Source organism: Manacus vitellinus, unplaced genomic scaffold (assembly GCF_001715985.3).
Source record: "Manacus vitellinus isolate BGI_N305 unplaced genomic scaffold, ASM171598v3 scaffold_7_pilon, whole genome shotgun sequence".
NCBI classification, from domain to species: Eukaryota; Metazoa; Chordata; class Aves; order Passeriformes; family Pipridae; genus Manacus; species Manacus vitellinus.
The window spans coordinates 24732674-24876852 of NW_021940813.1; the positions used below are offsets into that span (position 1 = coordinate 24732674).

The following is a 144179-nucleotide window of genomic DNA, read 5'->3' on the forward strand; positions in this document are numbered from 1 at the left end:
GAAAATATACTTACAATGACATTTTTATGTTTAGCAGCCACAAAAAAGAGGCAGAGGCAGGGAAGACAGTTCACTGCACTAGAAAGCACTTGCTGGTTGGCAGACTGAATTCCTTAATGACATTCTTATTAAGTCCTTGCTGCCAAATGCTGTTGGCTTTTGCTGTCAGAACTGTCTGCATTAATAATGAATAACTGCTTAGAAGCTTCTTACATAAAGCATTGTTTTCATGTCGATGCCATAGACAGCATCTCTGGGCAGATGAGAAAGTACCTTGTGAATGAGTTCATTGAACAGTCCTTTTTAATGCACTTGGGCTGGGACAGTGTTTCGATGGACACAGTCACACAGGTCTGGACTACAGCATCCTGAGGATGAAGACCTCCAGACTTATACTGTTTACCTGAGTGGTCTGATATCATATTTTCACTATGTTTACAATTGAGTTAACTCTGCTGTGAAGACACATTATTAGCAGTAGTTATGAGAGTAGTGAGCTAGGAGACCCTCCAGATAAATGTAAACACTAAGTATGCCGAAACCCTAGTGTAATACAGTCCCAGAGGTAGAAGCCTCTTGGCAGATGGGGAAGGGTTGCAATATATAAGTGAGCTTGCTGGGTAGTCTTGTAAAAACTTGTAAAAATTACACTGTTTGCAGAACAAATAAAGTGAAGGAAGACGTCTCTTTCCTTCCACATACTGCAGTTTCTATCTTTCTGGTTTTGCCTCAAATCTTTTATTTTCCCCTGGTTGAGACCAGCTCCCTATGCAGAATGTCTAAATAGTGCATAATTTAGAGTGGATGTCTGACAGCAAAAGTTCTGCTCCATGGAGCTGTTTTGCTTACAGTACTTTGTTACTGTGACAATGTGGTCTATATGAATTCTGGATATTGCTGTGAAGTTGCTGCAGCAAAACTCTTTCTTTGTGAATAATTTTGTGTATAAATATAATCCAATACTGTAACTGTAATCCAATCCAGTAACTGCTGATGGATCACTAATATGACTTTTCCAGACAAGGTCTGACATAGATTTAGCCCTAGGCAGTTAAACTGTTTTTGAAAACAGCCATCTAGTCTTTTGGGAGTGAGGACTACATAGCATGTGCTAGAGTCTTTCTTGGCTTTAAGAAGGTATTAGTAAGAACAAGTTTTTTTAAGTGGAAAAAACATGCAGTGGTAGAAAGAATTTAAAGGGAAGAAAGCTATAGGAGAAGCCTACAAACATCTAAAAGGCAAAAATGTGTCAATCCCACATGTGGTAGTCAAGGTCATATAGAAGTCATCCAAAAAGGTAGAAAATAGCCTTGCAGGCTGATGTAAAACCACAACTATTTACTTATCTTCAGATACGTAGCCCACATTTATCCCTCCATCACAATGGCTCCAGTGTGACCTGCATGTTCAGTAGTTGTATTCATGCAGTGTAAAGACAAGCATGACTGAAAACTGCTTAGAGAAAGACAAAAAAAAAGAGGTCCTGTATGTACCTTCAAGCATCTTTGCATAGGGTATATAGGACAAACTTTCTCACCTGCCTCGATTTGACTTTTCTGATAAGGAGCACAGTTACACTGCTTGGGTAACTCAAATACCAGCAAAACCATATCAAAAATAAAAATTGGAGTCTAATGCACATTTAAAGTTTTGCCTTTTTTAAGTTCAGTGGTGTGAGGATGTATGGGTTTTTTTGCCAGGTTAGATAATTATAGGTGCTATGTATTTCAGGCAGTCCAGAACACAACCCTCGGCCTTGCAAAACAAGCCCAATAGTAACATTACTATAGTGCTATGAGTATGTCTCAGTGGGTGGATGATGGGGGAAGATAGAACTTTATTTCTATCACAATTACAGGAGGAAAAATTTTCAGGTATAGACAAGGTCTTAGCATGACTATTCCTTGTCCTGCAAGAGAACCCTCTTCAACTATCAAATGCCTTTTCTTTCTTCAAGTAGGCATTGCACAGTATGATGCTGAGGGTATTGCTAACAAACCATGCCTACTGCCATGAATCTCCCTGTCAGGAAGCAGCAAGGTCCAACTGTGCCATAAGGAAAAGGCAGTGGGAAACAAAGCATGAGGAAGCAGCTGGCAGCAGAGGGGCCATGTCAGCAAGGGTCGAGTTCCACAGTACCTGAGTGAGGTAACCAGAGAAGGTGTCAGCTTAGGCTGAGAGTTCAGATGACCAGATGATCATAAAGACAAGCAGTCTGATCAAGTATTGGAGTCAAACTAACATGTCAAGATCACAGTCTGGTAACAGCGTGCAAGGCTGGGGATGGGTATGACTGTGGCATAACTGCAAGGTGGGGACAAGGGCAAGAGACTCAGCCTAAAACATTAGAGGGGATCCTTAGACAAGGCATCTTCCAGCTTTTTCTTCACAAGAGCTCTTCCCAATGAGCCAGCCTTGAATACAGACAGATAAGCCCTTGGCACCAACCCCAGGCAGGCAGACTCCCAGGAGGGGAGGGAAATGTGCTGATACCCTCTGGACATCCAAAATCAGCACTCAGTATAGGTTCTCCTTCTAAATGGTGATGATCTCTTGGAAGAAATGAGAACAGAGCTCAAGCGGAATTACATATTTTTAGAAAGACTGTAATATACTTTAAGAGCAAATCTGAGTGCTCTATGGTCAAAAGAGATGTGGCTGTAAGAAGACTTGTAAATCACATAGTATACTCAGTCTAAGAAAAATGGAAAAATAAACTGCCATCTGGCTGTGTTTAAAAATGGACAGAGATTGTTGTATTTTAGGTGACATCCATCCTATTTCTCTGTGACAGATGTAAAAAGAATATATATTCACACAATCAAACCCAGACAAGACTTTATTAGTGGTGTTGAAACCAAGCAGACTCCTTGTCAATGAAAAGCATTGAATCAAAATATGAAATTATAGTTAGATAGCTAGCTGAGTATGCTTAGTGGAAATACAGGATAACAGCTGAACTACTGAATTAATTTAGATGGAAAAATCTGTGAAAGACTGAGACAAGAGACTTGTTATGAAGTTCTTTATAAAATCCCCATTAATTGGTAAAGTGTGCATTCCTCCAAGCTTAAAGAGACCACCTTTGTTATTTAAATCATGTAATACTGATTTTGCTAGCTCTTGTGCAAGCACTCCCACTTGCATCCCCAGGGTATTTTAGGTTGCTCCACTGTTTTCCTTTTTTTAGGTTTGATCTAATCCCGTGATTATAACCAAGAGCCAGAATGAAGGATGTTCAAAAGAGAACTAGTTCCTGTGGGAACCTGGTAGGCATTTTGAGCTAGAGTTCATGAAGAACTTAATCACCTAAAAATTAAATCCCACAATTGTCTAATGCTTAGACATCTGACCCCAAAACTGAAGCTATACCCCTGTGCCTTGAGTTCTTTGCAGAATGTATGAGAAGAATCAGCTAGCACCAGGTCAAATCCATTTAAACAATGAACTATAAAGTGGTTTCTGTGGTCCTGGCATCAGGTAAGTTCTGTTCCTAGTAGATTCAGGGCTGTCAAGGAGTTCCCTATATTATACAGACCATTTTGCTATAGTGATGTTGGGTGGGTGAAGATTCCACTCATATTTTTCAGTTTGGTAGATGTCATTAGCTCCTGCTACACAGTTAATGAACAGTTACAGCTAAAGTGGGTTCACAAAGAATGTAACACAGTTACATACATATATATGAATTTCAGATACAGCATTTAGGAAACAGGATCAACTATCATTCAACAAGACTAGAGGTTTCTGGAATTAATTTTTGGTAGTGGAATTGGTATTTTAATGTTTATTTCGAACAACAGGAAAAGGTCTGCACAGAAGTGATGCGGTTTTCCTTAGAACAGTCAGACAAAAATCTGCTTTGGCATTCATGGACCTTTTGTTATGAATCTCTCAGTCTAGAGTTTAGTTTGGGATCTACACTGCATCCAAAGAGGAGCAACAAAGCTGGTGAAGGGTCTAGAACACAAGTCCTATGATAAGCAGCTGAAAGAACTGTGGTTATTTGTCCTGGAGAAAAGGAGGCTAACAAGAGACTGCAATGCTGGCTAAACTACCCAAAAGGACACTGTAGCAAGGTGGAGGTTGGTCTCTTTTCTCAAGTAAAAAGTGATAGGACAAGATGAAATGGCCTCAAGTTGAGTCATGGGAGGTTTAGACTGGATATTAGGAAAAATTTCTTCACCAGAAGAGTTGGAACAGTTTGCTCACGAAAAGGATGGAATCACTACCTTGGAAGTGTTCAAAAAATATGTGGATGAGGCACTTAGGGACATGGTTTAGTGGTGGACTTGGCAGTGTTAGGTTCATGATGTGATTTGGTATCTTAAGGGTCTTTTCCAACCTAAGTGATTCTATAATTCTAAGATATGGCTTAGCACAGTGTGTATACAAAATCACTTAGTGATTCACCCTTTTGAAATTTACTTTCCTTGCTTTTAACTTGTATCTCAAGGAATTCACCTGGTTTCATGTATAAGGTCCTTTACGGATTTGTCAGTGACCAACACTCATAAAGGTATGTTTTGTATGTGCAGCTCCCATTAAATTCACGGGGAGTTGAAGGACTGTTAAAAAGCGTATTTTGGAAGAGGGGTAACACATTAACATATATTGAATATTGAAGTCTCTGACTGAGTAGCAGCCCCTTAGCTCCTGTCTGCCCTCTCCCTGAGCTAATTTACTCCTGCAGGATTGGACTGACATGATGCCACATAAATAAAAAATTATGCTTCTTTCCAAACCAATCAGTGAGTAGGTAGATCATAAATCATCATCATCATGGTCAGTCTTCGTGAACGAAGATTTGGGAAAGGTCTTTACCCTTCGAGCCTGCGCAGTGGATTTTTTAGGTGAGACACAGTGTGCGCTGAACTGAGCCCACCCTTTAATCCTGAGGTTCATCTGCCGGGGCCGAGCGAGCTCGGATGGTGGCAGCGAGGTCCTCAGGACGTAGGTTTGTTTAGAGTGACCTTCTCTTAGATGGATGGCCTTACAGGGCTGACGAGCTCCATCTGCCTGGAGGAGTTCCCTGACTGGGAATCAAACCTGGGCCGTAGCGGTGAGAGTGCTGCATCCTAACCACTAGACCACCAGGGGGGCCCCAGATCATAAATAGGCTTTTATTAATTTTATCACATTGAAGTAGAATTATATAAACTATATGATCACTTCTGCTGATGGAAGAGGTTTTAAATAACATTTCTCTAGGCTTTGTTTGGAAAACTGGATGCTCAAATGATAATTACCCTATTTCCATTTCTAAATTATTGCCAGAGAAGGTTTAGCTATTGCAATCTAGCAGAGACCAACACCTCATCAGGCTCAAGAGGCAATTAAGCTACTGAAGTCTAAAAAAAAATGCAGGCATGAACACTTTCTCAGTGTCTTGCATTAATTGTTCTAAAGACTTTACTTACCTTCTTGAAATTTTCTCATCTGTAAACTGGGATGATCAGTTGAATACCAAAAGGATGAAAAAATCCCTTAACTGCCTCCCTTTTAGTGATTGATTTCCAATAGTAAACCTGAGCAGGTTCAAGGCAAAGTATATCAATGGGTAAATCAAAGATATGTGCTATAGAGAGAGTGCTTGCTCTGGCCTTACTGCAAGGATGCATAAATTCTGCATAGGTTACTTCACTATATTCACAGTTCTACCTTTCTATATTGTTCAGGAGTATAAAAAAAAAAGGTGTTTGAGGAAGGAAGTGTCTGTGTGTTCGGGAGAAAATTAATGTATGAAAAACTGAAGAGTAAAAAAATAAAAATTATCTTAAGCAGAAGAAATACCCAGGGTCAGTCTTGGTGCTAAAAATAGTATTTTGCAGACAAAGTCATTGAAAATAAAAAATTGAAGGTATAAAAAGCTATTGCAATAAAACACTTCCCAGTATCCTCTCCCTCTGCTTTCAGCCTGCATTTTTCCTATTCATTTAGTGAATATCAATGACCTTCTGATTTTCCAGGCCAAGTGAACCAACAGTCAGATGCTGTAGCTATGTCTGCAATACATGTGTGTGTACAAACCCCAGCTGAAAAGCCATGCTCAAGACAACAGAGCATGCTTTTGCAGCCCCTTTCTCTCGGTGGTCTGGTCACATGGAATGTGCCGGGCCATGATGCCTACGCTACTAACCCAGTTGATGTCCCACACCTTTCCACGGCCCTTCCTCACTCACTTGTTTGCATATGTGTACTGGTTTGGGCTGGCACAGACTTAATTTTCTTCATGGCAGTTCATATGGTGATGTGTTTTGTATTTGTGACTGAAAGAGTGTTGGTAACTCAGGGATGTTTTAGCTATCATTGAGCAAGGTTCGCAGAGTGTCAAGGCCTCTTCTGATTCTCACCGCACCACATGGGTGAGGGGACTGGGGGTGCACAGGGATTTGGGAGGGGATACAGCTGGGACATCTGACCCCAACTGACCCAAGGGATATCCCATATCATATGACACTGTGCTCAGCAATAAAAGCTGGGGGAAGAAGAGAGAAGAAGGAATATTTGGAGTCATGGTGTTTATCTTCCCAAGTAACCATTGCTGTGATGGAGCATGGCTGAACACATGCCTGACCATGGGAAATGTTGAATGAATTCCTTATGCTGCTTTGCTTATGCAGTTTTTGCTTTACCTATTGAAGTGTCGTTATCTCGACCTATGAGTTTTCCCACTTTTATCTTTCTGATTCTCCCCATTTCCCAAAGGTGGGGCGTGAGGGGTGCAGTGAATGAGCAGCTGCATGGGGCTGAGATACCTTCGGTGGTTAGCCCACAACACCACACCAGTTCTGCATCTCTCTCTTATGTAAAGAGTCTTTCTTTTTACTCACTTTGTCCAATATCTTAGGTTAGCTTTGTGTACAGAAGATGAAAATTTACATCAGGTGTACATCTCTGACTATTGCCATTCCCTACTGTTTGACTATGGTGTCCCCAGGACTAGCACTTGGCAGCTCTCTATGTAGAGCTGTGAGCATTTGAACCCACAGAAGCCATCAAGAGTAGCAGGGGGATGTACTAGACAGGACGTGAAAGCTGGGAAACACAAAGATTTTGGGGCTGTTGTAACAGCTGTTACACTCTAATGATGCTTTTATGGGTGATCTGAGACCAAAACAGTGAGCAACATCAGGAATTTGGTGCTAGGTTGTCCTTCAGCTCCCAGGGAAGGACAATAATCCTACAGACAGCATCTCAATTAATTGCAGGATGAAATATAGACAGCAACTACTGCTAAAAAGAGAGGTGTCTTTGCCCCTAGTAATAAACTGTTAACTATTTCCCAAAATGCATGACCATGTTGAAAGGCATCAGAGGTCCTTAATAGCTGGTGTTTCAATATAGTTTTTGTTCAGGCATAGGTATTTCATTCAGCAACCACACAGAGTACCTTAGCCCATAAATGTATGAGCACAGCCTTTACTAGAGCTTAGACAAATGTGAAGGGTGGCACCTCTAAGAGTATTCCAGATTTTATAATCTAACAAGACTAATTTAAGTGCTATAAACCATAAGTCTACCTGGTTATAAATACTGAAATAAATTATGAAGCTAGTCAGAAATGTCTTGTTGGAACTTCTCTGGAAGAGCACATTAATTTCTAGACAAAGTTTCCGGATATGGTATTTCAGTGTAGTAATTTTCTTTAAAAAACAAAAATGGAAAATAATGCCTTCCAAATGGATTTTGCTTTGAAATGTCCATTGACATGTGACAAAATCATACAGAAGACAAATGAATGGCCTGATAGATGGAATACAAAACTGGTTTTACTTGCGCTTGCTCTCCAGTTGGCTGGATTTAGCAAATGAAGGCTGCATGAGATGCATAAGTAATTGGAGTTTCTACATCCAAGTTCATTTTGGGTGAGAGTGGGTGGGCTGAGCCAAGGCATGCTACGCAAGTGCTGTTCATGACACCCTTCATTCTTCTCTCCTCATACAAACTCTTTTTTTTGTAAATGCCATGGAGTACTGTGTGTGGGGAGAAAAAAGGATCAGAAATCTACTTTAGATTGTTATCGTCTAGTATGGTTCTCAAAATTCCTGAGAGAAACATGGATAATTAAAACTTTTATTTCAAAATATTTGGGCACAGCTTCTTAGTTTCAGCAGATTACTTTCCACTCCTTTCCCCCTTTTCATACTACTTTTCATTTTCTCCTGTAGGTTTCTCTTCTCCTGGGGTCCCATTCCTTTCTGCCAGGAAGCTGTCACTGCAGACTTTGCTCTTAAGTTTTGCTACAGGAATTAGTAACTCCAGAAACAGAAAAGCTAATTAACCCTGGTCTGCAAAGCATTTGTGTTTTGCTGTTGGAATGTTTAATATCCAACAAATTGTGAGCTCTGACTGAAACTCTCATAGTCAAAGTGTTCAAATGTCTTTCTCCTGCATGGACTTCTCGCTGCTTGGTAAGACTTAAGCATAACCTATATATTTTCTACCTGCCTACCACCAAGATATGCATAGGGAAATTAACATCTCTAAGACCTATGCTATTTCAGATGTAACCAGCTGGTGATTAAAAAATTACTGAGGGACCAGAAAGACAGGGAGAGAGACATAAAGAGACATAGGAATGTGTACATACATTTATACAGTATGTACCCAGGCTAAACAAATCACAGCCATTACCAGCACAGACATTAGGGTAAAATGTACACTAACAGCTCATCTTACTGATATTGCTTGATTCTTTTCAGGATACTAGTTTAAGTTATCCTGGCAAGAGAATAATTTTTCCAATATATTTTATGCAGGCCCATTTGCACTGTCTGGAAGTGAATCTGGAACAACTAAGTTGGGAAATGCTTTTGTATGTACAAGCTCCTGAGCAATATTTGTTGAAATTGCCAATGACTTGAATCAATGTAATGATTTTCCTTTTAACGTGCACTAGAGTTTGAGATCCTTTGCCTACTTAGTCAGCATATCACATGTGCATAGAAGAAAGGTTTCCAAACCTTTTTGATCTACAGCCTGACTTCAGATGTAATCTCCTGACAATAGGATTATTTTTTTTCTAGAACCTTTTGCAGAATGCTTCAAAGTAATCCACATGTTGAAACTTCAGGATGTAGGAATACTTCCCAAGTGTAGTTCAGGTGTATGTTTCAGCTTTGTCTTCATTGCATGCATTCCTCGATTCATGATTCACCTCACAGTATGGTTTCCATAGCTAAAAGCAGAAGGTTGCATGAGCCAGTAAGGTCATATGCTTAGTCAAGGCCTGGCCTAATCAACTTGGCTTAAATGTCTGGTGTGAAGCCCGTGATAAATGTAAACTTGCTTATTTATAAAACCTTCCCATGGAAGCACTGGCATAACATGAAAAGATAAATTTCTGATAATTATTTTTGATCTAATAATGAAAATCCTGGATGTACTAGACCTTTGTTTTCTTTTGCTGATTGCTTTTAATAAGCACTGCAGCAATAAATCTTCTGTACAATGAGAGGCACAAGGTAAGTGTGCACATAAGAATTGTCATACTTTTTCTATGAATATGTTTCATACTCAAAAGTTCACATTGCTTTTAGATGATTTGGAAATCTACGAGATATTCTTTTCATCAGCAGTGAATTTATACTCTGTATAATGAGAAAATTCAAGGGTTCTTTTGCTACATTTGGCCAGTTTGTTGCTGGGCTGCAAAACAATTTCCTAAATTCATTTAACTGGTATTCACTGAGGGAATTTACCATTTAGGTAAGACCACAATTTAACTTTGGAAGGCAACAATGAAAGTTTATTTGGTTAAATCTCATTAACTACTTGAAAACCTATCTGGAAATTCCTAATCCGCCTTACTTCAAACCAGAAATTTGATACTGTAAATTACCTTGACCATAGGCTGTAATTCTAAAGCCTGTAATTGCAAACAAGAGTAAGTTTACACACAAGGGTGTTCATTAGTGTCTTTACTCACATGAATATTTCTATTGAGATAACTAAAGCAAATTTATACAAAGATAGACACTTGCTTGGTTTTGTACCTATTCAGCTGTATCCTGGAAAACAATAAAGTGAAAAATATGGATCTGTGCTTTTGTTTGTTTTGTAAACACCAAATCACAAAATGGCTGAGATTGTCAGACACTTGTGGCAGTCATTTGGTTCAATTCTTCTGCTCAAGCAGGGCTACCTACAGCCAGTTGCCTAAGTCCATGTCCAGATGGCTTTTGAGTATCTCCAGGGCAACCTGTGCCAGTGCTCAGTCACCCTCACAGTACAAAAGTGTTTATTGATGTTCAAGAGGGAACTTGCTGTTTTCCAGTTTGTGCCCACTGTCTCTGGTCCTGGGCACCACTGAAAAGAGACTGGCTCCATCTTCTTTTTACTCTTTTCTTCAGGTCTTTGTATACATAGATGAGATCTCTCCTGAGCCTTCTCTTCTCCAGGTTGCAAAGTCCCAGGACTTTCAACTTTTCCTCATCATATGAAAGATTTTCCAGTCCATTAATCATTAGCCATTCACTCTGCTCTCTCCAGTATATTTATGTCTCTCTTGGGGAGCCCAGAACTGGGCCCAACACTCCAGGTGTGGCCTCACTAGTGCTGAATAGAGGGGAAAGCTCACTTCCCTTCATCTGCTGGCAGCATTCCTCCTAATGAGCCCAAGATACCATTAGCCACCTTCTCCATATTGGCACATGGCTTGCTCATGATCAACTTGGTGTCTACCAGGACCTCCAGCTGGCTGGCCCCCAGCCTGTACTGGTGCCTGGGGCTATTTCTCCCCAGGTGCAGGGCTTTGTGCTTTTCCTTGTTGAAATTTGTGAGGTTCCTGCCAGCCCATTTCTCCAGCCTGTCAAGGTTTGTCTGGATGGCAGCTCAGCCCTATGGCATATCAGCCTCTTCTTCCTGTTTGGTGGCATCTGCAAATATGCTAAGGGTACACTTTGCCCTGTCACTCAGATGAGCCTGATACACGAGACTCTTCTCTTTGCAGCTGTCCTAGACCCCTCTTCATAAGAGCAGGGACTGTCATAACTATGGGCTACATAAACTTAAGAATGCTCTGTGCTACATTTCCAGAAATTCGTGAGTGTACGTGCTCCCTCTGTCATCCATCTAACTTCTCTGACACTACATCTAGGGAAATTTGTGGAGGAGTAATAATATTACACATCAGTAGGAAGTTTTGCACTCCGAATACAATTCAACAGGGTTGTGATAAAGACACTTATCAGTAATGTCTTTATCTACATTCAACTGTATAAATTCTCTAACACCTCTAATGACCTTGTTTACTTTCTGCTTTATTGACAGCGTGAGAGTAGTTGAACAGCGCAAAGACTTTCCTTGCCTCAAGGAGAAAACATCAATAGCGATATCTAGACTGCAGAGTAGATGTGCTCTCCAGCATGTTGCAGTCCGGTTCCTTCAGGTACTTAGCATCAGTTCCTTATTCCCAATTAACATGACAATCCTCATATTGTTGTAACACAGAAACACTATCACTGAGACGGTTTGTAAACCATATGCCTGAGGTTTTCATGAGGAAGGTAGAGGAGGCAGACTTTTTATGTAGCATACCACTAAAACGGCTAAAGTCACATCCAGCTAACATTACTGCAAGTAAAGATGCAGAAGGAAAATATTTTCCCTGTTCCTGGCAGTGGCCAGCACAGACTTCCAGGATAAGCCCCAAGTGGCTTTCCTTAACAGAGAGCAACCCTCAGCCACTACATCATGTTTATACGATATGCATATATATCCCTAGCCCACCCCAAGGTAGGTTTATTCTTGTTCACTTTCTGGGCCAGTGATATAAAAGGAAACAGGGACATACAGTTTTGATTGCTCTATACCATCATACAAAGAAGTCATGGGCTTCTTTGTCACTAATTCCAGCATGATCTGGACTTATCCAACCCAAAATGTTGCTACTTCCCAAGCGCTCTAGGGTAGAGTCAATTAAAAAGCTCCAAAGGGCTTTTGAAATCATGAAATGTAAAACAGCAGTGAATGAGTAACTTGTTGACTCAGCCTAATAAACTTGCTTCATCTATATACGATAAAAGAATCTTGAGGAACAGCGTGTTAGCTCCTTACAAGTTTTTATAGTCACTAATTTAGTCACTATCTCTGCTATTTCATTCTGACCTGATTATGAGAGGATCATGCATGTGGCATTCTGCACTTTCAGAATAGATAGAGCACCTTAAAATCTTTTTCCAACTTTGAAAATGTACAGGGCTGCCTTCAGTTAACTCAGGGGAAAAATGCATCATGAAGAACAAGTAGTCTGGTAGGTAATGGTACCAGTCAATTTGGAATGTTGTTTGACTTTTTTTTAATCTAGTCAGTGTATATCAGTTTCAAGCCTGGAGCCTGAAGCAACTTTTCTGAGTAGTGTTGTGTCTTGGGTTTCTGTGTGCTTCATGTAAAAAAAGAGCCTCAACTTTTACAGAATGAAATCTTGGGACTACTACATGAACAAAACTGGTTAACAAAATCGTTAGACTGCACTGTAGTTTGAAATACAATTATTTCCTTATATGTTATAAATTATTCTTTGCAAATAACTGTCTAAATCATTAAATGAGTCACCTAATTCCTACAAATCTGTATTTAATAAGTAACTTTCATATTATGCTTTGACAATTGCTTGTTTGCTTGCGTTCACTGGATGATCTGTCTCATAATTTGTGTGTTTTCAATGGCTGGGATTGTCTCAATTCTGTGCTCATATAATACTTAGGACTGTTGTGATTCAGTTGTATTTGAAACTGTTTATTGCCATCAGCATCCAAATAATAAATAATAACTGTCTGAAGCACTTAGCAGCTTTCTTTTCCTTTTAAGATGTTAATATTAAAAGAATTGACTTTGTTCCCAGCACTGCATGTTCTCTTTTCATTAGCCTTTATAAAAACCACCACACAAACCCTCAAACTTCTAACTTTCCCCGAAAAGAAACACTGCTAGTTTTAACTCATTTTGTCGGAGTTCCCTTCCCCACTATGATCTGTGCTTAAAAGTAGAACTAACCAAAAAAAGAGTCACATTCCAATCTTTAAAAAAAAAGAACAACACATTTTTACACTCTTTGCATACATGAAGCCATTAGTTTTTCAAGATTATCTAGGGCTTTGTATGACTGAATCGGTGTGTCTGTGCAGTACAACAGTGTAACTCCACAGAATCTCTAGATTTTTTAGACGAAAGGGTACCAGAACAATTCCTCCCAGGTAAGCCTCAGTAGCCGTAGGATGCAGTTGAATGGTGAGGAAGAGTATGAGTAACTCTATGCAACTCTGGGTTACTTTCTTGGCTACATTTAGCCTGAACTAACTTAGAGACCAAAGTTAGAAGAGATGATAGTAGTGTGGCAGGGTGTTTTGGTTTTATTTTTGATTTTTTTTCAGTGCTTTGTAGCTCATGTTGTTACCTCTTACACAGCAGTTCTCTCTCCTCAGGTCTCAGTGCCCAGGGCCCACTTCTGTCTCCCAGATCATTCAGAGGAATGTCATCTCTTGCAGAAACATAACTGGGACAGAAAGCCAAGATTTTCCCTGTATTTCCACATGGCACAAGAGTCTCCCTCAAGTGGCATCACATGGAAATTCTGCAAATTGTAGCAGTTGGTTTGGTGGGGGATTTTAACCTGATTCTGGAATAACGGCTGCGTAATTGCATAGTTTTGATCTGGTATCAAGGAAAAGTACATTGCAGGGCTGCTGTGAATTCTAAGTTCATACTGGTCGTTCAGGTAGACACACCTGCAAATTCACATTTTTAGTCATTATAAAAAGTTATTTAAAAATTCCATCTTTTAAAGAACCCCATCATTTTATAGGCAGTGATTTAGTGAACAAAAAATATGAACATGCTCTCATAAAGCATTTTGAGAACTAAAGTTGAAAACTGCAGGATGGGAGACAGTGTATACTGCCTGCAAACCATCCCAGTGAGGACTGCCATTAGCCATTAGATGATGTTATGTGATCAGTCTAAGATAATGACCTGAAGGCAGATGGATGCCTGATACCTGATTTATAGCGCACTAAAAGTCGGCACTCAAAACTGCATCATCCCTCTGCCTTTCTCCTGGCACATTTAGCAGCCACTACATACAAGAACCTCTCCTATTGGTGCCAGTCCTTGGCACAAGGTTGTGAATGTGACCAGCTGTGCCCTGAAATGTGTCCCTGCTGTTGGCAATCATGGGTCTGAAGAACTCTATAGTACTTTATAAGGTACATGTCTATATAGTTGAGATATGCTAGACTTACACTCACCCCCCTGCAGTTAAGTTAGACATGTTCTGTCTCACTTGGAGAGTGACATGGTCACAGCTGGCCCTGGTGTCATGCATGAAAAACAGCTGGCCCTGTAGAGAGCACGTCAGGCTGCCTCCCACAGAGTTCAAGTCTCCTCCACCATGACATTCCATAACATCTCTTGCTCCCTTGCTCTCCTTTTCCCATCTTCATGGATTGCAGCCTGTCTCAACATGTTTCTGCAGCAAAATTGGCCTGAACAGTGAGTGAGGTGCCAAGCAAGGTGCCTTATGCCGGCAGCTTGATTGAGACAGATTGTGCAGCCTGGCTTAGGGCAGGGCAACCATTAAAAACATCTTGCCTTCCCCTAAAGGCTTGTAGATTTGGTATTGTACATATGGATACTATTACAGAAAATCCTGGCTGAAAACAATGGGAGTTTGTGGTGCAGGGAGGGAATGATTCTCCTGTAATATTCTCTAGCTTTCATGCAGCCCTGTTCAGCTGAAGCTTTTTGATGGCCAAATTTACTGCTGGTATAAAACTCTGTTACTTTTCAGTGATTACTATGCAGATGAATTTGGTGCTAGGTTATGTTCTAAATGGTGGTATGGTATTCCCTTTACTCCACATAGCTATTAACCGTGTAATTAACAGGAAAACTAAGTATATCAAACTAAGTAAATCAAAGGAAACTAAAGCCAAGAGAAAAGGAGTGGACTTATAATCAGAGCCAAGGGTTAGGAGTTAGGAAATTTCAATTTTCAAAGCTTCCTGGAAAAAGTCACTTCTGTGAGCCATAAGGGGATGGATATTCTTAATCACTGCACAGTATCTTAATGCACTTACCTTTCTGAGACTCACACATTTATTTCACTGACTTTACTCCTTGTAATAAGAAAAGGTTAACTCTTGTAAACTGCATTGGCCTCTCTTTGACTGAGGTCATAGTTTCTTTGGTGTAAACAAGCTGCATTTCTATACTGAAATTAAATGATTGAATCTAGTAATTTAATTGAGGAGCACTTATTCTCATAGTCTTCTCCTGTGGGAGACGAGTGTGAGAAAGAATATTCCTTAGAAACTGCGTGGAGGTCATACTATTCAGGGCCAAGGTCAGGTTGTGCAAAGAGATTTCTCTTCAGATTAAGTGGGTGTATTTACTGGTAGGAGATTTGACACATGAAGCAGATGCCTACCATACCAGCCAAATACCAATCTGCAGTTTGTAACACTGGCCACAAGGACTTCGGATGGAAGCTGCAGTTAACATGTAAGCCATTTTAAAATAATTGCAATCTTGTTATCCTAAACAGAGACAAATTCATAAATTATTACTTTAGGAAGGGGAAAAATGCTCACATTTTTCATTTACAGAATTACAGAATGGGCAAGGTTGGAAGGAACCACAGTGGGTCATCTCATTCAAGTTTCCTGCCCAAGCAGGGTCATCCTAGAGCACACTGAGGGGAGAGAACATCACAGTCTACAACATCCTCGTGAGGGGAAGAGGAGTGACTTCTCTGTAGTGACTGGTGACGGACCCTGGAGGAACAGCCTGAAGTTGAGTTTGAGGTTGGATATTAGAAAAAGGTTTTTCACCCAGAGGGTGGTTGGGCACTGGAACAGGCTCCCCAGGGAAGTGGTTGCAGCACCAAGCCTGACAGACTTCAAGAAGTGTTTGGACAACGCTCTCAAGGCACATGGTGTGACTCCTGCGGATGGTCCTGTGCAGGGCTAAGAGCGGGACGTGATGATCCTTGCGTGTCCCTTGCAATTTGGAATATTCTGTGATTCTGTGATTGCACAGAAACGTGTCCAGACGGTTCTTCTTACCACGGCAAAACGCGTAGATATGGAAAGCACATTTGGGACAAGGCAAATGGTGCTTTTAAAACACCAGGCACTGAAGGACGCAACGTTACACACGTTATCTACGTGTCGGCCCGTGTCGGTCTCAGCAAGTCACCACCCAAGGGCCACCACAGCGGGTGGCCACAGGTGACCAAGCCCGCCGACACTGAAGCCCCTTGGAAGCGGAGGGCCGCGGGGAGACTGCGGGCGCGCCGCTTTCCCGCAAGGACGCTCTGAAGGAGGCGGTCGCGCTTCGACCGGCCCCGGCCGGCAGCGTTACGGAGGCAGGCAGGACGGCCAAGCGCGGCGTGCGCGGGCACGGCTCCGGGGCCGCCTCCACGGCGGGGAAGGAAGGGGAGGGCGGGAGAGCGGCGGGCACCGCCGTCGCTGCCGCTGCGCCTGCGCGTGGCGGTTCGGCGGCAGCGGGGCGGGAAGCGGGCGGGGGGGCCGCGCGTGCAGGCGCCCGCGCTGCTGTGGGGTGCTGCTGCCGCGGGGCATGGTGAGCAAGGGGCCGCTGCTGCGCCTGCTGACCGCCATCAACCGCAGGAGGATGAAGCTGCTCATGGGGCTCGCCTTCGTCGCCTACGTCGCCTGTGAGTGAGCGGGGGTGGGGGGCGGGTCTGGCCCGGCCATTCATTGCCCGCTCGCAGGGCGCCCCCCGTGCCCGCCCGCCCGCCACGAGGGAGGAGGCGGCGGTGCTTCTCCGCGCGCCCCGTTGGCGCTGCCCGGTTGGCGGGGCGCCGGCAGCGCGGCCCCATCCGGCGCCCGGCGGGGCCGGGGCTCCCGCGGGGCTCTGGGGCGGGGCTGAGGGTTCATCCCCCTTTCCACTGCCCTGCAGGAACTTCCCCGGCGTGCGGCTGGGCGGGCCGGCTACGCCATCAAGCCGTGTCTCCCCTGTCCCGTCCCGAGGGGAGCGCTGCGAGCGGGACGTGGCTCGGGGATGTTTTCCTCAGACCGCACTTTGTCCGCCTCGATCGCGATCTGGTAGCGGCGTGAGGTGAACAGCCCGCAGGGAAGTTTTTCCAGGGCAGGCCTCGTGTCTGTTTTTTGTAAAATCCTCCCAAATCCTTTGCGGGGCTAAATAAATGTTTGTTTATTAACTCAGCGCGTAGCTGGAGTCTTAAGAGCCTGGAGAGAGGCACAGAGGTATTTGAGAAAATCTTAGAATAGCCAGTGACGGGGATGTTTATGGCTTCGGTTACCAGGTGTGAGCCAAATAGTCTGATTTAAAACGTTGTCCTGTCAGCTCTCTTCCCTTTCTTGTTTTTTTTTTCTGTTGCATTTTTAATTTATTTTATTTTAGTCTGTTTTGTTTTCAGGCTTAGGTACTAGGTTTTATGTAGACTGAACGATGCCTTGTCAGCTTAGCTAGGGAACAAGTGATTCTCTTGGCGCTTCAAAGCACATGTAGGTGAGCTAGCTTTGGGTATGCGTGTGCGCATCAGATTTAGGATCCTCCCTTTGCATTTGGGAGGGTGGAGAGGTACAACACCAGTAATTTTGTTAGAAGGGGGGGTGTTTCCTACCACAGAAACACAACACAGCAGTTCCCTTTATTACCATATGTTACTGTGCTTACAGGGCTGTTTAGATAACTGCTGTAATCATTGAAGTTGTGTGCCAGCTCTGACTTTTCGGGCAGTTTGTTTGTCCAAGTGACTTCAGGTGCCATGCATACTGACTACTGAATGTCTGTTCCTATTTTGAAAGGGCTGCATGTTTTGCCAAAAATTGATAATTGTCAGAACAGAAGTTACAAATACTGGATGTGAGTGGCAGTTGACACGGTCATTGGGACCTGGCTGTTGATTAGTTTCTGTGGACCCTAGTTGGTGCTTGCTTTCTAGCTTTGTGAGTAAAAGTTAGCCTTAAGGAGAAGTCTTCTGGCTGCTTGTTCTTTGGGATTCAGAAGAAGGTGGAGGAGGAGAGGGACTGCAGGTCAGTGTGGCAAAAAGTAGCTTGAAAAGGGAATAGGGTGGTGTCTGATGGGAGTGTGTTTTTTGAAAATCTACCATGTCAGGTTGCTGTGCTTTTCCATCTTTGACTACGGATCAAAAGTAGTGGAGTTTTGAGGTATGGCTCTGGTGTCATCAAAATAATATGATATGCTGGCAGATGCACTGGTCTAATAGATTCTATAGAGACTATTTTTTGTTTGCTTTTCTGTGGAAGTGATTATGATCCCATCCTTCTATCTTAAAAGTGTACTCCTTGCAATATTACTGAATCATCACTGTGCTCTGGTTGCAGCCAGATAATGCCAGACTAAAATAGCATAGAATCTGAGAAAACTGAGCTGCTGGTGTAGGTGTATGTGCTGGCGCTTCTTACATTCCTTCCTTCTCAAGTACTCTCCGAATGACTAAGTGGTTTTAGGCTGTGCAGCTCCTTTCCATGAATTTCCATTCAGTGTTAGTACATTGGCAATCAGATTTGGAGCACACGTTACAGGGAATTGTGAACTGGAGGATAGGACTTTTTTTGATAGTGCCATTTTGTCAGTCTATGTGTGAAGCTGAGCAAATGTGTAGGAGGTGTCTTTGAACAGTGTCTTATTTCATAAAAAGCTTCTGCCTTTGAATGCAAATATGTTACAAATGTGCCTGAAGAACTTCTCTGTGAGAGTTTGCAAACTAGAGGAAGAGCTTTTTGCAGGCTGTTGAAAGGCTCTCGGCTATTGCAGTCTCAAAAGTCAGTGATTGGCTCCCTTGGTAGTTTCACAGCACGAGGTGTTGGGTGGCTAGGCTGTCTCTGGTATCTCTGCTCCACATCTGTTTCCCACCAGCATACACCACATACAATGACTTAAATTTCTGTGCTGTACACCAGATGAAGGAACTGTGTTGTAACCATTTGGCAGTGTGGGTAATCAACAGCTGTTTTGGCCCAACTTCAGGAGGTCATGCACAGTGGTGAAATGGGCAACTGTGAGTGCTGTTGGCGGTGTTGCCATCACATGCTTTGCAGTGTCTCACCTAAAGAGTCTTGTTTCTTTGGTTGAGAACCACTGTGGCAGGAGGTGCACAGTCAGGGTCACATTGAAGATCCTTAGAACTCTTTTTATGGACTTCGCTGGTTTCCCTAGTAGTACTTAGAGTCAGAAAAATCCTTACTTTACATCGGGGTTTGAATTAAAGTAATATTTGATGCTTCATTTCTGGAAATCTAATCTATATTAATGTTAAAAAATCGTACACTTGAAACTGTGTGCTGTGCATGCTTTGTGTGTATAAAAATAAGTGTCAAAGGGAACATTTCTGTTTAGCACGCAGTTAAAAGCTGTTGTAACGTAAGCAACACTTTCCTGGGAAAACTGGAGTGAACAGAGTTCAACATTTACCTTTACCTCTTCTGGAGCCCTTGGATGAAAGAGGTAACGTTCCCCATCGCCCAGGTGATGAATCTGGAGGTACCACAGCTAGCGAGCTGTCTGAATCACTCTGTAATCTGTTAGAATGCTGCTCAGTTTTGTTTTATATACTCTTCAGAATTAGCTTAGTTGGCTCACTTGCAAGGCTGTCTTTTGTGAACATTGCATGGCTGTACTATGCTACATGTCGTGGGAAATTTTGCCCAGAGGTTGCATTTGCATTGCCCTTTTAAAGGACAAAGTCTTCTACTATGGTTTTCCTCTGATTTAACTGCCAGCAAGATAGTGCAGGACTGCAGTGCTAACCAAAGCGAGGTGGAGGGATGTGTGGAGGTGGACTGAAACTAATCCTTTCAGTCCTGGAGGGAACTTACATCATATTGAAGCTTCAGAACATGAGGTGATTGTAAACACAGGTGAAGTGGATTTTTGTTGTCCGCAATGAGAAATGTAGACAGATCACAAAAGAGCAACCAAGTAAATCAATAAAATAAAAAACCTTCAGTGTCACCATAATATGAATAACTTTTATGCAGGCTGAGAGTTTTGCTTTTAAAAATCCCACCTGTTTGTGTGTTGGTATGTCAATACATAAACACCTTAAACTCATTCCCTTGGACATTTTAAATGTTAATTCAGCTTTATGTGAGCATTCTGACCTGCTTTAGTGTGATTGTCTTTGTAGAATCAGGACCTTATTTAAATTGTTGGAAATAACAGTGTAAAAACTCGTAGCCAGGATTTAAAGACCAGAGCTCCTCAATCTCCATGGCTTGCTTTAGTCTTGATGCTACTGTGAGTAACCTGCTGATGTCTTGATATGACAAGGAAGTTGCATGTTCTTAATGAAGAAGTTAAGAGCTCTATTTCTGGTAAAGTAGAACAGTTCTCTTTACTAATTTGTAGATCAAATAGTTCTCAGGAAGTGTATCAGTAGCCTTGATCCTTTTCCCAGGGGAAAATGTCATAGTAGGGTGCTGCCATGAGATCCAAGCTTAAGACCTCGTTTCCTTTATAAGATAAATTACAGCACGGCTACTGAAACAACTTAAATATGAAATATCAAAATAACATGAGCGAGGTACATCCTGCAGTACAGTGGCTTGACTTCCCCCAGCATTGTTAGTTTCCGTGGTTGTTATCCTTTGTTTTACAAGATTAGCCATTTGTTTTTGTTAGGTTTCCATCAACTAGGAAGAATGTAGTATTCTCTTCTCAGAATATCAAGGTGTGAGTAAGCTTTTCGGTTTGAATCTTACCAGCCCCTTGCATGTTGCTTGTCTTGCGTATGTTCAAAATTAAGGTAACTACTTAATATTTTGTTGTAATAAGCTTTTACTTCCACTTTTCATAATAGAAAAATAGCTGTCAATTTGGTCCTGTACTATTACTTCAGACTGTCTCAAATGCTATTCAGCACTGATGTGGAGAATACCAGAAATCTTGATTCCCCAGCTGTTTTACAACCAGACATCAGGATTGACTAGCTATGGAAGAGTTAGAAATGATTGTATGTGACATCAGGCTCGCCTGCTTTTTGTGTTAGCATGCCATGGATTCTCCACCAAAAATAATCAAACCCAAAACATTTGCTTGCTGGCTTCATGTCTTGCAGAGCTACCTTTCATTTGTGGGTTTATGCAAGTGAGTTCACTGTCTTCAACACCTTCCAGTTCCCTGCTCATCAGGGTTCCAACTAGCTGAAGCCATGTAGCTTAGGAAAATTTGTTCATGCTTCAGTTGAGTTGGTCAGGAATAGATATACTCTGGCTATGCTTTGCTAGCCAGGATGTTTTAAACCAATTTTTTGGCATCCTGGAGAAATTAATGCTTACAGATCCTATCTTATCTTGATTTAATGTTTGTCTGTAATATTTTATTTCCACTTAGTATTTGTTTTTTCTGTGGCATGTTCAGGAGGTGGTGCTGCCATCATTCTACTCAAGGACAAACACTCTTAGAACTTTCATCTTCTTTACCCTCTGTTTTTGCAAAGGGGAAACATTTCCCTGTCATTTATATTGCTGGTTTCTTTTCTCTAAGGTTGGTTGACCAAAGCAGAGTTCGGTTGAAACTGGTAGTTTTGAGCATCTTGTTTATGGATTGTAGGGAGGGAGAGATGGGGGTTACTGCATCAATTTACCTGAAGAGGTTTGTGAAAGGTAGCTGGGAAAAAGGAGTTTGTTTCAGTTACAGTGCTGACCATTGGAGCATTCTGTGTGTCCACTGAAAACAGTCTTAGCAGTCAACAGATGTGTCAGTGGATGAGCAGCAGTAAAGAATGATATGTTGAAGGAGTAGGGGCACTGAACAGAGAACTGGAAAAAAGACTTAACAGAAATTTTGAAAAGAGTTTGCCGTCTGGGAAACTAAGAACAGAATTCAGTCATGAAGTGATGATGCTAATTGAAATGTAACAAAAAGTATCCTTGGTCAGCTTACCATCCAGTACGAAACTCCATTAACTCTTGTAAAGACAGAAAATTTCCATAATGTTACATCTCACAGCTGTAGGAAAGTACAGTTCTTAAGAGAAGGTACAAAAATGTCCAGATGACTATGTTACCTTTGTTTTGCTAATTGATGACTAGCTGAGGGATTGACAGAGAGTGGTGGTGATGGTGTCCAAATTGGAGAGAGAGCACCTTTCCTGTGAAAACCCAGTGGGAAAAGCTCCAGTTCCTATCTGCTGTCTTTGATTTGGAGCAGGAATTTTACTGTTGAGCAAGGCAGCAGTTCAGGAAATATAATAGGAAGAACTACCTGCCATACAGAAATCTGCGTAGACTTATAAGCCTCTTTTAAGTACTGAAAGGCCACAGTAAGTGCTTGCTGTTCCAGGCAGAACAACCCCAAACTCTCTCAGACTGTCTTCACAGGAGAGGTGTTTCATCACTCTGACCTTTTTCTGTGACAACCCTTTGGACCCTCTCTAACAAGTCAATGTCTTTTTTGTTCTGGTGGGCCCTAAAACTGGATGCAGGTGGTATTTCATGAGAGTGGAATAGAGCGGGAGAATTACCTCACTTGACGTGGTGACCACACTTATTTTGATGGAGGGCAGAATATGATTTACTTTCTGGGCTGTAAGTGCACATTGCCATTTCATGTCCTATTTTTCCACCAGTACTCCCAAGTCTTTTTTGACAATGGTGCTCTGAGTCTGTTTGTAACCAGTCTGTACTGATACTGGTAGTTGCCCTGATCCAGGTGAAGGACCTTGCACTTTGCCTTGTTGAACTTTATGAGGTTCATATTTGCCCACTCTTTAAGCTTGTCGTTGTCCCTCTGGATGGCAACCCTTTCCTCAGTGACACTTCTCAGCTCAGTGTCACCTGCAAACTTGCTGAGGGTACTCTCAATGTCTGTGTCATTAATAAAGATAGTGAGCAGTTCTGGTCCCAGTATGCACCCCTGAGGGACATCACTTGTTACTGACCTCCCTTCGGACATTGAGCCGTTGACCAGAACTCTTTGGATGAAGCCACCCAACCAATTCACAGAATCACAGAATATGCTGAGTTGGAAGGGATCCACCAAGAGTCATCGAGTCCATCTCTCAGCCCTGCACAGGACCATCCCCAAGGGTCACACCATGTGCCTGAGAGTATCATCCAAATGCTTCTTGAACTCTGTCAGACTTGGTGCTGGGACCACTTCCCTGGGGAGCCTGTTTTTACCGGCCCAACCACCCCCTGGTTGAAGAACCTTTTTCTGATATCCAACCTGAACCCCCCCCAACACAACTTCAGGCCATTCCCTCAGGTTCTGGTCACCACAGAGAAAAGATCAGTGTCTGCCCCTCTTCTTCCCCTCACAAGGAAGTTGTAGACTGCAATGAGGTCTCCCGTCAGTCTCCTCCAGGCTGAGCAGACCAAGTGCTCTCAGCCGCTTCTTATACAGCTTCCCCTCAAAGCCCTTCACCATCTTTGTTGCCCTCCTTTGTGACTCTTATGAGCTTTTTATATCCCTCTTTTGAGCTTTAAATTTTTCTTACGTTATGGCACCCAAAACTGCACACAATATTCAAGGTGAGGCCACACCAGTGCAGAGCAGAGCGGAACAATCCCCTCCCTCGACTGGCTGGCGATGCTTTGCCTGATGCCCCCCAGGACAGGGTTGACCCTCCTGGCTGCCAGGGCACTGCTGACTCATATTCAACTTGCCATTGACCAGGACCCCCAGGTCCCTTTCCGTGGCACTGCTTTCCACCATCTCATTCCCCAGTCTGTATGAACATCCAGGGTTGCCCCATCCCAGGTGCAGAATCCTGCTTTTTCCCTTGTTGAACTTCATATGGTTTGTGATTGTCCAGCCCTCTAATTTATCAAGATCCTTATCCATTGAGTAATCCATCAAATCCGTATTTCTCCAATTTAGTGAGAAAGGTGTTTTTTGGGAAATAATATATTCCTAAAGAAAGGAATTGTTTTCTCTACATTGTTAAATATGTAACTTAATTAAATTAAAACTTCAATGCATCTTTAATAAAAAGCATTTTATTAAATAATATAAATAAATAAAATATAAATATAATTAAATAAATAAAAAGCTCCCTTTGTGTACTTTCCCTTTTCTCAGATTTTCCTCTGGAGAAAGTAAACCTTATTTTTCTGCTGGGAGACTGAAGTTGCTGAGTGACTATGGAGACTCAGATTTAAAGAAAAGAAAAAAAAATACACCCTTTTTTGAATGATGTTGCATCTGTCTGAAATGGAAAGTTTGACTGAAGCAATTCACTCTGGACGTTCAGAGCTTATGATTTTGCTCTAGAAATTCAGGTTATGCCTATATATTCATATTGTTCCTGCATGCTGTTTCTGTTGATAGTGAAATCTACTTGTAACAAATGTCATCTTGTAGTCCTATTATTCTGAGGAGCAGAAGTTGTAAAGAGGGCAATACAGGGCAAAAAATCCTGTGTTTTCACCTAAATCTACTTAGACAAAAGTTTGTGTAAAAGTTTGTTTAACTGACTGCCTTGGAAATGCAACCAACAAAGCAATTAGGAAAAAAATGGTTTTAAAAGGGATTACATCTGATTTTGGTACAGTTGGATCTCTATGGACATCATGGTTTTGCTTTTTAAAACATCTGTTTTAAAATGTGTGTTATGCTGAAACTGATGTTGTCACCAATAATTTCAGATTATGGGTGAGTATTACTGTTGATGCCCTTTAATAGTGCATGACTTGATTTTAATGTCATTTAAAGAGACTCAGAGAAAAGGAATCATCCTGTGATAAAGGTACAGACTTCTTTTGAGATTTTTTTTTTTTCCCCACCTTCAGTTGTGGTAGTGTTATTATTTTGGTTCCCCAACCTATTTGGATGAATTAATTAAGGCATGCAGGGTTCTCTTAGCATAGTAATCTGTGTTCTATAGAAACCTATATAATAAGTTTTATTGCAGATGACAGACTGAAAGGACACTGAGATGAAAACATTGATTCTGCTCCTATGTTTGGAGGATCCAGAAGGATAACTCTTGGCTGCTCTTAAGTGCAGCTGCTCAGAGTTAGAAGTCTGACTGTGACAGAGAAGTGTCCATTTAATAGTGGATGCTCAGCAAAACCCCAGGAAGGTGCTTGCGGTTTCTGTTGTACTTTTTCAAGTGTGATTTAACAGATTTTGTAGTGTGTTTCATTTTGTTTTGTTTGTTTTCACTTAATGCAGTCAGGGTTGGCTTGTATCCCAAGCAGAGCTCTTGGAATATTCCTTTGCTGACAGTCTCCCACTCATTGCAGTGCTCTGCATCCAGCATAATTTCAGAAAGGGGCTTCTCTAGAAAAACTAAACTTTTAAATTTCCAGGAATATAACTTATATTCTGTAGATAAAACCCCCACATTCTTTACTCATATCTAATTGACTGACTTTTCTTTAAGGTAGTTTTGAGAAATCTTGTAAAACTGTAAGGTTGTGCTCGCCAAATAGTTAGGGCTTGATCTCTCAGAGGCTGCGGAAAAAAACCCCAGAAACAGACAACAAACCAAACAAAAAAGAGGATTGGGGTTTTCTGAAACCCCTGGGTGATTAATGTTTAGTCAGCAAAATGTAAATACCTCTTTAGTAACAATACTGTGATTAAAGTTTTAAGAAACAAATCTCCTCTTTTCTAAAAATACCAGCTATTTCTCACTACGCCCGAGGCACGTTGTTCTTCCCTGGAAGCTGTCACTTCAACGTGTAATGTCTGTGGGAGGGATTAATGACTGATATATTTTTAATCTTCATGGTAATTGCAATTAATCTGTGTAAAAATGCTACAATAAAAATTATTTCTCTTATTATTTCATGGAAGGGATGCAGAGGGGAAAAAACATCTCAGAAACAGTGTCATAATAGGACTACAGGCCTTTCTCCTACAGGCCATTAAACCAGGCTTTCTTGTGTCTTAGAACATTCCAGATATTCTGATTGATTCCCTAATGGCAACTTACTATTACCTTAATGGCAACTTACTATTACCTTAATGGCAACTTACTATTACCTTAATGGCAACTTATTATTACCTTAGTCATTGGATGAGGTTTACAGTTAGTCTTTGAGAGAATAAGCAGAACCTCTGTCTCTTTCTGTCTTGTAGGTGAGTGTCTTAATTGTTTGGTTACAAGTCATGCTTGTGTCTAGTCCAATTAATCATGAATTCTTCCCTTGCACATTTTCAGTAGACAGCAGGAAGCCTCTGTGTTTGAGTGCTCTCTAGTTGGATGACTAGTAAGTTCTTCATAGAGTATGTACTGTGTGTGGCTGTGGAGGATGAGGGTGTTAAATCTCTAAGGTCTGAGAATTGGCACAGGACTGTTATCCTGGATGAGTACTTTTTGGCTTAAAATATTTGGCTTTATATTTGGATTTTTAAGACTGGCTTTTACAGTGAGGTGCTTGGTTATGTTAGTGTTTGCTCAAATTGGGTCCATTAGGAGTCTCATGCTTTTGAAAACTAGGTTTATATATAGTGTAGTGCCTGATTCGTGACCTCGCTGGTGTGGAAGACTTTTTTAACCATCCCTGTTTGCAGGTTTTGGTGCCTGAACTTGGTGGGCCTGTTAAGCGTTTTTATGGTGCCTTTGAGGATTTTCATCTTGAGTTTAGGCTTGTAATTCTGATCGTTCTGCTTGTGCATTTAGACCCACTTGCCTTAATACGTTTCAGTTGTTTTTGCCTGAATGGCAGACTGGCCTTGGCATAACCTTTAGGACAAGGAAATCCTCTGTGAGCCGTAGTCCTTGTCGTGGTTTAACCCCAGCCAGCCACCAAGCCCAGTCATGTCTCTGGTTCTGCAGCAGGGTGGTAATCCTGTTATATAAACAATTGTGCATTTAGAAGAAACACAACCAAACCTTATTTCCACTGTTGTGCAAAATCTTACATCTGATCCCTTAAACCTTGATGTGAGCTCTATGAGAGCACCATTAGTTAAGGAGATCCTTCTTGGAATTGGGCATTCAGAATCCTTTGTGAGGGCAGTATGGTGAAGTGAGTTTCTGCAATGCCTCTTTGCATGTGAGAGAGACTTCAGCGTTCTTCAGATCCCTCAATATGGTAGTTCCTGTGTGGTTCATTTTGCAGTTTCTTTTTTTTCCCCCTTTCCTCTCTTTTTTTCTTTTTTATTTTTTCCCCCACAATGGTACAAAAATATGCTGCTTAGAAGCGTATTGTAAGGTTGTGTACCCCTACAGGACTGAAATATCAAGCAGTCATAGTGATTTTCGAAGGATGCAAATGCCTTTTTGAGCTGCCCTTCCCTGCTGTGGATACTGAGAACACACAATTAACATGTGGAGGCCAGTTTCTTGTATGCAGTGTATCTGCACTGTCTTTTCAGCATGGTATTTGTGTTGCAGCTGGCAACTCATTTTTCATCAATTCCTGCTGCACCAGCTAAGCCCAGATGCTTCCTGCCACTGCATAAACAACACTTATTATTTGTATGCATTTCTGTAGCCCAAGAAAATAATTCATTATAAGTGTAACTGAGAAGTATCTAACTTGAGAATTCTGTACCTGTAGTTGTGAGATGGTCATCATTCACTGAAAAAAAAAGTTTTTCCATTAATATTATCATAAATAATGTTGAAATCCTAGCCAGAGGGTGAATAACTGGAATTTAACTTACTGCTCAACGCTGTATCCCTTTTTCCCCACAGTAAATTTACTTTTATCTAGTTAACATAAAATTCAAGGTTTTTTTTTAAATTCTGTTGGATTTTATTGATCATTCATTCTAATATAAAGCTTCCCTATCTTTTTCCCAGAAGATGACATGAGGCTTTATGACACCACCAGAGATATCACAGTGCCCTCCTACAGTTTGCTTGATAGTCTGTTGTGGATTCGCTTGAGTTACTCTTTGAATTAATCAGCAGCACTCAGCAGTTACAAACACTTCAGTAGCTTTGCCATCCCCTAAAGGGTAGAACAGCAACTGCATTACTGCATCCTCAGTTGTGTCTTCCCATTCCTTGTTCCTGGCTATGTTTCGTTTTTCCTCCTGCCTGGAAGGTGCCTGTGATTGTAGCAGTGGTTTTGTTTCTCTTGTTTCTGTAACACCTCATCCTCTGCTTGAACTCAGAAAGTAATAATGATGAAAACGAATCTGGAAAGCCGAAATGTAGGCAAAATACTTCACTAACTGCTACTAGAGACCTGCAATATAACTTACAAAAACTGAGGACACTTCAGAAGCTTTCTATATGTATATAAATGCTGCATATAGACAACTCCTTCTTCTTAAGACCCAGTGTCATTTCAATCCTTAAAGAGCAACTACAGAATGATTTTCTGGAGATATGTGGGGTATATTTGCTGTGTTGCTTGTTCTGCAGGGTCCCTTAACTGTTCCATGTTAACCTTGTTTATCTTGATGATCTGAAGTTGTCAGTGTAGTCTGGTTTATGGCTTCTCAATTTTTCACTTTAAACTACATTCTGTGTCCTAGTTGAAAGGAAAAACAGTGTTCTGATAGTCTTCCTATAATTACTTAAACCCTGAAAAGTTTCTAAAGATTTTTTTTTCTAGTAGAAAATAATTTGGGCAGATGAATCTTTTTTGTGAACCCAGAAACTGATGCGTCTTTACTGTGCTATTCTAGACTGTGATTTATCTTTCTATAAAACTTTTTCCATACAAACAGTGTATTAAATGGGTTTTGTTTGCTTACTGAGGCATTTGGTTATATTACTTAGGTACCTTTTGTGTATCCATCACAATGTGTATGTGTTTAGAGAAAGAACACACATGTGCACAAGTACTTGCTATCTTTAATGCAGGACTCTTGTGGCATCTCTTCGGGCTGGTTCAGCTCTCACCTGTAGTGGCCAGTCTTTATTCTTGTTACTCTGCAGTTTCCAATTTGTGTGGTTCAGATCTACAGGGTTCTTTTCTTGCTCTTGTCATTTTTTTCAGTGTCCCCAGTAAACAAGTCAAGTGTTCTGGTTTATTTAATCTGCGTACAGTGGCAAATTATAGTTTAGATAATTCCTGTGCATTTCCTTATTGTCTCATGTAATCTCATCAGAATTCCTCCCATGCTTTGAAACTGTGTCATAGATACTTGGAGGGGTGTGTGCATGCAATTTATTTAGATAATTTGTGATTAACATACTTAATATTGTCCTAAATTCCTTCTGATGATAATAGGAAAAATTACCTCATGTACTGTTATATGACACTGTAATGTTTTCTGTGTTCTTATTTTTCAGCTGTATGGGGAAACTTTGTCAATATGAGGTAATGTATATAATTTTTGTATGGAATATTCTTATGCGAAATAAAATTAACTTACCTTTCCCATCAACATGTCAATATATATAAAGTAGGGAGAAAACAGAACAGCAGCTCACACTGTTGTTTGGGTGGTTGCTAAGCAGATGATACCATTTTTTAAAATCCAGAGTTCCGGTCTCAAAAAGGGTTGTGTGTGTGCTGCAAATCTTACCCAGGATCTTACTCACACTTCAACATCTACCTTTCTTTACACAAATTTATCTTCCAGTTTTGGCAAGTTGGTTGGCATACCTGGTTTCATAGGCTTGGATTCTCCTTTTCTCAGCGCAGATTTGACTGTATCTCACTGATAATATGGGTTTAAATATTGAAGAGCAGCAGATTCTCTGCTGCTCGCCATAGTTGCGTTTCTGTACTAGAATCAGAAACTTACTTTAGAGAGTTTTTCCTCTTCCCGAGTTAATTGGGAGATAATCTGATGCTTTAACTGCTGAAAAGCAAAAAATCCTGCATTGTTCCCTAGAATTTTTTTCCTTTAGAAATAGAAAGGCCTAGCATATGCATGCAAAACATGCAGATTTTCACATCATTTCTGCTTGCATGTGAGTTTGTCCTCCAGGAAAATTCACCAGCTGCAAATTCACAGCTGCAAAAGAAATTGAAGAGAATATGGGTACAACCCGTTCCCTATAACAAAGTCATTGTGTATAGAGGACAAAATACTTCACCATGTTGTTTTGCTACTAAAGGGTTTTGGTACTCTACCATGCCAGTCTTAGCAGCATAGAGTAAGGAAAGTTTGAGGAAAAACTAAGAAAGATAATGAATTTTCTATGGGCTCTGATTCACCCAGGACAGCTTTCTCTGGGATCTGTTCCTGTCCCAAGCTGTCCGCTTTACTCCTCTTGGAGTTTCCCACCCTTGATGCACAGAGTGCTCAGCTGTCAGGCAAACAGCTGCTGAGCTGCTTTGTCTTGCAGATGGAGATATCATTTAGATTACCTTATTATCATGACTAGTGAACTATGGCAGCTTAGCAGCTGTTACATGAGCAGCTGAGCATTTCTTAAGGAAGGACAAGAACCTCAGAGAGGAGTAGGCGGAGGACAGGTGGATGTAGTATCCAGTGTGTTTATTCCCTGATAAGCTGTTATTACAAATTCTACCACTACCTGCATATTTCTTATTTGAGATGTCCTTTTTAGAGCTATCGAGGGGGAAAACTTTATTTCTGAATGTCTGATGTTGATTCTCAACCAGTAAGATTGTCTTTGTTAGGAGGAAGAGCTCGTTAAATACTAAACTGCAGTGACAGTCCTTCAGTTCCAGAATTAGTAGGAACTATTTTTGAGGCGACCTTTTAATATACTGAGGGGTTTTCCAAATTTTCCCGGCTCGTTTATCAGGTAGGAAAGGCTATATATTCCACAGTTGTTTGCATAGCTTTTTGTAAATTTCTGTTATTTGGAAAAACATTTCCAAAATCCACCAGGATAGCTTAATGTTGCTTCCTTATAGTAAATTCATTCAATATTAACTGGAGGGTTGTTATTTGCCACTAATACAATAAATGACAATCTGATTTGAAAAGGTTCAGGGTCTGTGTGTCTTTGTGTAGGAATTTACTGTACTTTTAACAGATACCACAAAATGAATCTGGCCACTAAGGTTTTTGCCTCAGTAATAGACTGAGCTGACTTTTAAAAGGTAAGAGTTTTACAGAGGGTTATGAAGGGAATCGTTGCTCTAACTTCTAACAGTATGGTGTGTATATATATATATCTGCTTAACAAAGGATCTTCTGTTTCCCTAGGTGTAATGAGTTCAAGTCCCAAGTAAAGGAGCTCTGTTTTTTTATTTATGAAAGAACTCCATTTTATGTTGGATACCTATGAATCCTCTAGTATGCAAAAACTTACTACTGGAAGATAAATAGTTCCCCTTTCAGAAGGTTTAATTGAAAAAATATAATTATGCAAATGTAAGGAAAATTACGTAGACTATATGCAGGGGGTAAAATATTCTACACTTGTAGAAGTTTACTCAAGAATGAACACAACTCATTGAGATATTTTACACAATTAGATGCTAAGTGAGACCACACAGATTTGTGCAAGACATTAGCTTCTTAGATGGTACTCTGTTTTCAAAAGTTACCACAACATGCATCATCCTTGACTTCATTTCAAATGACTAACATTTGTGTGAGAAGTCAGTATTGCCCATGAGGTGGTCACTTAAGACACATGTTAGTATTGGGCTTTTTTTCCCTTGTGTTTGAAAAAGTTCAAAGTGAGATCTATTTGTCCTTTTCTCTCTTTGGTTGATACTGTTGTGGCATTAAGGGAAAATGTTTTGTCAGTGTACAGAGACCCTCAAAGAGAGTTTTGGGCATTTGCACAGTAAAGTTACACTCAAAACCAGTGATTAGACGCTTTTCTAAAATGAAGTTAATTTTCTGTATAGAATTAATGTCATTTTTATAGTTACTGTTTTTTCCTGTGGGCTGGTTCAGTTTCTGCCAAACTTGGTGGTAAAGCTAACTGATTTCAGTGGGAATTGAACCACCCACTTTAATTTGTTCTGAGTATGTCTTTGAAATGATACTAACTTGAGATGCTTTGAAGGTGTTGTTTTAACAGCATGGTTAAGGTGCAGTGGAGCAGCTATTGCTTAGGTATGGATTATGGTTTTTTTCTTTTCTTGCCAACAGGACTCTTCAAGAAAATGGGGATCAGAAGGTGGAGAGTAAAATAGAGGAGGTTAGTTTGCTAATACTTGCAATCTGTTTTGTTTTGAGGACTCCATTTCACTGATTTCATGTTGAAGAGGTGCATTTAGTTTTATCTCATTACTCTCCATTCTGCTAAAACCATTCAAAGCATTGGATTTGTGTCTGTACAGTTTTTGAACTGTTCTTTGCTATAGTTGAGTTTCTAACATGGATGCATAACTCTGCTTTGTTTTCCTCAAAACCTTTCTTGAAAGTAATAAATCTGCTGCAGAGACTGTGGTAGAATCCTTCTGAGAACTGTTAAATTTGTTACTGAAACGATATACACATATTCTTTCCTCTGTCACCCTTACAAAATGTGAAGTATATATATCTCATTAGAAACTTGAAGCTGCCCAAAAATGCTTTGCTTTGTTCTTAAATAATGGACACAAATAGCAATGTTTGTGGTTGGGGATGATGTGCAGTACTAATGCTTTAAGCATGAACCCGGTAATTTCTGGAGTAGGCATAGGAAATGGACACACTGGTGGTTCTGAACTTCTGTACCAGTACCTCTGAATTTCAATTTCAACTTCAGTTTGTTGTGAGATATTAAGAATATGTGCAACAATTCTTTCTCCAAATGTTCTAGACTTCTAATAACAATAAAGCAAAGCGTCTAATAGATACAGAAGCCCTTGAGGTCAATACCCCTTACCCTTGTGTGGGTATGAGTGACTGTATTAGTGTAGTCTGGTCTGTCTAATGTCTTGTATTCCAGCAGGTTTATATAACAATTGTTCCTCTGAACGCAATGAGGAGCCCACTGAAATTGTTTAAAATCAGTGGAGAGATTGTGTTCTTAGTTTGTCTTTTCCATGCCTCTCTTCTCTTTTTTCTTTCCTTTTTTTTTTCTTTAATTCTGGTAAGTGTAGCAACAAGCATTGTGAAAATTCCAACTGTTAAAGAATGATGAAATGCTTGAAATTCAATGTGTAGAGCAGAGTTACTGTAAAGTCTGAGAAGTTGAGCATTTCTGGATCTTTTTAAAGCTTGAACCATCAGAATAACTGTTTCAAGAGCTATTTGCTACTCCACAGAGCTAAATATTTAATAAATGTAAATGACAATACCATATTATTTCCTCTTAACATGAATATGCAGTGTATTTCAGTTTATGAAGTTCTTGAATTGTCTAGTTCTAATTAGAAGTATTTGTACAAAACAAATTAATGTTGGTTGTTGATGTGTTGCTACATAGTACCACTTCAAGTGACAACCTTCTGATAGCTTTCAACTTATGTATAGCCCTGGAGAGTGTTTTGTTTTCAGTGGTAAGCTGAGGGATTTCATTTCACACTGTACTAGGTGATTGGATTTTTGGTGGAAAAGGTTCAAGGCTTTTTATGTAAAGGATGCCTTAAGATGCAAGTTTCTTGGAGTGTCTTCAGTAAAGCTCTTCATAGGAGACTGCCATGATTTTTGCTCAAAAGTAACTCCCTGTATGTGTGTTTTGTGATGTGAGTCGAGTTTTATTCAAAGATTAAATGTTTTTCCTTTATTTTAGGCTGTTGCACCTCTAAGGGAGAAAATCAAAGATCTAGAAAAAAGGTATGTCTTCTGCTAAATTTGGGAAGCAATTCAAAGGCACAGTTTCTGTTCTGTAGCTGTCAACTCTGTAGTTGTAGACTTGAGAGAAATGTTTTGTGTATACCCTCAGCATGTTTGAGTTGTTATCATGTGTAAGTGAGGATGGGGCCTTGAATGCTGAAAGATACTCGTGCTTAAGGCATTCAGGCTGATTAATCCCACTAAAGCAAACTGGGAGTGCTGAATTCTTGTAAAGTTCAAATCGTGTGGAGGAATTTACTGTTTGGAGTCCATCTGATGAATGGATTACCATGGTTTAGAAAGTCCAACCAAGGTGTGTGTTAACATGTACTGGTTTCAACTTCAAGAGACTGAAAGTATGTTTAACCTCATTTTTCCTACGCTTGTGATCAGTTACCATGGTTCAGCTAATTACAGTGATTTGCTTGTGAATTGTAGTCTGTGTATGAGCTTTGGATGAGCCTGACTGACTTGCTTCTCTCGGGATTTGTAAGGGAATGTGTTGTCTTGGATTAAACTGGATGATGCAATTGAGAAAAAGCACACAAGCTTTTTGATGAGCTGCAAATATTAAATATGTACTGTAGATCCACAAGTGCATATAATAGACATAGTTGTTAAAAAAATAAAAATCCAAGCCTCATCCATTTCTCCCTTGCTGCTTGTGTTCACCCTGCTAGATCATTTCCTCACTTTTATGCCATCAGAACCATTTGAGTAAACTGGATGGGGAAACCAGGGATTTCAGTGTATATTTGCAAATAACTCCCTCTCTTCACAGTCTAGTTGCCTTTCTGTCAGATCAGTTCTCTGATTTGAGTGTCCTCATGGGCAGATTCTTTTCATCACAAAACAAGGTCTGGAACAGAGGTGGGAATTGTCAGCTCCGATAAGGATATGTTGCCTTGACAGTGATACTGTTTTGCAGGTGGCACTGCTGGTGTCCCAAGCAAACAGCCAGCCAAGAGTGCTGCGTTACTGAGGGCAAATTCTCAACTTGTCCAAGCAGTACCAGTAAGCCCACGAGGTTACATATGGCATACTGGTGGTTGTGTGCTGTTCCCCTTGAAAGGGGGGCAGAAATACCATTGCTCTTGGCCAGAGGTTTACTTGACAGCCCAGAGAGTTTTAGTGTTTAGAGTTTTGTCATTCCAGTGAGCAGTTGCCCCTCCTCCTCCCATCTGTCCTGGGCTGTAAGAAAAATAAAGAGACAAATTTTCAGTTGTTTTTTTACAATGGATTTGAAAGGTTCAGTGACCTGCCACATGCAACTTGTTTCAGTGAGAATACTGATTTGATTGCTCATCTCTTAATGTGCATGGGAACTTCATGATTGAACTAGACATGTATTGGCAACATAAAACAAATTGCAGACTGTGTTACCTGTAGCAGTTGCGTGTGATACTACCATACTAATTATAACTGTTCAGTTGATTTATTTAATCTTTATTGATAACCCAGTCAATCTTCAGCTTCAGTTGCTGTCAATTCAGGTATTTTCTTCTGCCATCCACAGAGGACCTTTGTGGAAACACATTCCTTTTGGCTCTTTTTTTTAAATAATTACTATATTTTTCCAAATGAGCAATGAGTTGTTGAGTGGAACCACTGAGTTAAAACTTCTCCCAGGAGCCATCTAAATGCTCTTTTCTTTTGCGTGTATTGATGAGTCTTGTTTCAGATCTCTAGCAAAGAAGAAAAAGAATCAAAATATTTTTTACCTCTCTGTGAGGCAGTCTGACAGTCTGGGAATTATACTTTCACAAAATGTGGGCTTTTATTGTTGTTGGATTTTTCAAATAATGCATTCATTTGCCTCTGCTGATTAGCTGCATGTGGCTTGTTGCAATTAATAATATTTTAATTTTATGTCTATGTAAAGTGACAGTAAATAACTACTCGCTGTCAGATGCCTGAAGGCTGATCCTGCTTGCAAAGCCGACTTTAGTGTCAATGTTTTCTTACCTCATAAGCTGATAAAACGTGAAAGCAAGCCATAGTCATGTTTTTGAGAAGCAGGAAAAACAAGAATTCCTTAATGCTAGTCTCATGACAAGAGGTTGTTTACCTGAAGCTAAAGCTGGAAAGTTTTTATTAATAGCTTGCACAGCAAAAGCATTGCCATCAAGTCACCAAGGCAAACATTAGGTCAAGATAAACTCAATGTTATTGCCAAAAGATCGTCATTTGGCTGCCAGACTCTATCCCACTGCTTCTGAACTAGTATTGGTGTAATAGAAGGAGCAAAAGTAATTGTGAGGTACCTTTGGCAGCAATATGACTCCGAGCTGGATTAATGTGACCTTAAAATAATGGTCTTAGAAATGGAGAAGACAGACTTGTGCCTTCCATCTAGTTATTTGGCACTTAAACTTTTTTTGACCTCCATAAATCTCTTGTTATTGATGAATTTTCCTTTCTGTCACAGAAAGGAGGAGTTTTACTTTCTGCATTATGCTTATGCACTGCTGTTTTTCATTGCCTCAGCTTCAAGAAATTGTTAATGACCTGTATAGTGGATATAAGGCAAGTGGTAGTAGTTTCTTACTTCAGTCTCCCTGTGTGGCTACCATTGGAAGGTTCCAGCACCATATTTCTCCTATCTAAGAAACAAAACTGAAAACAGCTTTCACAGTGGGATGAAAATTTGACAAAGTACAGAAGCATCTGTGCTTTACCTCTGAAAAATTCTTGTTGAGCCAGTACTGCAGGTTGGAAGCAGAGGAAGTGCTTCAAGATCAGAGGTTTAGGGTCAGTTCAGTCAGCATCTGTTTGTGAGCAGGAGAAAATGTAACTCTTGGTATATATGGCTCCTGTGTGATACATCCAGTTGCATCTCTGTCATGTGGACTTACTGGAGGAGAATGGTAACCATAATTTGATTTCCGTGCAGTGTCACACTGGTACTTAATTAAGAAACACCTGAGCTATTAAAATATTGCCAAGACTATGATGCTAATTACTGAAATAAATAAATAAATAAATAAAAATTCACACCTTCTTTGAGAGGACTTTTGCTGTATGCAAAATATATGCTAGGGAAGGAGAAAAGTGATGTAATTTCACATTCATGAAATTGTCTAAGGTTCTAAGTATCAAGAGCTTGATAGAGCACCTAAGATTTATATGTCACATAATTTTATTTTACAATGGTTTTGTTTTGATTAAGGTCCTCTAAGGAAGGTGCAAAAATTAAGTGACAGTAGCTTGAAGACCATCAAAACAATGGCAGTCTAGATGATTCTGAGAAGCAAATTAGGATTAGTTTTCATACAGAATGAACTCTCTGGTAGAAATTGTTGAAGTATCTTAAGAGATGTTTCTTCAACATTCTGATTGTAAACTTTAAATTGATTGTTGTGAAACTTTAAGGAGATTTAAAACTTTATATTGTAAGTTTCTCATTGAAATTTTAAGAAGTGTTCCAAGTCAATGCTGTAAGTCACAAAACTTGCTTTCTTTTCCAGAACTTTCAAGAAGATTGTTTATCTTTTAGAACTTTTTAAAAAAAATGTCCAATTGCTGTTTGTGTTTTATTGTTTTATTTTCTTGAGATATCATACCTGGCATCGGTTCTTCTCTTAAAAAATAGAAGTCAAGTGATTCATTCTAGAAAATCAGAAGGGCTGAAACTTACTTAGTTTCTCTTCTTTGTTTTGAAATGTTCTGTAGTTTTACCCAGAAATATCCACCAGTGAAATTTTTATCAGAGAAGGATCGTAAAAGAATCCTGGTAAGTTGGTGTTTATTTGGGGGTTGTTTTTGGGAAATACCAAATAATTCTGTGAAATGTAATCTGTCTTGTAGGATTAATTAAAAACATGAAAAGGGATAAAGTAAATTACCTTGTATGTCATATATGTTGCACAGAGTAGTGCTTCACTTACTTTGTGTTATTGTTCATATGCTGCGTGTGAGAACATGAGACTTGGACTCTGTTCTGGAGATTTGATTTGCCAATTAAACTCCTCTGTAACATTGTAAAATTGCATTACCAAAGGATCTTTGTGTGTGTTCCCCAGATGGCTTAAACTTGCAGAGCCTGGGAAACTTTTAGGCACATCTTGACAGAAAGCTTGTGTGACCGAATGGTGCAAAATCTAGACATAAGGCTGGAAAAACAGCTGCTCTGTGGGGAGTGTTCATCTCTCTGATATCTTCTCAGTTGTTTCTGTTATTTTGAAACATCATAAGCATTTGAGGGTAGAAGAGGGTGTGGCAGGTTAAGTCAGGACAAGTAGTAATCCAGGGCATTCTTAAACTCAGTGAATGGTGCTGCAACATCAGCTTTCCAGTTCTGTCTATAAACACTTTTGACATTATCTGTGACCTAAATTTTTCCTTTTTTCTCCTTGTCAACTGGGAAAAAATTTTCCCATGTTTTGAAGACAGAGAAAGTATAGCTACTTGAGATGTGTAAACATAGAGTATGAACTTCTGCCTCTGTTGTAAAAAGCAAAGTCTAGGACAAAACCCTGCTAAAGTACCTAACTTACCTGATGCTTTCAGGTAAGCTTTGAGTTCAAAATTTTGAAGAAAAACACTGAAGATATGCAGATTAAAAAATTGTGATTTTGCTGCATTGTTAGGCAATAATCTTCATTGCTCTTGCAAAATTTCATAAAAAATAAGTGTCATCAAATTATTTGAATTCTGCAATGATGTTCTGTCATTTTTGTGGCAGTCTGAAGGAAGGAGACCTCTAGGCTCTCTGTGCCCTTGTTGAATATGGAAGATATGCTGAGAGAACAGCAGAGAGAGGTTTAAGTCTGAAAATTCCTAAATTGTGTGCCTCATGTGCAAGGGTAATAAAGTAACCTTAATGTCATTTTTTCCGTGTAAGTGAGTAGGTGCTTTCAGGAAAAGTGTCAGTGAAAGCTACTAACAGGCTGTGGAGCTCTTAATGTTCACTTTGCCTTTGCCACTGAAAAATCCTGGATGTTTTGTTGAAATCTGTTATTTCAACAGAGATGGCAAGTAGTTGAAATAGGAGTGTTTTCTGCTGACCTGGAGGTGAACAGCTTTTTGGTTGGGGGGTCTGCATATTTTGTAGAGTTTAAATTTCTAAAGAGAAAACTGGGCAAAAGGAATGGCAAGTTGTTCTGTCGTTTCTTCTCTGTTATGGTCAGGGATTAGTTTGGTGCCAACTTGGATGGGCATTCACAAGCCTCCTGCCCATGTGGGCAGTTCTGTTCTGTTACGAGTTGCTGTCATAATCCTATGAGAAACAAGAATCCATGTTTTGAGTAGCTGAAATCCACATATAAAGGTCACATGTAGACCTTGCATGACACTTCAAAATTTCTCAGGACTTGGAAGCCAAGTGAACTTCAGTAGATAATTTTCTTTGTATTTTGTTGATAGTACATATTTTTCTAGAATCCATCCTAAATTCTGATTTATTCCAGCTCCAGCCTGGAAATACCCACAGCACTGACTTGACTAGACAACAGTTCTAGCAATTATTTTTTTATACACTGCATATGTTTGGAGATGTTTGCTAGTAATGATGGTATTTCAGCTGGGACTAGAGACACTGTCACTTTCATTGAAAAGAGGTCTTCGTCCTGTTGTGTGTGATTTATCCATTTCCTGAGCTCTCTGAAGTGACTGAGCCACAGGCTTTTGTATGCCAGAGAAGCAGTTCCGTTAATATTATGGAAGATAATATTTGTTCAGTCAGTTGGGTGGAGCTTTTTCTGAATTGAATACAGTAAACTGATAAAAGCAGAAAATAAAAAATGAATATGATTTCCATGTAATACATGACATGTTTTGAATCTGACTGCAGACAGAAGAAATGAACTCATGTAACAAATAGTCGAACCTTAGAAGTGGCTCTAGTGGAGATAATTATCAGTAATATTTGTGCCTTTTAGTAAGTGCTGAAGTTACTGAGCATATTTGCACTACTAAGTAATTAAATATTTTTATTAGTTCCTATGAAGCCCCAAGTGCTGGTACTTCAGTTCTGATATGGAGATGATTCATGCACAATATATGATTGTGTAGATTAATATGTCATTGTGATTTGTAGGAAGTCATATTTAGAAATTATGCTGTTATGAGTGATTACAGGAAGGTTATACAAAGAACTTCACTGATAAATAATTTTTTTTAATGTAACCTCAAGTAATGAAAAAAACCCATCATTTACACAGTTGTTTACTTTTCCAGGGGAAATTCAGCTCCTTTTTCAATTATTTCTTTGTCTACTACCTATGGAAGTGATATGTTAATGAAGCTAACTTAGATTTATCATAAAAACTATTTGCAGGTTTAAAGTAATTGGAAACTTCTTTCCAGACAAAATTGGTTTGTGCTTTTTTCTTTTTTCCTTTTTGTTTGTTTGTTTGCTTGCATTTAGCATAGTGCTGTAAGGAGTGCTTGGTTTTGTTGTGGTTTTTTCCAAAAGGGAGATTGGGAAGAAGACACTTTGTTTTACTGCACCAAAGATATAGTGCAAGCATTGAGTTTGCCTTCTCTGCAATCTTGGAAATACAAGTAGCAGCAGGAGATTTCCTTGGGCCTTGGTTGAAGGAGTAGGTTCAGGTCATCTACAGAAAAGTTTTGTCCTCATCACCACAAAAAAACCAAAACCCTTGGAACATTCAGGAAGGCTGCAACATACTTCCAAGACAGGATAAGCTTATGGCAGTAGGTTTTCCATGCATGGCTCGTGTGGTGGCACATGGCAGAGGACTGTTCTGCCTCAGTTACTATTCTTCTTTCCTTGTTCACAGTATTCTGCCAGAAACCTGTTCTTCCATCCTCTCTGTTGCAGCATGGTAGGAATCTTGAGATTCCTTTTTTTCTTTCAAAGAGGGCTTCTCCTAAACACTGTTTCTCCTTCAGGTTTGTCAAGGAACTGAATCACATGTTGAATCTGCTACAAGGAAGCCCTGACAAACTCAGAAGAATACTAAATAGGCCAACTAAATGATTCTTTTATTAGCTGGTACTTACGGTTACTTTGAAACACTGGTCGTCCTGAATTTTTAATAAGAAAAACAAGTGTGAGAATGCAAGAAGTGGACATTCAAGTTTTTACAAAAGAAAACAGATGTAGTTTTTATGGGAGTTTTTTAGGGGTTTTTTCCCTTTTCAGTCTTTGGTAGTTTTCCTTTATCTTTTTTTCTAGTTTAAAAAAAAATCTGCTGATCTGGCTTTTTAAAATAGTGGATCTCAAGGTAGTGGGCAGGATAAATGTTTAGCCTTTGACTAACCCAAAGTGAAAGAACTCCAGGCATCTCTTCCTTCTCCACAAAGTACTTTGTTGTTGTAGCACACCATTAGATTCCTGCTCGACAATTACACCATGTCCTTTTATTGTTTAGTTAGTTGTCGCTGCAGCTGAAGAATGGACATAAACAACTGAATCACTTTCAAAATGTGAATTTGATCAGGCAGTCATATAATAAAGCTGATGCCACACAGAGCTTTACAAGTCCATTTGTTGAGACTGGTGATCTGTCATGTCTTTGTTCCTGAAAACAGATTATGAAATGCAGAGGAAATAATTGCTTCCATAGATAGATCTGTCTGGATGTGTCACACAACTTGCTGTTATACTTACTTGCATTGACTGCTTCAGTACTGAGTTTTGGGGGTTTTTTTGATTGTTTACTGTTGAAGTCTGAGGTGCAAAAGGGGAAAAAATTATGAACTTTCTTGTTTCTTGTACATCTGCAGTGGAACAAGAGTATGAGGTTTTAAATATTTTTTTTCTGCTTGTTTCTTTGCAATAAAACATCAGAAATTTCCAAGACAGGCAAATGCTGCATGTCGGAGCTAATGATATAGAACTTTTTCAGTTGTCAGGGACCTGCAGAAATCATCTAGACCAACTGCCTGACCTCTTCAGTCCAGAATGATGTGAGCTATGAATGCATTAAAACACAAAAGGAATGATTTTGGATTTAGCAGATATTTCAAATGAGATGTCTTCAAAGAATTTCCTTTCTGGGTGAAAACTTGCAGTACTTACTTAGAACACCCAGCATGTCTTCCATTTATACAAGACAAAAGCTAGATTTGACATGTCAGATATTATAAATCTGACACAAAAATAACCTGGCGTTCTGTCATCTCTTTTTTTATGGGAAATGGAATTTGCAGAAAATTCTCCTATTACCTTTTTGTGTCTTTAGGCTTCGCTGTTGCATAAAAGGGCACAATCCAATTTGAAAGAAAAAAGGAAAATAATGTAATCTGAAAAAGAGATTTTGTTGATGTGAATAGGTAGCTGAACTTATAGCCTGACAGTGATGAAACATGTCAAATATGTCTCTTGAAATTTTGAATGCTGTAAATCTTGGAACAAAAAGATGTATGGAAATAGAGTTGTTGTTGGAGTTGTTTTCCCTGGAGTAAACAAAGATCTGAAAGCTACTGTTCTGTCTTCATGTTTGTAGACTTTGTCTAGTGTTTCTGTAAAAAGAAAAAGAAATTTATACCAACTGTCCTAACGCAGATAACTGGAGGAGCAGGGTTTGTGGGTTCTCATCTTACTGACAAACTAATGATGGATGGCCATGAGGTTACAGTTGTGGACAACTTCTTTACGGGCAGGAAAAGAAATGTGGAGCACTGGATTGGTCATGAGAACTTCGAACTGATAAATCACGATGTCGTTGAGCCCCTGTACATTGAAGGTAAGTAGTCTCTGCTTTGGTATTTGCACTTTGTTGTGCTTTACCCTTCTAAGTATGTGTGCCTGTACAGAAATTTAATTTATGCACTAAATTCTGGATTGATCTATGTAATAGCTCTGTGCTTTGTTTATTATTAGTCTATTTTCTGTGACCACTATGGAGTGAGAGGTTCAGAGTGCTTTTGTCTTTGAAATCTGTTCTTCATGAGTGGATGGGAGGAAGGAGATCTTAAAAATTTCCTGATGTGACTGATTTTGTTAGAAGGCAAGATGGCAGTGGGTCAGTCTGTCTGTTCCATTCATTGTCCCATTTCCCTGTGTGCCTGCACAGGCTTACACACACACAGAGTCTGCAGTCCAGATATTTCATTAACTGCATGGTTTAATTCAGGGCTTCAGTTACCCTAGACTTGCGTCCTACAACTGTGTATGGTCAGTTGAGAGGAAGCTAACTTCCCTTAGTTCCCTAAAGTGTCTTCTGTAGAAAACATTGCTCCTGCTTTGGGTACAGGCATTCTACAATCTGTGGAATAGGAAAACAGCAGCACCAAATTTCCCTGGTTTTCAACAGAAAAACAAAAAAACCCACCAATCCTAAACAAGGAAAGAAACAGAAAAACATTCTGCTTCAAAGTAGTAGCTCAACATCTAAACTGTCATAAACCTCAAACTACTATGCCATAGTGTAAGATAGCATTAAGGTAGTTGTATTTGAGATACATGGATTTATAGGCTTCTATGGGAGTATATAGGTATATAATGAATCAATGAAAGGATTACTCAAATTACACTGCAGTTCTGGTGAGTTTGCTCCATCCTTTTAAAACTCTAGCAATAGAGTTGTTCATTATTTAAAACAAAAAAATGAATCTCAGTTGTATTTTTTTATTCCTGCTAAATGTAATGGATGGGATTTCACAAAAAAAATCTCTAGCACTTGCATCTCTTGTGTAATAGCTCGTGATGAATTCCTGACAGCACTACTGGAACAGTCCTGCATAAACACATGCTCCTGCTCTGTTTTGACAATGCACTGGTTTAGTTACTCCTGTTATTTTACTTCAAACCTTTGCTTCTACAGACAGGATAATGGGACAAGGATCTTATAAATTGACTCCAGGTGCTGGTAGCTTATACTTCAGCCACTTCAGTTTGTCAGCTTTCCTAACCTTTCACCTGCATTACCTTATTTCTGACTGATAGCACCTGAAACCTTTTCAGAGAATTATCATCATTGCTAATACTGTTGCCCAATGAACTAGGCACTAATGAATGGGAATTCTGAAATCCTTCAGCTGCCTTTCCATCTTCTGTGTAATTAAGACACCAATTCCCCAATTTGTGCTAACAACAAATTATAGCATGTTATTCAGTGAGTAGTTTATTGCATATCTTCTCATCCTCCAACAGTGTAAATTGAAGCTGGCATGGCTATATGTTAAAATAAAATTAACTTTCATACACTGGTATAAGAACATGATAAAATTTGATTTCATTGTAGAGTTTAGAGTCCAGTTTAGAGGCAGTGCGGGATAGTTCTTGCAACAGATTAACAAGTTTGCATACAGATAAGATACTTCCTGTCTTAGTCCCATTTTCTCCTTTTTACTTGTCAATATAAGTTGCAATGACTGTGAACTCATGATAAAAAGTTGGTTTGTATCTAGAGAATTTCTGCGTATTTGCTGTCCTGTTTAAGCCAGGTCATATCAGGTTTTTCGACAGTTGAATTCCAGAGAGAGTAATCAGTGTTTTATTTCTGATAGAGACCTCATTTCTGGTCTAGAAAGAACAGTGATTTGACTTTTGATTTGGAAAAGTGAATTTAGTCTCGAGATGCATAGCTTTGAGCTTCACAGTGGTGCCTACGCACAGTCTGCTTTGGCTGCGTCATTGTCTTTGATCCATGGCATGAAGTGGCACTCATTCTTGAATCCTGGTCTAGATTGGGCAGAGACAATAATAGATCACCTAAACACACATTTTATTTCTTAGGCCTGTGATAACTCTGGTTAACTGTAATGCTGAATGTCTTTCTCCTCCTCTACTAGGATTTCCTTTGCTTTAGCATTTGGTAATGTCAGTGGAAAAGGCACAAGAACATAGCTTTCACTTGGGCTTTTTCAAGCAGAAGGACAAGGGCCCTGAATTCTTTAATGGAATGAAAGTAGTTTAGGAATCTTGAAAGATGGAAAATAGTAAAAAAAATAAATTCTAAAATAGTTATATTAACCCTTTTTTTTCCTATTTTAGTTGAATTCTGCATTTTTAAAATACTTAAGGTTTTTATTCTCATTTCAGCCTTATGCTTGTATAGAGGTTTAATACACTAATAAATGGATTTTTTTGATACAGAAAGACAGTTTTTTTTCTGAAGAGTGGTCTGTAAAGAAAAGAATCTCTTTTTACTCTTCTTTTCTATTATCAGAAAAAAAAAGCAGAAATCCACCTTTACTTATATTCTGCCTCATTCTCTACATTGTTTCAGATTGCATTCTCCCTGAGATAGTTACTTGTGAGCACTGTGGCACATGGTAGTACTAACTGTAGTGTAAAGACATACAGATATTATTTGGAGAACAAATGAGAATGGATGCTTGATCTGGTGTTACTGTGATCCACTCCACTTCAGGGTAATAAATTGCATTAAAAATGCTAAAGGAAATTTTAGATTAAATAAACGTAGGTCATAAGTAATGTACTTGGTTTACACAGTGGCTTCAGAATTAGTTCTGTCTTGTTTATACCCACCTTTGCATTAGAGTTGACTGTGTATTTGTAGAAAAAATTAGGTTTTGTTTTTATATAATTTTAAGCCCCTGAAGTCTGTATTTTTAGTGTGAAATAGTTATACTTAAGTACATGTATAAACAAAAAAAAACCAAACCAAAACAAAAAAACCAAACAAACAAAAGAGAAAACTGCCATGCAATCTCCCAAAGAACAACTTCAACCCCAAAAGCACATACATGCTTCCACCCTGGGAAAAAAAGCAACCAATCAACCAAAAAACCTTAAAAAAAACCCCCACACCATACACCCCTCAAAACTCCCCAAAACACACACAGACAAAAATATAAGCCACTTCCAAGGTGATGTAGTAAGATGGTAGTCATTCTACAAGTTGGATTTCTAAAAAGCAAGTAATGTCTCTCAATTTTCAGTCTTGAGGCCTGGTTATCAAATGCCGTTAGGCACACACACCTTTTCTGCAGTAGCTCCAGCAGTTGAATAAATGTGAAAGAAAACCTCAGACAGATATGCATAGCCTATATCCTTCTCCCCCTGGTGTTTCTTCTTCTTACTTCTTCAGCCACCTTTGGAAGCCTTAAAACAATATTCTGTAAGGTGATAGATGCCTATTCCCTTTAAAACTCTCCCACCTGAAAAATGTCCTCAGCTGAACTATTTCACAGTTCACATAAACACACTAAGGCCTTGGGTTTCTTTTTGGTTGTTTATGGAGTTTTTTGTTTATTGGTTTGGTTTTGCCACACCTTTCACAAATTTGAAACAAACATGGGCCTAAAAATGCCACAGCTTTCCAGTCAACAGTGAAAACCCTTAGAATCACAGAACCATCAAAGTTGAAAGAGAACTTTAAGATCATTCAGTCCAACTGTCAACCCAGCACTACCACTGTAACTCCTAAGCCACTAAACTATATCACCCAGCACCAGATCCAGATGCCTCTTAAACACCTCCAGGGATGGTGACTCAGCCACCCCTCCAGGCAATCTATTCCAGTGCCTGACACAGTAACAATGAAAAATTCTTTTGTAGTATCTACTCTGAAGCTTCCTTGTCTCAGCTTAAGGCCATTTCCTCTAGTCCTCTCACTGCAGGCATGCAAGGACAGACTGTCCCCCACCTAACTACAACCTCCTTTCAGATAATTGTGGAGAGTGATGAGGTCACCCCTGAGCCTCTTCATCTTGAGACTAAACAAACCCAGCTCCCTTGTAAGACATGTTTTCTAGACACTTTATGAGCCTTGTTGCTTTTCTTTGGACATGCTCCAGCACCTCAATGTCCTTTTTAAAGTGAGGGGCCCAGAACTGAATGCAGTACTTGAGGTGTAGCCTCACCAGTGCCAAGTACAGGGTAACAATCACTTCCCTCATCTGTTCTTGATAGAGGCCAGGATGCTGTTGGTCCTCCTTGGTGCACTGTTGGCTCCTATTGAGCCAGCTGTCAAACAGCACCCCAAAGTCCCTTTTTGTTGAACAGCTCTTAAGCCACTCCTCAAGTCTGCATGGGGTTGCTGTGACCCAAGTGCAGGACCCAGCACTTCACTTTATTGAACCTTATGCAGTTGTCCTGCCCAGGTCTCTCTGCAGAGCCTTCCTACCCTCGAGCTGATCAACACTCCCGCCCAGCTTAGTGTCATCTGCATATTTACTGAAGGTGCACTTAATCCCCACATCAGTTGACTCAGTTGAACTGATTTCATTTCACTAATCACAGACATTTTGAAAAATATTGGGATAATACTTCTAAAATTGCAGTCTGTGGCAGCTGAAAGCAAAACAGGTTATTTCTTTTTTGGGCAGAGTAGTGAAGAGTAGTTCCATTCTGATGTTCAAAGACTTGTTACAACAAATGCATGTACACTGCCTAACTGACAGAAAAGTGAAATGACAGAGAAGAAAAGTGTGTGTAAGTGGTGGATAAGGATGAACTGTTTTATCACTTGTGTCCTGAAATTAACTCATCTTCAATTATTTGCATTAAATAAAACTGTTTGGTTTTGATCTTGGTTTCTTGTTTTGTTTTAATTCTTCATGCCAGCTGTCTGATTTCTGGAAAAACAGTTCTTAAATGTTGGCTCTAATTTCAGGGACTGTTGTGAATGCAAAGGTAGTTTTGGCTTATCTGTCTTTCACTGAAAAGCTTCCAAAATGATAGAACAAAAACACATTTTGTAAGTTGAGAGAAGTGCTGTAAGTATGTGGCATATATAGTTATGAGGAGATGGACTTTCAGAGTTTTCAGGTGTTGCAGTTGTTAGTTACAGGCATAGGTAAGTAAAATAACTTTATAGAACTTTATTACATCATTTGCTTGACTGGGACTACAAAAAGCTTTTAGTTTTCAGTACTTTGCTAGCTTGTGGGTCTGAGTTGACTTTAAGGCTAAAACCAACAGTCTCACAAAATTGATCAAAAAATAGTCTATAGCTTCCTGAAGTCAGGATGATAACATTTTACTAAACAATGTTCTCAGTATCTTCAAGGCATCTCACAGGTAACTTAAAGCATACAAATAGAGGCACAGGGAGTGTCTTCAATACATTCCTTTTTCTTTTTTCTTCTGAACTTCCGGATTTTTCCCTTCCTAGACTTTGTTCCCTCTGACAGATACTTAATACATTTAACTTAGTGGTTTTAGGTTGTTCAGTTAGGGAATGTTACGGCAAGGCAGAGGACATATGCTGCTTAATTTTGTTTGTCCAGAGCTGAGTGCACTGGTGCCTCAGTCTCTGGAGTGAAACTCTCCAAAACTCCTCCACTATGAGCAATATGGTAAACCTTTATGAAGTTATTCTAGTTTGTCTGAAGTTACAGACAGCATTTTTGACATCAGGGAAATTATTTTTACTTGCAGTCTTTTTTAGTTCGGGGCAATAGAAATGTCTCGCTTCACTGTGTCAGTGTCTCTGGCCTGACCTACAGTAATGGAATTGGCATAGCTCTTTTTATGTTCAAGCTGTAGAAACTTGTTTGTGCACTTCTGATCAAAGCTTTTCTGCTTAGTACTTCCTGACTAGCAAATACAGTGATGGATGCAGGTGCTTAGTGGACTTAGTGACCTGTTTAGTCCTTTCTGGGACTATGACACGTGTTGAAGGCAGAAATTGAAGATGGTCATTTCCTAGCATAGGAAAGGTGGTAGGTTCCCCCCTTACTAATCACTTAGGAAACACAGAGAACACATGCATTATTATGGCTAGAAAATAAAGAAAGATGATATGAAGGAAGGTAGTTTAATTGCAGTATTTTGTAGAAGTGAGTGCTTATATTGATTGTTCTTGTTTAGCATTAAGGAAAACACAAGACTGAACATTCATGTCCAGATTTAGGTATTGCAGATTCCATGTATGCTAAATTTTAGGGATTTTTTTTTAGCTTTTCTCCTAGAAAAGGGCATAATTGACAAGTGTTAGTTGCTATTTATTTTCCAATATGTTACTTAAACTTTATATTGAGCATAGATTTCTATATTTGCCACTGTGTATCGGGCTTGAATGTTTATGCCATCTTCTGTGTCTGTGCTATTTTGAAATGAATTTAATTTTTTGCCTTTTTTCCAGCAAAATTATAACAAATTTATTTAATCTTTCTTTATTACTAGTCTACCATTCTGTGCTTGGTAAACTACTTGCTACTGTGTTCCAGTGGTTTAGAGTGTTCTAATGCCCAATATGAGTTACATACAAAACTTTCAGAATTTTATTGTTACCATTTGTTCTTGTTTTATGGTCCTTACTTACCTATGTAAAGCTTTGCATGACCATTCACACAATTATTTTCAAATAATGCACTGATTTATTTGCAAAGCTAGCTCAAGGCTTCTTGGTGGGCAGAATTAAATGCTGTAAAACTTTTTTTCTTTACCTTATGTAATAAGGAAGAGATGTGGAGGTCAATAACTAGATGCATTTCTTTCTGTCCTCCAGTAGCTACTGTCCCAGGCACCCAAACAGTTAAGCCTGTGAAAAGCTGTAGCTAGGATAGCTTTCCACAGTTATGACTGGAACAGAGTTAAGTTTCCTGCTATCTTAAATAACTGTCAGCTTTGTACTAGAGCACACGAGGTTGTCAGCCAAGCTAGCCAAGCTAGGTAGGCTGACTTCTGAGACAAAAAAATAGTAGATATTTTTTAGACCTGACAGTTCATAGAGAGAAGGTGGAAGGAGAAATAATTGTTCTTGTCTCAACATCGTCAGTTTGATGGATCAAATGTGACAAGTTTGCAGAAGAAATTTGTCTTTTCACCCTGCTGAAATGTCCAGCATTCTCTAAATGTTTTGGAAAAACAGTGATGTTTTCCATTGGTCCAAAGCTTGATGTACTAAAGATTCCTTAATGGGCAAGAGGGAAAGTCCTGGAGCTGCTTGTCTGCCTGTCCCTTTGATCTAGAAGATGGCCATCTGACACTTGACAAATGCCCCATCTTCCATCTCTCTGCTGGTTCTGCTTTTGCTGAACCTTTTCAGCACAGGGTTCTATTTTTGCCTTTGTGCATATGGGAAAAGTACATTGAGGCAAACCATACTGAGACAGCCAAGACTGTACTTCTGGCAAGGAAAACCTGGGTTTTCCCCCAGCTCCTTCTCTTTATTTCATTTAAAGCAATCGTTAGCTGGGAAACAAGGAGAAATGAAGGACTAAAGGGATAAGAGTGTTTTCACTTTTCTTTCTTTTTTTTTCAACACTGTTCATTACACTTGATTTTTTGTTTAAAAATAAATAAATAAACGTGAAGATTATAAGAAACTTTTGGGGCTTTGTATTTATATGCATTTGTTTCTAGCTAACAGTTATATGACCACTTATATGATCACAGGCCTAGCTGTATCCTTGTGTGGCAAAAAGGAAGGTAGCTTTTCACCCTGTTTATCTGAATTGTCACATGCCATTAAAGGAACCCCTCTTATAGGAGCTGCTGATTGTCAAAAATTCAGCAGGTATTTGAAAAAAAAACAAAAATTAGGTGGATGGAGAGGGAGGCAGGAAAGAGTTCACTACTGCTTCAACAGACTAGGATTGGGCAGTAAATTACTGACAGACCAAAATGCTTTTGAAGTGATATTTTCACTTTGCAAAAATTTCACCACAGCTTGCTGAAAACTAGATTTAGAAGAGGTTATGATTGAATAGGTAGGTAGAAACAGCATAAAAGTCAGGTCAGAGTTCAACTCTGAGTTGACTGTAGTGACTTCAACTATCGCTTTGTTCATTTTTCTGAGCCACCGTTCTCGAATTACCTGCTGTCTGCGAACAGCGTTCAGTGGCTTCACTAAGTATTCCTTTTTCCAGCTTCCAGTCTACCCTTTTCTTTGCTTTCATGACAGTACCATGGTGTGGGAGGGGGATACTTATATTCAGAGGCATAACTTGAGTCAGTCAAGTTATTCATATTCAGGGCTTATCTGTAGGAGGCATGTCAAACTTTAACTGACCAACTAAACTTTACCCCGTGCTACATTTTTGCTTTATTTCCCCAGCACAAAAATTGATTACAATTTTATTCACTGCTTAAGCTTACAATATCAATAGTGAACCAAAGCAAGGAATAATTATTCCATGTCATTCTTCACCATGCAGAGCAATTAATTAGCTTCAAGTTGCAGACAGAAATCCTAAAAGTTTCAGTTGCATTGGTAATGCAGGCAGGGCTTGGAATCAAGCCTGAGCTGAGAGCTTGCTTCCTCCAAGTCTCGCTGCATCAGGCAGTCTTTGGATGCTATTTATGTTGTTATTATAGGTACCTTGTGTGGCAAGTTTTCTCTTGATGCCGTACCAAAGTTGATAGTGGTTGGAAATACTGTTTTCTGTTAATTCAATAACAAATAGCAGAAGATTTGCTGCATGAAATTGTACTTCTCTGCACCTTTTTATGTGAGAATAAATCCTCACCAATGTTACACAGCTGCCAAAACTGTATCTCTCTAGCTTTCTGGGCTGTTTTGACATCTTTTAGGCAGCTGTTCATCTCTGCTCTAGAGGTAAACACCTGTAGACCAAAGACAGCACAGCAGCATATAAGAGATAGATACATTTTGTGGCATCTACTCGAGCATACTGACAAATACTATTATTCTGTCATGACAGTAAAACTTGCAGTGAGAGTCATGCAGATTACCTTAGAAACTCATCCTGTATTTATGCTGGTAGTTAATTGTTCTCTGGGGTGAGGTTTGACTTGAAATAATTTCTCCTTGTTTTGGTCACTCTTGATATTGTAAACTTAACCAGTGAATAAAATTTAATCATAATTTGTTTTGCCAGATTTCTGATGTGATGCCAATAATGCAGGGCTGCAGCATTGGGTAAACTTTGACATGCTTGCTACAGATAAGCTAGTATGCACTTATCTGAGCTATGTTACATAGAAGGCAGCAACTGAGCTTGCCCGGGAGGCTGAGACACAGCAGTTAACCTAGAAAAACTTGACATTATGTGCAAGCACACTTCATTAAGGATTCAGAAAGAAAGTAGGTTAAATATTTTACCATGCCAATTTAGCCAGTATTTTTAAAGCATTACTATCAGAACATGTGCTTATCTTACAAAGGATGTTATGTTTTAATATGAAGGAGGTTTGTGTTTTGAAGACTTTTAACTAATTTTAATTCTTTTATTGCTTAATAGACTATTGAAAACTGTGCCTTTCACATAGATAAATCAAGCCACTTATATATGCTGTTGCTGTAATTCTGTGCTTTGTTTTATATTAGAGAGAGAGATCAGAAAGCAAAGGATTGTGTGTTTACTTTGTCAAATGAAATTTGAGAATCAGGAAGGAAGGGAAGTCTTCAACAGGAAGTACATTTCTCTAACATTTCAGTGTTCTCAGTTGTGAGCAGGGATAACTTTGTATTTGATTTTTTATTTTTTCATATAGTGATAGGACGAGGGGTAATGGCTTTAAACTGAGAGAAGGTAGGTTTAGGTTAGAGATAGGGAAGGAATTCTTTACTGTGAGGGTAGTGAGGCACTGGAACAGGTTGCCCAGAGAAGTTGTGGGAATCCCATCCCTGGAAGAGTTCAAGCCAGGCTGGATGGAACTCTGAGCAACCTGGTCTAGTGCAAAGTGTCCCTGCCCATGGCAGGGGAGTTGGAACTAGATGATCTTTAAGGTCTCTTTCAACCCAAACCATTCTGGGGTTTTTTTCCTACTAGATGTAACTCATATACAGCTTGTGTTGTGTAAGCAAGTATAGTTATATTTAAATGGAGAAAAAGAAAAAAAATGTTCATTTGAAAGTCAAGGATGCTTCTACCCTGTTTTTAGTAGTAAAATTCATTTAAAACTGGAGAAAAACATTCATTGTGTCACAGATACTGTGAAAGTTAAACCCAACAGAGGGATGAGAGAAATCAATATGTGGTCAAAATACAGCTTTATTTTTTAATGTTGTGATTTGCTACTGCTCGTTAATAATAAAACACCTAAGGAAATAATTAAAAGGAAAAAACATTTGTTTGACCAATGGTGTTCTGTTCTAGGGCAAGACAGCCTTATGCCATGCAGTATTTTCTTCTGTCAGAATAGCACCTGGCCTTGACTTTTCTGGGTTCTGTCAGGTTACAGTGCTGAGTCTTCTTAAAAAAAAACCTCACTACTTTTCTTTTGAAATACAAAGAAGGAATTATTTTCTCTCTCTTTTGTCCTGCCATTCTAATTCATCACCTTTTGATTGCTTTTCTTGGTTGACCTTGGTGTAGGGAATTTGTTTTTCTTAAACATCACTATCTCTCATTTGATCTTATGCGTAATTTTTTTTCTTTGCATTCACTTATCCATAGCTGTTTTTTCACATAGTTCTGGCTGGCTGTTATTCATGTTACATAGAGGACAGAAAGACATTTACATATTTACAACAGTCGTGTTATGAACAGATTGCAGGTTGAGCTTTTGAATGTTGAATACTGTGAAAATTTTCGCTGCTTTGTTTTCATTATAGTTGAACAAAAAATCCTTGTTTCCCTGTAGTGTCTTCAACCTTTGCATTCCTATCTCAGACAATGAATTTTGACTTGTGTAGGTTAATTATATTTCATAACAGGGAGTGGAGGGGCACTGAAATCTCTGTGTTGGCTTCTGGTTTGTGTGTGTGTTTTCTTAATTAAAGCTAAAATGCTGTATTATCCAAAGCATAGCATAGAACATAGGTCATCATCATAGGGAAAAAAGGACAAAAGTTACATGCCTGTTTCTTGCCATATATATTTAATATATAAATATGATACAAACCCCATTAATATTTCATTGACAAATGGTTTAGGAATAAAAATACAATATTTATTTTTCCAAATGGTTCCTCATGGTATTACAAAAATATTTCTACCATTTTTTGCATCAAATTCCATTCTCAAGCTTGTAGTCACTTAAAAACTTGAGGGTAACAGATTGTTGCAAATAGTTTTGCAACTTCTAAACATTTCTGACATACTCATAAGTAAAGTTTTTACAAGTGGAAAGTGTGAACACCAACACAGTCATTTGTATCTTGTCAGCAGTGTTGAGATATATATTATGCTTTAGGTTCTGTTTTACTAAAAATTAAGTCTTTCTAATGGTTGCAACAGGTTTCTATACATATTATCTGTAGGTAGCAATACAGGAAGTGTTGAGTTCCTGTGCTAGGAAATGCAGAGGATTAATTGTTTCTTGACTCTAATGCTATCTCCTTTAATATGTTAATGGGAAAATAATAATGCTCCCCCCTCCATTTTTCTCTAGTGGACCAGATCTATCATCTAGCATCTCCTGCTTCTCCTCCAAATTACATGTATAATCCTATAAAAACATTAAAGACCAACACTATTGGGACATTAAACATGCTGGGTAAGTGGAATTTTTTTTCTTACTTAAGTTGATTAGAATAATATAACCTGGACAGAGTTGCTGGGGAGAGGGGAGGATGGAGCAGATAAGTTGTACATTTTAAAAAGTTGTTTCTTTAAGAAAAATAAGGTTGGAGATATTTTTACTGTCTTTGTACTTTTCCTTTAAATATATCTACAGATAAACACTGATAACTTAGCTGACAAAGCACAAGAACTTCATGCCTGTAACTTGGCTATGGAGTGTGCAGTAATTATAAAAGTCCCAGGAACAGTTAAGAGCGTGTTATTTTATAGCAGGGTTTTGTTCACGACTGCACTTTTCACTTTGGTGACTGTGGAATGTTCCCATGATTGCCATGAGTGACTGTTCCTTTCTGCCACAGCAAACGTTGAACTAGGTGGAACTGCACCCTCTTGTGCATGCCTTGGCTAGCAAATTCTGAAAGAATGTTTAATGTCTGGCTTCATGCTAGATAATTACAAGGCAACGTTTTCGGCTTTGTCTGTTAGGTTTTATGCTGGGAATGGGTCTATGAAAAGAAGACCTCAAGCATTTGCTACTTTTTCCTTCCATCTTTGATCCATTTGATATATGCTGCAGCTTGATCTGTGTGTCAGTGATCCTAAGAGTTGTTATGAGTCAAAAAAACTCCTGGGCATTAGCTCAGCTGAGTTTCTCATCTGAGTGATACTCCAAAGTGTACAATTCAGAGAATTAAGTGATTTAGAAGCTATTGAGGTACCAGAATGGCGTAGGTGAATGGCATATACTTTGATTTGCCATGCCAACTTGGAGACCAGAAAGTCATTGAAATAGAGTGCAGGGATAATCTCAAGTGATGGGTAGGATCATCCAGGCAGTTTGAAGGGACATAATAGAAGAGAAATTATTGATTCTTGTCCTATAATATGTTATTCTCTATCAGTTTCTTTACATAGCTTATCTTTAAGCTATGTAAAGAAATAATCAATAATAAACAATCATAATATAGTGTGTTATTTCAAGATCCTAATTTCCTAATTGGTTTATGCTTCCTTGGCCTTTATTTAGGTTGTAATACATTAAGTTCTTGGATCTTGATTCATTGCAACTTTTAGTCCCAGAAGCAAACACATCACATATGGGTGCTGCTCTACTGTTTCTTAAGTTTTCTAGTTTGGGAATGTGAGCTATGGATGTGATTTACAGCTAGATCTGTCCAGTGAAATCAAATTCTCTTTAAAAACATGTAAAACAGGATCACACTGAACCAACTAATGTGACTGAAAGATTCTTGCCCTTGCTCTTAATTGTGTTTTTCTTTCTCGATTGCCCAAAATTTAGGGTTAGCTAAACGTGTTGGAGCACGGCTGCTACTGGCCTCTACCTCAGAGGTATATGGAGGTAAGAAGGATAAAACAACATTTAGAGCTTTTTAGATATGACTGTATATAAGGGTATTTACAAATATTTTGGCAGATGTCAGAATGATAGATTTTCATCACTGTCTTAGCTTGCCTTTTTATCAGAGGTACTTCTCACACTTCAAAATTGAATGCACTTCTAAGGAATTGTGTGAAATGTAAGATTCTTTTAAATGCATAGTTCAGAGAGAAGCTGTTGAATTGTATAACGCGAGTGATCTACTGAAAGTCACCTTTTTATAGATCTTCATTTAAGATGGTTTTCTTTCCCCATAGATCCTGAGGTTCACCCTCAGAATGAGGATTACTGGGGCCACGTGAATCCAATAGGTCCAAGAGCCTGCTATGATGAAGGAAAGCGGGTTGCAGAGACCATGTGCTATGCATACATGAAGCAGGTATTAAACTTGTATCAGATTCAGTGTTTTTTCTGTAATTAATGAAGGCTAGAGTATGGCAAGACTGTAATATGTGTATTTAGGAGTAGGCAGGCAATAGGGAATGTCTTGAGTAGGAACACATACTATAGCTGCAAAATTTGTTTTCTTTAGTGGGAAGGTTTTATTGCTCCCATCTGTCGTGTGTTTTCAAATGAGCAGTGCTCTTGAAGAAAATGTGCTTTAGTCTTCTTAATAGGTGTAATATGTCTTTCAGTATCATAAATAGTTTTTAGACAGATTAAACTGAAGTGACCTTACTGTGTTGAGAAGTGAATATGGCTGAATAGGGCCATTACTGATAAATGTGGAATATTTAATGAGCATAATCAAAATCAGAATATACAGGTAAAAATGAGGAAATTCTTTAAAAAGTACTTTCAACACTTTTAAACACTTTAGTGGTAAAAACATGTAGGTACAAACACAGACCTTAACAAAAGATATAAATACTTAGCCATTTGATGTACTTTTTCAGACAAATACAGTAACATGAGGATAAAAATGCAGTTTAAAATTTGTGAAACGATACGTGCCAGTTTCCCTGGGTTTCATAATCAACAGATAGAAACTCATCATAAACTAACACAGCATTGACTCTTTACCTGTATATGAATCTTGCTTAATTGTGGTTCTGCAAAATCTCTGGGGGATATTCAAGTAGAAAATGTGGCACACTAAAGAAACTTGTATCAGTATTTCTTGTTGATTTGCAGCCTTAATATACAAAAGTATAAATCAAAAATAGTATTCTAAAATTAAAATTCTGTAGAATTTTAAACGTTTAAATTATAAAATACTAAGTGCTTTTAAAAACCTTGAAAAGAGAATCAAGCTGAAGTGATAAGACTTTAGTGATGGTATTTTAGCACAGAGATTGTAGTAATTTTGTCTAATCTCCTCTACCAGACAGAGAAGGCAGAGGTTCCAGTCTCCTCTGTTCTTTTTTAAATCATTTAAGGTCCAATATGGTGGTACTGCTCTTGTTCAGGATGACATCTTTGATATTTCACTGTAACAGAATATTCCTCGTCAGTCTGGAAATCCATTTGCAGTTGAGGAAGATTGCAGTTTTTATGAGAAATTGTTGTGCTATGGCGCATTGAATTTTTTGCAGGTTTGTGGTACACACTGCAGTATTCTTTTAGGAGGGCAAGACTGGAGGTAATTTTGAAAATCATGGGCTGTATCTTAAAACCACAGGAAGAGTCATGATAGCATTTCATAAATTTTATGCAGGATTTACAACGGATAATAAAGATTTGTAAGGTGGAACTGCAGTGCCCACATGCATTAAGTAAAAACTCATGATGCAAATGAACTCTCTGTCCTAGGGGCAGCTCTGTGATGTATTTCTTGTACTTTATTATGGGTTAGTGAAGTCTGCCCAAGCTTGTCTCATGTTCAGATTTATTCTGAAACACTGTTGAGCTGGTGGGGGGTGTTAATGTTTAGATGATAGGCTGTTACTGGTGGAGGAAATTATACCTTTTGCTAGGGGGAAGGTCTGATTTCCTCTGTGAGAGTAGGTATTGTGCTTTTAAGAGGATTTTCAGTAGGAGTGACATAGCCCAAAACAGTAGAATTTGCAGGATTTCAGGCTAAAATATTTCCAGCTTCAATAAAAAGAAGAAATGGGCAAACTTAATTTGCATTTTTGTCATGTCTTCCAAAGATGTCCATCATTACGCACATTGCTAGATACCTTAAATACCTAATAGTGTTTCCAAAAAAATATGAAGGACAACTAAACTTTTACTTTATACTTCCAGACAGCCAGTTTGAATCAGAGCAGTTCTTGAATCTACCCAAAGATGACTATTCACTGTTATCAGAGTTCCTCAGAGTTCCTCAGTAGCCTGTCCTGACCAAGACCTTTTTGGTGCACTCTTTTCTGCTGGCAATGTTCTTTTGTTCACTTCTTTTGACCCTATGAATAAAGCATTTCTTGACTGTTTACAACTGTTTCTCTCCTGTTTACAACTGCTGTCTTTAAACAAACCCGGAAGTATGTCGTTATCAAAGAGTCAGAGGGTAGTAGTAGCATTCAGTAATATATAAGCATCTGATTGCAAGGAGAGGTGAGGAGTGAAATATTTGCTGCAGAAATGCAGCACTCACAAATTCAAAGCACATACACAAGTCCATCTCATCCACTGTGAGGCACTCGAGCATGTAGTTTAAGAGGATATTTGCTGTAGGCTTCTGGGAGCAACTCTTCCTTCATAAATTCACATGGAAGCTAAGGTCAGCCTTGCTCCTTAGTGTGAGTGGAGGTGCTTGCTTCTGGAACTTTTCTCAAGTTTCCTTGCCCTGTTCTTCTGAGAACTGAGTTGCGACCTCGGATTCAAACTTCTTCAGAATTCCCTTCTCTTCATCTTTTTCAGTGCTTGCTAGCACTCCCTCCTGGAAAGCCTTGTTCAGTTCACTCAACTGCCTTAACCAGATGGAAGCCATACTATTGAAACTCTCATAAAAAACAGGTTGTCAATCTATTTGCTTCCTTCATTCTGCACTCTTAGCTTTGTTACTCGCCGATCCTTCACTGTTCTTCTGAAGTGCTTTTTTGCATAAACTTTGTATACAGGTGTGTGACTTGGTATGGAAGAGATATGATTGCACAGCTAGATTTTTCTCCTTCACAGAACTTCTGTTTTACTAGATAAGGTCATACCACCATTTGTCAAAATATTCAGTGTTTTCAGAATGCAACTAAGGTCTTCCTTGGATATATGTATTGCCCCTCTACTCCACTCTGGTGAGACCCCACCTGGAGTGCTGCATCCAGGAGTAACTTTGCTAGTGGGAATATTGTGGAAGTAGTCATTGTTACACGTTGTTAATACTCAGAGTGACTGGACATAGGTAAGAGCATAGTATAAGTATTCACAGGCAATTAATACAAAAAGGAGTAGAGTTATTCAACATACTACAAGGATCACTGCAAAGGAGATGTTCATCAAACGTCTAAAGGAAACATAGGACAATTTTTAAGTAATTGGCTCCAAAATCTCTTTGTCTGTGCAAGAGTTTCTTTTGAGAAGATAGAATGCAGTTTTAAAGGCACAAATGAAAATTCAACTGCATAGAAAATAGATTTTTCAAAGCAGTAGGCTGCAGAGAAAAGCTTTGCCAGGTGACACTATGAATAAAAAGATACTGATTTTAAAAGACAACATTACAGAGGAGTGAGGAGAATAAATAGAAGGGAGAAGAAATAATGGATTAATTGTGACTGAGTAAGTGCCTATAGAGAACGTGTTGTTTTTCTTTTCTACATCCTTTGCTAGTTTCCAGCCAATACTGGAAAACAAGGCTGCTACTATAGCTTGTGCAGAACAAGAGAGCCTTTTTTATCAGCATTGTTTAATGAGTTATTTTTATCTTGAATACTAGTGTCTAAGTGCCTTATTTTCTATACCTGTTATTAGTGGCAATATCTGGAAAGCCCACATGAAATACAATCCCTCCCTGAAGGAGTCAGTGTCCTATTTAAGATAGAGTGCTGGGTAAAACAAAAGAAGGAGCCACTCTATCACAGTATGTCTTTCCAGATACAGTGAAGGTTTGCAGAATGGCTCTGTAATATGCTGCTAGAAGTATATGTTTGAAGTGTTACACTGCTGTAGTTTTTTAGCTAACAGGAAATAAAGAGTATGTTCCCAACTTGTTGGTGCATTTTGCGTGGAAAAGGACTTCTGATCTTTTCAGGGTTTCAGCAGTGCCAAGTGGATGTTGTGAGATAATGTTTTTTGGCTGTGTTGGCGATACAAGCTTGTTATGTGGCAAGGACTGTAGCTTTTCCTGTGGCACAAGTTACCTCCCTGGTTACTGTTAGATTACAATTTAGTTGCAAGTGTAAACAACATTTGATAATGACAGACGAATCTTTACCTGCAGTTAAACAGAACTGAATGTTCTTTGGCCTTCTCGATGCTGGGAGGTGTTGGGCTTTAGCTATACTACTTGGTATTTCCAATTTCTCAACACCAGATAATAGCTGAGGTGTTAAATGTGCTTTTTACCTCTCACTCTCACCTGTGAAAAGCTAATGCTATTGCTTTCACGAAGCATCTTTGAGGATTCATTTGTTTATGAATCACTTGGAGACCCAAGAGAGAAGATCACGTTTTCCTTCAAGTGTCACTTGTACATGAAGTTGAATCAGCAGCACAAAGTTTGCTTCAAAAAATTATTTCCTGTGACTGATACAAGGATGTCTTTTCCTGGGAGGTGGGAGGACCAGGTAATATGAAGAGGATGCTTAGGCTCATGCTGAAGTTGGCATCTTCCTCCCTGACATGTGACTGTCAGTCTTTGGCATCTGTCTGCTTACAGGATACCATGTTACTCTGAACACAACAATAGCCAAATGCACGTTGTAGCTCACAAGGCACAAATGTCCTTCTTGTAGGCTTTATCATGAACCGTGGCTTGTCCAAATGAATGTGTCAGTAAACAGAAACTATCTAGAGAGAGATTACTTTCAGTGTTAAAATGCTGTATCTGGAAAGTTTCAAATTTCACATATTTGTTACATTTTGCTTTGAAGATTTGCAAAATATTCTGTAGAAAGGACTTTGGAAATGATAGAAAAGTTTCTTGGTAAAAACCAAGCCATTTAAGAGACTTGGCTTGTAATGCATGCATTTACACAGCCTAATAAGAAGGGTGCTAAGAAACATTGTGACTGTGGTTACAAACACACTCATTTTATGTCCTTCTTAATGATGCTTATCTGACATACTCAACTTTTCTAATCTATGGAAATGCTACCTTGGTACTATATCTGGTGTTTGTGAGACTTCATATGTGCAAAAAAAAGTAGGTAAGGCACAGGTGAACTAACTTGTTATTGGAAGGGTATTATTGAAAAATCTTCAAGTTCTTCTTGGAAGCAAATGCATGTGCTGAATTCTTGAGCTGTTCTGTCACTGATTTAGATTTGCGTTATAAATACGGAGAACTAGTAAAATTACCTTGCTGTATGCACTACCTTTTTCAGCAGGATTAGAAGTATTTCATGATTAGAAAACAGTGCATGTTAAAGCTGAAAAAGGGATTCTTAAGAAAGTTTTTGGACAGGAAAGAGTTAATTTTCACTTTTAGGGAGAAAGACACATTTATTAAGGAAGTAAGAATTCTTTTTTCTTTGCCTACAGGAAGGAGTTGAAGTGAGGGTTGCCAGAATTTTCAATACCTTTGGTCCTCGAATGCATATGAATGATGGAAGAGTTGTCAGTAATTTTATCCTACAAGCTCTCCAGGGAGAACCACTAACAGTAAGTAATGACTCTTGCTGATAGGAAGAACCATTCATCTTTATATCCTGTCTGCATGTGCTGTGAACGAGGATAGATTTTAGAAAACGCTGATGTTCCACCCCTCCAAAATTTAGTCTTTCAGTGTACCAAATATATAGAATTATGTATGTGACAGTGTGCTCTGTTGATGGTGTTGACGTTCCTTTCCCAGAAAGAAACAAGGCTACCAGATGCAATCTGCACAAGCATTTTAGTCATCCTGAACTTGAATATTTATCTGTCTCACAACTCTTATATGGGGACATGGCATGGCAAGGCTTACAGAATCCTGTTTTGGTACTTATTCCTGTAGAGGAACTTATTCTAAACCCTTTCTGGAAGCTAGGCATCTAAATGTCTTTTTGCAAGCTTGGAGTTCAGCCCAAATTTTCCATGTGTATTGTAATGTTAAAGGCCTTCAGGCTACATCATGTATTAGTAAATAAAACCATCCAAGGCTGGTTTTTGTTACCATTGACAAAATGTTGTGGCATGATCCACTTCTATACAACTACATTTTCCTGCCAAAACAAGTTGCCACATCCAACTGCTGTGAATGGCTCTTGATTATGCTTAAGCAAAGTTACAACACTGAGAGAGCCAGAGCTGGCACAGGCCAATACTCTGCCAAAGATGCTGCTGATAATTTAGCAGTACAGACCCTGCCTGACCTGAAACAGGGAGAAGTAGTTTGGAATCTGAGATCAGTTATGAGTTTATGGAAACATTTACAGTTTATGTGGCATACAACAGAAATGTCATACAAATATTTGTTACTATTGCTTAGGTTAGAAGAGTGAAGTGCCAGGAAATCATAGTCAATGGCTTCTGCCAAATAACTAAAGGTGTTGCTAAGTACCTCCACAGGGCAACTATCTTGAGATTAAGACAGCATTCGTTCTGTTGGAGATTATGAAATAGATCAGTCAGGAATTTCTCTAAGAAGGAGCAGACAATCCAAAAAGAAAAAGGATGAAAGTTTTGTGGCAACTCCAACTACTGTAATTCTTGTAGAACAAAATCTGAAACTGGGCAGAGCATTGAAGAGTATAGACCAGGGGAATAAGTCATGCCCAAGCAAGATAAAGTTTGGTGTCCTGTGGTAGATCTCCCCTAACATTAATCTTTCTCAAATTATATGCCAAAGTATGGCTATCCCCTGAAAAACTTGGGTAGTAGATACTACCTTACTGACAGAGTGAAATCCAGAACTCTTTACAGGAGAAGGAAAATAAAGGAGTTCAAATTCTGTATGTTCTGCAAAACAGTGCTCATCATCTGACTTAAGTACACTGAAACTTCTGAAAGATTGGTCTTGTCTGCAGATCAGAATTTGCTTGCTGTTTTTTCAGTGAGTGATAACTTAGGCAATTTGATACTGTTTTTAATCTCATCAGTAATGAATCTAGGAATGTTGTTCCTAACCATTTCTAAATTTCTGGTTTAGGCTTGTGGTTATTTCAGAGTAACAAGCATGTAGTAATGCTGTGTTCACCGCTTCTCCTAAAGATTTGCTTTTTCTGCAGAGATTTACTAGTTTTGTAGAAAGCACTGTCAGTGCTCAGTGTGTGGTAGCAATTGTGTGATGCTGACTGTGACTTAATGGCCAGTGTTTACTAGGGCATATGACATTTAATCTGTCATATGTCAGCATTAAGACTGCAGATGCCAGGGCTTAGTCTTAAGTAGCTGAGTAAACCAGTGAGCCCAGCTTGCCTAGTCCCTGATAGGAGTCTCTTCAGCTCTGTGTAGGCTAATTGCACAACCGTGTGGGTTCAATGCTTTCTTCCATTCAAAACATAAAATAAGGGCACTTAAATTCCTGCAGAAAGAGTTTAATTTTCTTACCCAGGCATCTCCCCAAACCTGCAAGACACTAAACAAATAGAAGCAGACAAGAGGATGGAGCTTCTTATTTTGACTGTTTTGATCCTTGTAGGGCTTTCTTGTATCAAAATATGAGTGTAACCATATGCTGGCTTGTCAGCGTCGTATGTTCCCAAGATGGTTTCTTTGTGCATTAAAGTCTGAGCCTCTAAATGCTGTTTAGAAAATTTACCTTGCTTACAGAGGATCAGAAGGTACTCCCATTTTTTTAGGTTTGGTCCCCAGTGCATATAGGTGCCATTTTTGGACTCTCAAATGTTTTTTTTCATTCTTGCATAGTTTCTCAACTTTTATTGACAGTAGGACTGTAATTTTTATTAGAAGAGCAGAGTAAGAACACTAACTGGAAGTTTTGTGAAACCTTACTAAATATGAAGCAGTTATCTTGCTTTGAAACGTACAATCCATGGGATATTTCAGAACATCAGTAAGAGAAGTCTGGAGTCAGTGCTTTTCTATGGGAGGGAATACTGAAAGCTTTATTTTTATTTTATTTTTATAGCCGCTATACTGTGTAAAGTTTAGCAAGAATGTACTTCTAATAGAGGTTAAATTAGAATATTTGCCCAACATCACTGCTCTGTAGGCAATAAGTGGCTGATGTTGAAAATTAATATGAGAAAAGAACTAAGGAGAGAGTTGTTTAGCTGACCAGGTCAGATGAAATGAGTTACGAGGAATAAGTAGTGGCTGAGACCTAAAAAAATGTCACCCTTGTATCATCACAGAATTTGGCTGAAAGGAATACCAAGTGTGTTGACCTCTTTTGAAACTGAATGTGTTCAGTCTCTTAGTTCAAAGTAATTGTTCAAATGGAGCAAATAATCTCTTGAGAAAACAATACTGTAAATTTGTAGAGTTATAGCCGATGCAAACATGACAATTGTTGCTTTATATTATTGTAAAGGAAGGATTTATTAGGAGAAATTGGGAGGTATTAAGGGGGGTATTATTCCACCATATTGGAAGGTGGAAACTATATTGTATTTTCCAGCCACTGCCTGCAGGTGGGAAAGATAGCCACATGAATGACTTTGCAGAAATCACACACAAATTACTTAGTTCTTAAATTACTTTGTTCTGTAAAACTTATCCCACAAGCTAAAAGTAAACAAGCAGGAATAAATACGTAAAATCTGCTTCCTATTTATTTGGGAAACCATCATGCTGTCAGTGTACCCTCCTGGTGCATTCCTCTCAAAATCATTTATTGGTGAACTCTTAGATGCCTGATCTTTCTCATTACATACTGAAATATGAATTCCTTCTGACTCTGAGTCAGCCTCAGAGAGCACGAGGCTTACCAAGTGACCGATACACCAATTGTACTGTCCTTTCTGTCCTCTCAGAAAACAAGCATGCTTTCTATTCTGTCCTTCCAGAAAGCCTTTCTGTTGTAGCAGGTTGATGGTAGGATGTGTGTGTCACCAGTTAAAACTGAAATGTTTTTACCACTTAAATGTGCCCACTGGCAGCTTTCAGAATTTCAGTACTGCACACAGTTAAACTGTGAAAAAAATAATGGTATCAAATGCCATTATGTATATGGCATTTAAGTATACTTTATTGTCCATTTGAACTTAAACAACTTGTTCCAAAGTACCAGCACATAACCTGAGAAAACTTTTTCTTTTTTTTCTCTCTTAAGGTTTTGATACAAATCTATGCAGGTGACTGTGGGAGTTATATAATTTAGAAATTATTCTATTTATAGCCACATGACTTTTTTTTTGGCCTGATTGCTTTAAACACAGTGCTGTTTCTCTTGACAGATTTTTCAGAGACCACTGACATTTAGTGGTCTCTCTGAAGCTGGCTGTTGTTAACAAGTGAATCAGAATTGCTCATCATAACCACATCTTAGTAGTGTGAAGTTTGCTTTAAATATTTGATGCCCTTTTCTGGCTGAGTGCATGCTGAACCCTCTTTCAATGTTCCAGGAGAGGACAAAGCATCACTCTGTCCTACACCCCTGAGAATGTTTCCTTCATGCAGAGTTCTGATTAAAAAAATGCCTAAGGATATGTTTACTGGAGACAGATCCAAGAGGAAGATGACCTTGAAAGAACTGATACTTTGCCAAAGGCTCTGCAAGCACAATTTGTTATATTTCTGGAACACTGAGCTTGTGTCTCAGGTGTTTCTTCTTGGGACATTTTTCTAGAATGGTAAGGAAAAGATAATTGAGCTAGAGAGGACTTCTGTGTTTATGTAACTTTTCTATTTTCCATATGATTTTAGGTCTATGGACCTGGAACACAGACAAGAGCCTTCCAGTATGTCAGGTAAGCCTTGTTTGTACTGGCTAATAATTTACTGTACTTTATGGTTCTCAGAGGTTGGCCAGCTTTGTATGTGTGCTCATCTTAGTCGAAAAGATAATGTTCATTCTTAGACCAGCTTTACTTTCAGAAGAGAGACACAGAGATTTATAGAAGTATGAAAAAATAAAACATTAGTTGGTTTAGAACTTTTAATTGAGATATTAATGCATTCTTCCCTTCAAGACACAACAAGTAACAGATAGGCAAGTTTTTAATGCTGAGCAGTTTGTCACTCCTTGCATTTTAATGCAGTGCTGCCACCTTGTGTCTTTGGGACTGCTGTGGTTGATGTGCAAACTGTGACACAAGAAGAAAAAAACTAAAAAGAAAATGAAAAAAAAAAGACTGGGCTACTGGGTTGTTTTAATCATTCTCCACTTAGAAATATTCTTTTCCTCTGCTGAAAGTAATAACAGTGATAATAGATGTTGCAGAAACCCCATCAGGTCAGAGTAGCCTGATCATAAGTCATAGTGGAAGGGATCTGGGTTTCTGTGTCTGGACCAAACTTCTAAGTTTGTTGCTGATAATCCAAAATAACTTTGGGTTATTTTGCTAGAGGAAGGTAACACCAAAATACTGGGTTTTAACAAACTTGGTTTAAAAAGTTTGGTTTAAGAATTTCTGAAAATGAAAAGACAATTCAAACAACAGGCTGCAAAGCAGGTGGTGGTGTCATGTGCCTCTGAATTGCAACTTGCTCTATTCTGTTTGAAGTGTGTTGGAAGTCTGCCTCTAAATATGCTTGAGCACTGGAGGAAAGAGGAAACATTATTCATTTAGTAGTAACAAAGGCTTGAGTAAACGTGCACCCATTGAAGTAAATACGATTACTGCATTCCTCAGCTGTCTGATCTGCTTTACTGAAGTTCTGAGGAGGCAGCTCTCCTTTTTGACACTAATATTATTTATAGAGAAGTGAAAATTCTCTCAGTCTGTTCTTCCCTTTTTTTCAGTGATCTTGTCAATGGGTTGGTGGCATTGATGAACAGCAATGTCAGCAGTCCTGTCAACTTGGTGAGTATGAGAGCTCCACTCTGCTGTGTTACTGTGCAGTGGTCAAGATCAACTCCACTTTCCTCACTGATACTGATTTCTAGAAAAAATAAATGGAGCAAAAAAAAGTCTTTCCATTATGAAGAATGTATTCTCCCATATATTCTATTTATAAATAAGATTAAGCCCCTAAATGTTGGAATCTTACAGTTCCAAGAACAATGTAAACTTGCTGGAGTTTTTAATTTGTTTTAGCAAAAAGATTTATGTAATTAGAATACGAAGGAAGAAATTACTGCAAAATACAAGGAAATGATCAAAGAATGGTTTTAATGGAAAAAAGCACTGAAGGAATACTTGGATCTAAATAATTATAAACCACTTCATACTAGCCTTGATTAGAGGAAAATGGAATAATATTTTATGATATAGTTTTTCAATATTGATTAGCAAATTGCTTGGATTTTTGTTCTGTTCCATTTGTTGTCACCCTGCTCTCAGCAGTGGATATAAGAATAGAAAAAGGATGCATATGCCAGGTCATTTCTGTGTATGCCAACTTTTTCCCAAATCAGATATTTAGCTCTGCAAGGCAGTTGTTCACTAGATTTTCCTTTTCTACTGTGGCCGTGAGTTAATTTCTATGTTTCTATCCAGATGCTGATAGAAATTTTGTCTCTAGAAAACTCCATGTTTAAATCTATATGTATCTGAATGTTCAGCTTTAGGTGAAATGAGATGTAGTAAAGAAGAGTTTTGAAACAAGGAGAGCTAGGAATGGTGGGAAATGGGTCTGGTGAAGGTAGCTAATGCTATAGCAGGAGGTTTTCAGTATTTTGTTCTGAAATGTTGATCAGGAGTTCACGTGCAAACTGGTTAAAAAAATGTTAAGAAAAGGAATATGGTATGGGAAAGCAAGTAGTCCTTATGCATTGATATGTAAGCTATGCAGAAGCAATTGTTTGCAGCTAAATTCGTTTGGTTTCTTAACTTTGGCTGAAATGAGAATTTAGGATACTTCTTCATTATATCATCTGTCCTCAACTCAGCTCAGTCCTTGATGCAGAATCCAGCTGATAATGTGGTTGAGTGGGCTGCTGAGTGACCTATGCCTTTGCTGTGATTGAGGTGCATTTGCCCATTCTTTACTGACTGATTTTTTGAGGGCATCTCCATACATACACTGAATTACCAAGGCAAATATAATGGAGAGTAACTTTACTAATGTGTATGGAGCTTGTCAAAGTTACTTTTTTTTTTCATCGAAGTAGGAATAAAGCTCAACAATTAGCTTTTTCAGAGTTTAACATGCCTCATCTAGAATCATCTCATGTCTAGCATGTTGTAAGGTGTTTAATTGTTACTGTAGTGAATATCTCTTCTGTTTGTAGGGAAATCCAGAAGAGCACACTATCCTAGAGTTTGCCCAGTTAATTAAAAAACTTGTTGGTGAGTATGATAAGTAATTCTTAGTAAAGCTTACGAAGTACTTATTGTTGTTAGATGATTATTGCTTGATTAGTGTGTGTAACGTGGATAATTTAATTGGTCTTTATATTTCTTAATAATTTTATTGAAGGCATTTAATTGTATCCTGATCATATAATTAAATATTAATAAGATAATCCAGATCCTCTCAGTTGCATGTAAAATATTGCATGAAGAGTCGAATGGATACATTTTCTGTGTGTCTGCAATCTATACCCATTAATTTCTATAATGTTTAGATAATATTTTAGCTTTGTTTTGCCACAAAAAGTGAGATGTAAAGCCTATGAGTGAAAAATGTCTTGCATAACACTTTAGCTGCAATAAGGATACTTCAGCAAGGTGGTTCTTCACAATTGTGCAGGCTTTGCTCCTTCAACTACCATTAAAAATCTCTTGCTGTGGCAACAGTCTTTCTCTGCGTTTCACTGATTTAACAGTGATTCTGACACACCTGCAAAGAAAACACTGTGGCTTCCTCTTCATTCTTGCTCTGATACCTGTAACAAATCAGAGCTCTCAGGAATGGAAGCAAATGGTTGTGCTTCATCTTCTAGGATGGCTTCCCAATGAGATGAAACATACTGCTGCCATTAGCCACAGGTTTTTAGTCTGTAGATTCCAGAAGTACTTCTGATAGATGTGAAGAAGTTGAGTTCAAACATACAGTACAGAAGCTGATGCATCTGGTGTTTCTAAGAGAGGACTGTTCCCTCCAGAAAACTTCTGCGAATCCACAGATCAAGGAAGGAAATTGAAAAATCACAGCACCAAACCTATCAAGTATATAGATTAATTATCACCTCCATTTGTCTGTTTCTTCACAAACACCTTGATCTGTTCCAGTCCACCCAGAGAGGCAGTTTAGTTCTGCATCCATAAAATTCCACAGTAACATGGCATGTATAATATTTGCTAGATATGGTTAGAGAAATTGTTCTGTTTCCATGTATTGTCATGAGGAAAAGCCAGTGCTATGTTGGTTATTTAAATCAGATTGGAGAATATAGGCAAAGAGAAACTGAAGTTCTTTTGCAGTGCCAAAGTGCTGACAGAATCACAGAGTGGTTGAGGTTGGAAAGGACCTCTGAAGGCCATTTGGTCCAACCCTTCTGCTCAGGTAGGGCAGCCTACTGCAGTGGCCCAGGACCATGTCCAGATGGGTGGAGACTCCACATCCTCCCTGGGCAATCTGTGCCAGTTCTGGGTCACCCTCACAGGAAAATAGTGTTTCCTGATGTTCACAGAGAGCCTTCTGTTTCAGTTTGTGACCACTGCCTCTGGTCCTGTCACTGGGCACCACTGAAAACAGCCTGTCTCCCTCTTCTTTACTGCCCCCCATCAGGTATTTACACACTGGGATGAAATTCCCCTGAGCCTTCTCTTCTCCAGGCTGAGGGGCCCCAGCTCTTGCAGCCCCTCCCGATAGAAGCGGTGCTCCAGTCCCTTTCGCCATCTCTGTGGCCCTTTGTTGGACTCTGTCTATGTGTCTGTGTCTCTCTTGTACTGGGGAGCCAGAACTGGGCCCAGCTTTCCATATGGATCTCACCAGTGCTGAATAGTGGGAAAAATCATCTCCCTCTTGCTGACAGCACATTTCCTCCTGCAGCCCAGGGTACCATTTGTCTTCTTTGTGCCAAGCACACGTGACTGGCTCATACTCAGTTTTGTGTCCACCAGGACCCCCACGGCGTTTCCTTCCAAACTGGTTTCTGGCTAGTTGGCCCCCATCCTGTACTGGTGCCTGGGGTTGTACCTCCCAAGATTCAAAACTTTGCACTTGTTGTTGAACTTCATGAAGTTTCTGTCAGCCTTTTCTCTAGCCTCCTTTCTCGAGGTCTCTCTGGATGGCAGCACAGTACTCGGTGTATCAGTGTCAATCCAGTGTTGACCCCTGGGGTGCACCACTAGTTTACAATCTCTAACTGGACTTTGTGCCACTGATCACGACCCTCTGGGCCTGGCTGTGCAGACAGTTTTCAGTCCACTTGACTGTCTGCTCATCCAGCCCTCAATGAGGATGTTATGGCAGTGTCAAAAGCCTCCCTGAAGTCAAGGTAGATGATATCCACTGCTCTGCCCTTTGCTACTGAAGCAGTCATTTCATCACGGGAGGTTATTAGACTGGTCAAGCATAACTTAATTTTTGTGAATCCATGCTGAAGTCTTTATGAAATGCTTTGTGAATCCATGTTGCTGTGGGACAGGTGGTTCACCCAGCTGTTGCATGCAGTGCAGCTGTGTCTGTGCAAAGCATTTCGGTGATAGAATCACGAAGCAGAAAGCTGCAGAAAGACCTACTGCTGAAATTGGTAGGCAAGATGTAAATGCAAAGCACAGTGAATTGCAAATGTTAATTCACAGTTTCTTGTTTAATAGGCAGTGGGAGTGAAATCCAGTTTCTCTCAGAAGCACAAGATGACCCTCAGAAACGAAAACCTGACATCAGAAAAGCCAAGTTACTGCTTGGCTGGGAGCCTGTGGTATGTACAGATGAATTACTGTTGCTGTGTGCAAAAGCACAGAGAGGCAGATGACGCTGAGGGAGAGCTACATGATAATGATACATTTCCCTTATCAGAATATCTGCCTAACACAATCTCCTGGACAGTTTTTTAGAAGACTGTCCCTCATCTGTTGCCCTAGCTCACGAGCTCACAATTCAGGAATTACTTGGTAAGATTGTATGGCCTGTGCCATCCAGAAGAGCAGATTAGCATTAGCATTTGTAATAGTCTTCAGTAGGAAAAAAAAACATTGTTGGGATACACATTTTAACTTTTTCACTTGTGTATTATGAAATGTTTACCTTTCTTTTATCCTTTGAAATACATGGTACATAGTTACCTATGTTACCAAACCCAGAGCTAGTGGGTTTGCTCTTGTTACTGCAGTCCTCATTCCTGTCACTGATGATAAGAGCTGGTTGGTTTGGGGAGGTAAGGTCTGCCTAATCCCCAGAAAAACTGTAACTTTCTTAACCAGCTCCCCATTCTAGCTAGCACAGTGGTTTGTTTTGCAGACAAAAATCATTCCAGGATATGTGAACCTACATAGTAAATGTAAACCTTATGGAAAAAGGTGGATCCAGACTCTTCTGAAAGGATTCACAGAGACACACAATATTAATAGACCATGCCTGAAAGCACAAGGATGATGGCAAGGGTTGCAATCACAAAAAGTTTAAAACAGTTGACTTTTGTACTTCTGGCCTTCTGTGTTTGGCACAGCCAGTAACAAAACTTACTGCGAAGTAGCAGTGCAGTGTTGGTACAGCAAGGCAAGCAGCTTTTTGTGCTGCTGTTTATATCCTCCTGTATTGGGGATGGTATCAGCAAGCATGCCAGCATATGGCTCCAGAGAAAAGTGGAGTACTTGTATTTCTGTTGTTCCTGTCTCCATATTCTATGCCTATATTTAAACATCACAATTTGTAGAATTACAATTATTTGTATAGGATTTAAGAATATCAAATGAGATACTGGATGCCAGCTTGATACCATTCTGTGAAAGAGGATCTTTAATCCTTAAAAATACAAGGGGCTTAAATGCTATGTGTTTGTCTCTTTCAATGTATTAGGAATTAAAAGGAGAATTATGTATGTCTGTTTTGATACTAAACAGACCAACCATAAGTATGTGCGAGATCTAAAATTGTTGCGTTTTCGACTTACTATGTCAGAAAATATATCTGCTGTTTAAAAGCTCAGATTCATCAGCAGTGTGGAGATGTAACCAGTATGTGGTGCTGTTAATACTTACATTGGCTAAGAGACTCCCTGTCTGCCTTGTGATAGCTGTATTAAAAATACACTGTTGAGAAATGAGCTGATGTGAACTTAGAGATATATGATTCTCTCCTCCCTTTTGGGAACAGGTCCCATTGGAAGAAGGTTTGAATAAAGCAATTCATTACTTCCGTAAAGAACTTGAGTACCAGGCGAACAATCAGTATATTCCCAAACCAAAACCTGCAAGGATGAAAAAAGGAAGAACAAGACACAACTGAAGACTATTTGTTGGACAGGAAATTCCCTGCTTGACATTTGACGGATGTAATTTTTTTTTTTTTTTTTTTTTTTTTTTTGAGAGACTTTGAAACAGGTATCATGAAGAACGAACTGGAATTTCATTCTGAAGCTTGCTTTAAAGAAGTGGATGTGCCTAAAAATAACAAACAAATATTCCCTTTCCCTGCAAATCTTGCCTTGCACTTTTTAAATCTGTCTTTTTATGTAAAATAGAGTAGAAGCATCTTTTAGTATCTTCAAGTTTTATATCTTGATGTGAGATCATTTTGTTGTGACTGTCCTTGACAGTTTTATTTACTGGTTTCTTTGTGAAGCTGATGATAAACACAAATGGGATGGAAAATGCCAATTTATTTATAAAATGGGTACTATAAAATATGAGATGTTCTACTATGCATATGAAAAAAGCTAATGGTATTGTCAGGTGAGAGACACTGACATCTGCATATAGAGGAGTTTAAAAGAATTCTTTATGAGAGCTTTATGTATTCTTGAGAGATTTTTTCAAAGGTTTAGTTTTAGTTGTACACTTGAATTTTAGATATTTTCATTGATTACCATGGATAAGGATATTTTGAATCACTACTGTGTTGTGCATACTCTGGGAATAAAGTTAATGTATTATTGGTTACAGTGGTTGAATATGCTATTTTAATAAAATATTGAAACTTCTATTTACTAGTTTCAAAGTTTCACTGTGGGCACATCTGTGGATTTATTGTGTATTAATTATAAAGTAACAGTCTGTAAATAATTCGCTCAAAGTCAGTCACTTTGGTCTTTCATTGCTTGTCTCTTAATAACTGTATTGTAAGGGCTGCAGGATGTCTGTTGAAATAGATTGGACAAAAACATCATGATTTATTCCACTTCAGGTAGTTGATAGTGATGCAGGAGTGTAAGATTTTCTTTAAACCATGGAGTTCAACTTCAGCCTCCCTGAGGAAACACTGAGAAAATGTTTCTATTTTAAGCAGTTACTGAATTGCCAGTAAATGCTTTCGACTTTGATAACATTGCCTGTCATCCTAACAAAAAAAAAAAAGGCCAAGCAAAAAAATTCCGATTCCCCTTATTTTCAATAGTTCTCCTTTATTTTCATTATGTAATACTGAATATCTAGGAGGGGAGATTGGCAGAGAGTTTTTAAAAGGTATCTTGGCTTAGTGCCACTCAAAATTGAAAATCCTAAATCTCATCAAGCAAAGTGACTTGACTTTATCTCATTAAAGCTTGATGGTTTTATTAACTTTTGAGTATCTTTAGGTTGGTGGTCAAAGTGGGAATTAACTTGTAGTGATGAGATTATGCCCAGACCCAGAGAAGACTCTGAGAGCAGTGTGGCTTTAGGCCCCTTTGTCTGAGTGTGCCATCCACCAGAGCCTCATGGTGCTTGCAAGGATTGGAGGCCCATCCACTCTGTCTGGTAAAGTTCCTAGTGACTCCAGCAATGATGAGGCTGCTGTGTTCATTGGTGTGCCCTGCCTGGAGTGGGGCTGCAGGGATCCTTTTAAAACAAAAGGGGTTTTTCCTTGCTCACAAGCGCACATTTTCGTCCACTGGAAATCTGCCATACAACTAAGATGGCGAGCCAGGGTGCATTTTCCTGTCTTGCCTCAGAGGTGGAATTTAGGTAATATGCATTTCCTCCATCTTCTCACAGCTGAGCAGCTTGAGATGTGCTTTTTTGCTTGAAACCTTTTTCTTGATCTGGACGTTTATTCCATATTAAATTGCCTGCAAAGTACACCATGGTATGCGTGCTCCAGATGTGTCTAACCTGTCATTACTGATACACCCACAAAGCATAGCCTCTCGTTATACTCAAAGCCACAGCTGGATTTATGTGAAAGTAGTGCCCACTTCTTTAATAGTTCTGTGGAGAGAACTGTTAATCAGTTCCCAGCATGGTGGGTTTAAAACTCTTAAACTCTAGATTATATTTGGGGGAAGATGTTTCACTCCTCATACAAATTGTGCCATTGGATGCCAAAGCATCTATGAAGAGGTAGGACACAAGGGTGCAACCCTGGTTCAGCTTTCAGAGCAGTCATGTAGAGTAAGTGGGAGCTGTGGGTACCAGCTGTTTCTTTCAGGTCTGTTTTTCATTTAATCCAGTGACTTCACTTCAAAATATGTAAACTTGTACAGGCACAAGCATGCTTCTGGAGACTAGCACAAAATGCATTTTTAAAAAAAAATCCCCTGGGAAGTCTGAAGCTTTAGATACAACAGAGAAGGATTTAAAAGCTTTTTAGGTTACTTCACAGCTCCTTCATAAAAGGAGCAAATTCAAGAGAGGGCAAATGGCTGGTACCAGTACAACCCATCTGTGTGTGTGTCTCATGCTTCCCACTGGGCCTGAGTGACAAGACTGTGGTTTTCCTACTTTCCTTGTACTGTTCCTAGTTTTTGTTTCAGAAGTTCCAGGTTCAGCTCCTATATTCTTTCAACATACTATCCTCCAGAAACAGCAGCTGAGGCAGCTGTTGTCCTTAGGTTTTGAAGCCAGTGACTGGCCTTCTAGCTGATTTAAAAGGCACGAATCATTTTAAAACAGAGTCTGATGGTGCTTTGGACTGAAAGTCAGGGGTAATTTGAAGTTTTGTTGGTGCTCTCTGCTCCCATCTGGGGTTACATATCTAGCTAAAAGAAAGAGGCATCAAGTTTGCTGGGAAACACAGGTAAGAAACAGCTGCTGCCTCTCCAGAAGAACCATTTTTGATGGAGGGCAGTAAGAATATAGCACTGAAAGCTTAGAAATACAGGACTTGGGAATAAATGAAGCTGAGACGTGGGTTTTTTCCAGAAAATTTGAGAATTGGAATTGTCTGCTGTCATCTGGTCAGGCACACAAAGTAAAACTAACATGACCAAACTGAGATGCCTATTTAGTCACAGTGATGTGTATGAATGGGCAGCTCAGCTGGTGTTAGATGGAAGTTCTCCACTCTCAGTAGGAAATACACAATGTGGCAGAGTGAACTGGCCAGCTTGGTGCTGGTGCATGAGATCAACCTTCTAGAATGAGAGATGTGCAAGGCACCCACTGCTGTGGATTCCTTGAACCTCACAAGAAGGACCACTCTTGCTGCTGAAAGTTATTAAAGCATGAGATCCACAGTTGGATTTTATTTTTTTTTTTCAAGCATTATGTACCTCTTTATGTAAGCTGCTCAGGAGCATTGTCAGCCACATTGCTAGTCTACAGGCAAGCTACAGTGGGGCTTGCAGACATAATTTATTTTAAGTAGTTCCATGAATGTATAATCTAGAGAAGCCTCATGCCTATCTTTAGGTTAGATTTTTTTTGCTATATGGGGAAATAATGATCTGACAGTTTCCCTGTGTACAAGGTGTCTGCAGCTTCTCCTAACCTATATAGATGCCAGTGGGTTTAGTAGCCAGTGAGTTCACTGCCCTCTGGACATCTATGAATGTGTCTTAATCATCTGTTTTTTCAAGAAATATATTTGAAAAAATTTGCACTTCTCAGGGTTTGAACTGAGTTTCAAAGTTGAAAGAGGCATAATTGCCTTAGAGAACAGGCTACAGAGAGCAAAATGGGGCTTCAATTAGTTTGATGCATTTAGCTAGTCCATAGCCTTACTAGTATTGAGCTTAATGCTACCTGAGGCTTAGAAGTCCTTGAAGGTTGTTTGGGGCTGATCAGAGCCCACCTGTCCACAGGAACAAGATGCTTTGTTAACAGCAAGGGAACTGTGTGCTCAACCCTGCTAGCCCTAACCACCATACATCCCTTCCCTAACATTGCTGGGAACATAGCTGCCACAAATCCATAGTTGCTCTGTTATGAATGTTTCCTTGTCCTGGGATCTCAGGTGGCAGGAGAAGGGAATGCCTCCTTTGCGACCCTGACTCCCTAGAGCTACCAGGAAGAGCAGCAATAGCTCTGAAGCAAAGCAGGACTCCTGTATGGCAGGAGGTTCCTGAATGCAGTTCCGTATCAACAGGGAGGTTTTGCTGAAAAAACAATTCATATTTCTTGCCAAAAAATCAGATTCTGGTTCTCTTTTCCCAGTCCCTTTCCTTATCTCACTTGCCTGTTTGATAATAGCGAAGTGGCAACTTTTTGTCCACCTTGGTTTGTTGCCATTTACAGCCTGAAACAAGCAACAGCTTGGTCGTTCTTGCTGTGTTTTCCCTAGATTCTGACACGCTCTTCAGCAAGGACAGGGATCCTCTGAATGCCTTGGTTCATGCCGTGGCTGAAGCAGCTGGAAGGTCCAAAGCATGGAGCCACAGGGAACGGTGGCCTTTAAGTGCTGTCAAAGCCAAGCACGGCAATCTGGACTCTGTCCACCCCACTGTAGAGAACACTGTTTTGATCAAGGAAAGGTTCATCTTTCACCCAGGAAACAGTCCTGGGATAGAAGTGCCCAATCCCCCATTCTCAAAATGTTTGTGTTACAAATAACTTAAAGGGAATGAAGGTCTGTCTGCCCCTCAAAAAAAAGAAAAAAAAGTATATAAGGTTGCTGCTGAAGACACTGGATTTGGAGAGAAAGATCTCGGTCTAGACTTGAGGATGTGTGTGAGAGTGGCTGTGGGGACACAGCAGTAATATTTCCTTGCTTTGGCAGAAGGGTTTCCTGGCAGGTATTGCCAGCAAAGTAGGCGGGACTGCCCTGTCAGACTGACCGATGGATTTGCCTGGCTGACACCCACAAACTGGGTGCATCGGGGTTTGAAATATGAAGTGCTGGAGTATGGCCAAGCTGTTCCTGTTCTGTGGGGAGCCACAATGAACAATTGCTGCTCTTCTGTCTTGGTGGAGAGAGGTTACGTGATGTCAGTGCTGGGATGGCTGGGAGTGGTGATGAGGTGAAGTGCTCTGTGCTGTTTGCACAGCAGAATGGAAAGGCTGGGAGGGGAAGCACAGTTTTTGTCTGTTCAGGGATAGTCAAAGAAAATTTAACTTTGAAGCGCTCCATGCATATCTGATGAATTTTTTTCCTCGGTAGTCTTCCTCCTTCGGCCCAAACCTGTGATGGCTCATCCTTGCTTGCTTTCTTGTCATTGCAACTGCTGCACTTCAAGCCAGGTGCACCCGTCTGTAGGAAGGAGGGTGCCCTCTCCTCAGAGCTTGCCTGTGGTGGATGACCCCAGCCAGCAACAAAGTACCCTTACAGCCATTCCCTGCCCCAGTGGGACAGGGGAGAGAATTAGAAAATCAGAAATGAGTAAACTTGAGGATTGAGGTAAGAGCAGTTTAATGACCGAAGCAAAGAAGAAAAATATGCAAGTGATGTAAAAGCTACTCACTATCTCCCCTAAGCAAGACTATTGCTCACCCTGTCCCTTAGCAGCAGCTACCCTGGAAGGCAAAACCCCTACCCCTTATTCTTCTTCCCAGCTTTGAGTGTTGAGCAAGTCATTCTATCAGGCGGAATTGGCCAGTTTGGATCAGCTGTCCCACTCACACCCCCTCCCAACCTCTCCCCCACCCCCAGCCTGCCTGCTAGGGGACAGTGTGGGAGATGGGCAGTCTTGAGGCTGTGCAAGCGCTGTTCAACCACAGCAAGAACATTGGTGTTCTGCCTACACTGGTTTAGTCACAAATCTAAATCGTGGCATCATACGCGTTGTTACGGAGAAAGTTAACTCTATCCCAGTCCTTAACCATACAACACAACATAATGGTAAAGATTTTCTTTTTTTTTTTTTCTTAGAGAATTCAGAAGATAGATATCATAGACTTGGTTGTGAGCCTGCAAGGCACAGAAAACTGCTGGACTGAGTCAGCCTGCAGGAATGGACACAACTTACAAAGGCCTAGGGAGGGATGATCTTAATTTTCAGCACTTTTTAAATTCTTCCTTATTCAGCAGGTCTGAATTCCCAGTTGTTGTAAATTCTGGGAAATGATGAAAACTATCAGCATGCTTCAAACGTTGCCAAATTCAGTGCACTTTTTTTGTAGGATGCAAACTGGAAGTATTCTTCTAGGAATAGGTGTATTCCAGCTGTGCAAAAGAGTCTGCTTGACTCAGAATGGGATTATTCTGTATTTGGAATAAAGGCTCTTCTACGAAGAAAACACAGCAGTTTAAACCAATTACGCTGGCAAGGATGCTAAGAGCAAGCCTTGGGAAAGCTGAGGGTTTGGAGCATGTTAGGCTAGCGTGTATCTGTGCATACAGAGAAGTGACTAATATGTTTTTTCCATTTGACTCCTTCAGCAAAGAGCTATCTCCCTGGAAGTGTTCCTGGAAGGAGCTGGATAGTGCTGGGCTGCCTCTCCTAGACACCAGTCCATAACATAATGAGGGCTTTAACTGAAAGATTAGGAAATACACTCAGAGTTAAGAAAGAAGTGAAGTGTAAAGAATGGTGTTGCCATGATCCATGCTTTGGAAATTTCTTTTAAGCTTTAGATGACAGACAGCTAAAGCATCCATGCTGTCTTCTCTAACTGCTATGGTTGGAGGAAACCATTTCATCTCTCTTTATCCTGATTCTTCAGGAGCAGCCAGCCTTCCTCACCTGCCCCTTCCCAGTCCTCTACATTTGTCAAGCACCAGCAAGGCTTTCCCCTGCCGAGCTCCTCCTGAAGCCCCTGACCACCGAAATCTCCCTCCTAGGCTTAGATTTCCACAGGTGCTTTTCTACAATATTGGCTGACATTGCTGTGGTACAAAAGTTGGTTGTATTTCAGGGTTCTTAACATACATGATGCCACCAACAACCCTCCCTTTGACAGATGCCAAGTCTCTGATATATTTTGATGCTCAGACCAATGCGCATACATTCCAGTTTGAATTGGGGATAGAGGGAACTTCACAGTAGGAAATTATGTCAGGGGACTGTGTTGGATGCTGTCTGATACTAACTTCATTTTAAATAGCTTAGCTTGTTGTTTAGAGCTCAGCTGAAAGCTTGACGCTTAGTGGAATGGACAAAAAGGGGAATATTCACCAAAGATAACCTTTGGGTTATCGTGCCTGGGAGGGGTTGGGGCCACTCAGGTTAGATGCTCTGCATCTCAGCAATTACTTCTGAAGTCAGGTTCATGCCTTGAGCCCATTCCCTGGAGACTCTTTTCACAAGCTTTGTAGGTAGACCAGTTCCTCTGCACTGAATTTAGCTTTTGTGAATATCTGTCCTTGACCCAGTAGGAGCTGCAGAAGTGCCATGTCATACAGGCTGTGTGCAGTAGGTATGGAAACAACAGAGGAGGCAACAAGGCAACACTTCAATTGAGAGGAATTTTTTTCTCTTTTCCCACAAGAATAATTGGATTTATTTGTTGATAAAAATCTGAATGAGCAGGCACATCTTAAGTATACTGGCTTATATTATATATTCTATATGCCAAAGTAGATGATATAATGTAATTTTGCAAATGAAAGTGCCCTTTAAAAAGAAATCCGTAGTAATACAGTTGGAATTAAACTTGCTGTTATGAACTCTACTGAATAATGGCAACCTGCTTATTTTATCGAAAAAGCTTTATTTCTAAAACACTTTATATAAAGTGTACTACTAAGTAATGGTAGTTAAAATCATGTTGCTTTCATCAAAGTCTGGCAGTTCCTTTACTCTTGCTGTATGACATGAATAGAAAGAAAGCGGGGTCATTCTGACCAAGGGAGGACTCACTTTTGCCCAGTGCAGCCCTACAGGCACCAGCTGTAGTAGGATAAATGACTTTAGTAATCGTCATAGTTGACGCCTGCTCCGTGCCTGAAGCTGTGTGGATCTCGTGGGCCAATTGGAGAATCTTCATCGTAGTGGTGCTGGTAGTACCCACCATAATATTCATTACGAGCACGCCCTAAGTTTGTCCAGTAGGAGATGTCATCTTCAAATTTCTGTCGAAAATGAAAAAAAAAAAAGGGGGGACATTTGCTTTCCAGCCTGAAACTTTACAACAGTGAGATGAAACAGAAGTGGTGCAAGAGCCTCTTTCAAAAATTTGGATCCTTCACACATTTGTCGTAAATTAAATCTTTAGATCTAAGAGGTTTTGAGACCTTTTGCCTTCCCTATGGGATCATCAGGATCCTGAGTGCAGGAATTGTCCCTCTCCAACCCCACCCGGCACCCACTCCTACACTCTCTGCCCACTCTAAAGTGCTGAAAGTGAGAATGCCTTCAACTGAAATGTCCACTAAGCACCTTTAATATCTCTATTACCTTGTCAGTGGTAACCATTTTAATGTTTTTTAATGTTTTGCACTTAAAAATGTAAAGGTTTAGTTGTCTGTTGTTCCGTGCCTTTAGTTGTTATGTCCATGACTGGGGTGCAACAGGCTTTTGCTTTCTGTCTGTGATCTCTCATTCCCACCTTCCATGGATAAAAATGAAGGGACAGTGCAGCCTTCTAGCTATGGAAATGCAATAAGCAGTTCAATTCTGCTCAAAACGGCAGAGGAAAAACAGTGTGCAAGGATATCAAATACTTGCCAAGCCAAAGCCTTTCCATCTGAATGACTCTTTGGAAATATTTTTTGGCTGAGATTTGAAAAAAAAAATTTTGCAAAATACACAATGGCTAAGTATGACCCAAGTCCTTTGCTGGAACAAACAGTTATTTCATTGTTAAAACTGTGTCTTAATACTCAAGAAAACCTACTAAGTGGATTCATTGTATCCCTCAACAGGCCTCATTTCAGTTTTTGAAATACACACAGGAACTCAGAGGAGAATTCACTTTTTCTGCATGGCTTGTCTTTACTACTTTTGGTATTTGCCCCCAGTCTTAAGTTTCTGATGTATGAAACACTTTTCCTATTTTTTTCTATTCCTATTGATGAAGGGGGATATAGCCATGCTGTTAAAAATATCCACATAATGTCCAGGAGAATTAAAAAAAGTACCCTTCATTATTTCAGCTCAAGCAAAGGATTATTTTTCTAATTGTTGCAGCTTTGAAAATGAGTGCATTCATCTTCTAAGCAATTCACATAGCACGAAGGTCTAAAATGTACTCCAGCTTGCCTGTTCCAAAGCAATTTTATTAAACATATTCATGCAGCTGACAGAAGCCAAGAATTCAACATCTATAACTATTTTTATCCCTTATTAAAAGTAGAAATGATGCTACATGTTGGACTGCAATCAAATGCACTTATTTTTGCCCTATTTCAGCATCTATTTAGTAGAGCTTTGTGCAGAGCTTGATTCCACTCCAGTCTTTTTACAAATTAACTGCTTTTAAAAAATGTATCCTTCTCTTTTGAATATTATCAAATGGTTTTCCTTTCACATTTAGAGTTGAGGCACAGCTGCTGGTGTTGGTGGTGGTCAGGAGCTGCCCACACCAAGGAGGCACATGTGTGCATTAGGTACATGATGTCAGTGCTATTTCATCGAGTTATGAGTGCCAATCATAACCAGTTTGGTGTGGATTTCTGAGCGTGTTTAAAAGCAAACTGATTAGGTTGAGGCTGACAAATTAATTTCCTGAAATACAATTGATTGCTTTGAGCCTGGCCATTTATTTCTCAAAGCAAACTTTGTTCATATGTCCAATTGCAATTTATTAAGCTTACCTTCAATAGCAGGCAGGAACTCCACCAAAAATCTTAATGTAATTTTTTTCTACTAATAACATTTTGCAGAAATCTTTAACAAGTAAGAGAGCTAATATTTCCGTGTGACATTTGCTACTTTAAAAGAAGAAATCTCAGTCTCGGTGGACAGAAGCAGCTTCTCCCTGGAAACCCCAGGGGCTGTGCATCCTCACTCACCACTGCTCAGTCTGAACCCCTCCCAAGCCTTATAGAATCACAGAAAAGCTTGGCTTGGAAGGGACGTTAAAGATCATCTAGTTCCAACCCCCCTGCCGTGGACAGGGACACCTTCTACTACACCAGATTGTTCAAAGTCCCATCCAACCTGGCCTTAAACACTTAGAGGGATAGGGCAGCCAGCACTTCTCTGGGAAACCTGCTTTGTGCCTCACCACAAGTAACTAAATAATTGTGAGTAAATAATTTCTTCCAGATATCTAATCTAAATCTTTTCTTTTTTAGTTTAAAACCATTCCTCCTTGTCCAATCACTACCTGCTCTCCCTCTTTTTTATAAGCTCCCTGTAAGTACTGAAAGACTGCAATAATGTTTCCCAGAGCCTTCTTTTCTTCCTGCTGCTCTCCATTTCATATACTCACCGCCTCATCGAATCCCAGGTACAGGAACTGCTGGTACCACTGCTGTACATCAGGCTGGCTTCTGTCCCACAGCTGGCGCCTCTGGCGTCTCAGGCTGCTCAGGAACTCCTTGGCTGCCATTTCCTTCACTGACACCTCAGGCTTTGCAGCAACAGGGGCTGAAATTAATTCCCCCCACAAAAGGCATGCCAGGAAATATTTGGTCAGCCTGGAGTGTACTGCTTGCAGCAGGTAAGAAAATGCTTCTCACATCATGCCATCACCTTTGTGCTTGCCAGTGCTATGACTGTCACAGAGTACAGTAATAAACCCAAGAATCACTGAAGTAATAGGATTTCTCAGCTACCCTCATTCTCCTGGATTTTTGAAAAGCTGTTCTGAGCTCAGACAGCAGCTTAGTGAGGAATTTAAATGTATACACCCAAAGAGCACATACACAATGTGTTTGTGCTTTGAGGAGAGAACAGAAGACTGGTCTCTCTGTGCTGCAGTTGCAGAAATTGGAATGAAGCCTCAGGAAGCTGGAGAAACACTGCTAACTTCTCAGGGTGAAGAGAGGCACACATGAAAAGATAGATTTCTAAATCTGTTGTGTAAGAAAGTAGCTTTGAAATAATGAGTGCTACTAAATGCCCTGTATGCCTGAAAATGAAAGCCCATTAGGCTTTCATAGCACACTGCATGGTGGGTGCATGGGAATGGCCTCAACTTGCCAGACTCAGATGTGACTGTCTGGCTTGCTCCATGCCAAGAGTCAGGCAATCTGCTCTGGCTGCTAGAGGAATTTATGTACCTCCAAAAGGTATGGATGTGAGGACTACAACAGGACAAGAAGAAAAGGCCTCAAATAATGCAAGGTTTATACAGGATGTTAGGAAAAATTCCTTCACTGAAAGGGTGGTCAGACATTGGAACAAGCTGCCCAGGGAAGTGGTGGAATCACCATCCCTGGAAGTGTTCAAAAAACACATAGATGTGGCACTTGGAGACATGGTTTAGTAGTGAACGTGACTGTGCTGGGTAAATGGTTGGACTCAATCTTACAGATCTTTTCCAGCCTTAGCAATTCTATGATTCTATGACTGGCCAGCCCCCAGCCACATACAGAAATGATAAAACCTGGTATTGATCTGCCTGTGAAACAAGAAACACTTGGGGGAGTAGGAGAAATGTCTTGGCTTCAGAGCGTTCATTGGAATGAGGGAGAAATCAGGAACATGGGTGTCGATGGAGATTTTTGGATTTTGGAGGTTGCAAGGGAAGAGACTGGGGCAGGCAGGGGGAAGTCAAGGGGAGATGTGGAAACCTTTGAAGTAGGAGCTGGTCAGACTGTCAGGGAGACAAAGGACTGCAGTGAGCAGGCGATTCAAGAGATAGAAGTGATAGATGAGTTGTTGCAGAAAGAGTGGGAAAGGGTAGGCTGTCCTGTGATGATGAGCTGGAAACTGGTAACAGGGTGAGCTGGGTGTTATTACTGGGAAGAGGGACAGCTGAGCAAATGTCCCATGAATAAGCCTCACACAAGAGACACTGCCAGCAAGGGAAACAGTACTGTGCACTTGGCCTGCTCACTTAAGAAACCAACCAGAAAAGGGGAGCGAGGCTGGAGTTACAGGGGCTACATGTTCCCTCCTTCAAGGCTTTGCAGTTCTTTCTGGTCTAAGCCATGTTGTCTGCATGCTCCAAAAGCCTCCCCTTTGGTGGTCCCTCTCCCCAGGGGAACTGAACAAACAAGTGGCCTGTTGCTGGGGTGCAGGGAGGGCGTGGGTTGCTCCTGTCTGCACACAAACACTGCAGAATGGTGACGTAGAGAACCCGCACACAAGGAAAACAGATGTGGATGGGATACATATTTTAGGGCAGGTAAGAGATGTTGGGTGATGCCAGAAAAAACCCAGTGAGAAATCAGACAGGCTTGCAGAAAGTGGGAGTCCCCTCTGTGGCGGTATAAATATTTTGGTTCAGCGACAGAGCAGACTGAGGGGAGGTGATCAAAACTTCTGGGATATTTCATCTGCTGCTTGTTCCCAGTTGGCATGATTTCCACATCCTTCCCTCAACCAGCAAGCCATTCTGTGCATCTGACTGCTGGGCCCATCATCTCTCCTGTAAGAAAGCAGTCTTCCAAAAAGGAAGCACATGTGGGGCCAAGAAGACAAAAAGAACAAGGCAAGGCATCATAAGCAAGCCAGGTTTGCACATTTTCTTCTCTGTGCCTGAGCCAGCAGAATTTCCATGCATTATAATTCCTCGGAAAAGCTTCTGACTTCCCAGAATGAACCTAATAAATGCCACATCTGCCATGCATACACTGGAAAAGGTAGGTGCTATGCACTGCACAGAGGAAAAGGCAGTGTGCTGCCTGAGGTTGGGAACCCCAGTTTTTGGAGTGGGCTGTGGTAAGCAGAGCCTGCAGCCTTGCCCATACCAGGTCCCAAACAGGCATGCAGGCACAGGCTCTGCCCAAGCAGGAGGTTTTGGTGTGGTACGTAGCAAAAGTGGCTGTGTGCTTGTAGCCTGCTGCTCCATCTGCTCTCCTTGGGCTGGAGGTACAGGGACACCACAGCAGCAGCCTCGACTGACAGCAACTGACTCAAAGGAAAAATAAAGGAAAGCATTTGGCTGCTTCCTTACTTACCTTCTCGTTTCTGAAGCATCAGTTTAAGCTTATTTCCCCTTGAAACATCTAGACAAATAAAAATAAAGCACATGCATTTATTGAGAAGGAAATAACAACATAAAGATTATTTCTCAAAAAATACCAGAAGTATTTTTGTCATAGCTCCAGATCAACAGGCAAAAGAGAGAAACTTCTCCCAGTGCTTCTCTTTACTCCCTTTTCCACATTTGAGTGCAACACACACCGCAGGGAAGCTTCTGACACTCCAGCATCCCCTCCCTAGCTCTTCTTGGTAACAGAATCCTGATGCTGGCCTTCTTCACCAAGTAAATTACATTTTTCATCAGAATACCACAGCTGTTGCGAGTACCAGCATCCGAGGCACAAAACCCTGGTCACTGGGTGAGGGCCATGCTAACTGCTCCAAAGTTGTCTGGCAGACTGGCAGTCTGCCCGAAAGTACATCGAAGCAGTCATCCTGCTGATCCCCAAGGCATTAGCCCACGGTCCGGCAGCACAACAGGAGACCTGCAAGCCCCCGGCTGCTCCGAAATGCTTTAGTTCACTGGCAAACCTTTTTTAAAAGATGCCCAACTTGCACAAGTTTTGGAGCGTCCGAAGGTGCTAACCCACGCGGAATGCCAGGAAAAGGCTTTTTCCCGCTCCCCAGGACGCGCCGGGTTACGCTTTCCCTCTGTCCCTCATCCCGCACGCCGCGCTCACTCACCGGGGGCCGCGCAGAGCAGCGGGAGCAGGAGGAGCAGCAGGAGGAGCAGGGACGGGCCGGGCAGGGACGCGGGGGCGGCATCGCGGCCGGGGCGGCCGCAGGCGAGGAGAACCACCCTGGTGCGGGATGTATGAGACGACGAGGAAGAGAGGATGAGAGATAGAAGAGGCAAGGGACGGAGGCAGCCCGTAAGGCGGAGGGAGGGGGAACCGATCGCCACGAGGCAGGGCGGAAGATGCAGTGGGCGGAGAGGGGAGGGCGGGTCCAGAGTCAGCGCTCCTGGCCCCGGCAGCTCCCCGGCGTCGGGTGGAGTTCCGCGGACTTCCGTGGGATTGTGCACCCTGCGCTTGGAGGTGCAGCGAGATTCGTTTGGGCAGGACCAGGCACCCACCCGTGTGCTCGGCCACTTGCCAGCAACGCCTTTTTTTGGTGTTACACGTAATCAATCCAGTGAGAATGGAAAAGACCCGACAGCGGTTCATGCTGGCTTTTCTGACAGGGGAGTTAAAAAAAATAGCTGTAGTCTGTCGTTTCACATTGCTCTCTATATAAACCCAGTTTGTCTGTTCCTTGTAAAATCAGATGGAAATGGAGTGATTGTCTGGTGGAAAAACTAATCAGAATCCACCAAAGGTGACTTAGTTCAGGATTTTTTCCCTCTCCCGTCCTCGCATTGCCCAAGCCCACAGAAAACCGCAACGCATTTCAAATAATTTTGATTTCTTTTTCTGCATATAGACAGTTTTAGTTTATTGTAAGAACTCAGGAACCAAAAGCAAAGTCACAAACTAAAAGCCCTTGCTCAGGAGGTTCATAACTGTACTGATGCCTAAACTTACTCTCTTTTTTCCTGATTGAGACTTAACCTTCCCTCAGTGAATTAATCTTTCAGTTCCTTCCCTTGCAGATGCCAGACACACCCCAGATGCATTCCTAGTTAATTCCTTACCCATCCTCAGACACAAACCTCTCTCTTCCCTCACAGCAGAGACCCACAACACCCAGGAGACCGTTAGGAGCATCTCACCTCCTGCTGAACCCGTGCCAGAGTAGAACAAGATAGAGCTGAGCTCTCTCTGTAAACTACTTGTGAGAAATCCGGCAAGTGCTGAGGCCTTGGCTTTGTGATACAAGGATCAGTTCCAGATCAGTTGCAGTTGAATAAACACACACACACACACACAGTTTGCATACTGTATATGGTGTAATCGTATATAAATATGTATATTGAATATGTATGTGTGCATATATACAGATACAGGAGTGCACACTGAGGGAGCTGTGCAGTGGTGTGGCAACTCCCTGTGATGAAATGTGTAACCTGTCAGTGCTATTCAGATGCAGCTAACTGTGGGAGTGGGACCAGACCCCATGGCTGGCTTTATCACTCACCATAAAATGCAGAAGAATCATCAACATGGGCTGGTCCCTCAGCAGTGCCTCAGCCTCAGCCTGAATGCTACTTCATGCAACCGCTCCTGTTTGCCCAGTGGATCTTTCCCCTTGTGAAAAAATTATTTGGACCTGCACTCAAAGCTTTTCCCTTGCTGCCCTTCATTCCCCAGCACCCTTGAGCTAATGCTCAAACCTCTCTGCTCATCTTTCATATAAGGACTTGTTAGAAGGGCATGTAGTGACAGGACCAGGGGAATGGCTTCAGACTGAAAGAGAGTAGATTTAGATTAGATATTAGGAAGAAATTTTTTACTGTGAGAGTGGTGAGACACTGGAACAGATTTCCCAGAGAAGTTGTGGATGTCCCATCGCTGGAAGGCGAGGTTGGATGGGGCTCCGAGCAACCTGGTCTAGCAGAAAGTGTCCCTGGTAGGTTGGAACAAAATCCTCTTTAATGTTGCTTCCAACCCAATTCTATGGATACTGTGATTCTGTGATCCCAGTTGAAGTGGCAACAGCAACATCTTGAAAAACCATGCAGTTGCTCCAGCCAAAGTGCCTCTTGCTCTCTGCAGGAGCCACATCTTTCCATGGAGGCAAAGCAGGAGGTAACAGCACCTTCCAGCTCCCTGTGATGGAACCACTCCTATAGGAAGCTGAGGTCCCGGCTCAACTCCCACACAACCGTGAATCAAAATGTGTTTGTCTTTTCTGTCATTGCTTCTGAGTGATTTTTCCCTATAGCCCCATGCTTCAAGTGTCAGCAGACAACACCATGTGTTGGAGCAAACGTCTCGTCTTCTGAATCAACGCACTCTTTCATCAGCTTAACGTTGACAGCCTGTTTGCAAAAACCACCTGAGGTTTTGGGATAGTTATTTGCAGAATATAGCTGGAAGGGACAGAAGTGAAGCACATATGCAAGGCCACATGTAAAAGCTATGACGGAGATAATTTATAAAACCAGGGCAATAATTTGTGAATATTCATGGTTTACTGCTATACTGGTAATGGCAAAGGGTGTTTCGTTCAGCTGGGTGGTTTATAACAAGCCTTGTGTGGGAGCTGGGGCTGTGCAGAACTTCGGGTTCTTTTTGCCTCTGGGCCACTGGAATACAAAACACAGAATCTCCTCTGGATACCAAATATATCACTCAAGAAGCTGCTGGGATGAAATGCAATCTGGTGAAACCCAGAGAATAGATTGACTCAAGTACAAGGTTATTGTAGAAAATCATTGCTCTAGTGATGGAAGAAGTGATTGACAGAAAGCTATAATGCTCAGGTTTAAACTGAGTGCGGTGTCTCCCCAGAAGAGGTCACTTTCTCAGTTCAAGGGACAGAAGTTTTTGACATAAAGTAAAGAAGCTGTGTAAAAATATAACACCACTTCTTTTCAAAGGCAAGAGTGAAAGGTGACTGGCATTTTCCCAGTAGCAATCTTTAGTTCTTTTAGGGTTGTTTTTAGGACTAAGGCACTGTTGTGCTGGCATTGTAGTAAGACATATTTTTTTCTGCTGAGCTTGCAGCTACTGCATTGTCATTTGAACTATTTACCCCCAAGTGAATATCCAATTGACAGGCCTGTGGTACCCCTTTCTGCTATTTACCATGAAAAAACACAGTTGCTCTGTGTGCAATTTGGATAATTCAGTGTTTTCTGGGGATCTCTCCATCAGCAGTGACGTTGCTTTCTTTAAAACATGGATGAGTTTAAGGCTTGTCTTAGGGCTTGGTTTGCCTCCACTGGCATGCCAGTGCTTAAAGCTGTCTGCCAGGATGGTTGGGCAGCATTCCCAAGGGCACCAGGTAAGCAAGTCTGGACTAATGATGTCATTCAGTTAAATGTCTTTCATCACCACTGGTGACAATAGTAGGCTCTTGGTGCTGAAATTTTATTGAAAGATGTTAATTAACGCTGTCAGCAAAACTGTTCCCCAGACAGCTCTGGAATGAGGAGCAGTGAGCAGGGTCCCTTCACACATGGTGTAAACTCCATCAAGCCTGATAGCATAATGGGAACCATGAATGGGAGGAATGCCTGTGGCAGGATAGCAGGCTGCTGGAGCTGGCAGTTTCATCACATTCCCAGCATGGAACTAGACTGAGGACTATGGTCTTGCAAGCCTGAGGCAAAAATTTGGGAGCAATCCAACAGAAACCACTCTGAGCCTGACCTTGAGAAACTACAGGCAGGAACAAGGCAAAGAGATCACTGAAGACAGAGAAATTCTGATACCTGAGTTTGCTGCTGGCCAGCTTTGTCTTTGGAGCCTGCAGAACTTGATGTATAATTTTTGGGATAAGTAAAGAAGACTCTAGATGGTTTGTTAAATAGCTCTGCAACTTGCTGCATGTTTGGTTAGTGCTTGGGCTACCCCATTTCATCTATGTGATCTCTGAGTTTACGTATAGTGGTTTTAAGCCCAGCAGCTTCTGCAGGTACCTAAAGTGATGTGGGTATGTGTGGCTGTTTAACTGGGGGGGGGGGGGGAGAAAGAGGAAATCTCTGCCTCAAAACATCCTGAATTTTTAAGTGTTTAATTTTATTACTATTTTTATTATTATTATTATTATTGTACATTTTGCCTAAAATTTAGTACAAGGAGATTCCTCTGTTTTTGCATCTCATCACAATAGCTGTTGAGAGAACTGTGTTTTATTCATTAAAATGTAAGAGATAGTATCAGTGATGGCTATTCAAGGATATTCAGTAATTCCAAGCACAAAAAAATGCATTAAGAAGATTGATCTTGGTTTATTTCCTTCTTCCTTTATTAGGCTTCATGTTTTCAAGCATTTCAACACAATAATGTTCTTAAATATGTTGTAGATTAAATGCTTATATAATCACAGGATTTCAAAGTCTGGGTTTCCAAGAACGACCCTCATAAGTCTCATATAGTGAGACTTATGATAGAATAATCAGGCCTGACATCAGCATAACTTAGTAGGCAAATAGATAAGTTGGAAATTGTCCAGGGATTGCAGGAGATGACACTTCATCTTCTGCAGAGAAGCACCATGTAGATTTTAACAATCCATTAAAATTATCCATTTGATCAAGAACATGGCAGCATTGAACAGCACTCCCAACACCCAGAAAATGATTACTTTCTGCTACTGGGGTTTTTGCAAAATCTCCCAACCATATTGGCCTGGTCTCTAGCCTTAGGATAGAGGCACTTGGCACTCCAGATTGTTTTATGTATCCTGTTCCAAGAAAACTGCGTGAGTTTTTTTCTTCCAAACAGAAGGAAGAATATTTAAATCATCAGTCAGTTCTTTCCGAAACATTTTGAGTTTCATACTATTTCTTCCACTGCTCTAGACATGTCCTGACAGTGTCCCAAGTGCCAGGGCAAACACTTTTTTTTCTTTAGGCAAAGTTTATTCGAGAGACTCATTGACCTTGACGCAAGGTTTGGGACACATTTCTGCCATTGCATCTCAACTGGTTGCACCATTACTTTGGTCCATGTTAGCAATAAATATTAGAGCTCATATTTTCCATAGAAAATAGCTTAAAATAAAGTTGTTGGGGTTCTTTTTCTCCCCTGTGCTTGGCTACTGCTGATATTTTTTGCAGCATCTGTCTGAGCCTGTCAAATAAGAAATAGTGTCTGTCGGTCTGTCCATCCTCCTCCTTTCGTAGTGTTTTGCTCTCCTTGCTGCAGAATTAAACTTATTACTCTGATAATAAGCACAGTGAGAAGCAGATTAGTTTGGCAATGTTATCTGATCATGGCTGCTTCCTTTCCACAGAGGGATAAAAATATTCTCTCTCTAAGAAATCCTTCTCCTTTTTCTCTTCCACTGCTTCCAGTATCCTTTTAGGATAAACCTGGAAGTATATAGCACATCCATGCTTCAGATTTAACAGGAAGGGAGATGGAGAGAGACTGTAGTACATTAATACCTGTCTTTTTATCATGGCCTGATTTCATTAAAATCATTCTCTTTTAGTGCTGTCTCTTGGGATTCTTATTTTTTATGCTTCAAAGCATTTTTTTCTGAACTCTTGTCTCTGAGCTATTTTTTACTTGTGTCATTCCTTTATTTTATCATTCACATCCACAATGCACATACACACTTAAAAAAACCCAGCAGTAAACCTCAAACCCACCCACCAAACAGGCTGCACCTACTCAAAGATTAGGAAATGCAAAGTCTGAAAAATCTTAAATTTAACAATTTAGTTTTAGCATCCCTTTTCCTAAACATCATTGCTGTGTTAGTGGTTTTTATTTCTGTTTCTGTTTCTATTTCTGTGGTTTTTATTTATATTTCTGTTCCCTCCCCAAAACTCTGGGCTTTCTGGTGGGGTGAGCATTATTCATATAAATATATAAAAATCTATATGACCTTGTGCTACATCATGTCATCAGTGACCATGTGCTATTTACAAGCATCCAGTCCTTCCCTGAAAAGTGTTCAACACCAATGCCAGAAGCCACGTTCTGGCTGCCATGTCTTCTGGGGCCCTCATCATGACAGCATTATTTCCTCCCTTGAGCTTCACCAGAAAGCTGGTGAAGGGGACACAGCACCATCACATCAGCAACTCGCTCAAGACCAGGGACAGCTGTGAGAAGATGAGTTTCTTGCAAACCCAGCCACCTACAAGCACTTGGGCACCTTCAATCACAGCTGGAGGAATATACCTTCTCTTGCCACCTGCAGCCCTAAACCTCTTCACAGATGAGCTTCTTCCTTTGTAAATAGGAGCCAGCCTTTGCAGCCCACAGTTTAGTGCCCAGCACCAATTGGAGGATGGCAGGAAACCAGGTTGTGCTTCCTATGGCTGTTACAGCCTTACACTTAAGAGCTGAAGTCAGTTGTTCTACCACCAAGATGGGGAAGTCTCTTTGCCCCTTGCCACCTCATCCTCCCTACCCTCACCAGCTCCAGTACATTTTGAAGCCAATTCAGTCTGCTGGGTTTGTTACCATCAGGACTAGAGAGCTGCAATAGCTCAGGCAGGTGGTTTCAAAGAGCTAGAGTCAAATAAGAAGGCAGTGGGAGAGTATGTGCAGAAGTGGGAATGGGGTGAAACTGGTGAAACAGAACTTTTCCTTTTTGTTGGAGGGGGGTATTATGTCCACCATACCCTGAGGAATAGCCAGGGGTTGGGCTCACTTGATGCTTGGTAAGCATCAAGTCCCCAGGTGACTGCAGAGAGAGAGGCAATGTGACTCCACACAAATCCCATCCCACCTGATTTTTTCCTTCTCCCATCTTGTGTTTGAGGCTTTAACAAAACTGGCCCCTGCAGGACAAATCAGTATTTTCATGACCCCTTGTCAATCACTCAGATGCCAGCTGAATTTGGGCATGCTTCAGAGTGGATTTCTGCATGTGCAGGAAAGTTTACCAGCAGAAAAAGTTTGCTTGATGAGGAGCAAAGAGCTTGAGGCAGTGACAGGTTTAATCTGTCATACATCTACCCAAGGTTTCTCTCTCTGTGCCTCAGTCCCCTCAGTCCCAGGACCCTGCAGCAATGCACAATAGCCTGGGCGGCAGGGTGTGCCCTGCACATCTCCATTGCAACCTCTCCAGCATGGCCATGAGCCCCAGAGACCTGCAGGGACACAGCGTGTGCCTACTGAGCATGTGCTTTAAAGCTTTTTATTATTATTATTTGAAATGGGAGAAAGTAGGTGTGTTTTCATGGAGAAGGAAAAGAGAAGCATCCCAGAGAGCTGCTGCCACCCCTGGCTCAGTGTGAAGCCCACATTTCAAAGCACAGGAGCTGGAATATTGCCTGAAGCATGCCAGGCACTTTCAGCATAAACACAACCTGCTTTCCCCTGCCTGCCTTCTCAGGCAGGTAGGAATCATATGGGCTGCAATTCTCAGCAGCACTGCCAGCCTGCCTGAGGCAGGCCCACAGCATGCAAAATATCTGCCCAAACAGTCAAAATATGGTAGAGTCACCTGCAGCAGAGGGCAGGTAACTGGTCTCTCCTCGGATCAAACATGAGCCCTTGAGAGCCTTAATAACAGGCAGAGCATCCCAGCTCAGAGCATGATTCTCAGGTTATCAGAGCAGAAATCTCACTTGTCTTCCTGATGTTATCACATGTGACCTTACACCTCTCTTGATCTGCTCTGTGGCTGCTCCACTTTATGTCTGTGCTTCCCAGTTTCACCAATGCCCTGCCTAAGCCCTATCTATGAACAAGCCCGTGCTTTTGCTCATCTGATGTTGGATTACCTCTCTGATTTACAGTTCAATTTGTTTCCAGGAGAATGCACTCTCTGTACTCTCTCCATGCTGCTTCTGAGTAAGAGATCATGACATCTTTAATCTTCCCTTATGAAGCCCCACTGCACCCAGCTGTCTTTGGATGCCAGTGACTTCAAAGGGCAGGTGGCTGCAGAGAATGGAAATTTGAGGGGAGATTTTTTGCCTGTTGTGATCATTTAGGCACCCGCCCTGCAAGTATTCATGCACACATGTGTTTGTAATCACAAGAGCCCTATGGAGTCCCACTTATCTCAGAAAGGTTAAATCCCATGCTATGCTTGGATATCACAAAACACTTGTACAGAAACACAGCTCCCCTGGAAAGGTGGATATTTCATCCTCAGTTCTTTGCTCTCCTGGGCCTGTTTGGTGAGCAATGGAGGGGAAGGCTACTGGGCTCTGATCCTGAAGTCCAGCATGGGGATGGACCCAGCTTACAGCAGGGCCCATTAGCTTTCCCTCTGCTACAAGTCTCCACGAGTCCTGAAGTCAAGCTGGCGTCTCCATCAGCCACACAGAAGAACCTGCCTGGACTTGTTAATGTAGATGGGTCTCTGAAGTCCCTGCGAGCTCCTCTAGGCATCGGCATAATTGCTCATGCCCTGAACTCTCGCCATGCAGAATGGCTATGGCACAGAGGAGCTAATATACTGCCACTCATCTCCAGCACGTTGTTTCCTCACTATCAAAAATGCTCTGGTGGGTAAGATAGCCCCATTTTTGGTCAAATCATTCAGTTTTGGACCAGACTAGGTATACACTTTAATCTGAAAGTTAATCTGCTTCGGAAAGAGGAATTCTGAGACATAATTCTTCAAGGTGGGATGAGCAATTCAATCACTTCTACCACTTCTACACAGAAGTCTTTCACCTCCTGCTCTCCCAAGATCTGCCATTTTAAACCTTTGTGTCCAACTTCTTCTTTTTTTTTTTTTTTCCTAAAGAGGACTGCAGTGATTTTTGCTTTAAAGTTTAGTACCTTTTCACACCTTGCATGGCAGATCTGTAGTATTCTTCCTGAGCAAAGGTCAGTGGTTGCCTTTCCATTAGGTAATGTTACCACCTAATGGCCACAATGGAAAGATTGGAGCTGGGGACGACCTGAGCACAGTAATTGCACAGTGGTTCTCTGGTGACACCAACCTCTTTCTCTCACATGTGTTCAGGTTAGTGTTTATCCATACAGCAGTGAATAAACACACAGACAAACATTTGAGGACTTGTTGTACCTTCCAGAAATGGCACGAGCACAGTAATGATGATATGACAGATCATACGATAGATATCTATATGATAGATCAGGATAGGCCCCACAGTGGTATTAGATTGTTTATTTTCACTCAAGGTATAGCTAGATTAGGAATATCTTCTTAAAGATGATCATTAAAACTTTTAATATTCATGTTGATTAATGCACATGCAGGGAGAGCATGCAACATGAAATATAACTTTGCTGTTGCTAATCATACAGAATCATTTAGGTTGGAAAATACCTCCAAGAGCACTGAGCCCAACCTGTGACTGGTCACCGTTTTGTTAACTAGACCATGGCACTAAGTGCCATGTCCGGTCGTTTCTTGAACACCTCCAAGGATGGTGAGTCCACCACCTCCCTGGGCAGCCCATTCCAATGCTTAACAAACCTTTCTGTGAAGAAGTTCTTCCTGAATTTCACTTGTTAATAATCACTTGCTAATCAGAGATGGTAACATCATAGAATCTATGAACTATTTAGGTAGGAAAAGATCTTTACATCATGGAGTCCAACAACAAACCTCCCACTGCCAAGTCCACCACTAAACCATGTCCCTAAGAGCCAAGTCCATGCATCTTTTAAAAGCCTCCAGGGATGGTGACTCCACCACTTCCCTGGACAGCAGGGAGTACATAGGAGCAGGTAGGAAATTTTCTGCCTTTTTTTATTCAATGAGGAGAAAACGGGGAGCACAGATCAGTCATACCTTGAAGAAGCATTACCCATCATGGGAGCACATTTTTCAGAGACAGAGCCTGGCTGGCTGCTGAGCAAATTTTAGGCACACGGACAAAAAAAAAATCCTGTTCTGATGATTTAAATGCAATAGGTGTTCTTGGGTTTAGTGAAGTCAACACTTTACCCTTGATAATTTCATAATAATTTTGGGGGCTTTTGGGTTGGCCACTTCATGAGAAATAATTTTACACTTAAAAAAAAAAAAGCCAAATATAACCAAATCACGGAATCTTTACAAAGCCACTAAACATGCCCATGGAAAAGCTCTTCCATAGTACTAATCTTTTATTTTGTACTTAAAACAACCCATAGTGAGATGTTTGGAGATGAAGGAGAGAAAAGAGAAGAGGAAGAGGAAGAGGAAGAGGAAGAGGAAGAGGAAGAGGAAGAGGAAGAGGAAGAGGAAGAGGAAGAGGAAGAGAAGAGAAGAGAAGAGAAGAGAAGAGAAGAGAAGAGAAGAGAAGAGAAGAGAAGAGAAGAGAAGAGAAGAGAAGAGAAGAGAAGAGAAACAGAAACACAGCAGAAAGAAGAGAGGTATACATAGCAGAGAGAGGAATTTTTATCTGATAAAAAGGAACATATGTTGTAAGGTATATATTTTAGTAAAGAAGCCAAATCTCTCAAATCTCCACTGCTGTTAACATTCCCATAGAGTTCCTGTCAAACCTACAGTCTCAATGTGTGAAACAATCAATCAGTCTGCCCTAGCAATGGAGAGATCCCACTGCCCAAGGCACAGATTGATTTCTCTACAAGTGCACAGACAACTCCAGGCAAGGCTAAAAAAAGAAACAGATTAAAACAAAGACTGAGAGAATACCTTCATTTTAGTTTCATTATGGACAAATTTCACCTCTTCTTATGTCAGAGGTGTCTCTCTCAGTCATCTCTGGTTTTCACTTAAACATCATATATTTTCACTTAAAAATAAGCTCTCATTACAGAGAACTAAACTCTTATATGTAAATAAACAATACAAACTAGGAATGTTAATGAAAGATCTAAGCACATTCTCTGCATAGAAATATGTTGGAGAATATATCTACCTTTTCTCAGACTATGTAGACAAGAACAATTCCAGTTATGAAACACGTATTTTGCTTACTAATATTTGAATTTTGTGCATGAGCGATGATGCATGGTAGTGGCACGATACAGGTAGTGGAGCAGCCTCCCTTCTGGGGCACTTACAACCTAATTGCATGTGTAATGGGCTCAGAGTCTAACTTCTGAGGGAAAATATCAGATGGGTGTTGACAAGTACGTGGAAGGAGTATGACATTTTTCTTGGTCAACACTGAAACAAGTTCTGAAGGATTGTCTTGAACTACATGGATCTTTCCTAATAGAGCGGAGGTTTTCTTGTTCTTGCCAAAAGACAGTCTCTGTCACAGGTACTTTTCTTGATCCTGAAACATGACTTTATACAGGGATGACAGAAGATCTGAATTATGCAGGTGGTCAGCCCAGAGTGATGTCTTCTAGCCTTAAAATCAATGTGTCTCTCTCAGGTATAAAAGGAAGGAAAAGACAAGTGGTAGTGTAGAGTTTGTACATTAACAAGTCACCTATAAAATGGATTACTCCAAATTTGTTCAGAAATTCCAGCCAAGCCAACTGCCCTTCCGCCTAACCATCACCACTTTCCCATCAATTGAACGACAGTGGCTTCAGGCAATACCTGACAAAGGATGACTTAAGACAGTGCTATGGGGAGCAGAGGGGTTGCAAGTAAGCTGCAGAGCAGGCAAAAGGCAGTAGGGTAGCCTATTAGAAAGACCAAGGGGCAAGAGTGGGGCCTGACAAATTGCATTTACTCCCTGAAGTTGAAGACTTGTGCTTGTGCCTTCTACTGAGAATGAAAACTCAGCCTCCTGCTGAGGATGAAATCTGTGTGGTGAGTGGTAAGAATATTCTCTGTAAGGACAGCCTCCACAAAGCAAAGGAACACAGATGTGCATTTTTCTATAGCTACATTGAGACCCAACCATCAGACTGGCTGACTGCCATAGGGCTGGACTCACATAAGGGCTTATCCTTCCTATAACTGAAAACCCAGGCTTGATTCATGCTCTGTTAACTGTTCTGTTCCAAAGGCTTCAGAATCTTTTCTCCATAACTGCACTTGGCAATCAATATTTTCAGAGGCCACTGACACAGCCTTAAAGGCATCCCATATGTGTCTGTCATCAGAAAGCTTCTCATCTCCATATATCTGCATTAGCATTCACAGGGAATTAAGCCATATTAAAAAAATACATTGAGTGTGAGGCCCTTAAATAATACTCTAATGGATTTATTACAGCCACCTTAAAATTCTACATGTATATATGGAGGTATGTGAATAAACTGCAATGGTCAAAACATGCAGACTAGTGAATAAACCTCTGCATGCCAACTTTTTTTTTGAAACACTGTCTGTCCATCACTGTTCCCTGCACTTGTTAAGGGATAATGTTCTTTCACCTTACCCTTATATTAAGAACTTCTGTAAACCAGATAGATTCCCAAAAATGCCCAAAGACTTATTCTGGAGAGCTGTTCTCTCTATTAGGCACTTGTTTGAGGCCAGGAATACAGCTTAGCTGAAACCAAGACCTTGTCAGGTTTTGGCAAGAGTTCAGTTCAAGGAGTTTAGGAGAAGCTTATGCCTGATTTAATCATATGCCTCCAAACGGCACATACAGAGCAGGCTGCCTTGCCCCAGGTCCTCCTGCCCAGCCCGACAGTGCAGCACTTTCCTGTGGGGATGTGGTGAATTGTCACTTCTGATCCTTTTAATCAGTCCAGCTGTAGGGACGCTGCGCTGAGCTGAGACACCCATGCCTTTGGGGCATTGAGGCTACAATTGCATTGCTGTGCCCAAGCCTTCTGCAAACCTGGCTTAAGTCCTCAGGCTATATGGACTAGGAGCTGGTAAAAACCAGTCTGAGAAGGTGGGACAACCAAACCTTTACAAACATATTAATTGATGATCAGATTTAAGGATTAAAAGTACACTGTGGCTGCTGTCTTCACCTTGCTTTCAGTAATCACAGTGAAGCTGAACAACCCAATAGTCAAGCTTGCTTTTGTTAAAAATACTCTCCCTTTATTACCCAAACATAGCATTCTTAATTGCACCTATATTAATTCTTCAGTCTTCTTGAGTATCAGCATGAAAGTTTTAACATGGAATGTGACAAATCTACAAAAGTACATAAACCATAACACATCTGTGCTACAAACTGCACCTTCCGCTAAAGAAGTGATTTTTTAATTTTTTTTCCTTTGTTCAGCTGCAATAAAGAAAATATTAAGAAACAAACAATAGCATTCCCAGAGACTCTGCTAGTATCCCCTCTATGTCCACTCACTTCTAATACTTTCAGCCATTTCCTCCCCTGCAGAGGAGGCATTCATACCCTGGTGTGCACACACACACATGTGCACAGATGGACAAATAGCATCCTTCCAGCAAGGAAAATCCCCTTCATGAGGCTATAGACCACCGAAGGCTAAACATTTCTTTATGACACCCCACAGTTGTTGTCAGGGAAGGAGTAAAATGCCACAATAATTTTTTCTAAAGAACACTGACATGTTTTTGACATTCCTCCCCTTCCTCCAGCAGACAAATATTTTATCAGTTTACCTTTAATGTAATATGCTTCCTGTCTCCTTCCAAAATGCCTGGCCAGAAGAAATTACCTTTCCTGCCACAGAACAAGTTTCTCTTTATTTCAGTATGCCTTGCCTTCTGCAAGCAGAGCAAGAAGAGACCAAGGCTGTGAGCGCAGGAGCCACTGGACTGCTGGGGATGCCGGGCGTGAAAGGCGCGTTTATTCTGACTCTCCCAAATCCCAGCCCCTTGGCTGTAGGCGTCTACCCAGCACTCCTTGGACTGAGTGTGGAGAATCACATTTCTGCTTGATCGGGCCGTCTGCCTGGAGGAAGATGATTGCATGCAGATGTACCCGTGTTCTCCTGTGAAAGGAATTTGGGCTTTTGTGTTGACTGTATGATGAGCGACCGGCTCCAGGGAGTATTTTAATGCTCTTTAAATCCTTGCAGGTGCTGAGAAGCAGTATGGGCCCATGCAGCAGAGCTGAGACCCTTTATCTGGGAGGGATGGCACACCTGGGGTCAGCGGGAGGGCCAGAGGCAGAAGGCATGACCAGCAGGCTCAGCTTACTGCAGGGAGCAAGGCTGTGTTTCATAAAGACCTATTCTCCTGGTAAAACACCAGCTGTGCTCAACCTTACGAGGCTGCAGCAGAAAAATTTTGTTTTACCACAAGTGCAGTGCTTTTTACCTCTTGTTAGGGATGATCCAGGAAGAATAAACAAGATGGACATCAATAATATCAAATTAAGTTATCTGAATTTGTAACTAATCAGAATCAGACAAGTGTGTCATCTGCATATTAAAAAGCTCTTTTTTTTTTTCAGTGAAACACCCCAGTAATGTTGCAAATGCCCAAGGAAATCACAATCAATTTAAAAAAACTAAGAAACTTTTGATAAAGTTACAGCTGTATTTTGGAGGCACATTATGTATTTTTAGCTAATGGCTAAAATTGAATGGCTAGGGCAAGATATATATCCAGACATTCAGTGGAAATGGATGTACCCTTCAGATCATACCTCAGGATGTCTGGCCATGCCAGGGTGAATATTCATGGGACACATCTGGACATACAGTGTCAAAGGAGCTCTGTGCAGTCCATAAGGGCCCAGATACTCCACACTTACAGGCAACCAGCCACATGTCCGCCTTCATGCAGGAGTACAGAGATGCATGACTGTATTTACTGCCACCACTTGGAAGTAACATGATCACGCAGACCTCAGAAGTACCTCTACTGTGGCTTGCTGTTTACACAGCAAAATACAGTCCACATGGCATAGACATTTAAACCTAAAGGAACAGGACCTGGAAGCCACCAAAAGCCTTTTTTTTTTTTTTTTTTTTGCTGACTCCACAGAAAACATCAGTGCTTACTTGAACAGATGCCTTCTTAGAAAAACAAAATTTAGTTTCAGGTCTGGTCTGTGAGGCTCCAATATAGTGAATGCATTTTTAGCAGCAAAGGTGAGTTAAGCAAAATCTGCCCTGCTTTTCCCCACATTGCTGTGTCTGCCCACACAGCTCTTCATAGAGTCATGCAATGGTCCTGATCAGGGAAGCGACTTTGGCACAAGTACTCCCAAGGAAAAGAGAGAAGCAACCTTCCTGTCATTTCAATTGATCTCCTGATCCACCCTCTCACTGACTGAATGAGCCACAGCACAGAGGACAGTAGAACAGCACGTAGGGATGAGAGCCACGTCAGCTGAGACTCAGACACCACCAAAACCAGCCTCTCTTCTCGCTTCATCTCTTCCAAGAGCTACTCTCACTACTTACACCACCTTGGTTCCAAAAACATGTCTCTTCACCCAGACAGTTCAACTCACTAAATCAGCAGAAGAATAACTAGCCAGAAGAAAAATCCAGCAAAATACCAACCCAGCAGCAAGGGCACTGGGTTTTTTATCCCTGTTTTAATTGCACAGTGCCAGCAGCAAGGCACTTTTTGATAAAGGCTGTACCAACACATAGGGAGGCTTGCTTGCTGTAGGTATTCCTTAAGAAGATCTCATAACATTTCAGCCTGTTTTGATGGAAAATGAAGAAGCCTGTGCAGAGACATTTGCTCAAAAGCCACTGGATGACAAGCTCCTCCAAGGGCTTTGAAATTCCTGGCCTTCTGTTCTGCCCAAAGGTCTTGTCTTTTGTGAATCATTTCCCTGTGGTAGGTAAAGGGCTGCCAACCAGAGCAGTTTTGGGAGAGAAATCCAGTCCCTGGGAGGCTTTTGGGCTGGGAGGTAGAGAGACAAATCTGTCACTAGTATCACTTTTACAGCAATGGAGGAACAAAAAGGGACTTCAGTGGAAGATAGTGCATGTCCCTCCCTGCTTGTCCCCAAGCACTCATCTTCATGCAGGTTTCTGTCTGCATTCACCTTGCTGGGTATTTAGACACTGAAGCACGTGCCAAGGAATTGCCCTTGTGGTACCTTATGCAAGAGGCACCTGCCTGTGTGGCCCAGCAGATGGGGTTTCATGTGATCTCTCCTCTACTGTAAACACCTAGCTCGTAGCACCCTTACCCTCATTGTCCAGATGCCACAGAGGCACCCAACCCTTTGCTATAGGCCCTCATGGATAACTAATGTGTAGCTGATGTTACACTCGTGGATGAAGCCACTCATGGGGAGCTTCACTGCTCCCTCTTCCTGACTGCCACATCCCAAGACACTGTTTCCTTGTCAGAAGAGCCCAGTGGTGCCTTGGTGTGCCATTGCCAGGGGTGCAGCGAGATGGTACCTACATCAGAAAGGCACTTCAGTGAAGCTCATGAGGAAGAACAATCCTGCTATATGACCTAAACCAGGCTCCTTCTGCAGACTGCATTTCCCAGTCTGACCATTTGGCACATGGATGATGTGACAAATTACCCATCAGACAGAAGTCTAATTCCCTGCCTGTTTGCAACAAATTACCCATCAGACAGAAGTCTAATTCCCTGCCTGTTTGGATAAAATGCTGATAGGTAGCAATGCTGAGAAACCTTCCATAATACAGGAACTGAAATTTCACCTAAGCAAAAGCTCTGCATAAAAGCATTTCTGACGTTCACAGACACGTTTCTTATAGTCTGTGACTCTAAGTCTGTGTTTTTTGTAATCAAAACTTCTGTGCATGAGCCCAGGAGAACAGCTCTTAAGCAATACCTGAATTCAGAGCTACAAATCTTTTCATGCTAGAACCAGTTGCTCAGACAATTTTTTTTCAAAAACTAAAAATAAGGATTAAGAAAACAGTCATGAGACAAATCAAGTAAGACTTGGTGAGAATTTTGCCTCGGTATATAACCTTGTGTTATTAAACCAGGAACTGAAGCAGAAAGCTCCTTCTAGACAGATGCAAAAGGATAAAAAAAAAGGGGCTGTTGACGAGTCATTAGTCTGAATTACTGGAAAGTGGACAGCAAACTGACAGGTAGCTTCCAGCAAATTTCTATGTAAAAGTTTAGTAGAACCTACCCAACCAAAGCTTTGAGAGGACTTTCACTCCTGATCACTAAGAAAGGCTTAGACATTACCCTGAGGAACCTTTGATATTTAGAAATCTGATAATGCACATGTGATGGGGAAATGTCACCAGAAGATGGCTTCTTTTAGCACTGTGGGAGGTGGACAGAAGGGAATCCTGTTCTAAAGATATTTTATTTCAGATTGTTTGACCTATATTATTTAAATAGCATGTCAGTCTAAATCAGAAAGAAAGACAGTTTCCTTTTTTAAATTTGCAATTTCGCTTCCTTCATGTTGTCTATAATAGTTGTAAGCAGATTCTGCAGTTACTGAGCTATATAGTAACTAAATCATCTATTTTGGGGAAATTCTTCCTGTTCTCCTGCCGATTCTGCCTCTTTTGGCTGCTCCCCTGCCTCCTCACATTCCAGTCATGGCTCTGTTTATACGCCTGTATTTCACAGTACCAGTAACTCAGACTGGAATGTATTTGTACCTCTATCCCTTATGCTAATGGACCATGCTATGAATGGCCCCTTCTGTGAGGACATGTCTGAGCTCTCAGAGCTGAGCAGCATTTTGTTGAAGGCATTGACATGCAGGTACCCTGCTGCCAGCTTTATCCAATAAATAACTACATAATTTCTTTCTTTTGGGAGGGGGGGTGGATGAGGGAAACCACAGCATCTCCCCCACCATCACCCTGTCCCAGTTAAATGAGTGAATTCCATCAAAATCCTCCTCCACTTCAGGCTTCAATACTTGTCTAAAGCAGATGGTCCCATAAATAATACATCCTAGGAAACCCGATCAGTCACCTCTGGGATATGCTTGAGCTCCTGTCTCTCATCATATCATCACTAGTTTAGCTCTGGGAATTCTTTTAATTTAATCCTTTTAACAGGTCATGTGTGTAAGAAGCAGTGACTGGGAAATTAGATGCATTCGGCTGAGGTACATCGTCAGTAGCCTGGAGCCAGCAGGTCCCCTGCTCACTGCTTTCAGGGACATTTCAGGCACTGCTTTTGGGAACTTTTTGGGCACTACACTCTGCTGCTGACCCCTCACCGTCCAAGCCCGAGGCAAAGGGGCCCAGGACTGATGTGCCTGAACATGAGGAGGTCAGGAAAGGGGCCAGGGACCAGAGTATCTGAGCAGCACCACCACATTGCGGCCAAAGCGATTTCAGCAGGGAGACTTCAAGCAGGGAAATACTTTCTACCTTCACTGGCAATGGAAAATGTCATATTTATTTTAGGATGTAAGACAGAAATCTCTAAATTCCATCTTCTTTGTCTTTCATACCCCTCACTTATTGAAATGACTAGATTTTAGTAGGTGCTCAGGGACATCCCACATGATTTATTCTCACACTCACCCAACCTCACTCCAGGCAACTGGGAAGAAATACCAAGTACCAGTGATGAGGTGGGTCCTTTTTACAGTTACCCCTATAGAGACACCAATCTCATGGTTTTCTGTCCTACTCTTCTCCCTCCCCTGCTACAGCCTGAGCTCCACACAATTGGCAAAATTGACATTGGTGCAGTCCTGGCTTGGCTGTTCCAGTCTTTTGCGAGATGAATTTCATTTTCCCGAACTCCACTGTGCTGGGAAATGTGTTTACAGCCCAGATCTGTGAACAGCTTCACCAAACTGACCCCAACTAAAAAAAAACATAATCCTTCCTCAAAATAAAGCAAGCAAAGAAAACCCTCCATCTGCTATTAAGCTGGAGTTTCCCAAGGCCTTGGCAGACAGAGCTGCTGCCCAGTTTTAAAAGCATAGTTCAGGCAGCAGCAAACTGTGATGCAGAGCATCAGCATCTCCTGAGTGAATTCCTTGACAAGAAATTTTGCATGGTAGACCTACACCTCACCAGGTACACAGCCTATGCTTCTAGCACAGGAACCACAAAACATCTCCCTCCCCTTGATTTCCCCTGCTGCTCATTCCATCTGTCCTGGTTCCTCCTGGGCAACAGAGAATGGATGTAGTTGAAGCCCTGGATGGGTTTGTGCTACCTTCACTGCACATGCCTGCAAGGATGGATGTGCAGAATGAAGCTAGGGGAGGAACTGTATCTGTTCATATGGGGAAGACAGGCAACCAGAGGAACTATTTTCCATGCCTCCATGCCTGTGAAGCCACAGCCTGGTCTTGCGGTCACACAGGCTGCAGCAGGCAAGCTCAAAGTCTCATTTCCAAAGGGTTTGGAAACTATTCCTCTTCTTTAAAAAAATGGGACCGGAAAAGAAAAGCTGGGCTTGAGTCCTTATCTGGAAATGCCTTCAGGGTGTAAATATCTGAAAGTAGCACTGCTAAACCAGAATGGCTTTTAAATCATAACAAATCATATCTTGCATTTCTGCAATGCCTTTCATCCTATTTTCTCTTCACAAACATAAACACATGAAGTTCAACAACACATCTGGCATTGTGCTGTGTGGGAGCTTTCACATCCCAGTTTGGTAGATGAACAGACATGTGGGGCCAGTGGTGACTGCCCACCCCACATCAGACAGGATATCTGCAGCAGTAGCTGGAACGTGACCAAAATCTCAGCTCAAGATCTTTCCCTGGTAGCCCTGGGGATTTATTTATCAAGAGACTGAGTCGCCAATCCAGAAAATAAAATCTTGAAGACTACCTGGGACAAAAGAAACTCAACTTTTACAGCTATATTTTTTGAACTATTCTGTGTCTATCCAATGCATTGGCAATGTGGAGATGTCACCCCATTTAAGTCTCCTGCATGCTCGGTTGGTATCCTACTGGAAACCAATTATCAAGAGACACATTTACTGTGTGACGAATCAGAATTTGTTATTATCACCACCCCATTAATTTCCACACACATCTGCTGGAGTACTTGTTTCTGCCTGTGTCTCACATTTATCTTCATCTAATACACTTTTTACTGCCCTTGTCTTAGTGCCAGCGACTATCATGAGGCGCTGTAAACACTTGTTAGTTAACCATTTACAGTCACCAGCCCTTCAAACTCCACGTTACAGTAGTTGTTGGAGTTTTGCAAGTTTAAGATCTGCCATATCATGAATATGTTATTACATTATGAAGTAAGTCACAAGTAAGCACTGTGAGATGGTCCCAGCCCCCGAGGGGCAGGAGGGGAGAGGAAGCTTGGGATTTTCAAAGAGGTCCAGGAACTGAGGAGCCCAGCTCCCCCTGGATGCCGATGGGGCTGAGCTGGGCTCAGTCTGTGCCAGGTTCTTCTAGAAAGTTCAGCCTAAATCCTTTGATAAGCAAATAAGTCCAGAGGTTTTGCACATCCTAAGCCTTCTTCAAGTCCAACACCAGCCTAAACATGCCCTGGCAGATCCCACCCCGCTGGCTGCTGTCACTCCTCTGATGCAGCAGGAAGGTGGAGTGGTGCTGGCTAGTATGAAACCTCAGCCTCAGCAGCCTTTCATCTTCTATCTTTCAGACACATCCCCAGTGAAGGGGGAATGTCGCTGAAAAGACAACGTATCCTGCTCTCAGAAATGCCTGCTTCCTATCTGTGCCTACTGCCTGCAGAACACCTCAGGTTAAAATGTTTTCTGCTGAATCAAAAATAATTTTTCCCACACAACTTGACAGCCTGTTCCTCTACCAAATCTAATTAGTTCCCAAATTAGCTCCCACTAATTAAAGGGCTTCAGCCACACTCAGCAGGAAGCCAGAGGAGTCCAGTTCTCAATGAACATCTTTTCATTTCTGCTCAGCATTCAGGTAGCCAAAGGCCAGGAAGCCCACAGGGACTCCCTCTATGGCACTGCATCCCATTGGCCCTCTCCTGGTTGCAGACAGAAGCAAAGCCTGGACCCCATCAGCTGAAGAGGCTGTGGTGGTGGCAGGCAGGGGTGGGCAGGAGGAGTCAGCAAGCCCCAGGGCCTGTGGACACCATGGTGGCCCGTGCTCAGCGTGGTGGACCCAGCAGATGTTACCCAAAGGATTCCTCTGGTCTAATTCTGTATCTGTTAATGGTCTAAATAAAATGCAAAAGAGATCTCTATATCATCTGCCAGCACCAAATGATTGCCTTGCTGTGCTATGATTCTTTCTGTTTGGATATACTGTGCCCAGTTGGAGTTAAATTTCTTCTTTCTGCCTTTTTCTGAAATACATATCTAATAGTCATACATTGGCAGAATAAAAATATCCCCTCAACACCCCTCGGGCAACTGCATGAAGCCTGGATGTTCATTGCACTAATGGCCTTATCAGCACGTGCTGGCACTGCCCAGACCCATTGCACTCCCCAGCCTCTCTGTGGAGCAAGGAGGCACCAAAGAGGGGAATCACTGTATTTTCATGTGTACAGCCATCCACAGCAGTGCAAATAACAGGGATGCATCTGTGCCAGATCTCATCTGCCCCAATTTCCCCTCTGCACCTCGTCTCCCATACCTTGGTCCCTCCTGCCTACTCATCCCTCTGTGACTCTGCATGCATTTTGTGCAATTGATCTTAAGAGAGCAGCACTTTTTAAAGGGCATGTGTTGTCACAAACCGACAGAGGCACCTAGCACAGTGAATGCAATCCACCTCCTCCTCTGCACAGGCACTCCAACATCTCATCAACTTCAGCAGTAGGGACATTACTTCTTGCATCAAGGTTGAATTCATGTGACTTCAATTTCTACCCACCAGATCTTGTTATTCCCTTGTCTGCAACTTTATACAACCCCACCATTTGTTTTTCAGATAGATTTTTCTGTGTGTAAAACCCTAAGTCATTGGTCAGATTCTTCCTTGGTGAGAATGCCAGCCTTTGCCACACCTGAAGTCACACCTGGGAAGGGTTGGTCTACAGGCTGAGGGTCACCCTGACCATTCTCCTGTGGACTCTTGGCAGTATTTCCTCATTCTTTGAGCAGCATGGACCCCATAACTGGGAATCTCACTCCAGAAGTGGTCTTGTGGATGCTGCACTGATACAGGGCAATGTAACTTCTGTTTGATGCTCCTCTTCTTGTGCAGCATTGCCCTGGAAAGTCATGTCAAGGAGGTTATTCATAGCCACTCTCATGGCCTTCCCAAGACAGATTGTCCTGTCTTACAGGTATTCCTTATATTTTTCCAAGCTGCAATGTGTCTCTATTTAAGAAATATTTAAACATGTTTTGGATGGTGATTATTAACCAGTAATATTTTCTCTGTAACCTATCGTTATCACTGTAGTTTTGTCCATTAACTTTCCCACAGTTCATTTTATTACAGCACAAGTTGATTGTAGCACTTAATGATTTAAATGTTAGAAGAAATTTTGCTGGTTAAAATTCTTTGATGTTTTTCTTTTTCCACAAGTCTCCTTGACTATAGTTAAATATGGGTCTCTAACTCTTCAAATCTGTTTCTAGTGGTGGCTTGGACTATAATCATGGCCATCATAATGATGCTCCAGGGTCTTGTAGTGTAGAAGACAAGAATACTGTTGATGTCCTTGCCAAAAGTAAGTTCCAGGAGCTTATTTAGAAGTAATTTAACTTCTAAAGTTAAAGTTTAATTACTAAAGTATCTGAACATTTACCAGGTTAATTAGACTGGATCAGCAAAATCTCATTCAGATGTAGTGGTTTCCTTATTTCCATTTAGATATGGATCTGTTTCGGCTTCAATGGAGTCTGCTGTGAACCTTTATATCCAAGTCAGCAAAAATGCCTGCAGCCTTTTTTCTCTTCTCACTTGCTTTTTTTTTTTTTTCTCTTTCCAATTTTTGTCAGCATTCATTACATAATGGTATTCTGCTTCACTCCAAAAGCATTGTTTTATCTGAAACTCACTGAAGCTGATGAAAGTCCTTTCCCTGGTCTCAGAAGGCCCTACCTAGGGCTAATAATTTATGTATTATCTCAGCTGTAAGCATCTGAGATATGTAAAGAATATAATCTCTTTCTATCATGTCTTCTTTTTGTTTCTTTTTTTTTCAAACACTCCATACAACTGTTAATGGAGCAAATGACATGGAAACATAATCTGTATTTCTGCAGTTTTGTGGCTGTGCCTGGTGCTTATTCCTTATCATCCAAAGTGATAAAGCCGTGTTGGTGATACCATAATTGAGTTTTGTGGAAGTGATTTATCAAGTTGCCAACAGAGAATGGAAACTTTGGGGGGTTGGAGGGGAACAGGCAACAGGAGAATATGGACTTTTCAGAAATAAGAATCTTGCTTTTTATGCAAAAGGTTATGTGGAAAAACCCCATAGTCACAAAAATTTTGCTTAGAGAGCAGATGATAGCTTATCTAAGGAAAAAGGCTTTCAAAGGTCTTCCTGAAATATCATGTGGGTTTCATTATCTCTCTGATAAAATCTATTGTGTAGGATCTGTTCTTCACTCCTTGCTGCTGACTGATTAGGACTAAGTCTATAATTCTTCATTATGCAGAGAAAAAAGTGGAAGAATCCTGTACCTGAATGCAGGAACAGCAAACATACTTCTAGTGTTTCTTTCATGGAAAAAAATAATTTTTGTTGAGGGCCAAATCCGAACACTAATGGGCTCAAAAGAAAGGCCTCGCCGATTTCAACAGAATTTGAGCCAGGCTTTTGTTTAGTTTATTTTCTTATTCTTACTTTTATAAAATATTATCTAATATTTGCATTGTAGGAGCACTTAAAAGCCCCAAACTTGAGGTTCCATCATGCTGGACTCCAGATAAGCATCCATGAGGACATCAGATTTTGTAAGTGAATGTGCATCTAATAGCTGCTGCAGCTTGTGAAATGGCAGAGCCCTCCAGCCATCCTCAGTAACTCTGGGCCTGGTGGCTTCCCCTCTGCCAGGGACATGGAGAAAAATCATGCCTCAATCAAGGGCTGCTGGAGGGACCACGACTTCCAGCACATCCCGAGGGCAATACCAGCCTGCAGAGGGAGCATCTGCCCATATATCCTGTACTGTGGCACACGTTTGATGAAATGGCACCTCAGCAGTTAATTAGTGAGCCAATGAGTTTAAAATTAAGCTGGTGTTTCAAAGTGTTGCTGAACGGCTTAGGAGAAAGTGCTGAGACCTGGCACAAATAGTGCAGACTGAGAGCTCATACAGTTTCTGGGCACTTCTGTCTATGGAAGCTGCTTGCCTTCAGAGCTCACCAACTTCCTCACCAAGCCCAAAGTAAATTCATTATCACAATAGGTTCAATTTTATTTGGCTGGGGAGTCATTACTTTGAGAAATTCTCCCTTTTAATTAATTCATTCTTTTGTTTTCCTCTCTAAAGGTAGAGGAACTGTGAAACAGCCCTATCAAGAATTTCTAATTTTGATAAATTAATTGTCTCCCTGTAGAGTGATTGATTACAGGAGATGCTGGGAAATGCACTTGCACATTTCAGAATGTCTCAAATTAATTAATTATTCCACTGGAGTTACAAGTTAGTGAGCAGGATGAAGCAAATACCTTTGGAATAACTATTTTCAACTCCCTTGTTTTTAAATAGGCAGCTAAAAATTTACAACTGCCTCCTTTTCACTTGTTTGTTTGATTTAAACTAAAGGGTTTATTAAACTTGAAGCTTAATAAAGTTCGTTAAACTAAAGTTGCTAGGGGAGGGGAATGTCAATGCTTCCCTTCCAGTTTGATGCCAGTGCAAGCCAGAGATGACCAAAGCTCGGAGAAAGATCAGGAGAGCACCTGAAGGGCCGCACAAAAGGTATTCCTGCCACCACAGCCACTAAAGTCATCTTTATCAGGAGGCCCAACTTAAATGCCTCTTTGCCAACACACAGTATGGGGAATAAATGAGAGGAGTTAAGAGACATGCACATGCCTGCAAAGCTGTGATCTTACTGGCATCACGGAGACACGGTGGGATGGCTCCTATGATTGGAGTATGGAATGGAAGGTTATGGGCTCTTTTGGAAGGACAGATGGGGGAGACAAAGAGGTGGTGTTGCCCTCTATGTCAGTGATCATCTGGAGTGCATGGAGTTCTGCCTGGGGATGGATGAGGAGCTGACCCAGAATTTATGGGTCAGGATTAAAGGGAGGGCTGGGACAGGTAACATTATAGTGGGGGTCTGCTACAGGTTGCCCGACCTGGAAGACCAAGTGGATGAGTCCCTCAATAGACAGATAGGAATGGCCTCATATTCACAAGCCCTGCTCCTCATGGGGGATCTCAAGCACCCTGACATCTGTTGGAGGGACAACACAGTAGGGTGTGAGCAATCCAGAAGGCTCCTGGAATGCACTGATGATAACTTCCTCCTCCAAATGACAGAGAAGCCAATGAGGAGAGGTGTTATGCTGGACCTTTTTCTCACCAACAATGAGGTGCTGGTGGGAAATATGAAGCCCAAGGGCAGCCTGGGATGCAGTGACTGTGAAATGCTCAGGATCCTCAAGGCGATGAGGAGGGCACACGACACAGTACCCTGGGCTTCAGGACTGAAGATCTTGGCACTTCAGGGATCTGCTTAATAAAGTACAATGGGATAAAGCACTGGAGGGAAGAGGAGCCCAGGAAGACTGGTTGATATTCAAGGATCACCTCCTTCAAGCTCAGAATTGATGCATCCCAACAAAAAGGAAGTCAGGCAGAAATGCCAGGAGACCTGTGTAGATGAACAAGGAGATACTGGACAAACTCAAACACAAAAAGGAAGCCTACAGTGGGTGGAAGCAAGGATAGGTAGCCCGTGAGAAATAGAGAAAAATTGTTCAAGCAGACCTGTTCAGGAATCCGGTCAGGAAAGTCAGAGCCCTGACAGAATCAAACCTGATCAGGGACATCAAGAGCAACAAGAAATGCTTCTATAGGCAAGGCAGTGAAAAAAGGAAAACTAGAGGAAATGTGAGCCCTCTCAGGAAGGACATGGGAGATCTGGTTATCTGGGTCATGGAGAAGAAGACTGAGGTACTCCATGACTTTTTTGTCTCAGTCTTCGCTGGCAAGTGTTCTGGCCACACCGCTCAGGTCAAAGAAGGCGAAGACAGGGACTTGGAGAATGAAGAACTGCTCATTGTAGGAGAAGACCATGTTCAAGAACATCTAAGTAACCTGAAGGTGCACAAGTCCATGGGACCTGACAAAATACATCCATGGCTCCTGAGAGAACTGGCCAGGGAAGTAGGCTAAGCCAATATCCATCATATTTGAGAAGTCATGGCAATCTGGTGAAGTTCCCACTGACTGGAAAAGGGATAATGGCTTTAAACTGAAAGAGGCAGGTTTAGATTAGATATTAGGAAAAAACTTTTTACTGTGAGGGTGGTGAGACACAGGAACAGATCACACAGAGAAACTGTGGATGTCTCATTCCTGGAAGTATTCAAGGCTGGGTTGGATGGGGCTCTGAGCAATCTGGTCTAGTGGAAGACGTCCCTGCCCATGGCAGAAGGATTGGAACTAGATTGTCTTTAAGGTGCCTTGCATCCCAAACCATTCTATGATTTTTCATATGAAAGAGAATGCAATCAGCCTTTCTATTCAATAAAAAAGATGAGGATAAAGCTCCCATTTTTAAAACACATCCATCAGCTTATCTTTATCTCCTCAGAACAACTGATGTTTTCTAAATCTTCTCTTTCCCATTATACTGTGTGCATTTGGTTGCTGTTTTTTCTACCAAGGTATTTCTGAGGCAGGCCTCTAAAATTGCTGTGGCAACATTTTGCCTCGTATTTTCAATTCTTGTTTTGCAGAAAGGGGTGGCTTCCTTGCTTATAAATCATTCCAGAGGCCAAGCAGGACTCACTACCATGAGACTAGCATGGATCTTCCCATCTCCCCTAGACCTTCCATGGGGCCACCTTGAGAAGCCTGCACCATGGTCCCCTGTGCTTTCCCTTTCAGAAAAGCCACTGGGATGCTCAGAGGCACTGAGGGTGCAGTGCAGGAGGTACATCTGGTCTGTCATAGTTAATGCTGCTTTCAGAGCCATTTGGCCATGTGACTCCATGACGAAGCATTGAAGAGCAGCTTGGGTAACTCTCCCTCAGCCCTTTTGTGTGCCCTGATTGTTTGTTCTCCAACTCCCATGCCAGGGTAATGCCTCCTGGCCAGAATAGTAATGCAGGTATTTGGATTTGTTAAATATCTGTGGGGTGAGGATGTTCACTATCTGAGAGACTGCATGATCCCACCTGATGAAAGATCATAAAATAGACATGACAAACAGGGGAGCAGGAGCATGGAGGTGGAGATAAGAACTGTGAAAAGGTCTCCAAAACCCCAGTAGAAAAACAGGCATGAAGGAGTAGTTCCACAGAAAATTCAGCCAGTCTCTGCAGTAAAATCATACACAGAGTTAGGGACAGAGTAAGGAAGGGACCGTGTTTGCAGGATTGCAGCAGCTGCCAAAAGTCTTTCCTGTTGGTTCTTGAATTAGTGTTTCATGATTAAAGCATCGAGAGGCCTCAGGCAAGTTTAAGACGGTGATATGCAAGGAGACTCCATTGCTGCATGGAGAATGAGAAAGCCTTTCTCTAAAAAAGCAAATTCAGAAGAAGAGTATGGGATGTGAAGTCAGAAGGCTTCAAATCAGTGAAGTCTGTGGACTTCAGGCAGTAGACTGCTCCTTTCAGCTCCTTCCTCTTGGTAACTTGTGATTTTCAGAGCTCATTACAATACTCCTACTCCAAATCCAGACCTGAATGCAACTAAAGCATGGTCAGGGCCATAGTCCAGACTCTCCTACAAGCTCAGCATGAACTACTGGTATCAGTAGTGCAACTGGAAGAAGCCTGTTGAGTCATTAAATCCAGTCTTTGGCATTCATAGGCAACTATATAATGGAAGGATCCACACCCCTTCTTTGCTTTGCCACAAACCACTTCATTAATCCATGAGGAACTTGAGATCTTTGGTGCAGAAATAAAGTATGCAAAAACCACTTCAAAGGACCACAGAAAGGTAGCAATAAGGGTCATAATGTCCTAGAACAATGCCAAAGTAAAAAACATATGTGCAGAAAAAGCCCAGATAACCTACAAGGGTACATTGTACACTGTATTACCTTGGGAGGCAACTCATTGGTTCTTCATTTGATTCTTGTTTCTAGCTGGGCAATCATCTCAGTTCTGAGTCTGAGGACTACAGAGATGACCTGTCACCCACGAGGTTGCTCAGTGCTACACAGAGAAGCTTTGACTCTTGAGCACCTTCTCTCCTCCTACTGTAGCCAGCCTCTGACCTCCAGCAGGAGGAGAAACACCAAGCATGAGTGGGAGAATATTTTATCTTGTCTAAACCTTCCCTATTCCCCACAGATAAACTAAGCATTATGCAAAGGATCATCAGGAGCATGGCATTAACTAATCTTTATCCCAGCTTGGCAGGAGTCACAATCAATGGACAATTTTGCCAGGGCATCAATGGCTGAGGATCTAGATGCATTTTTGTGATTAACCCTGATTTGGAAGTTTAAATTTTGAGCCACTGGTGATCATCTCATATTGAAACATGAAAGCTCTGGGAAGTCATACATATTAGCAAGGGACTGATAGGTAGAATGCCTATTGTCTGCAAAATTATTTTTTCAGGCAAACAGATCAAATCAGGTTCAAGAAAATAAAAAATGAAAATCAGGACACCCTTAAAAATTCCTCAGCTATGCTGTTATTTTCCTGCATGATGTCATGTTCTTCTATTTTACGATAAGCACTTCCACAGAAAAAAATGTGATGTAACAAATGATTCCAGGAGAGAGAGAGATGAAGCAGGAGGAGATGACCTCTTTAAAATCGATAATAATAATCCTCTCTTCCTGCAAAACCTTTGGTGACAAAAGCTAGAAGAAAAGTACAAAAATAAAGTCCCAGAACTGTCACTGAAGACTGGTTTGTTTTGAAGCCTTCAAACAAGACGTAAGTCGGTCTTTCAGCCTGTAGCCATTGCTGCCCCCCCAAAAAAGCCAAAAGAAAATAAAAAAGGTTCTTCTTTCTACTGTGGAATTCTGACCAGAACACGATCTTAAGAACCACATCAGTGCAGTTCCCACAGAAGACAAGGTCAGAGTTTGACCCTTCACTTTATTTTTAAACACAGTTTTTTTCATTTGAAGATGTAAGTAGTACTAGTTCAAGGGAAAAAAAAAAGGTCCAGATGCTTGATGAAATGGTAGCAAGGAATCAGTTGATTCTGCTTCCAGTTGATACATTTAGTGTCCTTATTGTAGTGGTAGGCCACTATAATTTACTTTTAGAGGGACAAGCATACCTCCATAGATACATTATTTTCATTAGAGTGAAATAATGTGTCAGAAAATGCAGAGTTAAAATAAAAGAGAAATAAAAACATCGGATCATAAATTAGGGCAAATTTATGATCTGCCTCTAGTCAAGAGAATACAGAAGATAAATCGGGAAGAATTGAAGGATGCTACATGCAGTTGTGAAGGTGGGCAAGAGAAGACTTTTCACTGAAGTGCCTTGAAAGAAAAGCCTTTTAAAAACCAAAAGATAAAGGACAGAAATCAGGCTTAATGAGTTAGTCTTTGAAATGCTGTGCCAACTTCTAAGTCAGCAAAACATATACAGATTTAAGTATAACAGCACAATGTTCTCCCATACTTCTGAAAAGAAAAGCTACTTTCACAAACGAGACTGCATGCCTTTATTAACAAAATTCCTCTATCTGCAGCCTGCATGTCCAAAAATAAACCAGTAAAGCAGAAAATCCTCATGTTGAGAGAAACTGAGAGGGCTACCTTATCTGCCTGTATAAAATCTTTCCCAAAGTTGGATACATCCACTTGCTTATACATGCTAGTGCACATCTAATCGCTGCAGGTAACAACCCAACTGCAGTATGTAATTCAGGCTTTTGTATAGCCCAGACTGAGTATATCAGGTTGAATATGAAAGCATTCTCCCACCATTGCTTTCAGTCTGCTGTTGGGAGGATATTTTAGCACTACCATGGTGAATCCCAGTTAGAGGAGCCAGGGGAGGGCAGGTGCAGCACTGGTTTTCTCACTCAGCTGGTGAGTATGCAGCAACCAAACAGGAGACATATTTAAAACCACACCCATCCAGGCACACACACATCTGTGTATTGGCTCCCATGAGATAAAAAGAGAAAGTGCTGTTTCATTTCCAGCTTGCAAGAGATGATGGCAGACAACCTGGAGAATGACGGGACCGCTGAAGTGATGATGAAGTGTATTTTCCAAAGGTGCTACAACACAGTCAGCAGAAAGGAAACCACAGTGGTCTTTGTAAGAGGAGCTGGACACGTATATTGTAACAAAAGCATGTTATCACATAAATGCAGTTTCTGAGGGACTTTCCTCTACTTCAGCAGGGATGTTTGCCAGCAGCCCTGTGCTGCATGCAAGGTGGCGAAGAGTGGAGCTTCCTTGAGCCACCTCACGGGATGGGACAAGCACAGCCTCCTTCCCCTCTGGCAAAACTTCTCAAAGCAAAAATTCCACGAATCCAAGAGAGCAAGACAAGGACGCTCATTCTCTATTCAGAAAAAAAAAATTTGGTTCTGGTCCCACTAATGAAGCCTGAATAAGGGAGAGACAGAAGGAAGATATTTACCTATAAAAAATAAATGATTCAGACATGAATTTTTGAGACTGGCACCATATGGCTGGAAAACTTCTCAGGGAAAAAAAAATAAATCCTCCTGAGACTGAATTTCCTTTTGATAGGGACATGAGCAAGGGTGTGCTCGCTGGGGGCCTTTAAACACTCTTTGATAAAGCAGATGCCTGGCTGCTCACCTGTGGCAACAACACATGGCTCTTCCTTTCATCTGCAGCTTATGTTACTTTTGAGCCAGTTGGGTTTATAGCTCTTCCAGGACTATAAAAAACTGTGACTTGTTGGTTCTCTCCCTATACACCGTCTTTCAAGCAAAGACTAGACAGCATGCAAACCACATGCTAAATAATAGTTAAATGCATGTCATCTTAAGCACCCCTATTGTTAGGAGGCAGCTCTGTGCCAGGGTGGCATCCTTGAGGTGCTTTGAGAGGAAAGACGGAAGGAAAGGCTGCAGGCACTGTGCTGCTGGCACTGCTGGGAGATGGAGGGAGGGCCAGGAGGGTGCAGCCCCCACACCTGTGCTTCCCAAACCTACAACCTCTGCCAGCCCTGAGCCCAAGTTTCCTGTCTGGAAGACCTATTGCCTCACTTCAAACTTCAGTCCAAGACTGAAACAAACACACTGGACAGACTGGGAGAGGGTGCGGCAGCAGATTCAGGCCAGGCTAATAGTGAGTTTGAAACTGAAATTCCCGGTATGAGCACATGAGTACATACATACTGAATGAGAATACAGTAAAACAGGCAGGTCAGGAAGGCTGCATCCCAGGATTCAAGATCAGACAAGAAAGAGCCTTGACTTCTCTGTCACCTGCCCATGGGGGATCAGACTGTGCAGAGGGTTCCTTTTACTCCATCCTTTGGTTTTCATCTTGGATGTGGAGGGCTGCAGCAGGATGCATCTAAGGAGCTTAGGAACAAAAATTTGGACTTGTATGGGGGTTTGACTCAGACATCCCACTGATGTTTTAGCAGCTCCACAATGAGGTGAGGAGTGAAGAAGGCAGGCACCTGGGAAAAAACGGATGAGACCTGCTGAGGATAGCTGGGTTCTGCCACTCGCTTCTTGCAAAGAACTGGTTAACAGCATATGACAGTCAGGTCATGTATGTTTTTTAATTATGTATCATTTGTTGCTTGAATCATGAAGTGTCAGGGTCCTGCTCAGGCAAAGGGATTGCAGAACAACAGAGGTAAAAACAACTCTGGGAGAAGGACTTAGGTGGGACCAGCACTGGAGAAAAGGCTGTGGCTCCTGTGTGTCAATGATACATGGGGAAGAAGGTGAGGGAGCACGCTGGCAGCTGTAACTGGTGTGGGCCTGACAGGTGATGGAGAGACCAGCTACTGTGCAGCAGCTGCTTCAACCTCTGGAGGGGATGTACACATCCCATGTTGTGCTCTTTGGCCTTCTGGCTGTCACAGGCTCATGGAGCTGAGAGCAAGCTAGTGATTCTTCAGACAGCAAAGCCTGGTGTGAAGGAGCACAGTGTGAAGCTCGCTGTCCACATGATGTGGTTATGCCCCAGTTCTTTAAAAAGCAAAGATAAATGAGAAGTCTTAGCCCAGGTCAAACTACCTTAACATGATCTCTCAGAAATGGCAATTGGCATGTACACAAAAAAAATGGAGGAGGAGGGAGAGGAGAATATTCCTGTGGACTCCTGTTTTATGTTCCCCCTCCCTGTATGCAGGACTTGCAGCCATGCCACATTTCCTGCCACTGCCCTGAACATCAGACAAGAGCCTCCTCATGCAGGCCATGCTCACCAGCCTTTGCTTCATGTACAAGGTTACATCCTTTGGCTGCTTTCCCTGCTCCCAGCCAGCTGTTGCTTTTTAAGGCAGTTTCTGAAAGGGGGGTCCATCCCCCAGGATGGCCAGCACATTCCCAGGAGCCCCAGGGAATTGATGTGACTGGAGAGCTGTGTCCTGGCAGTACAAGCATAACCCCAGGACACACAAGGACACACAGTGAGTTGTGGGGCCTGGATATTCTTCTTTTGTTTAGTATTTTTCTGTACCATATACAAAGCTATATATACAGCACAAAGGCCGTCACAAGCATGGACATGTCCTGTCATGTGATGCTTAGTTCTCTCCTGCTGCCCCAAAGCCGGATCTTGCTGTTATTTCCAGCAATGGGACAACAGTGCCTTTTGTTTGGGTTTGCTTTGGGCAGCTGGGCCTCCAAAATATGAATGCATACATTTTCCCTCCTTCCTTCTCCTTCTCCCTTTCTCAGTAGGCTCAACTGAAGTGCTCACGTAATAGACTGTGTCTCTGAAAGTCAAGCATTTGTAAGACTTTCTTTGCCTTTCTCCTAAGACAAGTTCATTCCTCCTTCTGTACTGAGGCACCTTTGCTTTGTCATTCTTGAGCTGACAGCAGGACTGACTCTCCAAGACGATGATTGCAGGTTATGAAGTAATATCTGCATCACATCACTGTTCTGTTCGACATGGGGTGATCAGGTACCTGTCCCCGTTTCTCTCTCCGTGCAGCAGATGACAGAGGTATCTGTATCCCCAGCACCATCAGGCCCTGCCAGTGTCCATATCTGCCACTGAGAGTCCGTCAGATGACACTTTCCATTTTCTTCTGTTTCTGCCAGCAAAAATATTAATGCTGCTTTTGTTGCTCCTTCCCTTTACTTGGTTCTACCTTCCTGTCAATGTATATTTGCCACACAGAACTCCCCCCATGCTCCCAAATGTTAGTACAGATCCAGCTGCCAGCAAACCCCAGCACTGCAGAACCTGTAATGGGGTCTTTTGCACTTACCTGGATTATCACAAGCTATTAGTCAAGTACCTGAATGTACTGGGCTATGAAGAAAGATCATCATTTTCTGTTTGTCTTTTCTCTTCTGCAAGCCCTCTCTCACAGCAGTCAGATACCAAACTCCTACCCATGTACTTAATTTTCAGTATGGATGCCTAGCAAGCAAGAAGCTAGATTAGAAACCCTTCTTCACTGCTGCATCTGGTAAACATTATCAGCCAGGGGTCTGCGAGCTTTGATTTAGGTCAGCTGGCATCAAAGGAGAATTGAGAGTGTTTGCTTTCAATTCCAAGGGTGAACAAAATAATCTGTTCTAAAGCTCAGGCCTTCGCCTGCCCTTCATCAGGGGTCAGTTCGTGCAGGGGGAACCAGAGAGATGAGAAATGGTGTGCTGAGCAAAAGTCTCTGCTTTGTTCTGCTGTGTTAAGGCTGGCGTCAGCAGACCTCTGAAAAAGGGAGGTAACCCTGCTACCACTTGTTCAAATATTTTGAATAATAAAGGTGTTAGTTTAATAAATGTCCTAGAGGAGGAAGAGTTGCCCTAGTTCAGCATTTTCCCCTTTGAGCCTGGAGTAGCTGCAACCAGTGGTTAGCGATCTGAGAATGAGGGGAAAGGGGGGGTGGGGATCAAGATTTAGCTTTTGTAAGAGGTCTGTTTTGGTTTTGCTTTTGGACGTGACAATCACTAGTGCAAGTTCTTCCCCAGCTGATGCCTCCTTAAATCCAGAGCGGTGATGTGCAAGGCTAGAAATATATTCATGTTCAAGCTCAGCCTCTGCAGTGCCCCAGCCAATTACCTTCCTGATTAGGCAAAATCTGCATCTACTAATACTAATTATTTTCAACATGTTTGTTTATTCTTCCTTTCTGGTCATTTCCTTATGCTTTATTTTTTTCTTGTGCAAAAGGAATTATTCACTCTGATTTCTGAGGATCAGTTGTGTTCTCTCCCAAGCAGAGATGAACAGGCTTTAACTCTGCATTCTTGGTTATGTTGGAGAGTAAGAAGAGTCTTGAAGGGCAGCAGACAGCAACTCCAGTGGTTCAGATTTGCCTCCTCAGTGTCCTTCTGACTCACCTATGGAGATCAGGGTCAGCACATCTGCCCTTTCAGAGGTGCAAGAGAACACACTGATCAGAAAAACGGTCAGAACTCAAAGTGATCCATGCAGCTGTCAGCAGTAAATTATTAGTATTGTTATTATTATATTTTATTATTATTACTACTACTACTGCTGCTATTATTATTGCAATTGCCTTGTGTTTGCTCTTTTTTTCTCTAGCCAAGTAACTACTGAAGAAAAGTGTTCAACAGGAAGGTGTGAGGGATGAGCCTAGGGAGCCTGAGGGAGAGAGGAGGAAGCTAATCTCCATCTACCACATCCTGCACTAATGCTGGCACTTTCTGAGAGAAGAGAACCTTCTTCCTCTTCCTGCTGTACTTTTTGAGAAGGACTTAGTAAACATATTTCATTCGATATATCCCCCTCAAGCATTGCAAAGGGACCCTGAGCTGGGGAACTGAGTATGCAACAAGGCACTGCCTTGACACCAAACACAAGCCCCACTCAGAGTCACTCCTGGAAGAATAAAATCCGTCTTCATGCAGTTAGACATTTTAGAGGCTCACAAGACTTCTTTGGGCTTTCTAACTGTCACCCCAAATGCTGTGACCAGAGAGGACCATCATTTAAAAGTATGTTTTCAGCTTGCTGCATGAGTGGTGGTCATGCATGTCCTTCATGCCTCCTGTTGGAAGTGCACTTCCTGATTTCTGTATTGAGAATTAACTTGGTTTTGTTGTGGATATATTATTAAATAAATACAGTCTCCTTTCAAATCTAAAAAAAAATGTTCCTCAGCTTAATTTGACCCTATGAGCAGGTTGTGATCTTTTGTAAACTTTTGCAAACAGCATTAACCAAAATACATCACAACTGCTCTTGGCAAATTGTTATTTCTGCTGCTTCCTCTGCTTTGAGCAGCTGCTGGCTCAGGCCTGAAAACATCATGGAAAGACCAGCTGAAGCCCTCACCCCAGTCTGCCCATTCACATCACCTCAACATCCAACAAAAATAAATGTTTTCTAAGCTCTTTTTGGTTTTTTCCCCTAGCTGCTGCTCTCATCTTGTGGCATAGCCCCATCCCTGGCGACAGGGGAGCTCTGTCCCCTAGCACCACTGCAGAAGTCACTGCTTCATCAGATCACAGCCTACTTGTTAATTCAGTTAAATCATATGAAAAAGTGTTCTGGCTGAGGTGAAAGGTTCAGGAATAAATAATACATCTTGCTTCAAAGTATTATTTCTACTAAAATGTATCACACTTCAGGATGCAACAGTTTGATAATATGCCTTTTTCGCCAACCTACCAAGCATATGAAATGGTCAGATATGTGCCAGGGCTGAAGATTTATGGCTTTCCAATACCCTGCCAACTGTTTTACCCTTGCACCCGCTCCACCATTCATTCCTCCCTTAGGCACCTTCCCCATCGCTGTTTCCTACAGCTGAAGAGCTCTTTGGCAAATTCAGCCTCATCAAACCCTCCCTCAGACTCTGCTTCTGTCAGGTTGCCTGTTACACTGCACAACAACAGCCCTGCAGTAGTTACAGCATGGCTTCAATGTGCTGTGCCAGGACAGATCTTCACCATTAGCTCACCCTGCCTTTCCCCTCTGCTGCTGCCTGTGCATCCATGTATCCCTCTGGCCTTTGGTGCCAAGGAGCTGGAAAGATGAACATGCAGCAAAACAAAGCTTGTCTTTTCTTTTTTTAAAATTATGTCACAGGGATTGGTGTTTTTTTTTTTAGTGATTCACTCTACTGTTGGGTACAGAGTTGTGATTTACACTGTGTCATCGCAATGCTACGAACTTTTGTGCGGGTGGTGGCTGTGTCAGCTTGGAGTTGTTTGCATCCATGTAGCCTTCCCTACTTCATGTGTGGGAGTCAGGTCCCATCCATCTAACTGCATCCATGCCAGAGGGATGTCCTGATTTAATTGCTACAGATGGAGTTATAGCACTACCAAAACCATATAGGTAAGCCCTTGTGTATCACACGAAAATGCACTAGGGCTCTCCTGGTTGAATAATAATCTATTATTATCCACCCTGCAATAACCCATAAGTGACACTCGGGCAATTACCATTCATCAGCACTTAACCTGGTATTGGCCTACAGAAATCCCTAACACAGCAATTTTCTTTCATATTAGCGGCTCTTTCCATTTTCCTTCCAGGTTTCAGAGTCGTTCTCGCTTCCTGGCCTCAAACCCTTGAGGTCTCTGAACATGCTGCATGTTTACTTTGATGACCATTGCACTAGTCTAAATTCAGTCCTACAGCTCTGAGCTGTGGTACAGTCACAGCCTTAGATGCAGCTGGGCTGATCTCAAGAGCAGGTTTCATTCTTTTGCTAAGGATCCGAAAAGCTACAGGAGATAACCCTCATTTGAGGCCATCTGAAACAATAACAACCAGAGGGCACACCTCAGGGTGAGGATCTGTTAACATTCACTGTTGCATTTTCCAGACACATGGATCACTCCTGGCTCATTCCTTTTCCTGATGGAAAATATTCCTTTTACTGCTTGTTTTCTTCTACTGGCTACCCAACACCATCTCCCTGGATCTCTTTATTCAGGATGATAGGTATCCCCTCACGTTCCTAGAGTTTGAGCCTGGGAATATATGACATTACAGAGTTGTGTAAGATTTTGTGATTTACTTGCACAGGAGAGGAGCTCTCTGATTGTTGAGGAAAGCAGCAGTCTTATGAGATGGTGGGGATGACAACTTCTGAGCAGGTCTTCTGGGCCTGACAGCTCCTGCCTACCAGAGTGCTCCACCTTAATTCCTGCACAGCCCTGTTACTGATGGGCTTGGGGGTGATTTGTGTGTGTGTTTAAGAATGACCATTCTGTGAGCCCTCCCATGTGGACATGGTGGACATCTGAGACAGATGGGTGCTGAGGTTTCCATACATGCCCTAGGGGTGGATGCCCCAGCCTTCCCAGCATTAAAACATAATAGAGGACATGTAGAGGTCCGTGAAAATATTGGAAAATGTTGTACCAGAAGTTACAGAAAATAATCTTTCCTAATATGGGAAGCCTTTTATTTTATTATTAAGTGATTTCCAGCATGGGCACACATATTTGAAGGGGGCGGGAGGGGAAGGGAAACACTTGCAGGATTTAGATGGCAGGGATCCATGGCTTGCTCCAGCTGACGGGTGGGAGAAATGACATGAAAATGAACATGTGGTCTTCCTCTCAGCTCCGTTGGCAGGAACAGCAAGAGCCGGATGCAAAAGAACAGGGAGCTGGTTTGACCCTTCTGTTTTGCCCAGCTGGATGCCAAGGGAAAATCTTCAGGATGGGGGGGAAACAGTGCTTGGCCTGCACCAGAACAGGCAGGAAGACCCTTGGTGTCTGGAGCCCTTGTCACCGCCACTTTATCACAGAGGTCACACATGCTAGTGGACAAATGTGCTCATTTCATGAGGATGTCATCTGGTCTCAATCCACCCCATAATTAATCACAGACACAACAGTGCTACCTGGCAGAGGTGTGGGGTTTTTTTTCATTGGAGAGGAAGAACCCTAAATAGGTCTCACAAACACACTAGTAACATGACTCTGTTAATAATCTTTAATTGTGCTGTGCCTGGCTGTGGCACTAAGAAAAGAGTTAAGAGGAACAGAGACCTTAAAGAGTAAAAGTGAGTCACTATAGGTAGAAGGAAGGATATTGTCAGCATTTCAGCACTCAAGGGGATTGAGTCCACCATTGGCAAATTTGCAGATGACACCAAGCTGGGGGGAGTGTCGATCAGCTGGAAGTCAGAAGGGCTCTGCAGAGGGACCTGGACAGAGTGGAGAGTTGGGCTGATTCCAACAGAATGGAGTTCAACAAGGCCAAGTGCTGGGTCCTGCATTTTGGCCACAACAGCCCCCTGCAGTGCTACAGGCTGGGGACAGCGTGGCTGGAGAGTAGCCAGGCAGAAAGGGACCTGGGAGTTTGGATTGACAAGAAGCTGAACATGAGCCAGCAGTGTGCCCAGGTGGCCAGGAAGGCCAATGGCATCCTGGCCTGGATCAGGAACAGTGTGGCCAGCAGGTCCAAGGAAGTGATTCTTCCCCTGTACTCAGTGCTGGTGAGGCCACACCTGGAGTGCTGTGTCCAGTTCTGGGCCCCTCAGTTCAGGAAGGATATTGAGGTGCTGGATCAGGTCCAGAGAAGAGCAACAAGGCTGGTGAAGGGACTCAAGCACAAGGAGAGGCTGATGGAGCTGGGGCTGTTCAGCCTGGAGAAAAGGAGGTTCAGGGGAGACCTCATCACTCTCTACAACTACCTGAAAGGAGGTTGTAGCCAGGTGGGAGTTGGTCTCTTCTTGCAGGCAGCTATCAGTAAGACAAGAGGGCATGGTCTTAAGTTCTGCCAGGGGAGGTTTAGGTTAGATATTAGGAAGAAATTCTTTACAGAGAGAGTAATCAGGCATTAGAATGGACTGCCCAGGGATGTGGTGGATTCTCTGTTCCTGGAGGTTTTTAAGATGAGACTGCATGTGGCACTTAGTGCCATGGTCTAGTAACCACGGCGGTACTTGCACTTGATGATCTCAGAGGTCCTTTTCAACCCGGCTGATTCTCTGATTCTAAGTAACCTGGTTATCTCTTGAATAGCCCAGTTTAGGGATAGGGTTAAAATTCAGGTAACGGTGACATTAATCTTTGAGAATGGGACAAGACCTAAAGCTCCAGTTGGCATTGGACTGCCAAAGCAATGTGTAAGCTGATAAAAAATGATTCCCTGACAACTTTTTACCCTGGGCTGTAGAAGAGCTAAGGTGAGAGTCTGGGGTAGGGTTAAGGTTGAGACAGGAACAGGGAGAAAGCCGGCACAGGAGCTCCAGTTGGCATGGTGTTGCCAAGGGGCTTCCAAAGTAAGGTGGAGGCAGCAAAAATGTTTTTCCCCTACAACTTTTTCATTTAAATGATGACCCAGGGCTCATGCTACACTGAGGGTTAGGATTAAGGTATGGGCTACCTGAAAGGTTGTGCCTCTGATATCTTCATCAGGACCATGGCAGGTTATCCCTAGCTATAGTTAACTCAAGGTCAGGCTTTTGCTTTAGGAAGGAGAGAAACCCAGAAGGTTCAGTAGATGCTCCATTCCCCACAGGCTGCCAAAAGAAGCAGCAGTCTCCTAGAAGGTTTGACAGCTGCTTGATTTGGGCTTTGGGTCCTCAGCAAAGGGTTCATTCCCTGCGCAGTCTTAGAGCTGAGTTTAGTACTGGGAGAGGGAAGCCCTTAAAGTACCAGTTAGCACTGGTGAGAGACTTCTGAAGGAAAGTGCAGGCCACAGAAAGATTTCTCCTCCTGTTGCTTTTTCATCTGGACCATTGCTTTGTGTGCCTGTCTAAGGATCAGGTGTCCTCAGGGACTTAGCCTTTAGGGCTAAGGATGGAAGAGGAAAAATGCCTAGAGCTCCAGCTGGCATGGGTCTGCAAAGGGTTTGGAAAAGGCTGGAACAAACAGTAAAAAACTTAACCCCCTGCTACATTTTTCATCTCAGCCATAGCTGAGTGTTCTTACCTATGAAGCAGCCCACACCTTGGCTTAGGGTTACAGGGAGGGCACTTACAGGTCCTATAGCTCCAGCTGGCATGTGGTTGTTAATGCACAGCCAAAGGGAAAAGAGAGGCTGCAAAGAGCTTTCTCCCATCACAAGTTCTTTATCTTAGCCATGGCTTAGTGTTTTTGGCAAATGCTCAGCTCACACACAGGGTTTAGGGTTAGGTTCAGGAGAATGTCAAAGCCTAAAGCTGCATGTGATGTAGAGCTGCCAAGGAGCTCCCTCAGAGGGAGGGATAGGATTCATTAGGATTTTGTCTCTGAAAATTTCATCATTGGTGTGGCTTGTGATAGTCCAGCCATGGCCAGTGTTTAGGGTCAGGAGAGGGAAAATCCTTGAATTCTAGTTGTGTTGTGGCTGACAAGGGAGGCTGTAAAAATATTTCTCCCCTGAAAGCTTCTTGATTGCTGCTACAGCTTATGATCCTTAGAAAAGGGTTTGGCCTATGCCTAGGGTTAGTGTTTGGGTTGGGAAAGGAACAAAGTTTAGAGCTTCCATCAGCCCGGGGCTGCCAAAAGAAAGGACAAGCTGCACGAAGACTTCTCTGAGAACCTCTTTATCTGGGCCCACAGCTTAAGGTCCTTGGTTAAGCCTCATTCAAATCCATTTGTCAAAAATTGTTAGTAGATTTTTTTTAAGTAAGGAGGAATTGAATCATGTCCATTAGTTGTATATTTCTCCTCAGGGTTCAAATAAAATCTTAATTTAGGTGTTACGTAGAAGTCCTTTGAAATAAAACTCCCAACCAAATCTTACCAAATTGACTGTACCCAGTGATTGCTTACAGTGCTCAAAAGGAGGAAAATATTGGTGTCAGGCAAACACCATAAATAACTCCATGAGACTGACTCTTCTCAGTTGTGCAAGCCAGGAGATATGAGCTACAGACAAAGCTATCATTTTCTTAAAGTGGATAGAAGTCTATCAGAACTTGCACATAAGTAGATTCTGGTGATAACTTCATACTTGCAGGACTGTTGACATTTCCACTTAAGTAGCACCAAGTAATTCCCTACTAGGATACAGCCAATTCAGCACTGTAGTGCCACAACAATAGAGCCCTTCAGGGGGCAGTCACACGTGCAAGAGATTCAGCCAAATGGGTCAGAGTTTGCATGCTTGGCCAGGCCAAGAAAATTTCTAGCCTTCAATTTTTCCCTTTTACTCAACAGAATCAGGAGTGTTCACTACCACCAAAACCTGAACAATACCTACTACATGTGCTCTTAATCCAGGGAGTGGAAGGAAGTAACTTAATAATATACTTGTACAACCTGGCTCTGCTAAGAAGGTGATGGGGAGAGGCAGGGTTCACTCTGAGGCATTGCAATTTGAGCACAGGGAGAAATCAAAAAAAACACTTCAACCTAAATAAATTCTACTTGGCAGAAAAGTTTGGATTAAGGAGAAGGGGGGTAACAATAGGGTGACATTGCGAGGAAAGGTGTCAGTGGGGAAAGAGAAGGCCAAGGGTTCCTGCCAATGGGAAAGGGTAGTTATTAGAGCAGATGTGAGCTACTTACCTACATTTGCAGTAGAAAAAGGGCCAAGGAACAAGACTCTCAAGGTAATGGTCAATGGATCAGGAGGACGAGTGGCCTTGTGGGATGAGAAAGGACATTCATGCACTGGCACTCATGATTGGCACTTTATCTGAGGCAGGACAGAAGCAGAAATAGACTTGACATCTCACATAGGTTTGCAGGTATTAAAGCCACCAACTAATAGCCACACCTAGGGAATGGGAAAAAGTGTAATTCATAGGAAACCCTGAAGAAAAATGTTCACCCTCCTCTAGTGTTTCATGGATGGCAACCTCCAGGACACCACCACCTGTGCCTGTCACTGACAACTGGCACAATGTGGATCACTGATGGTGCAAGAGTTGCAGGTGGCCTTGCATGACCAGACAACCTGTGCTCAGACAACTGCATCCAGGGAGCAATGAGACCCAGGCACAGCCTGCTGCACTGCCCAGCAAAACTGCTCTCATGGATAAAACCAAAGTGCTGCAGGTAAATCCCAGTAGCTGTACCCATCTTTGAAGGTCAGAACGTGCCAAGGGACTTGTACAAGGAGGGACTCGTACCTTTGTACATTGGTGCTCTGGAAATATGTTTGTACTCAACATTAACAAAGGCTGTGGCTGGCAGGGGTAGGTGGGCACAGAGGTTGTCTTGTATTTGTTTTTTCATTGAAAATACAGTTTAGCTTACAGTGAGACGTACCAGGAAGTCCCATCATATGCCTGCACCTGCATGCAGTTAAATGGCTTGTTGGATCAAAGCCACAAGGAAAACCTTTGCTGAGATGGAAGAAGAGAAGGGCAAAAAATACAAGATTAACAGAATGCTCTTGGCATTGCTTCAAGAACCTGTTTTGGTGCCACTAGGATCCCAAACCTTCCCAAAAGTGCACAGGGTACAACCTGTTTCTCAGCCATGATACAGGTCTGCAAGTGCCAGAGCAGGTGTCAGTTTTCAGAAGCACAGATGCAAAGCTAACATGAACTGAAAGCAAGTTGTTTATGTCCTCGCACAAAAACATGACATGCAAGCCCTATTGAGAATTACCCCTGCAAAAATCAAGCAAAATTAATAGCTCATATCAAAGTTGGCTTCACTTCAGGAAAATTTCTGTTGCCTTGGTAAACACAGCTGAGTCTCCATTTTTCTCCTTCCTATTGGCAATGTACTTCGCTTGCTAAATAAAGATATATAAACAATCTCTCCTTGTACAATAATTTTGATGCTTTCCCATCAGTCTGTTTCAGTTAGCTGCCTCTAGTCTGTGCAGTACAGGGCAAAGTATTCAGAGTATGCATTAAAAACGTTTGGGGTTTTGGTCAAGATACTAACAGGAAAAAAAGCAAAATTTTCTGGATGTAAATGTAGGGTGAGAGAAAGCCCTTCTTTCATCATGTCTCTCTATGACAATGTCCTGCTACTGTTTCCCTTACAAAAAAATCTCAATTTTCTGCACAGAACTAATAGTACAAATTTAATCCAGCATAAAATCTAGTATTCAGAATCTACCAAAATTTTTTTCCATGCATAAAATATTCATTTCCCTATTTTATATCCTAAAATCTTTATTGCTCAAAACCTGTTCATTATTTCTGCAACATAAACACTTACCTTATGATTAAATTGCTTTTATTTTTGCCTTCCCTTGGAACTCCCTATAACTAATTTTCATTCATTGTTCACCCCTAGAGGGGAGATAGAAACATCTGCTCAAGGAGAACTGGAAACTGATAGTTTTTTCTATCTGGTCATTTTAGCCTTTATGGCTATGAGCAGAAATCCCTGTTCAGCAGACAATCTCTAATTTTAACAGGTCTTTGGGTTGAGGACAATCCCAGAAGCAGTTACTCAAAAATACTCCACCCAGGTAGTTATCTGGAGCAACCTGTCAGCTTCTCCAGCAACCCAACAGCCCATGACGACACATAAGGGAACAGCAAACCTCTCCCTGCACCTCCAGCTGCAAAAAGCAGCATTGCTGCATCCAGCGTGAATTCCTGCCATCCTAAAAATCCTAAAAAAGCAAGAGCAGCATCAGCTTTGAATGCAGATCTCCCCATGCAATTTAGGTTTAGTATAATAATTTCCCATGTGTCAATCCAACCTCAGCCTTTTTCTAAAGATCATCCTTAGATGAGGAGAAGCCCCCGTGGAACAAATTGTTATGCTGGTAGTGTAGGCTGCTCCCTATTAAAACAAAATGGGGGACAAAGATGAGAGGGCACACACATCACTAGGTCAAGAAGGAAGAAAACTGTGTGCTTACCAGTGGTGTCATCTGAGCAGCAGCATGGTCTCTGTAACTGATACATGGCATTTTAAGCACACATGAACCCCTCCTGCATGCTGCAGGGAAACAGCAACTCCCTTGAGACTTGGGAAGAAGGATTTACTTGCCTCCCTATGCCTCGGCTTACAAGTGCATGGCATTAATTTGGTTTTGGATGACTCTGAAGACAGTGCACGTTTGCTGCCTAATCTACTCAAAAAAATAAAAAGCTGTTGTAGTTTGTATCCAAGAGCAAGCTCTTCTCACTTCACCAGCTGCACAGGCAGATCTTTGTACAATAACTCCTACATGCTTTTCCAGTGGTTAGCACAGAGGGATAGATTGTGCGTGGCAGAGAGAGGATGGATGTGGGGAGCATTCCACCAGCGTGCCAGCCCGGTAGCTGACCACAGTCTGGATGAGCGGCAGAAAAACTGTGCCAGTCTGTTTGAGCTGCCAGATTTCCTTAAAGGAGGTGGTTTTCTCTATGCCAGTTCCCTGGTCTAGACCAAGCTTTGGTCCCTTCCAAATGCACCCTGTTATCAGTCATCACCCAGATGTTGCAGGGCTTGTAATTCAGCTCCGTACCTTGATCATGATGAGAGAGGTGAAAGAGAAGATCTACATACAAAACAACATTGATTTTCAAACAGCATTTTGTTTTGTAGTACTACTCAATTAGAAGAGATTGAAACATATCCCATTAGGTTTCTGGAAAAGGAATCTCCCACAGGTTTTAATAGCAACAGGTGCAGGCAAGGGCCATTCACCCCAGCGCTGCATGTTGTCCCCACGTGAGGGCAGCCTGCCCCAGGTTCCTGCTTGGAGTGAGATGGGGATCCAGTCCTGCAATAGGGCTGGGCACAGACCCTCATGAAACTGTTTGTTCCATAGGCTGGGGCTGGGGTGAGCACCTTCTTGGGGTCCTGTACAGAAGAGATGGCTGTGATTTGTCTCCAGCCCTGTGTACAGGAGACTTGATCCATGTGCTAGACTCATGTCCCCATGTTTCAACAGAGAAGATGGAAAGATGAAAGGTCTGCCTGATTTTTGCATCACGTTCAGCTTCAAAAGAGCATCAGAAAGACTTTTTTCTCCATGAGAAAATAGAAAGAGCCTAGAAATAAGGACCAGTGATTGGCTCCACCTGCACTCATATTGCTGGAAATGACTTCGAATTACAAAGGTACTAAGGGCACCCTGCGCTTGTACAAATGCAGAGTGATTCAAAAGGAAAAGCTTTCATTTAGCCTCCAAGTTGCACCCACTACTTAATGAACCTCTCATTAGGATCCAAGTTCTGCCCCTCCTCCACCTTTTTCTTTTAATGCAAATAAAAAGAAAATGTATAAAACCACACAAAGGCTCAAGACTAGACAACAGGAGTTTTTCTCAGCAAACATGTTACTGAAGCCCAGAAGATACAGAAAGTAAGAAACCTGCTGTGGACAGGGGGGTAAAGAGGCAGGGGGTTATAACCAGTAAATGAGAACAGGCATGGAAGAGCAGCAATATCACCAGTCAGTTTACTTCAGTCAGCTGCACAACTTCTGCATCATAAGAGCTCTGCATCATAAAAGTTCATGCTTGCACTGAAAACAAAATTGTTAACTTTCTCTGCTGGCATGAAGGTTTCTTTGGATCAAATCAGAGGTGCTCAAGTGCAACTAAACTGGCAGTTTAATTCTGTTACTGTACAGCACCTGCTTTATGAACAGACAGCATCTACATCTGGAGCAGCCAATCCAAAACTAATTTACTCAGAACTGAAATCATAAAATTTCATAAAGGACGAAAAAAAAAGGGCGTAAGAATGCCACATGGCAATGTCTCCCATTACAAACAAGTATCTGCAAAATTATAATAAGAATGCCTCAATCACAATACTGATTTTACACAAAAGTAGAATGGCTCCAGAAATGAAACAGAAAAACATCTTTTTTTGGTCTTTTTCTGTCTCTTCTAGTTGCATTAGACATGCAAACTACATATATTTGCTTTTTCAAATGAACACATGCGAGACAAGGAAGCAGTCTTGTCTGTGGCAGGTGCCAGGTGCCTACTGAACACGTTTTACTAAAATTCTTGAGTCAGCCTTTCAGCTGAGCTGGAAGAAAAAACATGGTATCAAGCCCAGGTTCGCTAACATTGCCTGATGCCACCTCATCAGATGCTTTGTGACACCACAACCTTGGTACTCGCTGTTCACCTCTCCTCTCAGCCACAGCAGGGATGATACCAAGTGCCAAGAGCTGCCTGCTCAGGTGGAAAGTCCTGGAAAAGGTGGGTGGTTGCTGGCAGAGGCTGTTCCTCCAGTTCTAGCCGTGACTCCAGTACAGAAACTTGGGGCGTGCAGAGCGAGATGTGCTTTTGCTGCACTGTGAGAAGGAGCCGTTTAACTACAGCACTGGTTAAAGGTTTGAAGATTTCACAGCAGGATGAGAGACAGAGAGACTGTGGCTGACAGCACAGCCTGGAGAGGAGCTGGAGTCACAGAAGAGAGGGAGGAAGATCCCAGACTTCCCAAAGCATCTCAGACACCAAAGCAAAGAAAGAACAGACAATCATCGAAAGGAAATTGATACAACCACATCAGCAATTTTGTTTCGAGCGCTTGCAAAGTAATAAAAAAGAGCTGTTTTTAGAAACCCTCCCCAAGTAGCTGGTTAATACTTCAATAAACAATCCTGCGTTTGTGAGGTCAGGCTGTGCATGGAAAGGCTCCACTCACAGCTATGAGAAAATCCTGCACTTTTAGCAAATACCTGCTCAAAATGGTTGCTCTCCCTTGCCTTCCACTCCAAAAGCTATTCCAAGGCTCTTCAGAGTCATTACATGGACATGCATAACCAGCTTGTTAAGAGACACCAAACAATACTCTTGTTTATGCTTCCAATATGTGCTCACAGAATTACTTAATTCCTGTTATCAGCACTTGACACGATGCACTGGTTTTCTTGACACAACTGCAGCTCCACTCAGTGCTCAGGCAATCCCCCAAAGACCAATCCTGAGACATTCCTGCAGGGTCTCACCTCCAGACAGACTGATACTGGTGACCAAAAGATGGACAAGTACGGTGTAGCACCTCTGACACCAGCCAGCTCCCAAAATTGTTAGTGTTCATCTGCTCACCTATCACTTGCATTAGGTTTCTTACTGCTGACCAATGAGATGATACATTTCTAAAAGGCTCCACTGATGCGCTGTACATCTTAAAGTATACATATATTGCTCTGCCATAGGAGAAAAGCAGTCAACATGATTTATTTCTGGGTGAACAGAAAGCCTCCCCTTCGTCTCAGAACAGTAATTATTGCAGGCCACATTCCAATGCTAGCCTTAGTCACAGCAGAAGTTACTAGAACAGAGATTATTTGTGGTGAAAGGTATTTCTCAGCAGGTATCAGGATATTGGTTTTTAGCCCTAAAGCCTCTACGTTAAATACCACATCTTTAATTATTTCAATTTACCTTTAATCAAAGGATGTGAAACTGTAGTGCCTCCCTTTCTCTTTGCTGATAGCTGCTCCCACAGACACACAGAAAAGCAATTAATTACTGCAAATTTTAGAACAGAAGTAGCTATGCAGGTATCTGTGAAGATGCTAAAAATGTCAGGAGAAAAGCAAGAGAAATGTCAATGTTATTAAAAATAAATGTCTACTTAATGCAGCATTTACCTAAATGTTTGTCAGAAAACAGTAAATAAGGAATTTAAATCCTGATGTAGCACAATTACATACTGAGGCTTGAAGGGTAAACTCCACTCCTGCACTGAAAGGCAGTCCAAGATGAAAATCTCATTCCAAACCTTGATATCATCTGTGCTAGCCCTTTGCACAAAAGTGGATTTTATCCAACATACAGTGACTTTGTAAACAACCCACTTCCTTTTTACCAATACTGAGTTTAGTTTTCTAATGTTTCCTTCCACATCCACAATGGTGCCTTATCAAACCCCACACCCTGGCAGAGTGTCAGGATTTATACTCCCTTTTCCATCCGTCAGGGCCTCTTGGTTGCTGTTTTTCAGGACCAAAGCCTCTGGCCCCTGCAAGACCTGCTGTCCTGAGCTTTAAATAGAAGCCCATGTACCAGGCAAATAACAAATGAGCATTTTTTACATTCTCATAGTTTATCAAATAATGTGGGTGAGCTGAATTAGTTATTCCCTCACTTGTCTCCAGTCTGTATGCACATCAGCAAACACTAAGAGTAATGATTTTATGCTTTCTAGCAAGGTACTGACACAAGTGTTAAATACTGAAAAGCCAGCAAACGATCCCTGAGGAAGCCTGCTATATACACAAACAGATCAGGGATGATTCCCTCCATCCATCTCCATTCAGAGTTCCGTCAGCATCAAAACCACTTTCTGTTGGACATTGTTCATTTTCTCTCTGGATCAAGATGCGGAGGAGGCCCATTCAGAAAGCTTCTGCAACTTTTATCAAGCAAGCTTGTAATCTTGGTAAACTACATCAAGCTGATTTGACAAGATTCTTTTTTCCTTAGGCTCAGGTAGATAGATACTAACAAAGTGCTGCTTCCTTAATTTGTTATTTAAGGACTCCTATTTCAGTTGTTCTGTCTGTTCTGTTTATTTTGCTTTGGATCAATGTCAAGCTGATCGACCTATACTTACCATCAGCATTCAATTTTCATAGCCTGTTAGCAGTACACTTTTTTCCACTCACTGCCTAAAAAGCAACATAAAGGAGTCAACAGAGCTCCTATCTCCAGGTCTTTAAAATTTCACAGATACAAATTTCTTAGACTTAAGAATTCTAAAATGTTGAGAGTCAGCAGTTGTTCCGAGTAACCTCCTCTAGCCTCAATTTCATAATCTGTGATAGAGTTACATCTTCTATATGCTAGGCCATGTAGAAGTGCATTAGCACTGGCTTGAGCACCAATCTCAATAGAAACAATCAAAACTGAGCCAGTCTCCAGGTTGGACATTCAGAGCTTCCACCTGAAAGCTCCTGGAAGCCACTTTCAGCTCAGCACAAGCTCATCTTCTCAGCTCGGTGAGAATAATCTCTTTTCTAGAACATCTTTAAGAATTTCTGTCCAAGCTATAGCAATTTCTTTGATGCTTGTGTGATGGACTATGAGAGACTATAAAGGGCTTCATGCCAAAGAGTTAAACCTTTTCTAAACCAGAATAAAATAAAAGCTTTGTTCTACTTAATTTGGGTTATGAGCAAGGTCTTGGATCACTTCCTAATTTGACTGGACTGATTTATTTCACCCAAAAAGCTGTGCTGGAAGTAATCACTGTAACACCAGGGTAACGCTCAACTTCATATTCATATAAGAACTGTGACAGAAAACAGCAAATGTCCTCACATGCACTGGCAGTTCCTAAACCTGCAGGGGTTGGACTGCCTGAGAGGGAGAAATCTGGGACCTTGACAGTGTTCAGACTAATAAGCACATGCTTGACTAAGATTTGAACAGTGGTTGTAATTGCCATCTGCATTATTTGCCTCTGCAGTGCACCAACAGTGGCAGGCCCACATTTTTTGAATATTCAAAGAGAAAATTCAAGATGTCAAGATGTGCCTGGCCCTTGCAGACTGGGTGCCAGGGTACACAACTCAAATAATCATTTTTTTTCCACGCACTACCTCCCCGCTTTTGGATCACTTCTGACAGTATCATGCCACAGCTTGATGTTCTGTGAAGTTCTGAGCAAGCTCTAAAAACTTATTTTCCTCATGGAGGGCAGAAGGAGATATCTGCAGACCATAAAGATTGCATTTGCATAGCCTAGATATTATCAGCTAATATGGAAACATAATACTCTTTCTCGTATCCCAGTAATATCTGACCCATTCTAATTTCCTTTTGTTTTTTTTTTCATGAGATGGCACATCAGAACAGCTGTGGCAGCAAATACACCCCTCAACAAGTTGGAGATGTGCACAGAGTGCTCCTGCACTCCCATGGCAGGAGTTCCTGCAAAACGGCCCCCATTATATACCTGTCAGCCACCCTTCCCTTTCCATTGCTTCAGCTTACTCCATGCACAAGATGCTCGACGCACTAGAACAGCAATGGTCTGTAGCCAGACTAACTTGAGTGAACAACATAGTTCTTAAGAAGTCAGAGATACAGCTGCCCAGCCCTCTCCCCAGTTACATTTTAAAAATCCACTGGCACTACCAATGTAGATTTTACTGGCACTACCAATGACAGAAACCACGTTGTCAGTATGAAAGATGAAACTGCAACATAACAAAGAATGAATGCCCACTTTTGTGCAAAACCGCAATCCTAGAAAGCTACAAAAACATTTGGAAACAACAGCTCTTTTATTTTGGCCTTGATGCTGCCCTCATGTTCAATCTAGTTCACCAAAATAAGACAACCCCCTATCATTAAAGATGATCTCATTGAAAAGCAGCTCCTAGCAAGTTTTCTTGCATAGGAGGCTTTAGCTGCCAGCCTTGATGCAGCCTGACTAGGAGCAGTGTTTGCTCAGCACATTCTGGTGGTTTCAGAGACAAAGCCAGCATTCCCAAGGCTCAAGATAATCAAGCAGATGAAGTCATGCACTCTGAATGCTCCAGAAAGAGAAGGGAGTGGGGTAGTGAGGAGGGGGTGTTGAAGGTAGGAATGGGGAACAGTAAACAGTTAACACATTTACTGTTAACATGTGAAAAAGGAGACAGAAAAAATGTAGCCTATTTGATGCTTCTCTACATGAGTGACAAGTTGGCACTACCAATAAAATAGTATTTGAACAGATGAATCATTTAACCCCAGGGGAAGTCAGACTTACAGGCAGCCCGTCTAAATGCAGGCACTAAAACAGAGCACCTACATCTATGTGCTTTCCTCAAGGACAAAGATCTTCGGTGGCTACAGAGGGAGCCTAAAGCCAGTGGTTTCTTTTTTTCAGGGACCTCAATTAAACATCACCTTGTTATTATCCTCATCTCTTTTAAGGAAGATACTGCTAATACCAGTCAAGAACATGTAGAAATAAAAGGTGAAACGTGCTTTCAACAAACCCTTTCATTTTGGAACCTGCTTAGGGAGCAGGCTAGGGCAGAGGAGGAGTGCAGAGCAGTTCTTTTCAATAATACTTCAAAGTCAGCCCAAGGCTGGGAAACAGGCTAGGATTAGATATTGATAACCACAGATATTTCAGAAAACAACTAAAGTTTTAAGAGCCTTTGGGTTTTGGAGTTCAACTCCAACCACTTAAGGGAAAGAGATTTCCAACTCTTTCTAGAAAACCCTGTACTAGGGTTTAAAAACTGAAATCATCATATTGACCTATCCCTGAACTCCTGTGCCTTTTTATATTCATCTCTGCCTGCAATCCCTCCAGGGATGGATCTGGCCTCACACTGCAGAACATTTCTGGAACTTACACTGCAATTATTATAATGGACAGCTTTCTTTTCAAACTGGGGGAGAGGGTGATAAAAATCCTTTCCGTTCTCATGTGTTTTCAATCATTTTTTCCTCCTTCTTACATGCATGCATCTCTTTCCAATTCAAAAGTACATCATTTCCCTGCAGATAGCACAGCTGGATGGGTACAGTTCATTACTTTCTTAGAAGCTTCTTTTCTTCCAAATTCCTCATTTTGATTTGAACTCTTGCTTTATGCTTTCTTCCAGCTGGGTAGGGATTATAGGTATGGTGTCTGGTGCTGGATGGAAGTGTGCTATATTCCAGTTATCTGCTGCATATTAGATACAGCCACCTCTGGATATAGTGGAAAACTCCCAAGAGAGAAGTTTGGAAGGAAAGCCTGTGTCAGGTGCCATGCCAGAATTTCTCTCCGTACCAGACAGGCAGCTGCAGTAGAGCTCAATTCACCCCTATTGCCACTGAAATGGCAGCATGAAACTTCAACAGTGAAAACAGTTCATGCTTTAGCATTCCAGCCGTGGGTAAAACACAGCCAGCACCTCTGTTGTCAAACATCCCACTGACTCTTGCCACATTGATTTCACTTCGTGCTGAGTCTAGTGGCAAAATCCCAGCACTAATGAAGTTAATGGGAGTTTCACCATTGGATTCAAGAGGGCTGAAATTTCACACAGACTCTTCAGTCATAAAATTCCTTCCGCTCACCTCTGAGCTTAATGACTGTGCCCGTTACACCCAGCATGGAGGATCTGGGGTTGATCCAATATCCTTCTAATGGAAAGGCTCCCACTCACTTTAACGAGGGCTGAGATAGATGAATTACTGGATGAAAAAATTTCATTTGGGAGAGGGAAGATGTTGTTCTACAGCCACTTACACTGTCCTTTTAATCCCTTGTGCTATTCTTGTGTTTCTCTAATGCCCCACGCTGATGTCAGTTGTTGCCAACAACAATTTTGCAACAGTGAGGGAAAGAAGCCTACTGTCATAAATGTTCAGGTTTTTACTCTTCCCTCCTCCTACCACTTAATGTGAGCAGTAACAATTCAGGAAGTCTGACTACCAACAAGCATTCAGGAGATAAAAACACATATGTAAAAATGCACTAGAAAAAATTGTCTGCGTAACCGTGCTTGAGAATATGTCACAGTTTCAGTTATTCCTGAAGCTCAAAGTGTCCTCTCTGTATTAAGGTAGTGTCTTGTTGGGAAGAGACATCAGTAACCAAACAGTTGTGACAGCAGAGTTGTGTTTAAAAGAAAAGTATTACTTTTGTACCAATGTCAGTCAATAGATCTGATGTAACACTCTTCCCTTCCTGTGTGAGTATTGGTGATTTGTTCCTCATCCTGATTTTCCTTGTCACACCCCACTTCATGCTTGCTGCATAAAAAACTCACACTTTGGTACCTCAGCTTTCTCTTGTTCTAACCCATGTTCAGTTTTTCTTCAAACACCATTCCATGGGGCACCTTCTTATAAAGGGCTTACTTACATATCTTAATACTGCTCATGTGTTTTAAATCCCAGTCCTAGAACTGGGAGGCAGTTTCTTATATTCTGGAAGAAGCGAGATGGGAGAAAAGAGGTTGCACTGATAATCCAGGCAAACTAGGTCTGATTCAAGTCTCAGAGCCTGTTGGAGGACTCTGGATGTCAGTGAGAGAAGGATGACACCAAAGCCCCTATGAAGATCGTGCAAACCTTCACTGTGCTTCCTGCCAGCCACTGGCATGAAATTGGGCTTTCCTTAACATTTCACCCCTTTATTTTCAGCTCTCTTTAAGCCTTAGCCTCGGCATTATGGCATGCTTGAAATCTAAACAAAAAGTCCCAGGGCCACATGCAGGGCTCAAATGACAGTCACAGTTACCTGAAGCATCAGCCAGTGGGTTTTTATGCCCTGTCACTAGAGGGAAAAACATTTCAGCCCTGGACTTCCCATCTTCAAGTCCCCACATCTCCATTTTTAATTTTTTTTTAATCCTAAAATATTCTCAGACCAATGTATTCAAAATGGAAATGAATAATCATCAGCATAACAACAGTCATTAATTCCCTGTAAGCACGCTTCTGCATGAATTTATTAATTCTCATTTCCAAGTTTTCAGTATTAAAATGTTTGATATAGTACACACTACCTATTTCCTTTAATTAAGCAATCTTCCACTGTTGAAGAGCGTGAAATATTTCATCAGTCAAGAGCATGCACAGCCCTCATGGAGAAAGTTTCCAGGCTTACCTGACATGCAATAAAACATGGAACATCAGCTGAAGTTTCTTGGCTTACATTAAATCCTATTTGTGGCAGAAACAGCAAGGGAAGTAATTCTTTGATATCTTTATGACATGTGCCTTAAAAGAGAATTGCGCAGTTCAGATTTATATTGAATATGCTCTGCACCCTTCTCCACAGAGTAAGTGTAGCTCAGATCAACAGCAAAAAGAAATGATGAATAACACTGCTGATCACCTGAACGATGGCAAATCAGTGACCTATAGAAAAATTTTGCAGCACCAAGCCATTTCATGTGAATGAACATCCACTCGTGATGAATCCATGTGATTTGCCACTTGGCAACTCTGGCAAGGCATTCGAGCAGCAGAGGGATACACTGGCTAAGCAGCGCTGAAAAAGGAAGAGACTAGTCGTGTTTATATTTCTCAGTGCTGCAAAGCACGTGAAAGAAACGGGAGGTCTTAGCCACTGGCAGAAAATACAAAGTACCACTTATTTTTATAATTCCTTTTTCAATTTCCTGTATTTTGGGGGGAATCTACAAAGAATGTACACAGTGTACAGAAGAAATCTTGTGATATTTTGTGATTTATTATCACATACCACTCTGTCAAAAAGGCAGACTTTCACACATCCAAGACAAGCAGAAGTGTGTAGAGGCCTTTTTAATGGTATCTCATAAGCAGGGCCCAAGGTTGTGCTTTCAGTTTCACGTGTGATCTAGAAATCTCACATACTAAGCACACACATACAAGAGGAAGGAACAACAGTTGGCTTACATAGACATGGGGGGGTCATTTGACATGGGTGCCCCATGTCCACACAGGATTGTGACCGTGCCTGCAGAGAGGAGTTTAGGATTAGAGAAGAGATGAGCAGAAGAGTTTAGCATGGAGCAAGCACACTTATCCAAAAGAACATGGGCATTTCAGGAAGTCATGTTTTCGAGGCCAGAACAGAAAACTGGTAATTCCTTTGAGACTTTAAAGTTTTTAGGTCACTTTGAACAAGCTTTCCTTAAGTGTGTGCAAGGCAAGTCATTCCTGAAAATCCCAGAGGCCTAACACCATCCTCTTGATGGAATCAGATTACAAGGAAAACTTGGGTCATCCAAGAAACATCAACTAATAACAAAGTCATCTCTGGCAGTCCCAGTGGACCACAGTGTAGGAGGCTGTGAATCACTGAAGACGTGGGAAAATGGCAGCAAGAAAAAAAGACCAGCTTGCAGCAGATAAACAGGTGCAACCTCACTAAATCCTTCTGCAAGCAGTTGTCAGGACCTGATCCCTGCCTGGAAACACGCTGCTCTTTTCTTTCAAGTATCCAATCTCCAACACTAAATATCTTATTCCACAGTAAGGACTGGAAGCTTGTTTCATCCAGTAGAGAAGAAAGGAACATCACTAAGCAGCAAGGACTGAGAAGCTGAAAGAAAGAGAACCCAAGAAGAACAAACTGCCAATCTTCAGCTATGGTTTGTGTTATATTGCTATACCATCACAAAGGTAAACATCAAAACCCATGAGATGAAGGAAATAACCATTCATAACCTACCTTTTGAGCACATTCTGCACCTGGGATGGGGCAACCCTGGATGTACTGACTGGAGAATGAGATGCTGGAAAGCAGTGCCATGGGAAGGGACCTGGGGTTCCTGGTCGATGGCAAGTTGAATATGAGTCAGCAGTGCCCTGGCAGCCAGGAGGGCCAACCGTGTCCGGGGGGGCATCAGGCAAAGCATCCCCAGCTGGTCGAGGGAGGGGATTGTCCCACTCTGCTCTGCACTGGTGTGGCCTCACCTGGAATACTGTGTGCAGTTTTGGGTACCATAATATAAGAAAGGTATTAAGCTATTAGACAATGTCCAGAGAAGATGGTGAAGGGCCTTGAGGTGAAGCTGTATGAGGAGTGGTTGAGGTCACTCAGTCTATTCAGCCTGGAGAAGAGAAGACTGAGGGCAGACCTCATCCCAGTCTACAACTTCCTCATGAGGGGAAGTGCAGGGGCAGGCTCTGATCTCTTCTCTGTGGTGACCAGTGACAGGACCTGAGGGAATGGCCTGAAGCTGTGTCAGGGGAGGTTTAGGTTGGATATTAGAAAGAGGTTTTTCACCCAGAGGGTGGTTGGGCACTGGAACAGGCTCCCCAGGGAAGTGGTCACAGCACCAAGCCTGCCAGAGTTCAAGAAGCATTTGGATGATACTCTCAGGCACATGGTGTGTCTCCTGGGGATGGTCCTGTGCAGGGGTAAGGGTTGGACTTGATTCTTGTGGGTCCCTTCCAACTCAGCATATTCTGTGATTCTTTGATTCTTTAAATTCTTACTATTAAGGTTTCATTCATTCAAAATATATCTATCATTTAAACCACTTTCCTCTAGTTAGGATCAAATAACATTAGGAAAGGGATCTCTGAAGTTGGAGGGATGAATTTTAATAACCAGAAAATCTGAGAAAAGCCAAATTCTATAGCAGAAAACTTAGAAAGTCAGGTTCAGTTAAAGAACAGTGCAATAGTTCATACCAAAGTAAGCATGAAATCCTCTTTCATATGACATTTTCTTTGCCGTCTTGGCACCATTTCCACTTTTTATCCTTTTTGCAAGATTGGTAAAGTAAATATGCCTCGCCTATGATAGTTTAGAAAACACAGATGTATAATTCAGTTAGCTGCTCTGGAATGGAAATTAACATTTCTGATCCCCTATATCCTCTAAAATTAGGCCTCTTAAAATCATAAGGCAAGTCTTAATATTTTTTGATATCGAACAAAAGTCAGAAAGAAACGAATTGTATTAGAGTTTGATCCAAAGCCAAGTCTAGTCATTTTGATCTTTTCATTAAATTTCAGCCTGCCTTGGTATAAGCCCTTAGAAAACACGTAAAGTAAATGTTGAGGCTCTTTGTGATTATGGCATAATATTGCAAGGTTCTTTGCAAATAATTTCCTTTTTCTGCATCTCAGTTCACGGTCACTGCCCATTAAAAAGCAAAGCATTAACAAACCAACAATCAGGCTGCTAGGTAAGGTACATGTGCACTTATCAGTATAGGCAGCATCACTGAGAGGCAGTGATTTGTGTTTGTGCTTGCATAATTGTACAAGAATCTTGCTGAAATATGTTAACAAGCCTGTATATTCAACACATGGTGAGTGTAAATTGTAAGCATTTACCAGAAGACAGTACCAAGACTGGCCAGTTTCCTGAGTTTCAGGGCAAGAAATTCAGAGGGGAGAAAGCATTGTCAAACTTCCCTATTGGCTGAAAGGCTTACAGGAAGGGTGGAAACATTCAGAGAAAGAAATGTCTTCATTAACTCTTATTGTTTTTCAGTACCTGCCTATCTATCATCTCAGATAAACATGAAAACCTCTAACTGCCTAGATCACAATTTATCATAACTTGAATTTTAAGACTGCACTCATGTTCAAATATAATCAAACCTTTCCCCAGCGATCATTCTGCTACAGAAAGGTGTGTGCTGATTCTGAATTGAGAAGCGAGTTAGTTCTGGAACAAATCAAATCTGAAGAAGTCTTTTAAATGGAGGGAAAGTAAACATGTGCACACAACATCTAATCAGGACAAAGGGGATTTCTTAGATGTCTTCATTTCCTGCTGCAGATGCAGAGGCTGACTGCTTATTCAAGATCACTGCTATTTATATCCTGTCTCTGCATCTTGGGAGAAAAAGGATGAACTCCTTCAGAACAAAACTGAAGTTCCTCTGGCCTGGGCCTGCTGAGCCCAGTCCCTCAGCAAACGCCTCACGCAATCATTTTGAACTCCTCTCTTGCTCACTACTGGTGCCAACATATGCATCACTCCGTTCGTGTGGGTGAGCACACTCCTAATAGCACTGTTGCCAGTCTCTTTATGATGCTTCATTTCCACAGCTCCTCGGTGTATGCTCTTTGTCTGCTCTCCATCATCACTGTACAGTATAGAACAATTATTTTGGCTGCTCTCCAGTTTGAGCTGTTCCTTCCTTTTGTATGTGGGTTGAGGGCTGGTTTTTTTTTTTCTTTTTCAATTAAAGAGCTTTGTTTATGATACCAGGTTTTGAACAAAGACTTTATAGCACACACCATAATTATAACAGCCCCAATAAACAGCACAAACTGGCATTTACAGCGATAACACAGTGGTGTGGTTACATGCCAGTGTAACAACTCCACTGTATCAGCCTAAATATGCATCCATGCAATTCAAGCAAATCAGATCACACAAAAATTGCTACTGCTGAATTGCAACTCTCTTGCAGGAACCCTTGCTATTCTCTCTGTTCAGTACTGGAAAATATCATCCAGTAGGTCAGGAAGAAGAAACTTCAGCAAGAAAGGAGGGATGGGCAATCACTCCCAAATACCAACAAAAGAATTTCACTGCCTCTGTTTTGATGAGCATGTTGTGTGGCATTTCGGGTAAATATGCAGAAATACTGACCATGTAATTTTCCACTCCCTATTTCAGAATTGCAGCTGCAAAGCCTGTTTGAGCACCAAGCCTGCCACAGTGAGAACATGGGCACTGAAGTCCAAAAGTCAGGCTGCTGATTCAAGCAGGGATTATATCATCCAATAATCATCTCTGTGAATAAGAACAGGTTTGTTCAAGCAATAAAGTTGCTCGACAGCCTGTTCCTTGATGTTCCCACAGCAGAAATAGAGCTCCATACTGTGAACTGGGCCTGCTCCTCTGCAACCTGGGTGTATAAGGGAGAAGTGTGGAGTACAGCAAAGTTTCCTGTTCATTAAGCAGGCTCTAAATATTAAAGGCTAACAATGGAGGGAAAGTAGAAATAATTGAAGGCAAAAAGAAGGAGCTGAAAAACTGAAGAAGCACAAGAGAATACTGCTGAGAAAAGAAAAAGGCAGAGTAGGAAACCAAGTGCAAACAGGGTAGGATGGCAGTGCTGTTAAACAAAGCACAGGACAAGCAGGATTTCTGGAAGCTCAACCAGTTTGAATGATTATGATGCCAGACCACGTGTAACTGTACTAGAAAAAAACACAAGAAAAATTATTTATCTGAGTCATCATAAAAGTAAAATCATTGCAGTTAACAATAAAATAACAAAAATTCAAGCTAGATGCCTGTGCAGTGCCTTACCCTCAAAGGTTCAGAACTGTAGTATGCACAGGTTGCTTTCAGATACGTTCCTGAAGGTGATTGGGTTTGTTCTTCAGAAATTCCAAGACTACTGCAGAATTAGTGTCCTGCTAACACTGAGGAAAGCCATCTCCTCTTTCCATCAGTAACTAAAGTAGTTCCTGACATTGTGCTATATAATGAGCTCCTCCATTCTTACACTTTTGGAATGATTTGCAAGCATTTGCAAAGCTCTTTTATTTAATCCAGAACTCTTACCTGTTACCCTTTTTTTTTGTTTCTTTTCTCAAGAATGGCCAGAATTCATTTTATCAGCATAAAGTGCTTCCCAGAAACAGCATAACGTAGGAAAGCACCTTTGGCTCCTATTTTCCCCACCACAGGATCATGTAATTCATAAAGAAGAGTACTGTTTCCCAATAAACCAATATTGGATGGAAAGGCCATTGTTCCAAATGAGCCACAAAGTTCCAGAAGAGCAGCCAAGGACAAGGAGACTTTCTGGGAAGTAACAGGACTGCCAAAGACAGAAGCATGTGTATTTCTGAGGAAAAAGTAGAGAGAAAAAAAAAACACCAAAGGACAAAAAAAAAAAGAAAAAAAAAGACAAATCTTATGTTAATTTAGGGAGACAAGTCTCCAAGACCACTGTTAAACAATATAGGATATTGCCATCAAGGGACCCATTGACTGGTCATCTCATGCGCACCACATGGCAAAGGACTGAGCTGAGATTGCTAACTTTTGAAACATGCTCAGACTTCTCATTTTTACAGAAGAGGTAATACTAAAGAGCATGAGAAGGTTGACAGTGTAGGTGCATCAGAAACGCAGGCTAAAAAGAAGACATAATTTCTCTTAAACCATTTTAAATTTCATAGCAGAATGATTTCAC

At 41.4% G+C, this 144179-nt stretch overlaps 2 protein-coding genes across 2 annotated transcripts; one reads left to right on the forward strand and one right to left on the reverse strand.

The window, feature by feature from the left end:
* The first annotated feature begins 16544 nt into the window (after window positions 1-16544).
* UXS1 (UDP-glucuronate decarboxylase 1) lies at window positions 16545-72293 on the forward strand. Its single transcript, XM_018084213.3, has 15 exons — window positions 16545-16678; window positions 29162-29189; window positions 31900-31948; window positions 33470-33513; window positions 37186-37246; window positions 41987-42167; window positions 53639-53743; window positions 55070-55129; window positions 55426-55547; window positions 60749-60868; window positions 65018-65061; window positions 66057-66117; window positions 67488-67545; window positions 69964-70067; window positions 71462-72293. The coding sequence occupies exons 1-15, from the start codon at window positions 16582-16584 to the stop codon at window positions 71591-71593; spliced, it is 1266 nt and encodes a 421-aa protein (XP_017939702.1). The 5' UTR covers window positions 16545-16581; the 3' UTR covers window positions 71594-72293.
* A 6539-nt stretch (window positions 72294-78832) lies between these two features.
* Window positions 78833-85181, reverse strand: ECRG4 (ECRG4 augurin precursor). The gene is given in 5 exon segments (XM_008922164.3): window positions 78833-79450; window positions 81754-81911; window positions 84392-84439; window positions 85101-85169; window positions 85172-85181. Coding segments are annotated over 5 exon segments (447 nt in total). The 3' UTR covers window positions 78833-79288.
* Window positions 85182-144179: the final 58998 nt, after the last annotated feature.

What these genes read in the sequence shown, in the direction of transcription:
- UXS1 (XM_018084213.3), top strand. Translation starts at nt 16,582, where the DNA reads ATGGTGAGCAAGGGGCCGCTGCTGCGCCTGCTGACCGCCATCAACCGC. An exon ending in AGGATCGTAAAAGAATCCTG is followed by an intron (nt 37,247 to 41,986) that starts GTAAGTTGGTGT and finishes GTCCTAACGCAG; the next exon opens with ATAACTGGAGGAGCAGGGTT. An exon ending in GCTATGCATACATGAAGCAG is followed by an intron (nt 55,548 to 60,748) that starts GTATTAAACTTG and finishes CTTTGCCTACAG; the next exon opens with GAAGGAGTTGAAGTGAGGGT.